A 144,179-nucleotide genomic window follows, 5' to 3' on the forward strand; every position below is an offset into this window, starting at 1 on the left:
TTGCCTACGAGGATTGAAAGAGCAGTCCTGCATCAAGTCACAGCAGCATTGAATACACGTGGTTGTATAAGTATCACTGTTTATTTTCTTATTTAATATAACACTGTGAGTTTATCTGATGTTGATTTAAACCATATACACTGAGCGCCACATTTTGATAAGTTTTCACACAAATGTTTAATTGGTAACAAGTATGTATACAGGGCTTGACAAATTATGCAAAACGCTACACTCCAGACAAGAAAAAGACTCGTCCCACCTATAAATTTTTTTTAAAAAAGTGTTTTTTTTTCTTGTTTTTCATATGGTATAAATTCCGAATAAATCTAATAACATTAGTTTTTGATTAATAGTTTGGTACATTTCTGCAATACTCATACATTTTTTTAATTTTTGCTACTTGCATGGCCATTTACATGATTAGAAAAAAATAAGTAATCAGTATCACATTCTGTTTGGGACAAATCAATTCAGTCAATTAATTGATATTGTCATGAGGTTGTCTAAACTAGAACGCTAGGGGGGGGTGATTTTTTTTATTGGATTTTATTAAATTCATAACGCTAAAACCCCTTCTGCATGGTGCTATTGCAGTTTGAAGGATTGCTATTATAGATATCAACTTAACGGAAATCCTTGCTCTGTGTGATTCTGTTAACTTTAGAATATCCTCGTTTTAAATGCGTACATAATACTTTGACGTTATACTGTTCGTTAAGAATAGCTTCTGTAACCTTCTCAAGCGAATCTTTCGATCTCAAATGATGACAATGGTGAGTAATGGAAGGAGCTGCTCAGTGAGTGAGTGAGTGACTGGCACTGAGTTTAGAGCAGGGGAACCTGGTTCAATTCCCGGTGTCGGCTCCTTGTGACCTTGGGCAAGTCACTTTATCTCCCTGTGCTTCAGGCAGCAAATACAGATTATAAGCTCCACGGGGCACGGACCTGTGCCTGCAAAATGTCTCTAAAGTGCTACATAAAACTAGCAGCGCTATACAAGAACAAACAAATTATTATTATTAATCTCAGAATCGCCGATCATAACTTAAATTGCTACCAGATGGCCACGAAACCGCATCGATTATGGAACAGGCAGCAGATATTTCGCAGACGGTTGTCAAAATCACTCATTTAAGCCTTTTTGTACCTGCTTTAATTCATTTAATTCTGTCCTGTTGATACTCCAACTTTCCCTGTGGTATTCCAGATAATTCAACTTTTTTACATTTTCCAGACATAGACTTGTTATGAAGAAATGATTTCTCTGCCTCTCCTACTGTATGTTCCAACTGCTCCAAAGAATGTAATGCATTTTCCACGTTCAATTTCACATGGCTTAGTAGAAGATTTAGTCGCTGAAAACTGGCACAACCTTTAAAAATCGGAAGGAGATTCAGTAAGAAATGTACTGTTGGTAAGAACTTAACATTTTTGAGCATCTTCAGAAATTGCACTGATTAGATTCAACTGTATTTCGGGATTCTACAATAGATTTCATATGGACAACACATGACCACCAATCGGCAAGAACTGATTAGAGAGCTCCAGTTTTACAGCAACCCATCAAACTTTTTGCAGACAACGATTTAGCAACATTTTGAAGTTCATGTTGCCTTTTTGGAGAACTTCCATAACATTTAAAAAAAAAAAAAGCCCAATAAGAATATTGTCTAATTTTGAAATGTCAGGAGCATCTTTCACAGATTACAGCACACAAAATTGTTATTTATGAGCTGCACAGAAGTCAAATGTTTCACTTCATTTTTCATTTTTGCTGCAAGTACATTAATACTGCCTGACATGCCTGCAGCTCCGCCTGTACCCGATCCTACCAACTGCTCAGTCTCTCCAGTGACGTCCACATTTAACTCGTTCTTCTTGAACTGAATCAAAATATCTTTCTCCAGTAGCATTCTGTAATTGAACTATGCTTGCAAAAGTTTCCTTTACGTTGCCCTCCTTACAGTATTTCATATACTGTATATTATAAGTGTAGCCATATGTAAAAATGGGTACAGCTCTTTTCTCATGCTGGCAGTAAACCTGGTAAGTATGCAGGGTTGCCAGCCACATTCACGGAGGTTTGCCTTCACACCCTGGTGAGGTGTCATATGTAACAAAGGAAGTGACAACATGCTCTGAGTCCACTGTTAGTGACACAGAGGTGGGTTTGTTTTCTGAGTCTATATAAGACACTGCACTGCCAAAAGTTAGTGTGTTAACCAGGAGAGACAAGGAGGTCTGCAGCAGTTTGAGGCTGTCGGGTTCAAGTGCTAGCTGACTACACACTGTGTTCAGGGACCTGACATAGATGGTGATCTCCCTTAGGGGAGAGGTGAGCCAACTCTATTGAGAGAGGAGGAACCTTCTGAGAGGGATGTACTCCAACAGGATGAGCGGCTGAGCACGACCGCGATGAGGGGCAGTCTGCCTAATAAGATGACAATAAAGATACCCTTGCTCACTACATCCCTTCTGTGTGAGTGTGGAGTCATTCTGCAGAAGGAGGTGCCACAGAGGAGTTCCCCATCAGATACATCCCCCTGCGGCCGCAGAGATCCTGATGGGGTGGAGGCGCTGCATCAGATGTGAGTAGGACTCAGAGACACTACCTAAGACGCCTGTCATGGCGATATTCCCCATACCAACCCAGCGGAAGACTCAGGAGTCCTGTAAGCCAGCAGGTGCACCACAACATATACATCCATGTAATTGGGGACTTTCCTTGCATATGGGTCAGGATAGGCAGGTCCCAGGGAAAGCACCGTTACATAAGTTACTCCGTTGTAGATTTGTCAGTAGAACATCAAGTAATATACTAAAGAACTGACTACTTTTAACTTCAGCGGCAGTCGGTTCCTATTGTTTCAGCGATACATTTGATAAATTCTGTACACTGCTTGTTGTTGCTGTATTGCTGGAACACCAACGCCCAGTTTGCATAATTTAACAGTTCTTTCATGTCGCTGAATGGTTTTATTGTTTTTCACTATATAATGCGCAGTATTGAAAACCACACACATTTTGTTGAAACATTTCCCTTTCATCCTTTTTTATACATAGCGCCATCGGTGTTTTTTTTTTCTGGATTTGATGGGGCGGTGAAACTTTCGGCACACCTGCTATGTTGAGCCGACTTCCCATGAAATGTGAAAGTTTCCATGTTAAATGGGGCAATGAAACTTTGTCTAATTTGTTTACACTGAACACTCGGTTGAACGATAAAACTCGGAGCAGATACCGTTCTACACGATGCCACGTCAGAATCATTGTCCTTTTAACCATGTCAATTCTTTGAGCCAACTGACTTGAAAATGTCTTTTATGAATTCACTGTATTTCCATTGGACGAGAATTCTCAGGAGGATTAGTGTCCGATAGTGGTCACTATTGATAGTGTCTCTTCCTTGTTTTTATCTCTGAGTAACCCATGGAGTGATGTCTGTCTGGATTCCTGGTTGCTCATCCTTAATACCGAGCCCTGTATGTATATCTTTATATAGTGGCAGCTATTTACATAGCGCTTCACAGGAGTAATACACGTGACATAATATATAATGATGGGAATAAACCGGTTGAGACATAAAAGTAACATTAAAGGAGTCTCTGCCCGAAGAGCTTACAATCTTAGGCCTCGTCCAGGGTTATTGCTTGCTGGTGGAGGCGCGCTTCCGCTCAGCACTGAGCCCCTACAGCCGCAATTAGAGCGGCTTTAGTAGGGGCTCGCCTACGCTTCTGCAAGCGCGCGGAAGCGCAGGTCTTAGGAAAATGTAAAGTTTCCCCGCTTGCCGGAGCGCAGGGCCGGTCACGGGAGCGGTTCGCCCAATGAGGGCGAACCAGCTCGTGACGTCACTGGCCCGTCCCCGACATGCCCCCGGACGGCGCGCTGTCTAAGGCCAGGGAAAGCACCCGCTTTCCCTGAGCCTCAGCGCGCCTTCGCACGCCAGCAGGAACCTTGGCCGAGGCCTTAGTGGTAAGTAGGAAGAACTTGAAGACCGTGGGAGGGTGTTCTGGTAAGTGTGTCTGCAAGGGGCCAAGATTAATTTGTATGAGGTGTATAAATATCAGCCATGGAGCTGCCCATATGCTTGGTTAAAAATATGTGTTTTAAGATGGGTCATAAATGTGGTTATAGAGGGTGTCAGTCGGGTATTGGGGGGAAGGGCATTCCAGAGGTGAGGGGGCAGTTAGGGAGAGGTTTAAGGCGGGATAGAGCTTTAGATACAAAAGGGGGTGGAGAGAAGACATCTTTGACCTGATCTCAACAGTAGGGATGGTGTATAGCGAAATTGGGGCTGGGATGTAAGGAGGAGCAGAAGAGTGTAAAGCCTTAAAAGTGAGGAGGAGAATTAGAGGTTTTAGCTGCACTGTGAATGTGAGGAGGAGTTGTGTGACCCCTAGGCAGCGGGCTTGTGATATTGGGTATATGATAGTGCTGCCAATAGTAGACATGGGTGAGAGTGCGGGGCCTCTTTACCCGTGGGGATCTGTCCATCGCCATCATGCCGGCCTGTCTCTACCCGCATAGTGCCCGGTGAAGTCACTAGTAGGTATAAATAAGAGGGGTTTAGAACCTCACCCACAGATCCCAGGAGGAGAGGGTCTCACTGCAGGGCCGCCGATAGGGGGGGGAGACACAGAAGGCAGGGGTGTCCGGGGCCCGGCGGTGCAACTTGGGCCCAACCTCTGGCCAGGTGCGGCTGCCGGTCCTCTCCTGGCCGGGCCCCGGCTCTCTCAGATGCAGGCCTCTACCACTGTCCCGCGCCGACGGGCCCCTGTGACGTCAGAGCGCCAGAAGTAGGCTTTGGAGGCATGGAGGGAGACCCGGGCTGGGAAAGAGGGGTAGAGGCTTGCAGTGAGGGAGAGCCGGGGGCCGCGAGAGGACTGGCAGCCGGGTCTGGGCCCAACTTGCAGTGCTGGACGGACGGGCCCCCCACAGACCATCCACAAGGTAAGTCTGTTTTAAAAAAAAAAAATCATACATAGGAACACACACACGGTCATACGTAAGAGCGCACAGACAGATGCACCGTCATACATAGGAACACACGGACAGTCATACATAGGAGCACGTAAACACACACACGGACAGTCATACATGAACACACATGGACTGTCATACATAGGAACACACACACGAGCACAAACGCACGCAGTCAGTCATACATAGGAACATACGGGCAGTCATACATAGGAGCACGTAAACACACACGGACAGTCATACATGAACACACACGGACAGTCATACATGAACACACATGGACTGTCATACATAGGAACACACGAGCACAAACGCACGCGGTCAGTCATACATAGGAACACACACATGGACAGTCATACATGAACACACATGGACTGTCATACGTAGGAACACACACACACACATGTACAGTCATACATAGGAGCACATGGACAGATGGACAGTCATACATAGGGACACACACACGGACAGTCATACATAGGAAGGAACACACACACGGACAGTCATACATAGGAGCGCGCACACACTGACAGTCATACATAGGAAGGAACACATACACACGGACAGTCATACATAGGAGCACGTAAACACACACAGACAGTCATACATGAACACACATGGACTGTCATACATAGGAACACACACACAACCACAAACGCACGCGGTCAGTCATACATAGGAACACACATGGGCAGTCATACATAGGAGCACACACACGGACAGTCATACATGAACACACATGGACTGTCATACGTAGGAACACACACACACACACACGTACAGTCATACATAGGAGCACATGGACAGATGGACAGTCATACATAGGGACACACACATGGACAGTCATACATAGGAAGGAACACACACACGGACAGTCATACATAGGAGCGCGCGCACACTGACAGTCATACATAGGAAGGAACACATACACACGGACAGTCATACATAGGAGCACGTAAACACACACACACCGGACAGTCATACATGAACACACATGGACTGTCATACATAGGAACACACACACACACATGGACAGTCATACATAGGAGCACATGGACAGATTGACAGTCATACATAGGAACACACACACGGACAGTCATACATAGGAAGGAACACACACACGGACAGTCATACATAGGAAGGAACACACACACATGGACAGTCATACATAGGAGGGCACACACACAGTCATACATAGGAGCGCACACACACGGACAGTCATACATAGGAAGGAACACACACACGGGCCAATCATACATAGGAAGGAACACACACACACACACGGACAGTCATACATAGGAGGGCACACACACAGTCATACATAGGAGCGCACACACATGGACAGTCATACATAGGAGCGCACATACACACGGACAGTCATACATAGGAACACACACGGACAGTCATTCATAGGAACACACACACACGGACAGTCATACATAGGAAGTAACACACACCCGAGCACACACAGTCATACATAGGAGCGCGCACACACACACACAGTCATACATAGGAGCACACACATGGAAAGTCATACATAGGAGAGAGCGCACAAACAAGGACAGTCATACATAGGAGCACACATACACACACGGACAATCATTCATAGGAACACACACGGACAATCATTCATAGGAACACACACATGGACAGTCATTCATAGGAACACACACACGAACAGTCATTCATAGGAACACACACACGGACAGTCATTCATAGGAACACACACGGACAGTCATTCATAGGAACACACACACGGACAGTCATTCATAGGAACACACACACGGACAGTCATTCATAGGAACACACACACGGACAGTCATTCATAGGGACACACACGGACAGTCATTCATAGGAACACACACACGGACAGTCATTCATAGGAACACACACACGGACAGTCATTCATAGGAACACACACACGGACAGTCATTCATAGGAACACACACACGGACAGTCATTCATAGGAACACACACACGGACAGTCATTCATAGGAACACACACATGGACAGTCATTCATAGGAACACACACGGACAGTCATTCATAGGAACACACACACGTGCAGTCATTCATAGGAACACACACACACGGACAGTCATTCATAGGAACACACACACGGACAGTCATTCATAGGAACACACACACGGACAGTCATTCATAGGAACACACACGGACAGTCATTCATAGGAACACACACACGTGCAGTCATTCATAGGAACACACACACACGGACAGTCATTCATAGGAACACACACACGGACAGTCATTCATAGGAACACACACACGGACAGTCATTCATAGGAACACACACACGGACAGTCATTCATAGGAACACAGACACAGACAGTCATTCAGAGGAACACAGACACGGACAGTCATTCATAGGAACACACAGACGTGCAGTCATTCATAGAAACACACACGGACAGTCATTCATAGGAGCAGACAGACACATGTACACGAACAGACATACATAGGAGCACACACATGGACTGTCACACATAGGAACACACAGATGGCTGGACAGTCATACATAGGAGCACAAACGGACACGGACAGTCATACATAGAAACACACCCGAGCAGACACACAGACAGTCATACATAGGAACACACACACACACGGACAGTCATACATAGGAGCGCGCACACACGGGACAGTCAGACATAGGAACACACAGACTGACAGTCATACATAGAAACACACAAACGAGCACACATGGGACAGTCATACATAGGAGCACACACACATGGGACAGTCATACATAGGAGCACACACACATGGGACAGTCACACATAGGAGCGCACACACATGGGACAGTCAGACATAGGAGCACACACATGGGACAGTCACACATAGGAGCGCACACACATGGGACAGTCACACATAGGAGCGCACACACATGGGACAGTCAGACATAGGAACACACACACATGGGACAGTCAGACATAGGAGCACACACGGGACAGTCATACATAGGAGCACACACATGGACAGTCATACATAGGAGCACACACATGGACAGTCATACATAGGAGCACACACGGGACTGTCATACATAGGAGCGCGCACACACGGGACAGTCATACATAGAAACACACACACGAGCACACATGGCACAGTCATACATAGGAGCACACACATATGGGACAGTCATACATAGGAGCACACACACATGGGACAGTCATACATAGGAGCACATACACATGGAACAGTCAAACATAGGAGCGCACACACATGGGACAGTCAAACATAGGAGCACACACACATGGGACAGTCATACATAGGAGCACACACACATGGGACAGTCATACATAGGAGCACACACACATGGGACAGTCATACATAGGAGCACATACACATGGGACAGTCATACATAGGAGCACACACATGGGACAGTCACACATGGGACAGTCACACATAGGAGCGCACACACATGGGACAGTCAGACATAGGAGCACACACACATGGGACAGTCACACATAGGAGCGCACACACATGGGACAGTCACACATAGGAGCGCACACACATGGGACAGTCAGACATAGGAACACACACACGGGACAGTCAGACTTAGGAGCGTACACATGGGACAGTCAGACATAGGAGCACACAGACACAGGGACAGTCATACATAAGAGCACACACACATGGACAGTCATACATAGGAGCACACACATGGACAGTCATACATAGGAGCACACACATGGACAGTCATACATAGGAGCACACACACATGGGACAGTCATACATAGGAGCGCACACACATGGGACAGTCATACATAGGAGCACATACACATGGGACAGTCAAACATAGGAGCACACACACATGGGACAGTCATACATAGGAGCACATACACATGGGACAGTCATACATAGGAGCACACACATGGGATAGTCACACATAGGAGCGCACACACATGGGACAGTCACACATAGGAGCGCACACACATGGGACAGTCAGACATAGAAGCACACACACATGGGACAGTCACACATAGGAGCGCACACACATGGGACAGTCACACATAGGAGCGCACACACATGGGACAGTCAGACATAGGAACACACACACGGGACAGTCAGACTTAGGAGCGCACACATGGGACAGTCAGACATAGGAGCACACAGACACAGGGACAGTCATACATAAGAGCACACACACATGGACAGTCATACATAGGAGCACACACACATGGGACAGTCATACATAGGAGCACACACATGGACAGTCATACATAGGAGCACACACATGGGACAGTCACACATGGGACAGTCACACATAGGAGCGCACACACATGGGACAGTCAGACATAGGAGCACACACACATGGGACAGTCACACATAGGAGCGCACACACATGGGACAGTCACACATAGGAGCGCACACACATGGGACAGTCAGACATAGGAACACACACACGGGACAGTCAGACTTAGGTGCGTACACATGGGACAGTCAGACATAGGAGCACACAGACACAGGGACAGTCATACATAAGAGCACACACACATGGACAGTCATACATAGGAGCACACACATGGACAGTCATACATAGGAGCACACACATGGACAGTCATACATAGGAGCACACACGGGACAGTCATACATAGGAGCGCACACACATGGGACAGTCATACATAGGAGCGCACACACATGGGACAGTCATACATAGGAGCACATACACATGGGACAGTCAAACATAGGAGCACACACACATGGGACAGTCATACATAGGAGCACATACACATGGGACAGTCATACATAGGAGCACACACATGGGACAGTCACACATAGGAGCGCACACACATGGGACAGTCACACATAGGAGCGCACACACATGGGACAGTCAGACATAGGAGCACACACACATGGGACAGTCACACATAGGAGCGCACACACATGGGACAGTCACACATAGGAGCGCACACACATGGGACAGTCAGACATAGGAACACACACACGGGACAGTCAGACTTAGGAGCGCACACATGGGACAGTCAGACATAGGAGCACACAGACACAGGGACAGTCATACATAAGAGCACACACACATGGACAGTCATACATAGGAGCACACACACATGGGACAGTCATACATAGGAGCACACACATGGACAGTCATACATAGGAGCACACACGGGACAGTCATACATAGGAGCGTATACACATGGGACAGTCATACATAGGAGCGCACACACATGGGACAGTCATACATAGGAGCACACACGGGACAGTCATACATAGGAGCGCACACACATGGGACAGTCATACATAGGAGCGCACACACATGGGACAGTCAGACATAGGAGCGCACACACATGGGACAGTCATACATAGGAGCGCACACACATGGGACAGTCAGACATAGGAGCACACACACACACACGGGACAGTCGGACATAAGATGTATGGTGGGTTAAAAATAAGTGCCACACACCCTTCACCATATCAGAGCACATAATCGTACCACGTGTGAGCCCATTCACGTGTCTGACAGGTCTGCAGCCCGGCTTTCCCCATTATCTCTTAGCATGCAGCGCTTCCACTGCAGCCAGGGATTCTGGGAAATGGCATGCAAATGAGCACTCAGTGTCACCTTTTGTTTATGTCCCCCTATAAGTTTATGCCGGCCGCATTACACAGCTATCCAGCACAGCCGGGGTTACAGAAGTGCAGAGCCAGTAACCCTGCTCACAGACAGCTTTTACCACCTTTTGGGTCTCACCAACGTGAGGTTGGCTGTACTGGCTATCACAGGACAAGCCATAGAATAACAGCCAATCCAAAAGGCATAGAAAGTAGCCAATGGGGCGGTGTGTGCAGGACCCAGTCAGAAAGCGGCTTACATTTCAGGGCGCTGACTCATTGCAGCCGTTAGCCTGTAAGAAAGCCTTTGTCATCCTTCCCCCGCAGCCAACCTCCCGTCCAACTACATTTTCCTGCATGCCTCTGCAGCACAGCTTCCGTAAATACAGCCTGCAGCCCCTGCCCCTGCCCCTGCCCCTGCCCCTGCCCGGGCTGTCACTCAGCGGCTCGGACTCGCAGCGCAGCTTCCGTAACTACAGCCTGCAGCCCCTGCCCCTGCCCGGGCTGTCACTCAGCGGCTCGGACTCGCAGCGCAGCTTCCGTAACTACAGCCTGCAGCCCCTGCCCCTGCCCCTGCCCCTGCCCGGGCTGTCACACAGCGCCTCGGACTCGCAGCGCAGCTTCCCGTCTCCTTGCTTTGAAAATCCATTTAGAAGTGGGGTTTGGTTCCCCTGCCTTGTCTGTGGCTGCAGGAACCGCAGCGTGACCCGGTGACCCTGTGTCCCTGCCCCAGTCTGTCGGGTTTAAGGGGCACTTTTGGCCTGAGCAGCCGCTGTTTCAGCTGCTAGAGCCGCGTCTCCTGACACTGCGGGGACTGGGTGAGTTATTTTCCCCTTTGTGATGCTATTCGTGCTGGTTCTCTGCAGAAGTAAAAATCTCTGGTGCCCAGTGGCGGATTCCCCTTTAAGGCTGAGGGGACTATAGCGCAAACTGGGGGGCGCAGGATTTGGGGGGGGGGGGGGGAGGGGGGCAGAGGTAGCAGAAGCCTAGCGCTTCCCCCCTCCTCACCCCCCCCCCCCACACCCAAGGCATTCAAATGAAATGCCGGGGGACCACGCGAGGCCTCTGCAACTTACCGGGATTCAGCCGGCTTCTGGACGCGTCTCCATGGCAACGCGGTGTCGTGACGTAACCCGTCGCCATGGTAACGCACGTCAAATGACGCTGCGGGGTCACTTGACATCCCGTGACGCATGGCGTAATTTGACGCCGGCTCACAGGAAAGGGGGGAGGGGGTGCTGGGGCTGGCAAGCAGGGGGGCGCAGCGCAGAAACTGCGCACCACCTAGTCTAGAGCAGCAATATGTGTGTGTGTGTGTGTGTGCCTTACCTTATCCGGAGCGGGCCCCCTCCAAGTCATCGCGGCGTCACATGCCGCCATGATAACGCGCAGTCATGTGACACGTGATGTCGTACGCTGCGGAGGAGGACCACCCCTGAGCCTACAGGCTGCAAAAAGGTAAGTCCGCCCCTGTTTGTGCCCCGAATCACAAATGAAAAGCATGTAGAGATATAGTGTGGATTTCCCGACGCTGCCCGCGCAGAGCGCTCCCCTTACACCGAGTGTCATTCACAAAACAAGGCTCTCTGGTACTAATTTAATATTATAACCCTCTGGGTACCAGAGGCAAAGGTACAAAACTCGGATGGATTAGGTTGGAGAAAAAGGGATTTCACCAGCAACACAGGAAAGGGTTCTTTACAGTAAGGGCAGTTACAGTGTGGGATTCATTACCCATGGAGACTGTGATGGCAGATACAATAGATTTGTTCAAAAAAAGGTTGTACATCTTTTTAGAAAGGAAAGGTATACAGTGATATACCAAATAAGTAAACATGGGAAGGATGTTGATCCAGGGAGTAATCTGATTGCCAATTCTTGGAGTCAGGAAGGAATTTATTTTCCCCCATATGAGATATCATTGGATGATATGACACTGAGGGTTTTGTTTGCCTTCCTCTGGATCAATAAGTAAGTATAGATACAGGATAAAGTATCTGTCATCTAAATTTAGCAGAGGTTGAACTTGATGGACGTACGTCTTTTTTCAACCTCATCTACTATGTAACTATGTAAAAAATAAATATAAATATATATGTATATAGCCTCAATTAGTATTTTAACCTTTTGCTGTAGCATAGTAATTAAACCCCTCCGGGTTAGCATACCCTCTAACTGTATGTATATCTTTTATATAGCGCCATTAATGTACATGGCGCTTCACAGCAGTAATACACGGGGGAATCATATAAATCACAAATAATACAAATAACACATAACGGGGAGAAGCGCTCCAGGCATAAAAGTGACATTTAGGAAAAGGAGTCCCTGCCCCGAAGAGCTTACAATCTAATGAAGCTTGTAACGGTGTCTGTTTGGTGGGTGCTGTACAGGTTTGCTTTGCCCTTTACATATTAAAACCAGCGCGGAACCAGCAGCTAATTAAACCAGCTGGGAGATGAATGGCTGATCCGCTGGTTTGAGCGAGGTGTGTGTTATATACAGATACCCCCCCCCCCAATACACATTGTATTGGTAATATGAGCTCTGCATATAGTACGTTGCACGTTACGCAGCCTCCTTAACCCTTTGATTGCCACTCGCCATCGTGACGGCGCCGTACCTGGGTTCTCCGCTTCCCGTCACAGCGCCAGCTCCCCTATAAAAACACGGGGGCCCCTGGGGCGCCAGAAAACGAGTCCGTAGCTCCGTCCACCCAAAGGGTTAAAAGGCGGAATCGGACATGTGGTCGCAGCCATCATGCTGCCGCCGAGGGACCCTTCAGCGCAGCCGCGCCGCCGCCGGACACTCAGCCGCTCGCCGTTTCGCCAATACGGTACATTTACTTAAGGGGTTTTAGCGGTTAGGGAAGGGGTTTAGAATAAGGGATTTAGGGTAGGGGAAGGGGTTAAGATTAGGGGGTTTTAGGGTAGGGGGATGAAGATATTAGGGTAAGGGGTTAAGGTTTTTAGGGGATTAGAATAAGGTTTTTAGTGTAGGAGTTAAGATTAGGGGGTTTTAGGGTAGGGGGTAAGGCTTACCTTGACGGCAAAACGGCCGTCGGCGAGATGTCCCTGGGGCGAGGTGAGTGACGGCTACACACCGCGATGAAATACACCTGATCGGTCAAAAGGTGTCACTGGCTTGGAAGCTGCGACTGTTTCCATGTGCCAGAGGCAGGAGGGTCTGTGCTGGCAGAGGGCACATCCGACACGGATATACCCGCGGAGGGTCATTACACTAACGAGAAAGGAAAGCATCACTGGAGAAAGTAGCGAATCCACGTTCACATTGTGGGTGACAAAATAGCATTCACTGGTCACACGACGCACCATGAAATTGGTCAATACGTTTCTGTTTTGGAAAACTTTTAATGGGGGGGGGGAACTTTTTCTCGGGCATATTAAAGATGGCTGACATGGTGGTTTCCGGATAGCTGCTCTACTCACTACCGCTGGGAAATGAATGCATTCTTCCCTCCGTCAACTACAAGCCCCTAACCAGCGCTTAGCAAAAGCTGCGTGTGGTATATTTTTGCATTTAATCCTAAATTTAAAAAGCTAAAAAAAAATCACCATTAAAAAAAAAAAAAAAAAAAAAAAAAAAATAATAATCATAGAAGCTGTTAAATTGCTAAGTGCTTTCAGGGTGCTTCATTGACACATTCTGTATATGTTATATTCTTCAAACTTCTTTTGTTCTGTCTTCTGCTTGTGATATCGTGACAGGAAAACAGCGTGTTATACTTCATTGTGTTTGAACTTGAGCAGGTCACAGTCTTTCTACTCCTCTGGTAACAAATAGATAAAGTGGAAGCGCGTTTGGTCTTTGGGGCAGTTGGTCCTAATGGCCATATTACTACGTTTTCACTATTTGTGTTATCCAGGAACAAAACCATTATTCGATAAGCTCAACTCCAATCCTTAAGACGCCCCCCCTCCCCCCAACAGGTCAGGTGTTAAGGATTATCCCTGCTTCAGCACAGCGACTCAATCAGTCCCTGCTTCAGCACAAGTGACCCCATCAGAGGCTCAGTCAAAGACTGAGCCTTTGATGGAGCCACCTGTGCTGAAGCCTGGATATCCTGAAAACCTGTCCTGTTGGGGGGTATTGAGGACAGGAGTTGAGCCCCCCTGAGGTGAAGAAATCCCTTGTTTCTCATGGTATAAAACATATTCCCCCCCCCCCCCCCCCCGAAGCGCAAATACTAACAAACTATCAAAAACAGCTGGAACCTTGTAAAAAAAGCAGTTTAACAATATGTATTCTATGCCTTTATAGCAGCGTCCTCAAACACCTCCCCCCCCAAACAGGTCAGGTTTTCAGGATATCCCAGCTTCAGCAAGTGGCTCAACCAGAGGCTCAGTTGAAGGCTGAGGGACTGATTGAGGGACCTGTGCTGAAGCAGGGAGTGATTGCGCCACCTGTGCTGAAGCCGGGATATCCTGAAAACCTGGCCTGTTGGGTGGGCGGGGGGTTGGAGTTGAGCTCCCCTGCCTTATGGTACAAAAACCCACTCCTCAAAACAAAAGTATGCTGTGTGTTACTTCAAAGGGCTAAAAACCATTGAATATTCAGTGATATTGATTATTTTCACAGCCGAGCTTTTCCGTTGGGATTTGCAAAGCTCTTGCGCTTTTCCTACTGCAGCTGCTGTGCTCCATTTTTGACTCGGGGGAGCCCCTTGTTCTCGAGATACTTAACGGGTCTCTGCAGCTATAAATAGCAAGATTCGGCTCCGGAGAGCCCGTCTGTCCGAAATATGTAGCGAGAAAACAAAATGGCGGGCTTGCTAAATTAGGAAGGAGCGGTCGGGACTCTGTGGGAAGGGGTTTGGCGGACAATTGCTTTCGTGCATTGGCTGTGCCGCGAGTGGGTGTGTTCTGCATGTGGAAGTTATTGGAGTGAGCGCTGTTCTGTCCTTCTAGGAGGACATCTTCGTGTCTCAGCCAGTCCGGAGCCTGAGGTGCACATCACGTAATCCCCACGGGGTAATTCTCAGCCGCCTCGGGGGCTATTCCAATTATTCCTAATACTATGTTGTTCCTGCATAATGCTTACAGTATACACAGCGCTGTACATAGAATTTTCTGGCAAAATGAGCCCCTGTTCCAAGGAGCTTACAATCTCATTTTTGATAGCTGAAGCACAGGGAGGTAAAGTGACTTGTCACAAGGAGCTGACACTGAACCACTACAAAGGCTGTCTCTCTCTCTGATCGACATGAAGGATTCCTTATTTGGCTGCATCATGGTACTGGCCTTATTGAATGCTTATTGTCGATGACTTTAGTTTCTGGGTCTTTATTTTATACCCAGGGTCTAGAACAGGGGTGGCCAACTCCGGTCCTCAAGGGCCTATGCTGAAGCAGGGATATCCTGAAAACCTGACCTGTTGGTGGCTTGAGGACTGGAGTTGGCCGCCCCTGGAGTAGAGACTCTAGAACCGGCGTTCTAAGCAGCACAGTATGGGAATCAATTTAATGCCAGTCATACAGTGAGGTGTCAATGTGTCATCCTAGAGGTGAAACAGGTCACAGTGTCTAGAAGATGTCATAAAACTCTCCCCTTCGGGGTTAACTCAAGTGTGGTCACATGATGCTTCTGTAATGCCCCAAAGGAAAAGCCACATGCTACACTTACGGTATGCCAGCGGTCATGTGACCAGTCAGGTCCTGCCAGCGGTCATGTGACCAATCAGGTCCTCCCAGCGGTCATGTGATCAGTCAGGTCCTGCCAGCGGTCATGTTATTTATTTATTTCTAAAATATTTTACCAGGAAGTAATACGTTGAGAGTTACCTCTCGTTTACAAGTATGTCCTGGGCACAGAGTTAAGACAAATAATACATGGTGACAAATACAGTTACATAAATGAACAGGGTATACATTATATACAAGACATTGCGTGCACAGTTTGTCCTGGAACCAGATTCCATATTCTCGGTCTCCCTTTGCAGCTCATGGGATTCATATCTCCCTAGTTCAGCTGCCTGCTATTTTCCCTGTCCCAGCAGCTAGCTGCATGTGAAAAGGCAACATTATTGTTACATGTTGTTTACACAGCCTGTGTTGGTTGCCTGCATCTCCTATTCTCCTAGCTGAGAGTGGGCTATTCGTACCCCCCTGTCCTTGCTGACAGTTAGTATAGTCTCACTTCCCTTCTAGTGTGACCCTTGCTCCTCACTTCCTTTTCACCCTGGACTCTGAGTGAGTACCAACCTGCTATTTGCCCCAGCAAGGCCTTTCTGTTTTACACTGCTTTATCCTTGATACACTGCACTTCAGACAGAGAAGCACTCTCTACCTACACTACATCTACAAGCACCTATCTCCCTGTGATTTTCCCTCAATAAAATTAAGAAAGAGAAATAGGACTTGTTTGTGCTTTGGAAGAGGGAAGACATGAGTTAAGCTTACTGGAACTATTCATACATCATTCGTGACCCTGGTTTCAGGAAACAGTTAAAGAAAATATACATTATGGGTGTATGAAACAGTTACAGACCAGATAAAAATGTGAGACAGCCTTAGATTTGAAAGAACTTAAACTGGTGGTGGATGTGAGAGTCTCTGGTAGGTTGTTCCAGTTTTGGGGTGCACGGTAAGAGAAGGAGGAACGGCCGGATACTTTGTTGAGCCTTGGGACCATGAACAGTCTTTTGGAGTCTGAGCTCAGGTGATGAGTGCTGCATGTGGTAGGGGTGAGGAGCTTGTTCAGGTAGCTGGGTAGCTTGCCCATAAAGAATTTAAAGGCAAGACAGGAAAGGTGAACTTTGCGCCTAGACTCGAGTGATGACCAATCTAGTTCTTTGAGCATTTATCAGTGATGTGTGTTATAGTTGCATTGGAGAACAAAACAACAAATTGAATTGTAGAGGGTGTCAAGTTTGCTAAGGTGGGTTTGAGGTGCCGAGCCATATACTATGTCTCCATAGTCAATAATTGGCATTAGCATCTGCTGTGACCAGTCAGGTCCCGCCAGCGGTCATGTGACCAGTCAGGTCCTGCCACCGCTGCCCGGGCACTTGTAGAATGCTACGGACTTTTAAAAATAAGGGCGTGACTGGTGGAGACAGGAGAGAGCGAGAGACTGTTAGGAGACAGAAGGGACAGGGCATCGGATAGTGGAAACAAAGAGAAAAAGGAAGTAAGATAAAGAAAAATCATCAAAGTCAAATAAAAGGAAAGATAGCGTGTGTGCCAGGGAACAAGGGCAAGGGGAGAAAGAACGTGAGTGAAGGTTGAAAGGACGAGTGAGCGAATGATTGAGTAAGAGAGAGATCGAGATACTGAGATAGATAAACAAATAGAGAGATATTGAAAGAAAGAGAGAGAGAGAGATGGAGACACCGGTAGATATATAGATGGAGAGCTGGACAACAAGGGGTATAGATCGGTATAAGGACACATATTCACAAAGGGCGCACAAACGCTGTCTAGTTTCCATCTAGTATAAGTGACAAACATTTTTAATCAGACCACAGGCACACAGAGTTAAATTCAATTAAGAATATTTATTAGAGACTAAAGACAGGTGACCGGTGTCTGAAGCAGGAAGTATCCTGCTGTCGCTGTGTGCTGCACAGTACAAAACATCACCGACCAGCTATCCCAGGGAGTCAACTCTAAGGGGAAAACCACTAATCAGCCTCCGAGTACTGCCCGGGCCTTACTCAGCCACGTTGGACTGCAGCCAGCACTATGTATACTGGTAGCAGTTAACAAAGTCAGAACACCAGCAGCTGGCAATTCTAAAACCCAAGTCCTGGCCGGAGGAAACATACAATTGTATGTGTTATAATTGCAGAATGGACAGGACACTCTGTAGGGGAAATTGATCACGGGAAAGACATATATATTTATTACACTTAAACTGGACTGATACACGGGCCTGTAATGGAAGTGCGTTAGTTATTGATTTGTCATTGCACTGTTAATGTGAACATTTATTTTCAGAAGAATAAGAAGGGAATTCCAGAATAACATTCATTCTATTTTTGTAACATCGGTCTCATTTCTGTGTTTCCTCGTCCCTGGAAGCAGCTACCTGTTTGGACTCTCCCAGTTAGTGTTACCGGTAGGCAGAGGTATAAGGACCGGTGTGGGGGCTACTTTGGGTGGGGTTATTAAGGGAACAGCAGAAGAGTTTATCAGGTCCCACCACCTTTCTGATTATGGGTCTGCACCAATAGACCACAAAATTCTGAGTAACTTCAAGGTTTTCGGGCAAACCCAGAGAGAATATATTTGGCACTTTTTGGTCCTTTGGTTTGGCTCACGTGAGTCCTGCCCCTTTATATGGCTGTCAACGCCCCAGTGACCTAACAAAGGGACCCTTATTTATTTATAAAATGTGTTCCCAGGAAGTAATACATTGAGCGTTGCCTCTCGTTTTCATGTATGTCCTTGGCACAGAGTTATGATGACAAATAATACATGGTTACATTTAGTGAGCAGCGTTATACATTATATACAAGACATTGCATGCACAGTTAGAGATAATATATATTACAGGTGTATGTAACAGTTACAGACCAGATTAAAATGTGAGACCGCTTTAGTTTTGAAAGAACTTAGACTGGTGGTTGCTGTGAGAGTCTCCGGTAGACTGTTCCAGTTGGGAGGTGCACGGTAAGAGAAGGAGGAGCGGCCGGAAACTTTGCTGAACTTTGGGACCATGAACAGTCTTTTGGAGTCTGATCTCAGATGATAAGTGCTACATGTGATAGGGGTGAGGGGCTTGTTCAGATAGCTGGGTAGCTTGCCCATAAAGAATTTAAAGGCAAGACAGGAAAGGTGAACTTTGCGCCTAGACTCAAGTGATGACCAATCCAGTTCTTTGAGCATTTCTCAGTGATGTGTGTTGTAGTTGCATTGGAGGACAAAGCGGCATAGTGAGTTGTAGAGGGTGTCAGAGGTGCTTTGCAGTCCCTGCCAGCATCACAGAGACGCTTCTGTTGGCCTCAGGGAATCACGTGGAACTCCAGAGTTTTCCTGAGGTAACAGGAAGTCCGCAGGTGGTTTCACATAGTGCCAAATGAATATAACATTACATGAGTTGCAGCCCTGTTGAGCTGCACTGTGTGCTTATTGCATCTTTTGCAACCAACCATATTCCGATGAAGAGGAGATGTTTCAGAGCGCTGTGCCCCTGTTTATTATGTATGTGACAAGCTCTTTTGCTGATTTCTGATGTGTGCAACCTATTTTCCAGCCAAAAATGAATTAAACTGCTGTACGATTTGAGGGCTTATTCTATATCGGGGCGTCTTCTGCCATGACTCCCCATTAAAGTCAATGGGGAATTTCAGCTGCAAACGCCCCAGTCGGTCACTTCCAATGATGTTAAAGAAGTTGACGTTATCTTTCTACAAATTCCTGTTCCATTGGTTAGACCCCTGAGGGTTTTTTGGTGTCATTAATACAAACACTTTAGTTGTCTGGGGACAGGGATCGCGGGGGGAGGGACCCCCGAAACTCTGCTAACCACAAACTGCTCTTTAGTTTTTCTGCGTGGAATAGACGGATACATAAGACGATGCCGCTGGATCCCGATAAGCCGCACCCCCAAGAGGGAGAGTCCAGTGTCCCCCACAGAGTCAGTCATGGAGACATCTCGGCAATCTCGGAGGAATCTGTTCGGAAGAGGATTCGGCAAAATACCCCGAGCCCTCACCGAGGGAACACGCCCCAGTGTGAGCACAGCTGTTTGTCTCGGTCTTACCCTTTTTATTCTATTATTGCACTAGTTTGGTTGGGTGTATGGTCTCCTCTCAGACCTTAGGGTCTGCAAATCTGTCTTTCCCCATTATCTCTTAGCACACACTGCTTCCTTTGCAGCCAGGGGTTCTGGGTAATGACATGCAAATGGGCACATTGTGTCACCTTTTGCTTCTGGCTGCCGTATTATACAGCTTTTCAGCACAGCCTGGGTTAAAGAAGTGCAGAGCCAGTAACCCTACTCACGGAGAGTTGTTTCGACCTTTCGGGTCTCATCAGTGTGAGGTTGGCTGCTGGTTCTGCACTGTGAAGCTTGTAAGTGGGTATAACAGAAATGAAAAAAGTTAGTAACAAAGAAATATATCCATCTGTCCTCTTCTCCCATACATGGGACATACAGTACCACTACTATTTTTTTCTGCACGTTGGTCATTGACATTACTTGTATGTTACAGCAAGCCCCCCTCGGTTTGTGTCAGTAGAGGAAGTGATGGAAGCAGCCAAAGGAGTGACTAATATGGCGTTGGCTCATGAGATTGTGGTCAACGGAGGTTTTCAAATCAAACCTGTGGAGCTCCCTGAGGACAGGTAGGATCTTTGTCCTCGAACCAGATTGCATATTTTCTCTGTTCTGAGGCTGCCAGCATTCCTCAGTGTAAGATTGCAATAAATTTAACTTTCCCCCTTCATTTCTTAGTTAGTTAGCTGTACCTGCCTCCCCTGCTAGTTGGCACAGTCTGATTGCATTTCCTGTTAGTCCAGGCTAGCGTGCTTTCTTTTAGATCCAGCAGCCATTTAGGCATAACTTAAGAAAAAAAATAGAAAAAGAAAAGAAAGCGCACACCTCACGGTGCAAAAAAATCTTTTTACTAAACATAAAGAATGATAGAAATGTGCTCACAAGCATCCAAGATTACAAAGCAGTGGCTTTAAAGGTTGTATGGATTTGTAGATCGTTCTTCCTCTGTTGGGATTCTCCACCCATTTAGTCAGCGCGACCGCTGCTGGCAGGCGCTTGGGTAGTAACTCAGCTGTTCTTCAGCACCACGTGATCTTCTGAAGGTGCGTCCCAATGTCAATAGGTCCTAGCGTCTCACTTCTAGGGGGCGGATCTGGGATGATGGCAACACAGCACGGCTCCAGAGACAGCACACTCTCTTCCCCACAGAGAATGGGGCTCAATGTGATAGATATATATATATATATATATATATATATATATATATATATATATATATATACATACACACTGCAATGAAAATTGTAAAGAAAAAGGGGACATAGAAAGAGGAGAGAGGGGGTGACAAATTGAAATAATGCAGTTTCCTTTTCTCAATAACCCAACAATTAGATTGTAAGCTCTTCGGAGCAGGGACTCCTTTTCCTAAATGTTACTTTTATGTCTGACGCACTTCTCCCCTTTATGTGTTATTTGTATATTTGTATTATTTATTAGTTATATGATTGTCACGTGTATTGCTGCTGTGAAGCGCTATGTACATTAATGGCGCTATATAAATAAAGACATTCATACATACACACTTACATACATACAATCCATGAACTACAGTCTATACCACAATGGGAAAGCCGTATTGGTGTAAATGTGATTTTGTAGGCTAAACAGTTGCTTTTGGAGGGACCAGTTTAAAAGATTGGGCATCACTGATGTAACATCTGTCCAACAAGGGTTTTCACCATAACATACATTGGACATGATTTGCTCAGCTCTGGAAGATCACTGCAGGCCATTGATATGCGAGAGACCTGCATTTCTCCTAGGAATTCTTACCTTGAAACGGGTGTCTCCAGTTTCGTGGTTTGTGACGCTGGTGCCAGCCTGCGGGCGGTACTTACACATCACAAAGTGACCTTGTATGGATATAATGGCGTCGCTGTCATTCAGATCAGACACATTCTAATGTCTGAGCAGGTTGCAGAACAGAGGAAGATACTTGTTAAAGTTTTCCTGATGGAAACCAGTGTCAAAACGTAGTAGTTAAACTATATACATATGACCACAGTGACTTGATAAGCACATACAATGTAGTTTTAATCACCCCCTTAATGGCCATTTCTTCTGAATTAAGATAACACTCTTCAACATCTTTTTAGAAAGTATACAGGGAGATACCAAATAAGTAAACATGGGAAGGACGTGGATCCAGGGATTAATCCGATTGCATATTTTGGAGTCGGGAAGGAATTTATTTTTCCCCTTATGAGATATCATAGGATGATATGACACTGAGATTGTTTGTTTGCTTGCTTCCTCTGGATCAATAAGTAAGTATAGATATCGGATAGGTATCTGTTGTCTAAATTTAGCATAGGTTGAACTTTCAACCTCATATACTATGTAACTATGTAACACACTGTGTAACTATGTAACACACTGTGTACTGAGGTCATATTAGAATTTTTACTTTGTGTCAATTTTAATGCTAAAAGTAGCACAATCCTTTATCAAATGTGCATCGTAGGTATGTACACTTCCTACATATGACACACAGTTGTTTGAAATAAATGTTGGCGCAGTCCGTCATTTTGAATACCGGATTGATATCATTTGAATTAAATCAGTACTGTGTGTATTGTGTATTTTATATTTACTTCCGGAGCTGTGCGGGTTTAATATTGTCGTATTTGCCCACAGCCTGGAGAAAAGGGTCCGGGAGATTGTGCACAAAGCATTCTGGGATTGCTTAGAAGCTCAGTTCGGGGAAGTGCCTCCTGTGTATGACCATGCCATTATACTGCTGGGAGAAATTAAAGAGGTAAGATTCGCCTATTTCTTATTACTATATCTCCAGCAATAACATCCATCATACTGTGTGCACAGCAGTGAAGGATGCTGGGCAGGAGAAATCCATCAGACATCCCCAATGGCACAAGTCCATTTTAAGCCGTATCTCTGTTTCAATGTGTGGGTTTGAGGCCGGTTCTAAGGGGGGTCTTTGGAGCAGTATTAGAGGACGAAGTATTGAAGTTACTTATGAAATGCACACGTATCCCCCCCCCCCCCCCACATTCCTTGCATCAATTGCATGTTCCAGGACTGACGTGGGATTTATTTCTTTGCCTAAAATAGAAACAAAATGGCAATGCTTATTTTATAAAATATTTTACTAGATGGACACGAGTTATTCGCTGATAAATGGCTTTCCTTACAGCGCATGCTGCTGTGTGCAGAACATGTGCATGCACAGCAGCTAAGCAAGGAAATATTTATCAATAAAAACAGCTGAGTTAATACAAAAAAAGGAAAATAGTTGAACCACTGAAAATCTTAGATGCACCATGCTATATATGTACATTAAAATATGATGCATGTATACAGCACCTTTTAATTTCAAACAGCTTCACGATTGTACTTTAGAGCTTTGATGCAGCCACCACTGGGGTGGCATCTTGTGTATCCCAAGGCCAGCACTCTAACCATTATACAGATTTAACCCACTGAATCACCTGTAACCCCCTTTAGGCGTTGTCCATGCTGCCGAAGACCGCGCGGAGGGGTGATCACACTGCCTTAAGGCATTGATCGCACACATAGCCCGTCGTGTCTACCATGTCCAGAAAACGCACCCGCTTCACACGGGTGACGTCACGGAAGCGCACGCCTCTGCGTGGGCGAAGGCTGTATGGATGCGTACCTTATACAAGAATCATCCCACCCTGAATGTATTTGTTGATCTCTGGTATGTTAGGGTTAGTAAGCTTGATTGTTAATTACGTTATCTGTTAATTGTCCAGCCTGTAACAAGCAGATTTATTGGGGGGACGTCGTGTCACTGCTTAGATGTGTAAATTTGAAAGCAGTCAAGGGAAGCCTAGCGGGGTGTAACGTAGCATCTTAAGAGTGTGCATATTAAAGTGAGACTCTTCAAGCGAATGTGTAGTTAGTAGCTGCACTGCAGACTGGATCCTACTGCAAATTCATCTATACTAGGACATCACAAGGCAGCAAACCGTGAGCTCATTTGACCACATAATTATCCCACGCCTGTACACCAACCACCACACATTCTAATGGGAAACAGCACAAACTTACAGCCTGCAAACAATGACTCACATTTCTGTTTATACTGTTACTCGCTTTAGCAGGGGCTATTGAACTTAACCCAGGCCCTCCCTTCTCAACTCTGTCCCATACCCCTGAGAATACCCCTTTCAAATTCCAAAAAGGGCTACCTATCTGTCGCCCATATAAATATCCAGAGCCTGCTGCTCAAACTGGATGAACTATGGGCATTTTGCCTTATGCATAAACCTAAAGTCATCATTCTCTCATTCTCCTAAAACCCCGATGCAACTATCGCCATTCAGGGATACTCCATTTCTACGATAGATAGGTCAAAGAGAGGAGGAGGGGTGTTACTTTATATTGAAGACACCTTACAATTTACGCTGCTGAATTGCCCCCCAAGCTCACCCTCTTTTGAAATCCTAATTGGCAAACGTGCTTCCCTTTCTCCAAGCCCGTTCTTATTGCTGGCATCGAACGCCCCCCTAAAGCCCCACTACAATCCCTTACTGATATCACTCAGTTTCTTAACTCAATTTGCTCTCTGAATGAGAAGAGTGAGCTGTTAGTTCTTGGGGATTTCAACCTCAATTGGCTCGACCCTAAAAACCACAAAATCCAGACACAGCTCAAGTCCCTAAACCCAACCCAACTAATTTCCCAACGCACACGGACAGACCTGAAATCTCACAACCATTCCTTGCTAGACTGGATTCTATCCTCTAGTCCCAGCACAATCCAATCCTCTGGCATCCTTCCGGACATTTTCAGTGACGATGCAATAGTGCAGTGGTGCGCAAACTGGGGGCGCGGGCGGTTGCAGAGGTCCTGCGCTCTTCCCCAAGACTCTTACAGTAAATTAAATGCCGGGGGACCGCGCGAGGCCTCTGCAACCTCTACTTACCAAGGTTCAGCCGGCTTCACGACACGTGACCATGGCAACGCGGCATCAAATGACGCTGTGGGGTCATGTAATGTCACGGTTGCCATGGTAATGCGGCGTCAAATGACGTTCCGGGTCATGTGACGTGACGTCACACGACCCTGCGGCGTCATTTGAGGCTGCACGCGGTAAGGGGGGGGGCAGCAAGGAGGGGAGCAGGCAGGGGAGGGGGGGCAGCAAAAAAAATTTGCTCACCCCTGCAATAGTGTATTGTGTAAGGACAATTAGACCAACCATATCAAGGCCTAAAGTTCTCCTCACTAGAACATTGAGAAACTTAAACCCGCAGCAGTTTCTGGCTGATCTTACCAACTGCCCGTGGTTCAGAATCAACTTGATACCCGACCCCGATTCTGCGTTTCATTATTTCCTAACAGAGTTCTTAAAACTCTGTGATACCCATGCTCCACTACGCAGAATAAGAGTACTGTGGGTTACAACCGACCTTATTGCGCTTTACCCTTTTAGGGAATTCTTGTGGAAAAGATATCAAGTAACTGGCACTACCAAGGATCTTAATAACTATAGGTGCCTGCGGAATACATGCAGAAGGCAAACAAGACACGCAAAAGCACAATATTACTCTGACAATCGTCACCAAAATACATAAAATCTATCTAACCTCTGGAAAGTTATCAACAATATATTACAGCCTTCTAGCCATCAGCAACCATCTAATAGCAAAAAGGAGGATATTACTCTGAGAAATCCCACTGACATAACAAATACATTCAATTAATACTTTGTGGGGTGTGCTACTTCCCTATTATCAAAGCGTAACCCGAACTACGAACATGAAGCTTAATCTGGGAGAATCAATTTGTCCCGGTATCTGAAGAGGAGATTACACAAGAACTCCACAAATTAAAACTAAGCAGCCAATGTGGATCTGACCCTCTGCAATCTAAGTTCCTACGACTTGGTGCCCCGGCCATTGCCAAACCGCTTGTCTCCCTAATCAACTCTATCCTGTCTGCAGGCCATATCCCACAGGCCTGGAAAACTGCCAGAGTTGTCCCAGTCTACAAATGTGGGGACAATAACACTGTCTCCAACTGCAGACCAATCTCTCTTCTCCCAATACCATCCAGAGTCATGGAAAAATGTGTCCACTCCCAATTAAGCGATTACTATACCAAGACACATTTCTTTAGCCAACTCTAAGCCCTCGTCCATGCTCCCTGCTGGCGTACTGAGGCGCAGGGAAAGCGAGTGCTTTCCCTGGCCTTACAGTTGCTTACCGCACGCGCTGTCAGCGGGCCATCAGGGGGCGGGCGCGTCTCTGGCCGGGGGCGGGCCAGTGACATCACGGAGCTGGTTCGCCCTCATTGGGCGAACCACTCACTTGACCGGCCTGTCGCGCCGGCAAGCGGGGGAATTTTAAATTCCCCTAAGACCTGCGCTTCCGCATGCGTGCGGAAGCGCAGGTGAGCCCCTACTAAAGCCGCTCTAATTGCGACTGTAGGGGCTCAGTGCTGAGCGGGAGCGCGCCTCAGCACGCTTCCGCCAGCAAGCGGTAAACGTGGCCAAGGCCTAACCTAGCTTTTGCCCCAAACCACTCCACAGTAACTACCCTTCTAAAAGTTTGCAGTGAGATTCAGTGTGGAATGGAACTGGGACAACTCACTAGTGCAATATTCCTAGATTTTGCAAAGGCTTTTGATAGTGCTGATCATATTATCTTGTTAAATAAGCTCCAGTGCTCTGGAATAGGGGAACATGCTTTAAACTACCTATCAGGTAGATCCCAACATGTGTCTATCTCGGGTTCTAACTCCAACCCCTTGCATGATGTCACCTGTGGGGTCTCGCAAGGCTCAGTTTTGCGGCCCCTAATCTTCTCAGTGTTCATTATTGAACTACCTACAGCTTGTAAGGAAGCTTCAATACACATGTATGCAGATGACACAATCCTATATGCACACAGCCATAGCCTCACTGACCTTGAACACATACGTCAGTCTGATTTTTCAAGACTTGAAAACTGGATTTCCCAAAACAAACTGTTTTTAATCACTGACAAGACTGTAACAATGGTATTTGGGACCAAGGCTAAATTTCTAAAGCTACCAATGACTGAGCTACAGATTAGAACCAACGCTAATACCACCCTAACTCCTGTTACTAGTTTTAAATACCTGGGCATATGGTTTGACTCCCACTTAACATTCGGGATGCACATTGATACCCTGACATCCAAAACTTAAGCCAAACTAGGTGTACTTTACAGGAACAAACCCTCCCTAAGCCTGTTGGTCAGAAAGCGTATCGCACAGCATATGCTAATGCCAATTATAGACAATGGGGACATGGTATATAGCTCGGCACCCCAAACCCACCTTAACAAACTGGACACTTTCTACAATTAATATGCCGCTTTGTTCTCCAATGCAACTAACACACACATCACTGCGAAATGCTCAAAGAACTAGATTGACCATCACTTGAGTCTAGGCACAAAGTTTATCTTTCCTGTCTTGCCTTCAAATCCTTTCTGGGCAAGCTACCCGCCTATCTGAACAAGCTCCTCACCCCTACCACATGCAGCACGTATCATCTGAGATCTGACGCCAAAAGACTGTTCATGGTCCCAAGGTTCAACAAAGTATCCGGCCGCTCCTCCTTCTCTTACCGTGCACCTCACACCTGGAACAGTCTCCCGGAGACTCTCACAGCCGCCACCAGTCTAAGTTCTTTCAAGACTAAAGCTGTCTCACATTTTAATCTGGTCTGTAACTGTTACATGCGCCTATAACATATATTATCTTTAACTGTTCATTAAATGTCTTTAAATATAATGTATAACCCTGTTCATTTAATGTAACCTTGTACTGTTATCATAACTCCGTGCCCAGGACATACGTGACAACGAGAGGTAACTGTGAACGTATTACTTCCTGGTAACACATTTTTATAAATAAATAAAACGCTCCCCGTGACAGGCGCATTTCTTTATGTCTGTCTTTTAGGCTCTGTTTTCCTTCCTGCTGCCTGGTCACACCAGGTTAAGGAATCAGATCAGTGACGTTCTAGACTTGGACCTCATCAAGCAGGAAGCACAGAATGGCGTGCTGAATATTCCCAAGCTGGCAGAGTTCACCATCGGGATGATGGGGACCCTGTGTGCGCCAGCTCGGGATGAGGAGGTCAAAAAGCTCAGGGATATAAAAGAACCCATTCCCTTGTTCAGGTATGGGAGGGATATTCATAACAATGCCAATTTTCAATAACAATATTAATCTCTTCACTGCTAGAGAGATCTGAAGTGCATTGCTAAGATAAGGCAAATATACTAAACACATGTGACAGTTCAAAGTTCTGTATTGGTCGTAGTGGTAAAATAACAAAGGAGGGAGAGGGAGGAGGTTGTGTGATACCTCTTATTGGACCAAGTTGATATGTTACAAGCTTTCCAACCTCTCAAGGTCCTTCTTCAGGTATAAATGCATAGATATAACTGATGAAGAACTCTGACAGGTTGGAACGCTTGTAACATATCAAATATTAGTTGGTCGAATAAAAGGTATCAGACTACCTACTCGTTCTCCCTCCTTTGTTGCCAACATACATAGCACTGGGATTCTTTTATCCAAGGGTAAAGCTTTTGAAGTCTTGTCTGGTGTATCTAAAAGGACATGTCATTATTCTTCTGGTCTTACAACCTCATATATTTTTTCTCTCGCCCATGAGCTGAGATCTAGATGAGATAATGACCTCTGCCCTTCTTGTCCTGCAGAGCGATCTTCTCTGTCCTTGACCTGATGAAGTTGGACATGGCCAACTTTGCAGTGAGCAGCATTCGTCCACACCTGATGGAGCAGTCGGTGGAGTATGAAAGAAAGAAGTTCCAAGACTTTTTTGAGAAGCAGCCAAGTATGAATTCTGTTTCCTTGCTGGTTATTCAGTGATATGCTTGAATTATATTTAATATATGGTGCTCTAATATCCTTCTGTATTACAATTACATGTGGTCACTGAAACACATCCATTGCAATTATATTGACATGCATATTTGACAATCGCCCCTACATTCAACTACTGGCTCAAGAAAATTGCTGTCAGCCATTTGTTTTTTTAAATTCCTGGTTGGAAAACACTTTTTACGCTAAAAAAAGTTGGACTCTATTTTCATGTATAATATCACCCAGGGACTGAATTAAAACACATTAGAGGGGGGGAAAAAAACCCAGTATTTTCATATCTCAGATTAACAAGGATAAGATTTAAAACAATTGTGTGTGTATAATTGGTTATAAAATTCCTTCAAAAAGTAGAAGCTGCCAGAATTACTAGCAGACGAGGGGGGATAGTTGATCTACTTGGTTGTGTTGGGAGACTCACAGAGACAGCAGGTGAAGGATTACGTTCGGTGGATGGCAGTGCGTGACTACGATGGTTGGTAGATACCTCTGTAGGTCCATATTCATATAGCATATTGTTTCCGGTCCAGATTCTCCTTGAAGAAACCTATTTCTTAGTACACATTTGCCGTTCCTGTTTGCATGCCGGAAATGAAAGTGTTCTGTGCAAAAACAACAACAACAAAATCTCTCCCGTAGACTGTCTTGAATTTGTCACAACGTGGCTACAAGAAGCGGCGGACGACCTAATGACTCGTAGATCTAAGGATGGTGCACCTCCTGACGAAGAAGCTGGCGCTGCTAGCGGTTCACTGTGCCCAGCGTCTGTGCTGAATCAGGCGTACATGAAGCTGCTGACATGGGATCACGGACGCAGACCGTTCCCTGAAGTATGTGTTCTTCTCCCTGCTCGCCGAACTACACGAGCATCGATGTGTAGACACAATGTAATCACTTTGTTGGTGTGGTTCAGGTCGGAACACATGGGTGCGGCAGCTGAATGGGACAACATTATGAGTGGGAAAGGAAATCTCTGATCATGTTTTACAGTATGGGTTAATCTATAAACCTAATCTGTGGCTGTTTGATGCAGTATTATTATATAGGTGCCCTTCAAAGCAGTATTATATAGGTGCCCTTCCAAACACCTGCACAGAAAACAATAGTGTCACAATATTTACAGCTGCCACTTCTTACCCGTCCCTAAGGTGTCGGAAGCCCCCCAGAAATCCCTCGGTGCCTATCACTGCTGCATATATCCACCACGCAAATCATTAATGTGCTAACCAGCATATATATTGGTTCTTAAGGGCTTCCAGGCCTGTGTAGTAAAGCACAGTCTCCCTCTCTCCCGGAGATGCCTGCACACTGGGTTACTATCCAATATTGGTACTAACTGTACCCCAATCCGAACGATCAAGCAGTGCTACAATAGCCTTTTAACATATCTGTATTTTGTGTCTTTTTGCACTGCCCCCAGTATTTTAACCATTGCAATTAGCACAGATTTAAAGGTGCATTTTATGCATTCTTCTCCCATTTAACCACCTACACCGCTTATTTGGGGATTACTCTATACACTCCCCCATTGTCTCTCACATTGGACAGTGCAGAACCTGTAAACAGAAAGGTGCAGTTCTCTGGGTCATCTTATTAACTCTTGGTACTACACTAGGTAGAGAGTGCGCGCAGGTAGAGAGCGCGCGCAGGTAGAGGGCGCGCGCAGGTAGAGGGTGCGCGCAGGTAGAGAGTGCGCGCAGGTAGAGGGTGCGCGCAGGTAGAGGGTGCGCGCAGGTAGAGGGCGCGCGCAGGTAGAGGGCGCGCGCAGGTAGAGGGTGCGCGCAGGTAGAGGGTGCGCGCAGGCAGAGGGTGCGCGCAGGCAGAGGGTGCGCGCAGGCAGAGGGTGCGCGCAGGCAGAGGGTGCGCGCAGGCAGAGAGCGCGTGCGCAGGCAGAGAGCGCGTGCGCAGGTAGAGAGCGCGTGCGCAGGTAGAGAGCGCGTGCGCAGGTAGAGAGTGTGCAGGTAGCGAGCGCCCGCAGGTAGAGAGTGTGCGCAGTTGGGGCTTTCTATTCCCTTTCTTTGAAGGGAATTCTGTCTCTCTTTTTGCCATTTATATTATTCCCTGTGCAGGTGGTCTCAAGTGCAGTCCTCAAGCCCCCCAAACAGGTCAGGTTTTCAGGATATCCCAGCTTCAGCACAGGTGGCTCAATCAGAGGCTCAGTTTTTGACTGAAGCTGGGATATCCTGAAAACCTGATTTGCTGGGGGGGCTTGGGGACAGGAGTTGAGCCCCCTGCTTCAGTGCACCTAACTGTAACTAACACGGTTTGAGCGGGTAGACCTTCTCTGTCTATTACAATAGAGGAACAACGTCTGTGTGGGAAGCATTGTCCAGATAATGGTTTCTCATAGCACTGACAGTATACACAGTGCTGTACACAGATCGTTACAGGCATACGTTTACCATTCCATTCCATCATCTCATGAAGAGATAGTGACTTGCCCAAGGTCATGAAGAGATGTGACACGGGGATGTCAATCATATTCACCAGTGTCCTTAAAATGAAGATATTCCGTCAGCTGAGTCTTGTAGGGCTGGAGGACTGGATGTAACATGTGCTACAGACTGTAACGTTGGGGGACTAGAGGGTTGTAATAAGGTAATATTAGACATGACACTACAGAAGGTCCTCGTTATCCGTTGCGTCACTTTACGACGCGTCGCAATGCAATCCTGTGGGGCCGTTTTCCGACACCAGAATGCCTTATCGCTGAGGTGCGCAAAAGGGGGGGGGCATTAGATTTTCCAGGGGGGGTGCGGGGGTTACAGAGGGTCCCATGCTCTCCCCCAAGGCATTTAAATTAAATTCCGTGGGACTGCGCGAGGCCTCTGTATATTCCCTTACCTTGGCTCCCAGCGACGCGTCATCATGGCAATGTGACATCACATGACCCCGCTGCGTCATTTGATGCCAAAGCCATGGTAAGGGGGGGGACAGACAGCATGCTTGAGGCACATCCGGAAAAGTTTGCGAACCCCTGCCTTATCCGACGCTTACCACAGCTGATTAACATGGGACTCACTTTACAACGGTTTCACTATCCAACGCTCCGTCCAGACCGGATTCCGTTGGATAACCGAGGACTGCCTGTATGCTTATATTCTCCCCCATACAATGAGTGTTGTTTTTATGTATGCTGTTTCATGCAGGTCCCTTTAACACAAAGGGTGTAATACTCTACTAGCTAATATATTCTGTCCGTAGAACAAAACCCTGTCACTTCTTGTCCATGGAGTAGAAATGTACCATTGTCTTGTACAGTATTAGACTTAAAACCCAATGATGGCAAATCTTCGCCGAACTAATATAACCGGCAGGATCTGATGTCTTGAATGTGTGTTTTTTCACCAGACGGTGTTAATGGATCAAACCCGTTTCCAGGAGATGCAGCTGCTGCTGACCCAGCTCACTGTCCTCGGCACCGTGCTCCTGATTATTCATAATTCTGCAGGTTCTGCGCTCTCCGGACTCCCCAAATTCCTGGACAGGATGAAGACCCTTATCCGAATATTACTAGAAGGAATGGGCACCCCGTAAGTAGATTGGTAAAACTGATGCCGTACAGGAGTTTTGTTACAAAGGGGGGACGGGGGGAGGTGTAAAATGACACTGGTGCCCAGAGCCGTCATAAGAATTTTTGGGGGCCCTGGGCTGCGTATATTGGGGGCCCCACCCACACTTAAATACAAATTCAGTATGTTTTTATTCGACAATATTCAAAACTTCTATTGAATTCTGCAAATGTGTTATTCCCTTGTCCCTCCCTTCCCCCGTTTTGCAGTTAGAGAGCATTTTACTTTTAGCATACCTTTGCTGCTATAGTGTGTGACATTGCTACATAGTTTTGTTCTTGTGCTTTTCGGATTAAAATATTCATTTTTTGGCATGTACCCTAGTTAGTTGTTGTTATTATGACCATCATTTTTGGTCATTGAGTGCTGGGGACGCCCCTTCCTTTTTTTTCTCCACCACTAAGGGTGTCGCACTACGGCTTCAGCAAGTTTGTAGATGGCACCGACGACATTGACGGATTTCTCAAGGTGTTTGAGGATCAGTGTCACCGGTTCTGTGTGCCAGAGTGGGACGGGATTTAGCGTTTGTCCCCGCTGTTGACCGGAAGACCTTCCAGGGGATCCCAACAACGCACAGCAATGATTACCAGCATGTAAAGGCTCTTTCAGTGTACCAGTATGCCCTCACACCAGAGGCATACCGGAGAATGTTCCGGTCCGGGGAGAAGTCTGCCCGGGACACTCACATGATGTTTGCCGCCCGGCTCACTCAGCATGGCACCCAGTGGGTGGAAGGGTGCAAAGCCACCAAGTACCACAGTTTGCTGGATTTAATGTTCAAGGAACAGTTTTTACAATGGTGCCAGCCTGTGGTGAGAGATTGGGTGTTTGATCGCAAACCCACCACTTTCCGGGACGCAGCCAGGCTGGATGGTGAATATGTTTCCAGCCGCGCGCTGTCAGGCAGGAAGTTGCCTGTCCAGAATGGAGCCACCACGGCTCGGGCACAGAGTACAATACCAGCACTCCATACGGCGATTTCTACCCCATCAGCAAGTGGCACAGCAGAGGGGGCAGACGGGCATCAGGTTGCAGCTGTCGGGCCGCCTTCCAACGATGGGAGGATGAAGCATTTGAGGCCAATGACCATCAGAGTTCACCAGGCAGCCGGCCTCATTGACTCCGGTGCCACTGTCACTCTGGTGAGACCTGATATGGTCAATCCAGAGGATCTGCTCCCGGGCACAGGGATGCAGGTAACCATGCCAGACGGGGGACCTAGGTCAATCCATGTCGCCGGGGTGTTACTTGACTGGGGTGCCGGTCAAGGTATGAGGAATGTAGGTGGTTTGCCTGGGTTGGATACTGATGTTCTGCTCGATCATAACCTTGGCAAAGGGGCATCCTTTGCGGAGGATGCTGCTCCGGTAGCAGCCATCACCACGAGCCAAAGCAGGGCACTTGCCCAGACAGGGGAGCCTTTGGTACCCCTGCCCACTGAGGATGTCACTGTCCCCCTGCATTTGGGACCAACAGATCCAGAAGTCCCTGGGGAGTCCAGTAACCCCAGTCTGGGGCAACGCTCCCCAGCTACAGGATGGACATCCTGCGGGAGGCTGTACCCCAAGATAGAGCAGACAGCAGCCGTGCAGCAGCTCCAGGCAAAAGATACAGCCAGCTTGTTCCCATATGTATTTTGTTGCCCGCTTGTTTGACTGTGTGACAGACAGAGAACTATCGGAGCTCAGTGCGTTATACCGCGATCTGCTTGCGGACCCGGGCATGCGTCTCATCCCCAGGAGCTCTGGCTAGCAGAGAAGCAGCAAGGGACCAGTTAGTGTTTCCTTGGAAGTATAGGGAAGGCTCTGTGGAGCAGGGGGAGACAGCACCCCAGCTCGCATCTCCCCTCTGGGAGTGGAAGTGAGAGGTATCAGGGAGACAGAGGGTCCGTGTTATGGATGAGCCAAGCGGGACCCAGTGGACTGATTGCCCGGTTGACCCTGGAGTTCAGCAGCCCCCCCATCAGAGTCTTGATGGGGAGGGAAAGGTTAGACAGTGAGATCAGGAACACGCAGCAGTACTATAGGGATTTAGTGACTCGCTACAATATCCTGAGAGACCCCCTGACTAAGGTGACTGACTAGAGGGCATTGGTGCTGGCAGCCTGGGCCCCAGAGAATGGACCGGAATATCAAGAACTGCGGTCCATCATTGCTCCAGTCAGTAGCCCCAAGCCCCTGCAGCCTTTTGTGACCACAGTGGTCAGTGTCCCCAACCCCAAGGACAGATACCTCGGGTGGTTTACAAGTGTGTTGCTACAATGGATCAGTGCCCTGATGGACGTGGACCATGGAGGGGGCAAGGAATCCCACCATGCTGGAGGACTGTACCAGCGAGACTGACTCTGTCCTACCCCGACAGCCTCAACTTTTTTCAGGCTCAGAAAGCCACCGGAGATGGTGACTGTCCTGGAGCCTTCATCTTGAGGGGGGAGGTGTGATGGAAGGGGGTAACTAGGCTCTAAAATAAAGGTCAAGCCAGTTTTGGTTTCCCCTGCTCCGTGTATAAGGTTCCCAGACAGTTAGCTCTTGGACCCAGGAACAGTGTATAATCACATTGTATTTTGTGTAATAAAACCAGTTTTTGTGTTTTTCCCTTTCCGGGCATGCCATTAAGCAGGGATTGCTAGTGTATGAGTTTCAACGGGGGGGTTTGCGGAGGAACCGTTGGCAGAATGTGCCTAGGAGTTTGAGGTCCGGAGTTACCGGGTCCCCAATAAATGTACCTGGGAATCATGCCTGATTCTCGGACACATGTTGGCACATTGTCCCAGCAAAACTAACCCTTGAAAATAAGTGCGACTCATCACTGGGGTACCCTGCTTCAGCACAACCCAGAAAGGTGAATGAGGCACAGGGATATATATGTATTCCTGTAGTTGAGGGAATCCCAAGGTTAAGGGGGGTACCCCAGCTAGTGCAAAGGTGACCCACCACCAGTATAGGGTTTGTGGGTTCCCAACCGTATTTTAAGGTTGGGGGGGGATCTGCGAGTCCAAACTGAGTCACAGGTAAAGTATGTGGGGAAATAAGGCAGACAGAAATAGAGACCCTTTTTACCTTTTCTGTTCCCTGTACCTAGAGACTCCAAACTTTGGGAGTCTAGGTCTAAGGTAGGGTTTTGGGGAGAAAATCAAGTCGTTTTGATTGCAGGAGGTCTGGCGGTGGCCCTATAATTCTCCCTGGCTTACTCGCACTATTTTCGGGTACCCGGAGTGAGTTACAATACAGTGTCTCTGAGACTCCTAGTTTTCAAGCTGCAAGATCCTCACCTAGTCTCACACAGCTGAAGGGGCTCCCGAGACTCCGTGTTTATTAAAATGTATTTCAGTGTGTTTTACATTTGGAATCGATGTCCAAACAGGCAGCCCGTGCAAACCCATAGGCGCCGGTAGGTCTGCTGGACATCGAAGTTCAAAGCAGCCAGAGGATGCCCAGAGGTGCGAACAGCATTAGAGACTATTTCTAGTTTCTAATGATGTTTGCCTTTGCAGCTACAGCATGACATTGGGCACTATTGCTAAGCCTGCTGTCTACAAGCGCTCATAAATCCTTCTCCATCAAGGATTCACCTAATTTATCCCCATTTAATTCGTAAATAGGCTGTTTATTCATGCTTCCCAAATGCATAAACGTACATTTATCTGTATTAAACCTCATCTGCCATTTACCTGCCCAAGTTTACAGTCTCTCCAAGTCCCTCTGGAGAGAAATTACATCCTGCTCTGATTCTATTACCTTACACAATTTAGTATCATCAGCAAAGATAGAGACTTTGCTCTCGATGCCAACCTCAAGGTCAATTATAAACAAGTTAAAAAGCAAGGGTCCCAGTACCGATCCCTGAGGTACTCCACTCACGACTTTAGCCCAACCTGAAAAAGTTCAATTTATGGCAACCCTCTGTTGTCTATCCTTCAACCAGTTTTCAATCCAGGTGCATATATTATTACTGAGTCCAATTTCCTTTAATTTGGACACAAACTCTTGTGTGGAACCGCATCAAAAGCCTTTGCAAAATCTAAGTAGACCACATCAACTGCATTACCCTGGTCTAAATTCCTACTTACCGCCTCAAAGAAACAAATAAGGTTAGTTTGGCACGATCTATCCTTCATAAATCCATGCTGACTATTACTAATAATTTTGTTTTCCATTAGGTATTCCTGAATATAATCCTGTATTAAACCTTCCAGTAGCTTCCCCACTATTGACGTCAGACTTACAGGTCTGTAATTCCCCGGTTGTGATCTAGCTCCCTTTTTAAATATAGGCACCACATCTGCTTTACGCCAATCTTGTGGTACTGAGCCTGTGGAAATGGAGTCCTTGAATATTAAATGTAATGGTTTGGCTATTACTGAGCTTAACTCCTTGAGAACTCTTGGATGTATGCCATCGGGGCCAGGTGCCTTATTTACTTTATTTTTTTCAAGCCGCCTATGAACTTCTTCCTCAGTTAACCAATTGTTCATTAATATAGAGGTTGTGGCTTCCTCCTGCGGCACTACTATTGAAATTGATTCTTCCCTGGTAAACACAGATGTAAAGAATTTGTTTAATACCTCTGCCTTTTCCTTATCTCCAATAATCTGCCTGCCCATCTGACACTGAAAGGGTCCTATATTTTCTTTTCTAATGTTTTTGTTATTAAGGTACTTAAAGAACTTTTTAGGGTTGATCTTAGTTTCTATTGCAATCCTTTTTTCATTATCCATTTTTCCTAATAAACAAGGAGCGTTAAATTATTGTCACTATGTCGTGTATATCTGAGGAATGTTTGCAGTTCTGTTTCCGTCTCTCTTATCTCTTCCCCCCCCTACCTCCCCCCCTGTTGCTTATCTCTGGCTAGTTCCTTTAACATGAGCGAAGCATTGGCTGCCATCAGTGAAAAGATATGCGTGGAAGTGAACAGCTGCCTTGTACAACATGGTTTCACGCCCTTACCAGCTGAGAAAGAGGCAGCGCTGAAAGGCCAAATACAGACAGCGGCGTCCCCTTCGAACCAAATATACCGACTAATAGGTAACTGTATACTTTTGGAATTAAACTGTTAGGCGTGATTGCAGCAGTGGTGCTAACCTCTCATCATTTTGGCATCTGGTTCAGGTTGTTAGAACCCACTGTGTATAGCGTAAGGGCACTGGGTAACTCAAGTTGGGGATATTGTAGCAATACAAAGATCATTAGTTGCATTTGTACTGCAGCGACCATCCTTGCAGAACAGGTCACCCAGTAGAGCGGTGGTTCAGAACAACAGCCCTGAAGCAGCCCTGTACGGGCCAAATACTAAGGATATCCCGGCTTGTTGGGGGTGCTTGAGAATGGGAGTTGGTAACCTCTACACTAGAGCCGGGGTGGGCAACTCCAGTCCTGAAGAGCCACCCACAGGTCAGGTTTTCGCTGCTTCAACACAGGTGGCTTAATCAAAGGCTCAGTCATAGACTGATTGAACCACTTGTGCTGAAGCAGGGACTGATTGAGCCACCTGTGCTGAAGAAGGTATATCCTGAAAACCCGACCTGTTGGATGCCCCTTGAGGACTGGATTTGCCTGCCCCTGCACTAGATGCTAAAAGAAACTGGTCTTGTGGAGTCCTGAAAACCGGTTACTAGTTGCAAGGTCAAATCGGCAAATCGTGTGCCAAAGCTCGGCCGCTCCGGAACTTGGCAGCCGTAACCATTAATCAGAGATTATATTCATGGGAATTCGGAAACTAATATGGAAACAAATGATCACCAGGTTACCGGCTGAGATCAACTCTGAGCTAAAGATGATTACGGTGCAGCCAGCTCCAGGGAAGGTGTAACAGAGCACTTTGATGCGAAATATGCGCGCGGAGCATGTAGAAGCTGGGGGAAGTGGGGGGGGAGAGAAAGTGGAGGGGGGGAAAATGGGGGGGGGGGGGAAGTGGAGGGGGGGGGAAAAGTGGAGGGGGGGGGGAAAGTGGTGTGGGGCGGAGGGGGGAAGAGGGGTCCTTGGTTGGGTACTTTCATTTATCTTCAAAATAAAATGTCCTTTTATAGAGAGATTCCTGCCACATCAGGCCAACAATTTCTTTGACTACTAGAAGTGCGTATTCACAGGCTTGTTTTATCTCTCTTCTCTTCTAATAGATTCCAGGATCCAGTCATTTTTGCTGAGTTATCTGTCAGCCAGTAATCACAAGTCCCTCCCTGTACCCCCCGGGGGCCTGCTCCCCATACAGAGAGAACTGGAGGAGACCGCTGTGAAGTACGTGCGCCTCGTCAGTTACAACAAGATGGTCTTCAGTCCGTACTACGACTCAATCCTGAGCAAGACCCTGAATAAGCAAGAGCCCCAGCCATGAGGTTGGAAGCCCCTCTAACCCTGGGGTGGCCAACTCCAGTTCTCAAAGGCCACCAACAGGTCAGGCTTTTCAGGATATCCCTGCTTCAGCACAGGTGGCTCCGTCAAAGACTGAGCCACTGCTTGAGCCCCCTATGCTGAAGCAGGGATATCCTTAAGACCACACCCAACAGGTCCGGTTTTGAGGACTGGAGTTGAGAACCACTGCTCTAACCCATATATACCGGACATCATGTTAGAAAGTAGGTTGTTATGCACTTTCTATTTCCCCTACTTTTTACCACTAACACGGTTATATAGGGATGAAATACATGCTTTTCTCAGTATTATTGGAGCTTCCGTGTGTTTTGCATTGGACATATGTCAACAGCTTTCTCTATAAGACAGAATCAATTAAGGAAGGGGGAAGTATTTACACCACTTACCAGACGTAAATTTATTTTCTAAAAACCAGTAAAAGTACTAAAATAGTTACATAGTAGATGAGGTTGAAAAAAAGGCACGCAACCATCAAGTTCAACCTATGCTAAATGTAGAGTTGTTGCCCCCACGGTGTACGGTCCCAGAAGCTGTACGTGTCCCGTAGAAGTGTCAATTAATTTTAAGTTCTCTTTTAAAAGAGCATATTATAATTTGGGAACTGGGGGGAGGGGGCCCCAAGCCAAACACCCCTATTTTCAGCTCCAGACACCCCCAGTTCCTGGGATACTTGGAGTTTACGTTTTTTTTTGTTTTAACCTCCCCTCAGGGGCAACAAAATGGCTGCCATAACTCAGACCAATCGGAAGCTGCAATATAATCGGTTGTGGCTTCTTATTGGGTGGCCATTTAAATCACCTTTAAAAACCAGGAAGTCATACTGTCTGGATGGGATGTGTGTTTAGTAATCTCATAAACAGATCTTGGTCCATAGAAGCAATGGTGTGTCCGACTTAACTACTACTTTCAAAATGAACCCTCTTTGCTGTGATCCTTGCACGTTACCTCTTGTATGAATAGGAGGATTTTTCATTGTCTCATTTTTGTATGCTTTTAAAACGAGTTGAACAACTTTTGAGTATTAATACTTAATATTTATGTCTACATAGTACCGATTCAAAAGCTATGCTGGCAATGCTACGGAAATATAGAAAGGTGTATGTATGGATATGTGCGCATATCAATACATCTTCTGGACTTTATCATATTTAAATTAATATACTATAAAAATACATGTATGGCAGTACATACTTAATATGATAGTTTTCTGCAAAACTGCAGTTTACACAGTCACACTGCTACAAAAGTGACTTGTAACTAAAATGCTTTGAGCTCAGCAGCTATGAAGGGGTCAAACGATAAGGTTATTTTAACATACTATTAAGATTCTCATGTCTTGGTAATACGTTGCATGAAGGGATTGCTTTTTTCGGATCCTGACATAATTGCACATATGAATACGCTGCCTCTTGCACCTGCAGACTCATTGGTACTTTGCACCTTTTCTAGACAAATGGTTTGCTCCAGACTGGATTTCGATCTCTGAGCAAAAAACACTCAGAATGGGCAAATGATTGAGTTAGTGAGCAGCAAACCATGTTCTGAAATGTTTCAACAGACCTGTTTTAAGCGGCTGAATAATGCTACAGATCTGATGTGCAAAGAGCATTTTCCAAGTGAAGATGGCTGATGTTTGAATATATACACTCCTGCCCTTCACATCAAAATAAATTAACATTCCACAATATTATTTGACCAAAGATGATGTATAAATAATAATTACATTTGACAAAAAAAATAGGCTATTTTTTTTGTACAATTTATAAAAAAAAACCACATACTTTTGTTGCTATCCAAAATGATATGGTAAAGACATTTAAATTAGGGTGTACTATAATAGGACATATCATAATAAACCAGTTTGGTTCAAGAAAAACCACGAGACATTTTATTAAAGTTTATACTTTTATTTTGCAACAAAAAAAGAATCAAGTTTAAAAAAAAAAAAAAAAAAAAAAAAAGGACCATTGCTTTGTAATAACTAAGACAACATTACAGGTAACCAAGAACAGAAAATGGAGAGGCAGAACCTTCAAACCTTCCAAAATATTAGAAAGCAAATACCACGTTGAAATGTTGTGTTCTATTTAATCTGGTGTTGGGGGAAGATCGAGGAAGGGGGGCGCCTGTTTTTTTTTTAAACCCCTACAGGGTTTTGGTTTCCTACCGACGTTATTACAGCAACACTTTGCCGAATGAAGATTGAACATGCGTTACACCCAGAGGCGCTCACTCCAGTCCTCAAGCCCCCCCCCCCCCCCGCCCCCCAACAGGTCAACCAGAGGCTCAGTCAAAGCCTGAGCCACCTGTGCTGAAGCAGCGACTGATTGACCCACCTGTGCTGAAGCGGAGATATCCTGAAAACCTGACCTGTTGAGAGGACTTGAGGACTGGCGTTGAGCGTCCCTGGAATAACCCGTTTGCTGCTAATGTGTCGCTGGCCCCTCTGGCAGAGAAACGGTTAGCGATTTAACCACTTCATTGCCAAGGGGGGCCAGCAGGACAATGTGACTCAGTGCATTGCCACCACCTATGGCAGTGGCTACGTTAGAGACGTGTGCGCGAGCTGACGACCTTTGCTTCCCCCCCCTCCCCTGATTTCCAGTGTCATTAAAATAGCAGCTTTTCTGTACCAATAAAAATCAAAAAACTGAAACGAGGTATGAGACGCCGCTGTCATTTGTCTGCAGGAATGTAACTCCTTTCTGAGCCACACATCTAAAAAAAAACCAGATCTGATATTCTGCCATCAATAAAACTAACCAGGCAGGATTCTGGGTAACCCAAGAACGACCGTTAACGATAAAGGTGAATTAAAAAAAAAAAAAAAAAAACCGCTTCACAATTATAAGCCATCCAGTTTTTAAAATAAAACTGTTGGAAACCTGCATGGCTTCCAGCTGTACATAAGAACACAGATGAAGAGAACCAAGGTTGTCTGTAAACTTCAAGGAGTGAATCCTGCCTGAAGCACATGGTTTTAATGTTACTCATCCATTGTTTTCGTCCCCCCTCCTCCCCCCCCCCCCCCCCCGTTACCCGCAGCCTTACGGAACAGAGGCACCGCGGAAACACAATCTGATTTCCAAGATGCTTGTAACAAACGGTTGTCCTTAAAGCAGAAGGTTTGAGAGGCAAACACAAAAACATCAGTGGCCTAAAATGTCCGCTTGCCTTTTCGCTCTGTGTGCGCGCGCGTCACTGCTTTATCGGATCCTCTTCTGCTGCCGCGCTCTGTAAATGTCATGGACGGGAGCCACCGACCCCTTCTCCTCGTCGTCATCAGAATCCTCGTTTGGTCTTTTGAGCGATTTGTTGAGCAGGGTGTTATTTTCCACCGGTCCGTTGCCTTCTACCGACTGCTCCAACTGGCCCCCAGTTATGAGCCTCACCGCCTCGTCGACAGCTGGGATGAAAGGAAGAGGCATAGATCTTATCAGGCAGGAAAATGCTATATTCTGCTTTTGTCAACACAAAAAAGTGATCGCTCAAACACTCGGGCATTGGACGAGCCAGCTGTACGAGAGTGGTTAAACAGTCATCTATTCAAACCGGCCTTTCATCTGTTTTCCACCTTCTAAGATCCTCAAACTGTAGGGGGGCTCTGTGGAACCCCATAAACTAGGGGGGGATTGGTGGAACCCCATAAAATGTAGGGCGCTCTGTGGAACCCCATAAAATGTAGGGGGCTCGATGGAACCCCATTAATGTAGCGGGGCTCTGTGGAATCGCAACCCATTTATCATATGTACGTAAATATACTATTGCTGTTGTAAGGCTTATATTGCCTAAATAAATTGACAGCTTAACGAAGTTAGTTAGCAATTATAACATAATATCTCATTGGATACGTTTTATGGCAAAATAAAATGATTGGGTCTTGTAGTATAAAATAATTGCTACGACCGGATTTTGTATTATGGCCCTATTGTCCCCCCCCCCACCCTCCTTGTCACCTCTCATGGTAACCGCAGGGCTCCGCACAGGACCCTGGCTGATACTCTGAGACCAGCGGGTTTCAAGCTTCTCCTTCGGGCGCCGAGTGAGACCAGGGCTGCCAACCAATAGCCTGCTCATATGCAAATCAGTTACTCACTTGTGTGCAGATGCATTAATTGTTCCTAAAGTTTAAGGACCACTGGTGCAGTGCACTCAAGGAAGTTCGTTTTTCCCCAAATGGTAACTATCTAGAGACAGCTCTTCCCTCACAAAACCAAGTGAAGAAAACACCCCCAAAACACTTACAATGTGGCATCTTGCACCTTCGGAAAATCTCCATTAGTTCATCCACTTGCACGAAAGGACCCTATGGAGAAGAGAAAAACCACATTACAATCATTAAAAAAAAGTGTGTTAGACGCTCTGTGCGCGCGCGAGACGCTCTGTGTTCATTATGTTGAATCTCTAAATCCCCCAAATGTGGGCTTGGAGAAGGGTTACGTTGACACGGGGTCTAACAGTCGTCACCTAAACCCTTCAGCAGTAAATAGACATGTATAGCATTGCTGCACAAAACATTAGGGGCGTAGTTACTAAACTGTGCTATGCTATAAGTCATATTCCAGTCCAGCGGCGTAGATCTGATCCTTTGTGGTCCATGCACGTGAATGGGCAAGTCAAGTTCCTTTTGGAGTAGCATTTCTCAGTAAATATGGCCCTTAACACATTCACCGCCAAGTCTACATAGAGCTACGAGTGCAAAACAGGCAAACACTTCAATGTTAGGATAATTGATTGTGTTTAGTATCCACATTCCCCAACTATGTGACTCCCATATGTTTGTGAGTAGGAAGGTAAACCCTTGTGGTTACAATGAACTTAATCACCCGCACACACTAACCTGATAGCAAATGGGGGGAGGCAGGAGCTTCATTAAAAGCACGGCAGCTGGAGGGACTGGAAATACCCCGCCTGGTACTGGGTGAAGTCCGGGCGCTGGTGGGTACAATAAAATACACAAGGTTTCAAACAAGGAAGCGACGGTCCTGGGCTGTAAAGTTGATATTCCCCTGTAGTTATGCGTCCAGGTGATTCAGGGAGCGCAGACACATATAAAAAGGGAAAACACAAGCAAAAAGTGCAATATGTTTGCAAAGTGACGATCTTCAATAGATCCCTTCAAAAGGTCTAAAGAAATTTGTACTCACACATTTCTTAGTATAAACGTGTATATAAAGGTTTCTTTGCCCAGTAGCACCAGACTTGTCAGCATATACAGAGACAGCATATACAGAGACAGCATATACAGAGACAGCATATACAGAGACAGCATATACAGAGACAGCATATACAGAGACAGCATATACAGAGACAGCATATACAGAGACAGCATATATAGAGACAGCATATACAGGAACCTTAGTGGAGTAGAACAAGAAAACGGAACATAGCGCAGACCGATAAAAACTTTATCTGAGAAGAATAGATAATAAAATACTCTCACATGGTGCTAGATCAATGGAAGCATATTGATCATAAGATCGACGGCTGGGACAATCTCTCAGCTTCTGTGCTCTGTTTGGCTTGCGTCGTCCGTCCTCGCGCCTCAGGGTGGATTTCCCGGATGGAACTGGAGACGGATTCGTAAGCAGGCAGGTAACGCTGTGTACAACCTCCCACTCGCTCGTCACTGGATACTTTCACCTTCTCAAAGGTTTCATCAGGAGTGTCTTGGAGTAATAATATTTGCTATAAATACCCTATTTAGGCTTTCTATTGGGTGGTTGTAATCCAATGAAATAGGAAATACCCAAATGAGCAACCTGGTCTTTAAATAAATATAGCTACTGATCCTACAGTGCTGGATACAATGTATTAATACAATAGATAACACAGTAGCTGCAAATGGTCATGGAATATGCTATATAATGGTACCAACATAGTGAGAGTAACATAAAATTAAAATTCAATGCAGAACATGCAAGGAATCCTATAAAGGTAATAAACACAATAAAATAGATACAAATCACTAAAATACTACACTAAAAAACAATAAAACTAGAGAATAATTAACTGGTATAACAGATCTGTGGGAGAAAAACAATCAGAACAGAAAAAAGTAATTAGAGAAATACTTAAAAAGACATAATTTAAGAAACATTTGTATCCTAAATGAATGCACTAAGGTCAAAATCCACATTAAGACCGGCGGGAGAGTGCTTAATTGGTATATCCAAAAGGACTCCCTTTTTATGAGATCAATATTTCGGCCCCTGCCTCTTCAATGTGGCATGACCTGTTCAATCCCTTTATATCTTAATCCCGAGGGATCAGCATTATGGAACATAAGGAAATGTTTGGACACACTATATGTGACTAACTTTCTTTTGATACTCCCTATATGTTCAAGGACTCTCGTACGTAGGGGTCGACTAGTCTTTCCTACATACTGTAGGCCACAAGGACATTCGAGGAGATACATAAATTGTAAATCCAGATTTATAGTGTCTATTAATTGTGTAGTTATGTCCTGTGGTGTTGGATCTAAAATGGTCCCTTGAAATGAAACTAAACCTACATGCTGTGCAATTTCTGCACTTGAAGAATCCTTTCGGTAGGTTTAACCAACCAGGTATGATTGTTCTTTATTTTCAGACTACTGGGAGCTATTTTACCTTTAATATTGGGAGCCTTCCTCAAGAGAACCTGAGCTTCATCTGGGATATGACTACAGAGGATGGGGTCACGTTTCAACACATGCCAATGTTTGTTTAGGATGTGTTTAATGTTCCCCGCCTTTCTTTTGGCCTGTTTATTATTTGGAGTCAAAATCTGATTCCTAGTTAGGGATATTGTATTATTCAAGGCATTTTCTATATTTTCTTGTTTATATTTCCTTTCTACAAATTTATTGGTTAGAATGTTTGATTTGTTCCACAAACACCTTATTCTCAGTACAGTTATGTGTCAATATTCTGTACTGGCCAAATGGAATATTTTCTATCCAGTTTTTATGATGGCAGCTGGATTGTAGAATAAGGTTATTGCAATCTAATTCTTTAAAGAAATTCTGAGTATTAATTCTATCATCTTCAATAGAGATGGTTAAATCCAAAAAATTAATAGTAGAATTACTAACAGTAGAAGTGAATTTAAGATTCACTGAACACGAATCCAGATATACGAGGAATTTATCCAGACCTTCTCGAGACACCTTCCAAATAAAGATAATACCATCTATGTATCTACGCCATGTGACCAAGTTCGCGCCGAAGCCCGCCCATGACCAAATGTGGTAATCTTCCCAAATGCTCATAGAAGAGGTTGGCGTAGCTCAGTGCGAACCTGGTCCCCATGGCCGTCTCTCACAGCTGCAGAAAGAATTCTCCATTAAATCTGAAAAAGTTTATTTTAAAAATAAACTCAATATATTCAATCAAGAACTTAATTTGTACTTTATGCATTTTTCCACTGTTTTCCAAAATCTTTGAAACCGCTCTACATCCATCACTATGTTTAATAGATGTATATAAAGCAGTTAAATATGTGGTAACGAAGTAGTAACTATCTTTCCATTCTATATTGTCTAAAAGAAGCAAAACATCATTTGTGTGTTTAAGATGATACTTTTGTTCCTTCACCAAGTCTTGTAAAAAGCTAGCGATGAACTCAGTGGGAAAACTCTCGCTACCAGTCAAAGTAAGGTAATAGCAAAAGGCCTCAATTTTGCCCCGACTGTGGGACCCAATAATTAATCTCTATGTAGAGTCACAGAAATATTTAAGAACTCTTACTCTACAAATATTTTTTCTAAATTGAGATATAGAGACTAGACTCTGAACACTTCTAGAACCAGTGTAGAATCATACACAGACTATATGTACTATTTAAACCCAAATCAACATTTTCCCTACATTTGCTAAGGGTAATCATATTAATGTATTTTTTCAACTTATTACTAAAGATCTATAAGCTTTAAAGCAGCAGTACAAGCAATATCCTACGTGTGTTAAAAAAAAATCAGTTCTGTACTATGAGAAAATACGTGAAGCATTTAAAAAATGAATTATTTTTTTAAATACATTTTTAATGTTTCTAATGTAGGAAGCATTTCCAAAGTGACAGCCCCCTTCCCCTTCTGATAGGCTCTGGCTCTTGAGACCCGCCCTCTCTCTAGCAGTGCACCAATTGTATCTTGTAACTGCCCAGTCAATAATATTCCAGGAACTACATTGCCCAAAATGCTGTGCAAGAACTGAATTAAATAACACGGAGCAAGCGATTGATTATAGAAGAACAGATTGATCTGCAACTTAGCTAATCACTTGTCAGTGTGCAGATTGTATTGATGCACATATTGAATGGGGAAAAAAAAAAATATATATATATATATATATATATATATATTTTTTTTTTTTTTTTAAAACGACAGCTTGAAGGAAAAAAGTAAGTATTATGTCCTTTAACTTGTCTAAAATGGAAAAAGAAGCATTGGAAGAATTAGCATCAGATGAAAGTATAGTAATTAAGCAGGCCGATAAAGGGGGTGGGGTGGTTATCATGGACCGGAGTTAATACATGAAAGAGGCGCAACGAATCCTTGGGGACCCTATTACATATAAGAAATTAGGATCGAACCCCACAGACGCCTTCAAAAAAAAAAAGAGCTAAATGAACTATTGGAGGAGGGTAGGAAAAAGGAATACTGGATGAGAATGAATTAAATTCTTAACTATAGATAATCCAACATTTCCAGTATTTTATTTCCTACCCAAGGTTCATAAGGATAAATTAAACCCCCTGGGGAGGCCAATTACATCAGGCATAGGGTCCACGACATCCAATTTATTGGAGTTCATCGATCACTATTTACAAGACTTGGTGAAGGAATAAAAGACTCATCTTAAAGACACAAATGATGTTTTGCTTCTTTTAGACAATATAGAATGGAAAGACAGTTACTACTTAGCTACCACAGATGTAACCGCTTTATATACATCTATTAAACATGGAGATGGATGCAGGGCGGTTTCAAAGATTTTGGAAAACAGTGGAAAAATGCATAAAGTACAAATTAAGTTCTTGATTGAATGTCTTCAGTTTATTTTAAAAATAAACTTTCTGGTTCCATGGAGAATTCTTTCTGCAGTGGTGCAGTACGGCCATGGGGACCAGGTTCACGCCAAGCTACGCCAACCTGTTTATGAGCGATTGGGAGGATGACTACATTTTAGTAATGGGCGGGCTTCGGCACGAACCTGGTCACATGGCGTAGATACATAGATGATATTATCTTTATTTGGAAGGGGTTTCGAGAAGGTCTGGATAAATTCCTCGTATATCTGGATTCAAATTCAGCAAACCTTAAATTCACTTCTACTGTTAGTAATTCTACTATTAATTTCTTGGATTTAACCATCTATATCGAAGATGATAGAATTAAGACTCGGAATTTCTTTAAAGAAGTAGATTGCAATAACCTTATTCTACAATCCAGCTGCCATCATAAAAACTGGATAGAAAATATTCCATTTGGCCAGTACAGAATATTGACACATAACTGTACTGAGAATAAGGTGTTTCTGGAACAATTTAAGATTCTAACCAATAACTTGGTAGAAAGGAAATAAAGAAAATGCCCTGAATAAAACAATATCCCTAACTAGGAATTAGATTCCTACTCCAAATAATAAACAGGCCAAAATACATTTTGAAATACCGTTTATTACTCAGTACAATAAAGAGGCGGGGAACATTAAACACATCCTAAACAAACATTGGCATGTGTTGAAAAATAACCCCATCCTCGGTAGTTATATCCCAGATGAAGCTCAGGTTCTCTTCAGTTAGTCAGTGTCACAATATTCAAGATAGACCTGCTCCCAGTAGTCTGAAAATAAAGAAAGAAACAATCATACCTGGATGGTTAAACCTTCTAAAAGGATTCTTCAATTGCAAAAATTGCACAGCATGTAGGTTTAGTTCCATTTCAGGGGGCCATTTTAGATCCAACACCACAAGACATAACTACAAAAATAATAGACACATACATTGTAAATCCAGATGTATAGTGTATCTCCTCGAATGTCCTTGTGGCCTACAGTATGTAGGAAAGACTATTCGACCCCTACGTACGAGAGTCCTTGAACATATAGGGAGTATCAAAAGAAAGTTAGTCACATATAGTGTGTCCAAACATTTCCTTATGTTCCATAATGCTGATCCCTCAGGATTAAGATATAAAGGGATTGAACAGGTCATGCCACATTGGAGAGGCAGGGGCCGAAATATTGATCTCATAAAAAGGGAGTCCTTTTGGATATACCAATTAAGCACTCTCCCGCCGGTCTTAATGTGGCTTTTGACCTTAGTGCATTCATTTAGGATACAAATGTTTCTTAAATTATGTCTTTTTAAGTATTTCTCCAATTACTTTTTTCTGTTCTGATTGTTTTTCTCCCGCAGATCTGTTATACCAGTTAATTATTCTCTAGTTTTATTGTTTTTTAGTGTAGTATTTTAGTGATGTGTATCTATTTTATTGTGTTTATTACCTTTATAGGATTCCTTGCATGTTCTGCATTGAATTTTAATTTTATGTTACTCTCACTATGTTGGTACCATTATATAGCATATTCCATTCCCATTTGCAGCTACTGTGTTATCTATTGTATTAATACATTGTATCCAGCACTGTAGGATCAGTAGCTATATTTATTTAAAGACCAGGTTGCTCATTTGGGTATTTCCTATTTCATTGGATTACAACCACCCAATAGAAAGCCTAAATAGGGTATTTACAGTGAATATTATTACTCCAAGACACTCCTGATGAAACCTTTGAGAAGGTGAAAGTATCCAGTGACGAGCGAGTGGGAGGTTGTACACAGCGTTACCTGCCTGCTTACGAATCCGTCTCCAGTTCCATCCGGGAAATCCACCCTGAGGCGCGAGGACGGACGACGCAAGCCAAACAGAGCACAGAAGCTGAGAGATTGTCCCAGCCGTCGATCTTATGATCAATATGCTTCCATTGATCTAGCACCATGTGTTTCACCATTTTATTATCCATTCTTCTCAGATAAAGTTTTTATCGGTCTGCGCTATGTTCCGTTTTCTTGTTCTACTCCACTAAGGTTCCTGTATATGCTGTCTCTGTATATGCTGTCTCTGTATATGCTGTCTCTGTATATGCTGACACGTCTGGTGCTACAGGGCAAAGAAACCTTTATATACACCTTTTATACTAAAAAATGTGTGAGTACAAATTTCTTTGGACCTTTTGAAGGGATCTATTGAAGATCGTCACTTTGCAAACATATTGCACTATTTGCTTGTGTTTTCCCTTTTTATATGTGTCTGCGCTCCCTGAATCACCTGGATGCAATGGGTTGAAGCTGCAACATACCTATTTGGCTTTACTCGACTTCTTATTTGAATCACTTATTCACTTTAATTTATTGAGAATACGTGTGTGCACCAATTATGCACTTTTATATATCACTTGATATTTTCTTTTTTTAAGAGTAATAATCACTGAATAGATTTAAGCGCCACTATATAACACTCCTCTTTTTGCCCTGTAGTTATGCAACTGCTGCCCCTAACGCTTGGGACACGACACATAACCCAGCCTGGAACGCTAAGCGGCGTCTCATTATTTTATACCGAAAAATAAAATCATGTACGAGGAAGTAATGGCCTTCATGTTTCCGTGAGAATAACATGGGTTCTGAGAATAAATTATATATATACCATCACGTTTTAAGTTATGGTGGGGGAAAAGAGTTCCATGTAACAATAGTTTTTCAGGCAAAAGATGACAAGGTGTGCTCATTTGCATGTCATTTCCCAGAATCCTTTGCTGCAGTGGAAGTGCTGGGTGATAATGGTGAAAGGCATGGTTGCAGACCTGCCTAAGACATATGAATGTGCTCACAAGTGATTTTATATATATATATATATATATATATATATATAAATATATATATATATATATATATAACAAACTCCCCCCCCCCCCCCCAATCGCAGATAGGGAGGGACCCTGTGGGGAAATCTACATGTATTACCAGGTGTGGTGCAATACCGGTCAGCCTCACAGGAGGCCTGAGCCTCCGTTGATAGGAACCTGGGGTGTATCCTGGAACGATACTCACAATATAACAGTGCCTCCACCTGTGCAGGATCCTGGAGTATAGAATAACCCCTGACACAGGACCCACATATAGTAACCACATACACCAGCCTATGGTTAAACAGTTTACTATATGAAGATAAGTACAACACAATTACATCAACAACATCACAATAGTGTCACTCTATAACACTGACCTCCTAGGGCCATAAACCCACACCCCGTACCCGTGTCCCACAACCTCACCCAAGTGTGAGACAGCGCTGCCCACTAGATGAGGTGTATTGTTGGTGCACTTGGTGTATACCTGCCCGGGGCTCCTGCACCCGGGTATAGCAGAACAGCAGCAAGAGGATCCGTCTGCGTCCAGCGCCGAAGCCTCAGCGATGGCGTCCTCTTCCACATAGGATGGTCTCCCTCTGAGTGATCTCACCGTACAGATAGTCTCTTATCTTTAGTGAGGTAGGTCTGGTCCCAGACAGCACTTGTCAGGGTCACGCAGCACTGCAGCTGTGTCCCTGACCTTAACACACTACTAAAGGGGGCAGGGTCCCTAACTGAAAGGGCCTTCCCTACAGCAGCCACAATCTAATATGAGTAGGGGCCTAGCTGGGGCCTAGGGGGGGTCTCTGGCCTAGTGCAGGGGCCACTTGTTCCCTGCACATATACACCCTCCCCTGTCTGTGTCCCAGCTCTTACTGACTAGCATGGTGTGAGCGAGTCATATCCATATTCTGTGAGCAGGAGAATCTGTAACCCCTACTGTCTGTCTGATGGCATGTGATAGGGGTAATAGAACAAGGTGACTGGGGCGCTCCCTAAAGATTAAAATGCGTGTTGCAATAACAAAACACTGATGTAACACAATGATTATCAGAACGGGCTGTGGATGGCACTAAGAACACAAAAATAAGAAATGATATACTAGCCCTTTAGATCGTACTGCCGCTCGACCAGAAGAGGATCATCCCTGGAGCCTCATGAAGCAAATGGAAAAGTTGGGGTTATGGTCAGCGCATGTACTTCCGAATGGAATCCAAATACAGGGTAATCCCCAGAAAAATACACAAAAACACAAAGTACAGTGTAAATACAGCTATTCAAATACAATGAAAGGATGGGTACACGCTAATAGTAGGGCAGTGATGGGTGAATGAATAGATATAAATCTACAGTACTCACATGGCCGTGTGTGAGCTGGTTCACATCAGATAAGTCTTTCTGGTCAGTGCTACGCAACCTCCGCCTGTTCAGTCAGCTAGTAGAATCAGACACTGTAGAGGTGAGTGACGGGCATCTCTCCCGTAGTCCCGATTGAGAAAATAGGCAAATCCGCAAGTCAGGTACATCTACAAATTATTGGTAATAAAATGAATAGCACAAACTTACATATAAAAATACACTAATCAGCTCCGGATCCCGTCTCGAGTCCTGCGCAGGCGGTATAATCTTGCAGGCGCGTGCGACGTCAGGACCGCTTGCGAAGTGCTCGTCTTAGGTATGGATGTTGAGAGTGACCAAAAACTTCAAACGTACACCGGCAGGGAACTACGCGGGCAGGGAACTGAGGAAGCAAGTGAGTTCGCGAAACTTTTAAACTGTACGTTTGAAGTTTTTGGTCACTCTCAGCATCCGTACCTAAGACAAGCACTTCGCAAGCGGTCCTGACGTCGCACGCGCCTGCAGGATCATACCACATGCGGAGGACTCGAGACGGGATCCGGAGCTGATTAGTGTATTTTTATATGTAAGTTCGTGCTATTCGTTTTATTACCAATAATTTGTAGATGTACCTGACTTGCGGATTTGCCTATTTTCTCAATTGGGACTACGGGAGAGATGCCCGTCACTCACCACTACAGTGTCTGATTCTACTAGCTGACTGAACAGGAGGAAGTTGCGTAGCACTGACCAGAAAGACTTATCTGATGTGAACCAGCTCACACACGGCCATGTGAGTACTGTTCATTCACCCATCACTGCCCAACTATTAGTGTGTACCAATCCTTTCATTGTATTTGAATAGCTGTATTTACACTGTACTTTTTGTGTATTTTTCTGGGGATTACCCTGTATTTGGATACCATTTGGAAGTACATGCGCTGACCATAACCACAACGTTTCCATGTGATCGGGGTGAAAGGGCAGTCCCCAGAGGCTTCTGGGTAATGTAGTCCCCGCGGGACCTATTTGCTATTGGCACTGCGTGCGCGATCTGCACTGCGCATGCGCGACATGGTAATGGCCACCGCTACTCAACTGCACATGCGTTACCTTGGGAAGCCCCTGCGCTACGGAGCGCCATACCAGCCATGCTCCACTCCTTGTAATGACTGCAGCGGCTATTCTGCGCATGGGCAAGTACTTTAAACATGGCGGCGCCCTGTCGCTGATGCCGCCGGGAGCCCCCGGAGATGTGATTGCCCTCGCAGCTTCCCGACATGTCGCGGGGGTCCCCGCAATGCGGTGGAGGTAAGGGGGCCCAGGGGGAACCCTGCTACACTCTCCCCCTGGTGAAAACCCCAACGCCCTGGCTTGGGACAGTGTCATACTGCATGAAATTATACAATGAAAATGTAAAGCATAATATGTACAACTTATCAGAGGTACTTTTACATCAACGGTACACAACATAATCACGTTGATACCCGAGGCCAGCTGGGTGTTAGCTGGTTGCTGAGACCCATAGTGGGGTGCCCCTAACTGATCATGTGAGGGCACCTCACTTTGACTCCTGTGAGTCTCGTTTAATCAATCTGGAGTCTCTCTAGACTCAGAACTCACGGTTGTTAACTAGTCTCTGGGTCCAAGCCACTTCCTCCTCCTGGTGGAAGGAACAGCAAGGTGTATCTTGGCCAGACCTTTACCCGGCCATCCGCATCACGTATGCGGTAGACAGGGGTGGCCCTGACTTTTTCCTCGGTCTACCACATGGCGAATAGACCGCTCCATGTTGCACATGGAGGCACTAATTACCAAAGCAGTCACCGCACAGTCCTGGTTTACTCCAGCAATGTCATCAGAAGTGACGTCTTATGGGAATATCACGAGATCTGGTTGCAGATCCATGTCTGGATACGGACGTGCGTGGTGATCCTTCACGTAGAAGTAAGCGCCAAGCAGGGCCTCTTCGCTGGATACCTCCATCGCATCATACAGGGAGTAAAGGTTTGGTGCCTCACCGCTCTGCTGGCAGCTGACGGTTGTCAGATCTGGAACGCTGTCAGGTACCACTTCTGCTGCCCTAGACACCGCAATGGAGCTGAAGCTTCTCTCCGGTAGGCAGGGCGGTGGGCACTGATCCACACGTACCACCGGGCAGCAATTTTCTAGGGGAGACACCTCTGCCAGGACGCGATGCCGGGGCGAGCCATTCGCCCGGGTGGCCATGCTTAAGGAGCTATCGTGCTCCGCGGACACCTGGGGACTCACACCCGACAACCCTGGGGCAGTCAACTCACCCCTGTTGTCGGTAGGTACTGGTCCCAGGCTTGGGACCGATGATACCATCGTAGTAAGCCGGACTGGCCGTTTTAGGGCCCACGGGCCCACAGCCGGGTCCGCTGTAGCTTAGGCAATTGGCTCTTTGTCATCAGCCTCAATTGAGGGGTCCGCCAGCTGGCGCATCACCATGGCTGATTAGCTACCGTCATCGTTGGAAGATGAGGGTAGGGGCACCTCCGCAGGGGAACTGCGTCAGGGCACCTCGCATTCACAGGTGGCTATTGGCAGTGAGCGGTCCCGCTCCTGCACCACTAGTGGAAGCGCACCCAACTTTTCCTGAGCAGTCACCTTACCCTTCTTTGGTTTCAACATCTGTAGTTCCGGTTCTGGAACCGAGTCTGGAACCGCGCTTAGGTCGCACGGGCCCTCCAAAACCTTCGCTCGAGGTAGGTTGGTTAACAGCATCGGCCGGCCCAGTAGAGGGGCAGTCGCATCTTTCTCTGCGGGTTCCTTAGGCCGCAGCAGCACGGGCTTCAGGAACTGTGCCCCGCAGCAGGCACACTTGGGTCCCCAGGTCAATTTGCCACCTGGGAATTCACAATTGGGACAGCAACATCGTATGCACCCTTCCTCGTCAACCTTTGCCACCCGGTATTCTATTGGTAGATTAAAGGGGTTAAAGTCCATACCACCTGACATATTCAAGTCTTTTTGGAGGCACGGGCACAAAAGGATACGTTCCCTCCCTTTGTCCGCCAGATTCCATACAACTGAGGGTGTGTTTCGCTGCATCCGGTACCTCTCTTATGGGGAACAGGAGTTGCTGATTGATGCTCACTGTGCTCCTTCCCCCTGGTAGAATTCAGAGGAGGGGCACACTATCAAGGAGGGGTTCTGGCTCTGCACTGAGCCACTCCCATCGCGGTAATTGAGCTCTGAATTTCGCGCCAGACCCGGGCAGGTTTCTGCAAAACATTGTGGCGCAGCCTGGCAGCCATTAGCACGTACGCTCTCCTGACGGCAGGATACGCCCTGCTAAGAGGGACTGACTGTTAGGTAGTGGAGAGCCCACTGAGTATATAAGGGGTAGACCCTCTGGCGGGGATCCGAGGACTTGTAGAGTCCAAGGAGAATTTCCCCGCTATATCTCCTGATCTGCCAACATTAGTATGGTACTCCAATAACCAGTCACACTTTTCTCCTATCGGCCACACTCTGTCTAGGCCCAGGAGTTCCTTTAGGGACTCCAGAATTGCACTCCACTCCCCTTGAGCGGGAACATTCCCCACTGCCACCACGTGACTCGGCAGCACCCGAACCCTGAAGGCCTAGGCATGGACCTCGTGCCTGGTGGGCAGTAACATAGTGGGGAATTAAATAGAAAAAAATGTGATTAGTGAATAGGGCACCCCAGGTCTGAATCTCAGCAGCGCCTCCAAATGTAACACATGGCCCCCTCCACTCGCCCCCCCCCCCCCCACCCCAAACGCAGATAGGGACCCTGTGTGGAAATCTACATTTATTACCAGGTGTGGTGCAATACCTGTCAGGCTCACAGGAGACCTGAGCCTCCGCTGATGGGAACCTGGGGTGTATCCTGGAACGATACTCACAATATAACAGCGCCTCCACCTGTGCAGGATCCTGGCATCTGGAATAACCCCTGACACAGGACCCACATATATTAACCACATACACCAGTCTATGGTTAAACCATTTACTATATGAAGTTAAGTACAACACAGGAAAAAGAACATAGGGGCGCACCAAGGTAAGAACAATTGTATTTGATAAGTACAAATAACAAACAATTAATAACTTACATGTAAGTAAAATTCAGTCCGTATGTATGTCACTCAATCTCCTCCACACATCGGCAATACAGTGGAATAGAAGTGCTGGTATGGTAGGTTTTCAGTCCCGCGCGCTGGGACTGAGCCGGTCGCACTTACTGGTAGCTCACTTCCGGGTTCATGTGAGTCCAGCGCGCAGGACTGAAAACCTACCATACCAGCACTTCCCCTATCTATTCCACTGTATTGTCGATGTGTGGAGGAGCTTGAGTGACCTACATACGGACTGAATTTTACTTACACCCCGTACCCACGTGTCCCAAGAGTCCCACAATCCCACCCAAGTGTGAGACAGCGCTGCCCACTAGATGAGGTGTATTGTTGGTGCACTTGGTGTATACCTGCCCGGGACTCCTGCACCCGGGTATAGCAGAACAGCAAGAGGATCCGTCTGCGTCCAGCGCCGATGTCCTCTTCCATATAGGATGGTCTCCCTCTGAGTGATCTCACCATACAGATAGTCTCTTATCTTTAGTGAGGTAGGATTGGTCCCAGACCGCACTTGTCAGGGTCGCGCAGCACTGCAGCTGTGTCCCTGTGTCCCTCTCCTTCACACACTACTAAACGGGGCAGGGTCCCTAACTGAAAGGGCTTCTCTACAGCAGCTACAATCTAATATGAGTAGGGGCCTAGCTGGGGCCTAGGGGGGTCTCTGGCCTAGTGCAGGGGCCACTTGCTCCCTGCACATATACATATACACCCTCCCCTGTCTGTGTCCCAGCTCCTACTGACTAGAATGGTGTGAGTGAGTCATATCCATACCCTGTGAGCAGGAGAATCTGTAAACCCTATTGGCTGTCTGATGGCATGTGATAGGGGTGAAAGGGCAGTCCCCAGAGGTTTCTGGGTAATGTAGTCCCCGTGGGACCTCTTTGCTATTGGCACCGCGTGCGCGATCTGCACTGCGCATGTGTGACATGATAACGGTCGCCGCTACTCTCAACTGCACATGCACAACCTTGGGAAGCCTCTGCGCTACGGAGCGCCATACCAGCCAGTCTCCACTCCATGTGATGGCCGCCGCGGCTATTCTGCACATGCTCAAGCCTCCGCACATGCACAAGCACTTTAAACATGGTGGCGCCCTGCCGCTGATGCAGCCGGGAGCCGCCGGCAATGCATTTGCCCCTGCAGCTTCCTGACATGTTGCCGGGTCCCCACAATGCGGCGGAGGTAAGGGGGCCCAGGGGGGAACCCTGCTACACACACACACACATATATATATAGTGTTCGACAAACCTATACATTTGCTCGCCCCGGGCGAGTGGATTTAACCCCCGGGCGAGTAACGAGTAGATTTTTTTGTGTGGCGAGTAGATTTTTTGGTGATTTGTCAACCACTGTGTATATATATATATATATATATATATATATATATATATATATACATATATATATACACACACACACACACACACACACACACACACACACACACACACACACACACACACACACATATATATTATCAATTACTATTTTTAGGTTTTCAAACTTTTGTGCATGGATTGCACTTTTAAACCTGTTACTACAATTACACACGACCAGAAGTATTTAAAAAGCCAACCATTTCTTTACTCAATGTCACGGACTGTACAATAAGCAAAGAAGGGTGGGGAGCCGTGCTGGTCCTTCCTTCCATGTAGTAACACAGGAGAGAGGGGGAATGATACCTTTTATTGGACCAACAAGTAGCAGATATGTTACAAACTTTAGAACCTCTCGGGGTCCTTCATCGGGTCCTACCCCTAACCCTAAAACATTGGAAAGCTTGTAACATATTAACTACTTGTTGGTCTAATAAAAGGTATCATACAGTACGACCTAGTTCCTCTCTCGCCTTTGTTAATACATGGCTGTATGATAGAATTCACTGGTTGTTACATTCACCAACAATACATCCCAACACGTGAGAAAGCAGAGAGAAACATGCACTGTGTAATGATCCCACTGTGTAATGATCCCACTGTGTAATGATCCCACTGTGTAATGATCACACTGTGTAATGATCACACTGTGTAATGATCACACTGTGTAATGATCACACTGTGTAATGATCACACTGTGTAATGATCACACTGCCTTGAGCATGGCTTACCGGCTAAATGTCTTGGCTGGAAAGGAATCATCTGGCTTGTGTCTGGTTTGGGGTATTCTGGTTTTCTGTCTGCTTCGTCCTTCATGGAAGGAGTAATCGATGGAGTCACAATAGGGTCTGGCATCATACTTGCTAATTTGGCACGTGAGACATCCTGAAAAAAAATAAGAGAGATTTCGTTTATTTAGGTCCCATATCATAGGAAGGGGGGCAGTAATTACGTCGCCAGTCACCAAAAGAAAGTGGTGATCTCTTGGAGTTGTCAAAAAACAATTATCACCGAGGTATAGAGAAGCCAATGTCTAACCACAGACCATCTGCAAACAATGGCAGAACAGGAGTATAGGGATAAGCCCCTTTAATCTGCAATACTGTGTCCCAATGCTGCACCAACCAAGTCTAGTACATAAGCGGTATACTCTTCTTCTCTTACAATATATGCTAAGGCGCTCTTCTCCACGCAGAATGGGATTGGCGGTTACAGGACACTCCTGCAGTGTGTCTTATTGTGAATAAGGTGTACAATACCTATGAGAAAGTGTTACGTAAACATCCCACTGTATGGAGAGGGAGAGGCTCAGTGAGTAAAGACACTGACTGGCACTGAGAGTTTGAAGCAGGGGAGCCTGGTTCAATTCCTGGTGTCGGCTCCTTGTGACCTTGGGCAAGTCACTTTATCTCCCTGTGCATCAGGCACCAAACACAGATTATAAGCTCCACGGGGCAGGGACCTGTGCCTGCAACATGTCTCTGTAAAGCGCTACGTAAAACTAGCAGCGCTATACAAGAACATGCTATTATTATTATTACTATATTCTCAGGAAAATAACTTTCATGTAACAAACAGCAGTGCCCCCCTCCTATAGGACATACCTTGTATCCCAAAGCTTTAAGTTCACTTGCGGAGCAAGGGTACAAATCCATAAACTTGTACCTATCCACCAGGAGAGCGGTTTCTTTACCCTCGTACTCCTCTTTGAATGCAGTGTACCTCCGTTTTTCTACTTTCAGTATACTTGCTAAATCTCCAATGTTGCTTTCAAAGGCCAAGAAACGGGACCAAATTTCCCTGCAGGAGACACCAAACCAAGGAAATCCAGGAGTGGGTACGGGGAGGAAAACAAGCAGAACGTACAGATACACAAGGGTTCACTCTTTATACTATCACACACGGCAGTATTTATGAATCGTACTTGCCATCCGTGCTGCTGCTGCTACAATACGATACTTTGTGTAGTTGGCGTCCATGACAGGGAAGGGCTTCAATCACAGCAATTTAGATGCTTACTATTTTCTTATATGTGCAACAAAAACGGTTTAAGCAAAGCGGACAGTGGCGTACCCAACAAAAGGTGCTGCAAGATTTCCAGTTCGGTTACATTATTATATTGTAAATTCATTCATTAGGTTTGAATCCGGTGTATAAAAACAGATGCCCCACACACACGAATTATTCGGATTTACCACGATTCTTCTTTAATACAGACTATGTCGCATTCTTGAATTACTCTAATAGTAAGTGAATCTTCTCTATAGATTCCTTGTTGCATTAAAGCAGGGGTGTGCAAACTTCCTGCACCCCCCAGTATTAGGTTAGGGTTAAAGTTATACTGGGATTGCAGCTGTGAAGGGGCCTGTGAATGACATTGGAATTGCTATCGACAACTGTGGTTAAAACTGATGTAATCAAAACTGATAATAACGAGTTGATTTCCTTATATATACATATGGGCAGATATGACACCATGTTAAATGGCCTAGGGTGTTCTGAAAGACACATGGAACCATATCTGGTCATAGAATTAGTAGTAGGAAGGCGGACTAGGTGATTTTGTCTGGATAAATACCCAGCAGTTTTTAGCTGCTTGGAAGAGACTGGATGACACCAGGAGAGGAGGAGCCAGGTAAACCTGACAATACAAAAATCAGACAGAAGGATTCCATCCAAGAAAAGAATGACTATGCAGCCATCTTTGAAAAGCATATGACATATTTGATGCCACCGCCATCTTTTCTACTGTTTCTGTACGTAAGCAATTATCTTTGAAATAAACATGTATTTTTTTTATGTGCTAAAACCGGAATGCAGAGTGTTGTTATGCTGCTGAGATGATACAAAAGACATAAAACATTTCACAGCTTCTCAACCGGCTGCGATGTTTGCGGGCTCGGCGCAGTCAAATGTGCGGGGCTCTCACCTTCTCCGGCGGCATCTCACCGTGTATGCTCCTGTCACTATGGCTTACAACAGGACTACACAGCGCCATGTGGTGTCCCGTTGTCATGGCAACACAGTGTCATTTAAAGTCACAGAGCCATAATGATGGGGGGGGGGGGGACGCCAGAAGGAGAAGGTGTGAAAGTCACAGAGCCATAATGATGGGGGGGGACGACGGGGACGCCAGAAGGAGAAGGTGTGAGAGTCACAGAAGCCCCGGGTTCAAAGGCAACCAGTTTAATTGTTGTAGGGGAGAGCGCGGAGCCTCTGTAACCGCGGGGCTGGGTGCACAGGCACCACCGGCATCACCATCACGCCGACCCTGGCGCTACACCAAGAGAAAATACTTCAGTTTCTGCAGAAAGTACGTTATAAGCGTCACATACCCAGATTTCTCCGGGGGCAGACTTCCCGACGTTAAAACCCGCTCAAACAAAACTCGCGTGTTATTGTCCTCTGGAAACAGAAAAACAGAGGCGCAGGTTTAGAACGTTAAAGAGGAAATGATCTGTTATTTACAACATAACTAAAAGGTTATTGTATTTCCACACATCCTACGAATGCGCAACATGTGACATATTACAGACGTTACAGAGGAGTCGCTGTAAATCACCAGTTCTCTCGCTGAATATCGGTCGCGTCTATACAACTTCTTCTGGGAAAGACACACAGGCCCAGATCCACACAAGGGTGCTAAGCTTTAGCCTTTACTCACTGCCATATGAATGGGAGCAGAGGGGTACTGAAGCTTAGCGCCCCCTTCTGGAGATCTGGGCCAAAGATTGGCTCATTTTGATCCTTCCTCAAATTGGACTAGGGACTGGAAGGTGACAAACTCGGGTGGGCAACTCCAGGTCTCAAGAGCCAGCAGCATGTCAGGTTAAGGATATCCCTGCTTCAGCACAGGTGGCTCAATCAGTGTCTCAGTCAAAGACTGAGCCATGTGTGCTGAAGCACAGATATCCATAAACCCTGATCAAGCTGGTGGACCTTGCGGACTGGAGATGGCCAGTCAACGACTGACCAACTGATGGAGCCACCTGTGCTGAAGCAGGGATATCCTTACTACCCGACCTGCTGGTGGCCCTTGAGGACTAGAGTTGCCCAGCCCTGGCATAACCCACGTTGGATTCCCTGACAGAGATATTGGTCTATACTACTCTCCATCAGCACATCTAGATGACCGGACACAATAAAAACCTTCTTGCAGGCCAGGCAAATTATATTCAGCAATGGTGTTTGTTAGACTCCAACTAAATGAAATATGCTGCTTTAATGATAACATTTAATGTGTATACGAATTAGAAGCGGAAGTATCTCAGCACGTGTGTGCAACACGAACGGGAGGCTAATGGGGTGTAAGGTTTAACTGCAGTTATGGGGACTGGTCAGACTACGTGATCCTTAAAGTACAATAAAGCTTACCAAGGGAGGTGTGCTTGGTACTGTACAATAAACGTTGATGATAAATTATAGCCCAGGTGACACATCATTGGATGGGAGTATTGAAACTGTTGCTAAATATATTTCTCTATAACTTACCGTTAAGGTGAGACAAATAATCAATATAGGCCAGAACATATTCCGGGATATCCCCATATTTCTTCAATCCCAACTCAAAAATCTTAAAGGCCACTGATGTATCCTGCAATGATAAATGAAAAGCATGTGTTCAAATCGGAAGCGTTGGTTATAAGTAAGGGTTGTGTGTTTAACAAAGAAAACGCGGTAATAGCAACGCTATTGCATGCAAGAAGTGAAAAGCAGGTCTTTCCTGAACAATAATACGTCACTGAATATAAAATATAAAAACGACTGGCCCCGAGAGGAAAAAACCCAGAATCCTCTTGTACGAAGATTAGTTCGAAATCCTTCACTGCTAGAGGGAAGCATAAGCCCGTGTCCATAGTAAGAGCGATGGCGCGAGTGACAAAGCGTGCGCCGAAAACAAAAGGGCGGAAGGCAATGTGCGCGGCCATAGAGCGCGCACGAGAGCAACAGGCGGCCGATACTTCGCGAGATCAAATTTGTTTGATTTTGCCGCACGCCGGTGGGTCACGTGGGCGGTTCAGCCAATGAGGGCGAGCTGCGCACGTGACGGCACGCCTTTCCCCCCCCACCCCCCCGTTGTGCAATCCTACAGGCCACGGATCGCTTCCAGTACAGGCGCGCGTGACATCAGACGCTCCGTCGCAGGCGCCTGTACTATACCCGAGGCCTTACAGAGCTGTGCAAGGCACTGCGGGGCTTTACAGCAGAATAAGAGACAGAAGATGCAGTGTTGTCAGCGGCAATCCTACGGCTTCCTCCGTACCTTGCTGCAATAGTACTCCATTAAGGCAGCCGTGACGTATACATGATGGCGAGTCCTGGCATCTTCTCTCGCTTTCTTGAAAATCAGTCTCCCCGATTTGATACCTTCTGCTCTTCTTGCAAATTTCATGTATTGGATGTAGACCTGAATTAAAGGTGAATAACTCAATTACTTTGTTTGTGGAAATCATCTGAACCAGGGGTGGCCAACTCCAATTCTCAAGGGCCTCCAACGGGTCAGGTTTTCAGGATTCCCCTGCTTCAGCACAGGTGGCTCAACCAGTCCCTGCTTCAGCACAGGTGGCTCAATCAGTGGCCCAGTCTTTAACTGAGGTATCCTGAAAACCTGACCTGTTGCGTTGCCCTTGAGGACTGGACTTGTCCGCCCCTGATCTAAACACTCACTACAAAACAAGCATTACATTTCAGAAGTGTTACCATTAACTATCCTATTAAAAGAAATGACAGCTTGATAGAGGTGAGCATTAAACATCTGCACTGTGCAGCTGTATGGGGCGCCCACTGACCACAAGGGATGTTCTACAGCAGGGGTGCACAAACTCCTTTAGCTGTGCCCCACTGCCTGGCAGCTGCAGCGTTCGCGCCCCCCCCCCCCCCCTCTCCAATGACTCGGCCTCAATTGACGTCTCTGGTCATGTGACATGACGTCACGGGTCATGTGACGTTACGTCACCCCGCCGCACGTTGCTGAAGACCCGGCTGGTAGCAGGTAAGTTACAAGGGCCTCATGCCTCCCCCGGCATTTAATTTAAATGCAGTGGGGAAGAGCGCAGGGCCTCTGTAACCACCGCACACCCCCCACCCCTAGAAGTTTTAACATGCCTAAGCTCCAATCAAGAGTACAGCGTAGCACATGATATTAACCTATATAAATATAAATAGATATGTTGATCTTACCAAGGTGGGATCGATGTCTTCGATGGAAAGCAGTCTGTTGTATATGCTGTGTGTTTTTTCATACTTTATTCGACTCTGCGGTGTGAAAAACATGAACAGCACAGAGAATTACATACGGTTCATCGAGCCCCTAAGGGTCAGTAATGTCTGCAAGGTAAATGCATTGCAATGTGTTCTGAGATTCTGGAACGGATTAAATCAATACACCGAGCATGCCTTTTAAAGCTGCCGTTTTTTTTATTTTTTTCCCCTTTAATATGTGTCATACAATCCACACAACGATAAGTAATTAGCTAAGTTGCCGATCGATCTGTGCTCCTGTGATCGATCTGCAAAGATTTGGCTCGGGGGTTCACTAAATGGCTGCAGAGGAGTATTTTGCAGTCAGTGGAATGTATTTGCATATTAATAGGACAAAGTTGTGTGTGGAAGATCATGTGACCAGGCAGTCAATAGATACAATTGGTGCACTGCTAGAGAGAGGGCAGGGCTCAAAAAGGGGTGTGCCAGAGCCTGTTTCAGAAGAGGAAGGGGATGTGACTTTGTAAATGGTTGCTATAGAAACAAAAATGTGTTACATTATAATACATTAAAAATGTCATTCAGAGTTGTTTAAAAAAACAATTCTACAAGTATTTTCTCATAGTACAGAACCAATTGATAAAAAAAACACATGTAGAATATTGCTTGGTCTGCAGCTTTAATACATACATGCACAGATATATGGCAGTATCAGGTTATGCACTAATAGCCCAGCTTCTGTGACTGACACTGACCTCTTCATAGTCTGCATAAGAAAAATACAGAAGCATGTTCTTTTTCAACAAAGTGCTGATAGCCCTTTCATAGATATTAGCAGCCTCGTCACTGAACAGCTTGGCATTGTTCATGTCCTGTAACAAAAGATGATCTGCTTGTTACATTGTAATCATGCAGCACAGAGGAACACCCCAGTGGTCCTTCCCACGTAACCATACATGTCATCCCGATGCACCTCTAACCTATTGGTAATATGTATCACCAGCTTTTCTTTTTAAATCTTGTTTTCCAAATGGAAGTGAACATTTAAAGAGGCAATCCAAGCAGATTAAAACAACACAAAATAAATCTTTTTTTTGTTTTAATATTTGCAGCCTTTCATTACCTTTAGTGAAAACTAATTACCTAAGCTGCTGTTCGATTGGTTCTCCCGTGATCGATAAGCAAAGATCCTGCTTCCCAGGGTTCACTAAATGGCTGCCTTTCAGTTTCAAATCAACCCTTTAGTCAGTGTAACTCAGCAGCTACAATGTATTCTTATATTACTAAGGTAACATTATCTATTGTTACAGTTTGCAGCTCAAACTGCTGGGAATAATGGCAACAAAACAGGAAAGTGTTACAAAGATCTCGCACTGCTGGGGAGATGTGCTAAAACCTGCTATAGAAATCTAAGGATGCTCAGTACATTAAAACTAATCAAAAGTGGAATTTTAAAACAACAAAAAAAAAAAAGGTAGTACATATCCAATACTACAGAACTGATTAAAAAACAACAACAACAACACACATGTAGGATATTGCTGGGATTGCTCCTTTAAAACAATACACTTCTCCTTTAGAGTTGTTTTTCAAAATAACATATTTGTTACTTTAGCTGTGAGGATATCGATAGAAAGAAGTCCCTAATCACATACCCCCTTTTCAGCGAGCAGCTTGCTGGACTGTTCAAGGTATTGTGCAGCTTCGTACCAGATATCAGGATGGTGACCCAGAACCAGCAGACACTGCTCATACGCAAACATGACTGTAAGGAAACACCATGGCCGTTAAGGAACTGCCCAATGACATGTATGTCTTCTAAGCATGTTCATCACAACGCATTGCACCTTCTCTTCATTCAACGTTCACATTTTGCCCGTGGCACCGGGATTGATTCTTGGTGTACAAAGTGAAGCACTTCTTGGCTTCAGAAAAAATATATACTTACTGTAGGCCTGTCTAGTGTTGGACGGGCCTCTAAAGCCATGATCGGCAACCAGTGTTACCATGTAAGAGAGTCCAACAAGTGCCAGCACGAATTATCCCACCCGTTCTGCAGTTCATGCCGAAACGGGTGTGGTAATCAGTACCAGCCCTTGATGCGTTTGCCCCATTGAATCTTAAGACTCTCTGATTTTAAACTTGTTGGTCAATACCTTGGCTCTCAATGGCTGTTGACAACTGGTTGAAATTTCATCTACAAATGCAATTAATTACCGATGCGATATATCGGCATTTTCCCACCTTCTCCACGTGCCATTTTGTCCTAGCATTGGCAGAATGCCACTTGTGTGACACTGCAGTAGGACATCTGTGACCAAGTACACACTAGTTACAGAGGTGCACTAAGGTAGGGGTCTTGTTTTAGGCATCTGATTTACACAGGTAAAATGCTCATAACATCAGTTTGCACTCATTACCTCTTTTTGTTATGAGGGTCTGGTCTTCCGTACGGAGGGGATTGCTTTTCTCCCACTGTATATACTTCTTCCACATCTCCACCTGTTGAGCCTCTTGTGGGGTATTTTGAGGGGGCACGGAGGGAGCGTTGCGATCCAAACCTTTCATCACCGTTTCGTATTCCTTAAAAATAAGAAAAGCGGTTTTGGAACAGGCGATGCGTCTCATACCAGCACATATATTTGAACACCATTCACACTACAGCGAGGTATAGCAAGTTATTTTAGGGGAACAAGATGGTGAGAACCAAAGAATGGGAAATCAGGGAACAGAAAGAAATGGCAAAATCAACAACAGAGGAAAAGCCAGTTGGCTATGGCAGGGGTGCTGGAAAGATATTTTAAGGACAAAAACCTTAGTACTTCGGGGGGAGACAGTAACTTGAAAATACGGGCAATAAAAAATCTAAATATGCAGATCGATAGATATATACACATATACACACATATATACATATACTGTATATACATATACACACATATACATATACATACATATATATATACATATATATATATATATATAACCTGCACTTGGGTGCTTTGTCATAACAGACCTTGAAAACATTTACTAGAATTCCAATCATTGCTCATACCTTTGCCACTCTTCTAGCGTTCATATAGTCCCTGCTCCGATCTTCTATCATTTTTTTTGCAAGGTGAATGTTAATGCCCTGGAGAAAAAAAAGGTCAAACAGTCAAAATGTGTTATCTCCATGGTTTATGCAGCCCTTCTGAGCTTTAAACATCCAATATCATTTGTATTATCTTAGGCCCAAGACATCGCCAAGTTGTAATGCTATAACTTACCTCCTCATACTTGTTATAATCCCTCCAAAGCTGTTCAATGTTAATCATAGGATTGACACAGCCTCGCTGATAAACCCGGCGGACAGCTGTGATCCTTTGGTTCTCTGCATAAGATCCCACAGCTTCCCTAGGTGGCAAAGAAATCAAAGTAATATCAGCAGATATCCAGGCTCGTTATAAAATGTGTTTATGCAAATTGAGTTTATTGAATTATTAGTATTACCAAAATTATTTTTTTTAAATGTTACAAAGTATGTTGTTAGGGAACAAATGTAGGACTAAGGAATCTTCAGAAATAACGCAACTTTTTGCAATTAATAAAAGATCTAGAAATGTGTTGGAAGGCCTCACCGGTAGTTAAAGGGTTAAGATAGCGGATAAATGTCACTTTATATTTTGTAGGTAGTAAACAGTTTGTCCAGGGATTCACACTGAGCCCGTAAATTATATTCTGTACAGGGTTGAGTCCGCGGCCAGTGCCATGTAAGGGTATATTATAATTAAATAGAGAATTGACTCAACGTACAGGACGTGTTTGCGTTGGATGCTGCCAAAATAAATGTGTGAACTTTCCCTCGAGAGTATTCATAAGGTATAATTACGCCGCGTAATAATCTAAGCAATTGGCACTCGATCTTGTATGAGCTATGTAACAGGAAGCAGAAAACTTACACTCCTTTCAAGAAATTGATGTAATCAACCCATATCTACAGAGGGAGGAAAAAAAACCCCAATGTTAATAACTTCACTGCAATCATCTCGCAAACAATATAAGCTCTGCACTAGGAATACTGCTGAATATTAAAAAACGTTACCTGGTACGACATAATTTCCATGCCGATTTTATCGAGAGCGAAGTCATAGGCCTGTGCCATTTTCTCCCTATTACAAAAAGAAACATACTTTTGGTTTTAATGGTTAGGGGTGTCATTCTTATTCAACCCCCCCCCATCCTCCCCGCTGTGTTATTGTGTTCTATTAAAGTGAAAGGAAGTTACTACAGCACATTGCTCACTGCTTTGAATCTTGCTTCTCACCATATTAAATTTGGGTCCAGAACAGGGGTAGCAAACTCCAGGTCTCAAGGGGCGACCAACATGTCAGGTTTTCAGGATATCCCTGCTTCAGCAGTCTTCGACTGAGCCACCTGTGCTGAAACAGGGATATCCTGAAAACCTGACCTGTTGGTTGCCCTGGAGGACTGGGAGTTGGCCCCCCCAAGTCCAGGATGACCCAAAATGCTTTGACACAGCATCTCATCATCGCTGCTAACATAAATACCTCACCCTCAATGCTTATTCTGGGTTTTAAAGATATAGCACAAACACAATCCTTGCCAACCAGGCACTTCAGCAGGTCATTAACCAATAAAGTATTTCCCCCTCCCCATAATGAAGACATTCTCCCCTTTGCAGGTACACTGCGTTGGATTAATTTACATCATAAACACTTATTCTTGGCTCCCCTGGGTCTCAGTTTTGAGGGCATGTAACCTAACCCCTTCCCCCCCCCCCCCCCCCCCGACACGGACAAATGTTTAACCGATGCCGGAGGCAAAATCCATAGTACTCATGTACAGTAGAGAAACAGGGAGCAATAATAGAGGGGCAGAGAAACGCGCTCGTGTGCTTGCGTTACGTGACCGTACCGTAGACTACATGTAAGCATGTCGCCCCTGTAACACTCGCATGAACATTAGTTTGAGAGAGGGGAGTTCTTGAAGTTACGGCAGGAGGAGATCAATAGCTTGGAACCGAAAAAAAGGGGAACATCACTGTATTGTAATGAAATGAATGTATCCTTCCTGCGGCACAGAGATCCCTAACCATATTCCATCGCTCGAGAGGAGGCAATACCTTCTCTGTGTACATTCTTACTGGCACAGTCCTTATTCCCATTCTCAGTGCCATATACCTTCAATCAGGGGCTCTCAAGGGAAACCAAGTCAGGTAAAGGATATCCCTGCTTCAGCATAGCTGGTGCACTCGTTGACTGAGCCATTGATTGACCCACCTGTGCTGCAGCTGGGATATCCTAAAAACAGAGTTCAGCAGGCACACTTCTGAAAGGTCTCAAGATTCAATATGCCGGTGCTCTGAGGTGTAGGGAAAACCCTACAATTCCCAAAGAGTCACAAAGGAAGAGAGGAACATCAAGGCCCACTGACTGAGCTGGAAGAGGAACCAATGTTTCGACTGCCACGCAGCCCTCGCCTTGATAAAGTCTGCGTGGCAGTCGGAGCGTTGGTTTCTTTGGCTTCGTTACATTCCTCTTTTTGCCAAGTCCGCGAGCCTTGATGTTCCTCTATAGCCTTAAAACCTGACCTGCGGGTTGCCCTTGAGAACTGGAGTTGAGAACCCCTGCCTTAAATGGTCTTGCTTTTTCTTCCATTTGCCAAGGTCCATGAACATTCTATGTAGGTGTATATCTGTGTGTATAATTATTTAGTTTATTTGGAAAGGGTTGGGGGGAAAAGAGCTGGATGTATTTGTTGAGCGAGTAATTGTAGTGGAAACCATTTCAGGACTTGAGGGGTTAATGCTTGTAAAGTGCATGGTGTCAACAACATACCTAAAAAGTTTAAAATTAACCGTTAAAGTCCCAGAATGACATGAAGTGACAGTCTCCCCTGACAACAGTTCCTGTGGTATCTTCAATGCATCCAAACGAATTACCCTCTGGCGTAGTCCCAACAATAGTTTTTGAAAACGTAATTACTCTATGTAAAGAAGGTCACACGACACATCACAGAAGTCTAGGTTACCTAAACCTGTGTATCTGCTACACAGTGAAGATACATCATTATGTGCATTGTAACCACAGTAAGTCCCTTTACTTGGCAGCTATTATTATCTAGCGAATATGGCCCTGGGTGTTGCAATCCTTTTTTCTAAACCATGCTAAGCCATTAGAAGCCCTACAGCTCATTCATCTAGATGCCAAGCTGTGATGTTTCGTATGGTTTAGCACCAACTAGTAAACATGGCTCTAAATCTCCAAAATTGTCCTTTCAATTAAATGTCCGCCATGCTCACGTATGCGAGGTTGCTGGAGGCCCCTTGTAGAGGTCGCTTGCTTGTATACTTACTTGTAACTTGGCAGTTTCCCCTTGGTTTCTCGCACGTAAGACACGTAACATTTCCATAGATCTATGTGTAAGACCTTCATGAGACATCTCTGAAACAACTGGGGACAGATTTGAAGTAAGACAAGACCTGGAATTTGTTTAGTATACTAATACTGTGATATTTGGCACGTGCAAAGGCACCATGTCTCCTTCTCAGGAACTAAAACGAAGTTTAAGACACCACTTTTGCATAAAAGGACAATCAGCACTGACCCCCTATCAATGAGTTTAGGCATAATGACTCTGAAAATAAATGTAATGGTTGCTGTATGTTGTGTTCTATACAAACATATCACTTTGTCCGGGTCTAAACACCAACAGGAAATTATCCCAAAGCCTCCTATTGGAAGATGGGTTGCCAGCTACTTGGCTGGCCCTACAGTTGACAATTTTTGGGGTCATTACCTCCAATTACTGGCAAGTACCAGGGACAGTGTGGACATTCCCATATCTTCCTTGGGTGCTACAATGTCACCGGAGGAGTCTGCCATTGAGCTGTGGGCCATTGAGGCATTAAACTAGTTTCTATTGATGACAAATCGGCAAACAAATTATTATTCTGTAGATCATGTGTATTGTGGAGCCACACTTTATTAAAGCTTCAATCCCACCAATCTAGTTTATTTTTTTTATTTTTACATGTATTGGACAAGTAGTTCACCGAGTTTCCAAAAGGAAGAGTAAATGTATTTTCTTGTACACATCAGTCAGGGATGAGGAAGGTAATCTGCAGACTATTCCATACAGTTTTCTACTGCGGCTCACCTGCAGGTTTTCCCGTGGCCACCTTTAAGTTTATAGTGATGATTGCAACTTGATATTTTAAAAGCTTGGCTTTGTTTCAGCGAATTCCATGACAGGCCTAGGAGAACTCCTAATGAATACATCATTCCAGGATGGGCAGATACGGTGTGTGCGCTACCATAAGATGCTACCATTATAAGATGCTTTCACAAAATAACCGCATCACATTTCTTGTGTCTATTGGCGTCCACATAACGAACAGACGCAATGCTGCTTAAATTAACGGTCATTACTTCAGGATTTTGGCGCTGCATTTTAGATGAAACTCACCTTTTCAACCTTGTCATAATTTTTAGCTTTAACCTGCAGTAAAATGGAACAGAGAAGCGATTAAAAAGGTGCTGCTTATTTTAGCCTCCCTGGCCGTTAATACATCAGCATAATGTCATCATACTGCTACGATTTAGCATTCATGTTTTGCAGATAGTCGTCACATTCATAGAACACAGTGATTATACCAATAGCCCAGTGATCGGTTATTGCAATGATATATAGATATACATATATAGTCCCTGATTTCAAAATCCAATTTCATGCTAAGCTAAACAATTTATATTCATCTCAAATCTAACCGGTATAATTGTTTCTAAGGAACCGTACATATTTCCTTTGTGCTGCATTACAATTACAAATGTCTTGTCATTTCAGCATTAACCCTTCGAACTGCAGAAGCACTAGAAGGGTTGCACTGCATTGTATTACAGTCTAAGGCCCATATTTACTTAGAAGTCTTCCGCTGTAAGTCACCTGAAAGCCCAGTCACCTGAAAGATGTCTTATGCCAGAAGACTGCTTAGTAAACATGGGTCTATATCCTTGATGGGAAAGGGACTTGCCTATACCTAGGTTTACACTTACTTACACTCATTTATTAAGTTGGACATATTGTCTGGTTCATAATATAAAGCACAACCACTATAAAATATTTTGAATGGTATCCCAAGGTTAATTATTTATGCAGATCAAAAAGATAAAGAAAAGCTCCCTATATGCCGCACAAGAGATCACCTATACCTGTGTTAAAACTTACTATTTATTAATAAACAATTAAAATGTGTTTATTGCAGCAATAATGTGAACCAAAGTAATTAAAATTATTAAATTAAAAACGGAGAGGTTAACTGTGTACCCAATAGAAACTGACAGTGTAGGTCAAAACCACTATTATCAATTAGAGTGTCCCACAACTATATAATTATACTAGAGGTGGTAGTGATTTTGCTACAATTTAATGTCGTTTGAAAGCTACTCCTAGATGGTAGTGAAGGATGTAACCTGAATTGATGTGTACGCTCGAATTGCCAAGTGGATACAGTAATAGATCAGGTATACATACACATTTGTGCCAGACCGTCAGGTTCAAAATTTAGTGAGCCTGTGGGTCTGTCATGGTGAGCAATAGCAGTTGTCGCAAGATCACAAAGTATGTGTCTTGTACTATGAACTATGAACCATGAACCATGCAAAGATTGAGGAGTAGTCAGAGTGTTGTGCTTCCTAATGAAGTCTCCGAAACACTCTGAAAGGAATTAGGCAACAGACCTCTCCGATATAGCCAGCGTACTAGGTGGTAACGCTTAGCTTGCCCTACATATGTTTCACCTGTAGTGGCTTCACAAAGCAAGGAAGAGACCGCACACTCAGTAGTTTCCAAAAAAGAAGTGAACGTCGGTGAATGTGCCTGTTTTCTACTAATACACTTATTTTTTGGAAACTACTGAGTGTGCGGTCTCTTCCTTGCTTTGTGGGCCTGGGACTCTGGATCTGCTTGGACAACATCTTAAGCTATTCCTGCAGAGAAGACCTGAGACGCTTCACTTCAGACCAGAGAAGAAAAGTACAAGCGGAGAGAAAACAGAAGAGAAAGCAGCAAAAGTAAAGACACCTTGATGTGAAAGCATTTACACAAGGCCGTGTAAGTGTTCACGTTATTTTACACTTCATTTCACATCACAGTCATTAACCATCATAGTGTTTGAAACGTCTGTCTAGTCCCTCAACCTGCGCTCCCCCATTTTTGTTTGTTTTTCTGTACTATCAAGGATCCTGGATAGGTCCTTTTTGGGGTCTTGAGCAGCAGGAAGAGATTCGGAAGTAGAGGGGACCCTTAAGTACTCTTTAAGGTTGTATTGTTCTATCATAAGAATTGTATCACCCCACAACTTATTTCTTTAGGGTAGCGCCCGGGCTTTTTCGTACATCACAGAAACCTTATATTACACAGAATGAATTAAAGTTGTGTTCATTACCTATTCTGACCCGAAACATTACTACAAAGGTAAGCATCAATTCGTACTATGGTACTGATCATATTCTCCGAGCATCTCTGCTCCTTTGGCTGTAGGAAACACGAGTAGATCGCCCTCTCACACACAGCACAGAAACTAGGCACCAACATGACAAAAAAAGAAAAAAGTATATTTTGTGTACAAAACACAGGAACGGGACTTCTGGTTCTATTGTGTTCCTGTGTCTTTCATTTGACAGTTACCACATCAATTATTTCAGAAAAATTACACGTCCGTTCAATTAAAATCTAATCAAATGTAGGAAAACAACTGTGTAATATGAGGAAAAGCATTCTGCTTGACTGGCTAAACCGGAACCGGAACCTTAACACACACACACACACACACACACACACACACACACACACACACACACACACACACACACACACACACACACACACACACACACACACACACACACACACACACACACAATATTGTGTTAGAAAGTATACTGCAAGACTAACTCGGCAAAGATCAACAGGGGTGCAAATCAAAGCAACTTTAAATCGTAAACTTAAAAGGAACCTGAACAAATCTAAAAGTTTTGCAAAAATGGCTTCATTTGGGCATTTAGCAAACATTACTTTGAATTCTTGAGCACCAATGAGCTATGTAAATTATTACAATTAGAAAAACAAATATTTTTCAATGTAAAATGATGCAAAAGAAATATTCCATTTATCAGTGGGCATTTTTGTGACACATTTAATCTTTCCCACAATGTCTTCATGTATGATGACACAACATGCACTATATGTTTGTTGGCTGTTAAAACAAATTCTAGCTTGCCGGCTCATATTTAGCCTTTTTTTAAATAGGCATCTGTTGCACATATGTGTTACTTTCCCAAACCTCACAAAGGAGCAGCACTTCAAGACGTGGGATAATTTACATTCTCTCTTTATCAAGGTTCAAAGCATGTGAAAGACGGGTAGACTTCTGTTTTTAATGCTTCATGTTGTGCGTTTTAATTAGGGGAGGAAGTTATCAAAATGTCTGCACTTTTAGACATTTTGACACAGGGAAGTGGTTCAAGAACGCACTGTAAGACCTCAAGTATCAGGTCACCATTAGAATCATGCTATGTGTTAATACATGTTCAATGGCCGTGGGTAGCACTACAATATTGCTGGACTATTTGTAACATGCAATAATCAGTACAATAATAATGTAAATATTTTAGCCCAAAAGAACTATTTTTTTCAGGTTGTTCTTATTTTTTTTTTAAATTAGGTTAAGTGTAAAACAAATGTACATGATCTTGATAAGCCAAGTACAACAAAACACACTGTATGGTTTCCAGCCCATCTACTATCTGAAGTTGGTGAAAAATGGTGTTCTGAAGACTAACATGAGCCTTTGGCTACGAATATGTATGCAAGTCACATTGATTATTAGGAATTGCATACTGGCTTCAATAGTTACAAGCGCCACACAAAATGCAATGTCGTTAGGAGTCTTTTTAAACAAAAATCAGCAAATATGAGGCATTAGTCACAAAACTGCGCATGTTGTTGTCAAACTAGATAGACACAAAAAGTGCATATATCATTGTTTTAGGCACTAGGGCGGTGGTTACATACTTTTTGGTTAAGGAACCCTATAATTATATTGTAAAATTATAAGGAACTTCAACCCTCTCTAATAGCATGTCTGAGATCAGATGCATTATAAGGAACCCCAACCCTCTCTAATAGATGCATTTTTAATTCTTCTGTTGAAAAGGACTGCACTAGAGCATATGGATTATAAAATTCTCTACAATACACACACACACACACACACACACACACACACACACACACACACACACACACACACACACACACACACACACACACACACACACACACACACACACACACACACACACACACACACACACTAAAAATGTATGCCAAGAACATTATGCTTGAATGCATACCCTATTGAAATTTTCTTCATGTAATGCAATCTTGAGATCCGTATGAAACTGGACATTGGCATGTTCTTGGTCATAAAGTCCAATTACTAAACTCAAGCAAAATGTGTATGTTTTTTCTCAAAACTGGTGCAAAAACTATTGTTCTGTAATAAAGTACCTTAGACGTATCGCTGTTCACGCAAACAAACTTGCTCAATGTATTCAGGTAATTTTGTCCTGGGAGAAAACAGTCAGATGTTTGTGAAACCATATTTCTTTTAATAGTATACAGCTTTACAAAGGCCATTATTAAATATTGTGAAAAATACATTAAAGCGGCAATTTTTACATATGATTTAAGCAAGGGGTCTCTAGCTGAACCCCGTTAATTTCAGCGCTGGGGATGCTCTGCTTCTGGAGATACTTGCCTCCATAGTAGCTGCCGGTAGCCGCCCCGCTCGGTTACCAGGGTTCATGCAATAGCGGCGTTTCAAAGCTCCCGCGCCCTGCGGGCCAATACAAAGCCGTGATGTCATCAGGTTCGGCTTCTGATTGACCGGCGTGATGTAGGAGCTTTAAATCCCAGCTAGCACAGGCGGAGTGGCTACTGGCACCCCCTATGTAGGTAATTATATCCGTAGGCAGGTTGTCCCAGCAGCTGAAATGAATAGTATTCAGCTGCAGAGACCCCACTTCAAACCTGTTAAGAAATAGAAAAAATAAACGTTGTGAATTGCTCCTATAACTCCGTTAACAATGCATCACCTTCCACTGCCGAATAAAGGTTAATGAATCAATAAATGGACAGGATTTTCTTTAACGTTTAAATTTAAACCCATGTTCAATAACAGTAAGTTGTTTTGTTGTTGCAAAAGGTTGTATCTGCTTTCCATTATTAGTGAGGGTAGAGAGCACATCCGTTTTAATATGCAGTGCATTAGAGAAATGCATAGGTACTGTATATTAAATCTAAAATAAAATATCCTCGTCTCCGATACCTGTTAGACCGAGTCCATAGAAGGACAAGCAGCGCTGAGCCGTGCGGACGCTCCGCGCTGAGCCCCTGCATCCTCAATGAGGATGCCTTGAGAGGGGCCTCACGCGAGCGTCCGCAGGCGTGCTGAGGCTTTGGAATTTTCAGCCGACAGCCAAGCTGTTTTTCAGCGCGCTGTTGGCTGATAACATCCAATCAGCCTAAAGCAGCGTCAACTTCACGGCGCCGTGACGTCAGCGCCGTGACGTTGACGTCAGTGCGTCGCGGGCGATTGGCCCAGCGACGTCACTGCCCCACCTCCAACCACCTCCCACCCCGGCTCCCTTCGCGCACGCTGGCTCGCCTGCAAGTCCATGCAATCGCGCAGACTTCAGCAGGCGAGCCTCAGCGTCAGCGCGCCTCTGCTCTGATCAAGCCTCTATGGCCCCGGCCTTAGGCATCTCTTGGATTTGTGATATCAATGAGACAAAGGGGAAGAGTATCTAAGTGCCGACGTTGTGTATCGAACCCCAATCAACATTTAAGTCAAAGACTGAGCATGCTGGTCCAGGGGTTAGGTTACCCAGCATCGGTTCTTACTGAATCCGCGACCAAAGTATACAAAGGTTTGAAACCGACAAAAATATAATTTGCCTGTTGTCTTCATCTTTAAGAAAAGCACAAACCTGACCTCAGATTGTTGGGTATTGGGCAAATTTGTACTGATCCAAAAGAAGCACACAAAAAAGAAACCTCAACGCTCTTCATAGTCTCTGGTAATCCAATGATAATTGTCTCTAAGGCTCAGATGTAACAGGCGTTATAACAATGGCTGGCACGTTAGTCCCACCCCTTTTTCATGCGCAGTTAACACATTTCAAATCGTAGCCGCTCACACTGGCGCGTTCCGCGTCCCCGCTGCATCGAACCCGCGGGCGCAATAACAGCTGCTACATCTTTAGGGAGAAGTCACTGGGGCAGCGACAATGCCGATAGCAGGTATACCCAGGTATTCTGTGCTCCCCAATTTGTGCCACACACTGAATTGGCAGTGGAGTAAAATTAATTGATTGATTTATATTCTTGGGTCTTTCAATAAAATTAAACAGAATTGTCCCTTAAAAGGAGGATATAGTGCGGTTCTAAAGTACAAAGTACTTACACCTCCATAATAAAGCTTATATATTTTTTCCTTTGATCTGTAACCGTCCTGAAAAGTTGACAGACAGTATAACTTGTAAGATTTATTTAATTATCCTGCCTTGCAATTTAAGCTCTTAACCAAGATGGAGACATTACACCCAGTCAATATGCTATGAAGCCGCAACCCAGTACTGGGAAATACTTCAGCTACGTTCAAATGAATAGCACTGAAATACCCTCCAGCAAAGAGAAGCAGCTTTACAGCATATTATCCAAGGGCTTATTTCTTCAATAATACCGCAACGCTGAAAGTAATACCTCAACGCTGGTTAATAAGTATGATGTAATGTCATTGTGCTTCATGGTCATGTTACGTTTGTCAAAATACACGTGGACTGCCCACCACATGAACGTGAAACGCATGTAACCCACCCCCTGCCGGAGGAACCTGCAAAGGATTGTTCCAGCGCATAATAGCAAAGATGTTCATGTTTAAGAAAGTTCATATAACATTGTACACCTATTTTTACAGCATATTTATTTCTGAAGATGTATTTCTGGGGGCAATCCTGAAAGCAGATCATACTACCCCTAAGAGCCAGCCGGAATATATAGATCAGAACAATGACTGGAAATATTCACCCTTTTTAACTTCATAAAACTATATACGACTTCCTAACTTTTTAAAACCTACCACAAATAAACAAACTGAAAATGGAGGGCAGGTATTTAAAAAAAAGAAAAAAAAAAGGAGTAGCAATTGTAATTGTTCTAAATAAAATGCTTTATCAGTGCTCGTTAGTCTGTAGAGACCGAAATTGAGAGCGCGCGAGACCGAAATTGAGAGCGAGACCGAAATAGAGAGCGCGCAAGAGACAGAGAGCGAGAGACCGAAAGCTCAAGATTGAAAGAGATCGTAAGCTCGAGATCAAGAGACCGCGAGAGCTCGAAAGAGAGCAAAAGATATCAAGAGAGCGAGAGATCAAAAGAGCGACATAATATTTTCACTCCCTATGTAGAACACACAGCAATGTGTTGCAGGGTTTTCAGCAACAGATACATTCCTATTATTGGAGGCAGTTTAAAAATTTTTTTGCTAGGGGGGGGGGGGGGGTTCTACAACATATAGATTGCTGCTCACTGGGAGCAAAGACTAAACCCCTTGGGTGTTTAGTGTCTGGGTCACACCCCTCCAGAAATACACGATCATGTGATCGCTCCTAAGCGACCACATGATCGCAATGTCACAGCGCAACATGTTACAGGAGGGTCAGAGCTCCCCTAAAACATGAGCAAATGGACCTGACTTACTCTGTATGTATACAAGGGCCTCAATGGTGTCAGCATTCGTGACATACAGCTTATGTCAACCGAGCACTCAAGCTGCCTACAGTACGATGGCGATTACAAAAGAGTTCGTCACAAGGATATTCGTTCAATAATAAAAATGAATGCAATGGCTTTGTATTTATTCTTAGTTAATATGTGCCGTATACCGACATTTTTCAGTAATTACTACATAATAGAAGCCTAATTAGATCATAAAAATATTTGGACAGAGTACCAATTTAACAAGCTTCTATACTACCTAGACAAAATGGTGTCATTAAAAAGTCAAAGACACTGAAGCAAAATTCATTACGAGACACTATAATATTGTGGCTGCCACAGGCTTATATTACCTGTTTGGTGCCCAGCAGCAGCACCCAAGTGCCACACGACCTCCAGTTCGCGATCATGTGATCGTTTCGGTATCACATGGTCACGACCAGCCCCGATGACTGAAACGCAAGTGCACTCCATTATCGTAGTGTTCACCCATGAGCATTTAAAGCACGACATATCCATTACAGCACAAGGGTCCCTGGTGTGCCGTACTGGATACATCCTGAAAGCAGCAAAAGGGTTAAAAACATAATCCCCACCAAAACAAAGGGTTTGAAGCCCTAACATAACCCGATAGAAATAAAACACAACAAGAAATGACAGTTTCAAAATAGTCATTTTTTGTGCTAGCTTTCACCTGTTTAATTTTACCCTGGCATTAGCCGTGATCGGTGCAACCGCTCATCTTAATAAATGTGAATGACAGCTGCCATTTTTTATCTCCCCTGGAGGCAAATTCTATACCTACAGAATTTAAAAAGGGCGGGATTGCTAAGAGAAGAAGCAAAAGGATTTAGCAAAAAGGTAAAAAGGAGGCATTTATTTATTATAGCATGGAGAGCAGAGTGCTAACAATAACCTACTCTTCAACAAAAAAACAACAGCCAAGAAAACGTTCCATTGATATAACTTTGAGAATGGTCACGTTTCACTCTATAGACCAACATTTAATAAGCAAAAGTAAAAACTTGAGCAAGGAAACAATAGCAAAGCATGTATGTTTTCAAATAAGTTTAATTATACAAAATGATGTCATATAGCAGCTTTGGCTATAAAAAAAAAACAAACAAAAAAAAACACTACATCGGAACAATTCAAATGATATGAAATTCTAGTATGCTACACAATCCTTTCTATATGATGTGCCCCACATTTATTAATGCACGTGGATTTCACAGAAATTACACAACTTTAATTTGGGTAACATTTAGCCTAACAGTTTACAATACCTGTGCATCCACTGTATGTCAAGAACACACTGTAAAACATCTTATGGGTGTACGGCTTACATTGTAAACAAGAAGTATAACATAATAGAAAAGGCTGATGTGGATATATTTAATTGCAAGAATGTAAATACAAATAAGTTCTGTCTGCACAGGTCATGCCAAGCACACGCACTAAAAAGATAAAACGGGACATACATGCCCCAAAATAGCATTTTATTAAAAATATATAATAATCCCATATGTGGAGATGTGCTGGAAGTGTTCACATATAAAACAGCAATTTACACTGCATTACTGAAGTAAATGGGTAGGAAATGGTGGATACTATGGAACTTAAAAAGGGTACAATAATGCCCATCTTAGACAGGTTTTATTTATTTTTTTAAAGACAAACAAGAGACCAAGACATATTTCACACTTGACAGGTAAAATCAAGGCTGTTCAAATACACATTACATACAAGGCTCTCTGTTATGGGAGGTATGTTTAAGTTCTCGGGAAATGTCCATGCTTGCTAAGGATAGGACGATGACCACACAATGATGACACCCAACGGTAAACTTTAGACATCTCATTGACAGACTTGTGATTACCCAGAGCTGAAACACACCATGTCAAAACAAGTAACGAGAAGTGTTATAACGAACTGTAATACATGTATTGCTTAGAATCCATGTTTCACAAAGTTCAATGGAACGTATACCCTCCGAGTACACACGAGTATACTTCCATATACCAAGTTGTCAGTGTAATAACAAATGGGAGAGAAATGCCAATCACAATGGGAAGGAAATGGCCAGTTCACGGGCCAGTCAGAAGAATGTGAGAAATGGGACAAGGGAAGCTGGACAGCAGAAAGTTCCTCAAGAGGGAAGCAGCTAAATAGGTCTTACAAACCATGATTTAATGCAAAGTAGTGAGGATCTTGAGCAACAGTATAGATAGATGTGCAGAAGATTCAAGACACTCAGAAGATGAAACTACAACCAGCTTCTAGATATATATTGGGGCTGTTCCTTTTGAACAGACCATGGAAGGGCCTATCAAAATCAGGCAATAAACAAGTTGCACATTTTGCAACAGCAACGAGGTGCGAGATCGCAGCTATGTGGAAACAACCCGAGATCCCAACTATCCCTAAGATTCGGAATCGATTATGGTACATATGCCAGATGGAAAAATTGACGAGTCTGGTCAATGACACTGGTAACAAATATCTAAAAGTCTGGACGCCTTGGCTGGAACAGACAGACATCCCGGGGGTTGAGGTAGCCACGATTTGGCAATGATAATCCCAAGTGCATTCTCGTTCAAAGAGAGCGAACCGGACTACGAGACCTAGAAGAGGGTACACCTTATGAACATGGTGGGCGGCCCAAGAGGTTTGCAAATAAATTGTGCACAGCAAATTAGTCAGCCACTTATAGGAAAAAGGCAGAGTAGAGTGCCCGCAGCCCTCCCCTCCATTCCTCCCTCCCCCCCTGAATTTTAATTTCTTGTTCCCCTAAGTTTAAATTGCCTAAATATCCCGGCTGGTATCAGGGACATTATGTTTATATGTGAGCACTAGATACACCAGTGGGAGAGTCTAACAGTATCGTAAATGACTAATATTGTGAATGTTCATGGTATATGTATTGCGATGCTATTTATACTGAAAATTTCCAATAAACTTGAAGTTATAAAATATATATATATATATATATATATATATATATATATTGGGGAGCAAAAATTAACAAAACGCACAAGTGGTTAATGGAAAGGAAGGCAGTGAGGACAAATACAGGTGGTATTGAAACGGATTGTAAATGCCTTTCAGATTGTGTGTGTCTGTTATTGACCACAAATGCTTGTTGCTGAAAGCTCCTTTTGGTTAAACAGGCGAGGTATGTCCCATTGCTGGAGGGGAGCCAAGTGTTAGGTACTTAAAGGCACAATCCAAGACGGTTTTTGTTTTTCATGTTTTAATCCAGGTTTAAGCGGAAGGGGGCTCCGGAGCTGAACCCATTCATTTCAGCTCTAGTGACCCCCTGCTTCCAGAGATTCTTACCTCCGAAGGGGGTGTCGTATCTCTGAAGTTTAAAGCTCCCGTGTCACATGGGCCAATAGGAAGCCGTTACGGCTTCCTATTGGCATAGGGAACCTTTGAAAAGCAGACATAATATGAACCCTGAAGTGGCTAACGGCACCCACTACAGAGGTAAGTACCTCAGGAAGAAGGGGGTCCCCGGAGATGAAATGAATGGGAGTTCAGCTCCATAGACCCCGATTCAATCCGGTCTTTAAAAAAAACAAAAAAAAACGCATGGATTGCCTATTTCTGTTCAACACGTATAGGGAAGATTCCAGAGACCATTAGCACCAAATGAATAGCTATTATTGAGTAACACCACTTAATAGAAGAGTCGTGACAAAGGGCCACAGCCCGTAACGTCGAGTCTCTTCGGGCGAATGTATGTCTATGTAATCAATTGCAATTGTCACTTTTTGTGTATGCATGCTGAAATACAAATACGTATTTGTTGGGGACTGGTGTCCCCCCTTTCTTTATATTAAGATCAAGTGTCGCCCCCCCCACCCGCACTTTTCAATGTATTATGGAGTTTTGTCATATTTATTTCAGCTTTCCAAACTATGCAATCAATACAGGTGAAGAGTAGATTATTATTTTCAGCATCAAAATAAATAACCAAAGTAAACAAGATATGCAATACTACTTTAGAATTCATATGGGCATATAGTACTATTCAGTACTTGTGGTCTACCATTTTGAATTAAAAACTGGTGAACTTAATAGTAAGGAGTATTAAACTATTCACCAGTAGGCTTTAAATCGCTATTAACAGGCAGTTGGTCAAAAAATGGTACAAAAAAACTTCGTTACTGTGAATATGTGTCTCCCCAAAACATTTATCTTTGATTTTACTGGCAGATTTAAAGTCAAATCAAATATGGCTACCAGGAGTCATCCAATAGGAAGCTGCAATATCTTGCTCAGATGACATTGCAGCCTCCTACTGGCCCATGGCAGTGAGGCTTGGATGGCAGCCATATTGATTTCCCTAAAGGGACCAGAACTGTCAACTCTCCGGACATAACGATCGCACGGTTTAGCGCCATCAGCAGCTCTTCACCCCATCCCTCAATTTTTTAATCACACACTGCTAATAGAACTTAGAGGGCCAATACAATGAAAATGTATCACCATGTGCACCCCAAAACTGGAACAATCTACCGGAGACTCTCACAACCACCACCAGTCCAAGTTCTTCCAAAACTAAAGCGGTCTCACATTTTAATCTTGTATGTAACTGTTACATACGCCTATAACATATATTATCTCTAACTGTGCATGCAAAGTCTTGCATATAATGTATACCCTGTTCACTTATGTAACCATGTATTTGTCATCATACCTGTGGGCCCAGGACATACTTGAAAACGAGAGGTAACTCAATGCCTTACTTCCTGGTAAAACATTTTATAAATAAATAAATGTAACATCTTTCCTTGACGTTTTAGCAATTGTCTAATTTCAGATAAACGTAATGTCTTTTTAAATTTAGGCCTAGAAGCCAAAACAACATGGCGAAGGTAAGAGCCGGGTCTGAGCAATAGGAGCTGAGGGATAACCATAAATATGTTGAATACTTTTACAGCATATGGTTCTGTAAATATGTCTGGATTGTGGACATGGTGCGCATTACATCATTACGGTAACGCATTCTTCAGGTCCACAGGTGAAGCCTTACCTTGCTGTTTTCATGGCTCTCACAATTGGGTGGTAAACAGGTTGATGACAATTTACAAGGCAGCCATAATTCAGAACAACAAAAAGCACTACCACTTAATTACTAGAAGCGCCTGTGACACCATAAAAGCAATAAAGCGGTCAAAACACAGATCACTGCGCACAATAGCAGCTTATAATAGAACAATATAAAATTATTAAGAAGGACAACGATGATTACACTGTCCACAATAGAATCAAGGGAAGATTTTAAAAAATCCACATCATTTGTGGTAACTGTGGTTTAAATTGTGAGCTAATGGGGGAAAATAGCGGTCGTGGTGTTTATTTCTATGACGACCTTTATTAAACAAATTGGTCAGTGCGATAAAAAAAAAAAAACCCCTTACTGTGCTAAGGCCTCGGGCATGGTCAGCGCGCCGTGCTGAGGCGCGCTTGTACTTACCTGTGAGCCCCTACAGCCGCAATGAGAGCGGCTTTAGTAGGGGCTCGCCTACGCTTCCGCAACCGTAGTTAGGTAAATTTTAAAATCAAGCGCTTGCCGGAGCGCAGGGCCGGTCACGTGAGCGGTTCGCCCAATGAGGGCGAACCAGCTCAGTGACGTCACTGGCCCGCCCCCGGACGGCGCGCTGTCTAAGGCCAGGGAAAGCACCCGCTTTCCCTGAGCCTCAGCGCTCCTCCGCACGCCAGCAGGAACCCTGACCGAGGCCTAAGAACATTACAACTACCAATGCTTGTATGTAAATTCCAAATCTCGGTAATGTACAAGGAATGATACGACAGATTTACTTTAAATCATGTAGAGCACAATTTACTTGTGAGTAGTTGCACACATTTAGCAAAATGCCTTGATGCACAGGGAAAAAATATTTATATATGGATGGCGTGAGTTTGGTTGTCAATGAAAACAGCATTGGTGATACCACCATGTAATTTCCTGTCCGATAACATATCACCTTTCCTCCCTGTTTACACACTTAAGTGCCATGAACACACTTCGAGGACACTCACTCCCCCCTGGTCCTATCATAACAGCCTTATAAGGGGGGGGGGAAGCATACCAGCCACTAAAAAGGGGGGGTGTGGTGTGTGTGATAAATATTAGACAATTGGATATCCAACCCATTACTTGAAACTCTGGACATTTTCATTGTGCAAGGTCTAAAAAATGAAAATTGTCTTCTGGTCTCTGGTATGTAAAGTAAAACATTTTAATAAACAGGTAGCTCAAAGTTTGTGGCTGTATTTGTCTTTGGCAAGAACAGACTTATTGTAGGTTGCAATATCTTTAACAGACCAACAGAGTTCTTTGTAGATTAATTTAAAGTGTACAGAGCTTTTGAAAGGCAATAGGTTTTTTCTTTTTGGACAGTATACTTGACAGAGCCTGAGGTTGGCAGTTCTGTATATGCTACACTTATTAAAAACTCTAATGTTGAGCCTCTAAAAATAAAAAATGGAGGTGTTCATGAAAATAATCTACACTGGTAAGGGTGGGACATAAATACAATTAACCAATTTTAATTTCTGCTGCTTAGGGGATTCTGTTCCCTAAATGCAAATAAGGAAAAGATAGTGACATACACCCTAGCGCATGAAATAATAATATTAACGAGAACCTCAATTTCCCAGAAGCAGATTGTGCCAGGATTCCCCCACACAGCAAATTTTCCATGAATATAAAAATGTATTTAATAAAAATGTTCCACAAACATTTTTATTCAATAAAATTTTAAATTATCCATGCAAAATTTGGTGTGTTCTTGGGAACCCTGGCACAATCTGCTTCTGGGAAATTGAGGTTCTCGTTAATATTATTATTTCATGCGCTAGGGTGTATGTCACTATCCTTTCCTTACTTAAAACAGGAAAGTAGAGAGCATAGATAGAGCACAGCCAGGAATATCCTGTATATTCCATCCAGGAATAAAAGAAACAGCCAGGCCACTCCAGAAGTAACAAAAAATAATTAATTTATTGCATGCTGAACATACAGCAAAAATGGACTAGGTAAACGCACCTTTAAGTACGAAACGCATAGGTGCGTTTACCTAGTCCATTTTTGCTGTATGTTCAGCATGCAATAAATTAATTCTTTTTTGTTACTTCTGGAGTGGCCTGGCTGTTTCTTTTCTCCTGGATGGAATATACAGGATATCCCTGGCTGTGCTCTATCTATGCTCTCTACTTTCCTGGACCTACAACAGATGGATTGCACGCCGCAGACGACAAGAGTGCCCCATGGGTAGTACAGGTAAAGTGCCGCAGTGCCTTATTTATTCCTGTCTACCACGGACATTGTCCATTCATAAGTATTGTACTGGTTGGGTGCCATTATGTGGTTATGGTTGTGGGTGTCAAGCTGACTCCAATGGCACACTTATTCCCACCAGTCTCTAATCAACTCTATTAGGGGCACTCCACCGTGTTTTGGATTAACCCATTGTGGATTTATACATTCGGATATTCCATTTACAGGACTGGTCACAATTTTAAAGCATCACATCTACCTTGTTCCTTACTTAAAACAGTAAACCTGTCCCATGCTGGATAAAACTGAGGAGTTGATAATGTCTACTGCAGTTCACAAATAGGTTTTTGGTGGTGATGCTCTTGTAGATTTGTTCAAAAATATGTGAAAAGCATAGTTCGATGTAAGCCTGTTTAAGAAGCTCTGTTTTCAGGATGTTTTTCCTCTAAGTTAACTTTTTTTGTCGGGCTGTCTAGCTTTCTTTGTATTCTCTTTAACGAAAGGTGTTCTTCTATGCTCCAGAGAAGCACAAGTTCTTCAATTGACAGAAAAAAATAATAATAATAACAATAATATACAGTGTTCGACAAACCTATACATTTGCACGCCCCGGGCGAGTGGATTTAACATCGTGGCGAGCTCCTATTGGCCCAAGCAGCACACGTGTGGTACTAGGTGGCGAGTAGATTTTTTGGTGATTTGTCAACCACTGAAACACCATTAGGTTTTCCATGCAGTGTAATCCACAATGGAGATGCGGTGTACAGCATGCAGAGAAAGAGTACAGCACATCCAAAAAGGATTTTAAATGATTTATTTGGTGGGTGACATCAAACTTGATGGGTTAAGGAGAGAAACCGACATGTTTTCGGCGTAGCTTGCCCTTTGTCAAAGAATAAACAACTCTTTGACAAAGGGCAAGCTACGCCCGGAACGCGTCAAGAGTTTCTCTCCTTAACCCATCTATTTTGATGTCTCCTATGTCACGCACCAGATAAATCATTTTTAATCCTTTTTGGATGTGCTGTACTCCGTTTTCCCCCTGCATCTCTCCATTGTGGATTACACTGCGATCATTCAACTATGCTGGATGCACGTCCTGGAGCCAAAAACAAACTACAAATCGGTGAGTACTAAATCCTGGAGTCATGTTTTTATGTTACTTGTTGTGATCCTACACTCTTATTGCACTCTAAGTAGTATCTCCAACAAGTGTGGTGAACGGGTTAAATTAGCTTCACAAGCTAGGTTTTCCCTATTAACCATAAATCCCACTTTGAGTTAAGTCACCTGCGTGGCATCTACTACATTTTTAGTGGTCATTTAATGGATTACTGATTTAATATGTTTTACAAACCTAACTGATTTAAACTCCAATCAACATGCTACATTTTCTGGCTCAATTTTTGGGACTTAAGATATATACCTATACTCTGTTTAGTACCCTGTCACACTGATCATAGGACTGTTTCAATCCAATATTTCTAGGTTTTCCATGCAGATGCATCTCTTAAGAATCGTAAGGCTGAGTCCATGGTCAGCGCTTATCCGCTGACGCTTGTCAGTGAGCCCCTGCAGCCGCAATTAAAGCGGCTTTAGCAGGGGATTGCGCACGCTTCAGCAGGCGTGCGGAAGCATAGCAGACACAATTTTTTTTGGTTTGAGCGCTTACGGGAGCGCAGGGCCGGTCACGTTAGCAGTTCGCCCAATGAGGGCGAACCAGCTCCGTGACGTCACTGGCCCGCCCCCCGACTAAGGCCAGGGAAAGCACCCGCTTTCCCTCCGCCTCCGCACAGCTGAAGTCTGTATGGACTCAGCCTAACGTACACATTTTTGACATCCAGACAAGTGGTCAGAGAATACATACATGTGACATCAACTGGTGCTCCCAAACGGGGAGAATTTAAAAAGTAAGTATAAGCACTAGGCAAACCTAGGAATTGTAATGTGACAATTATGCCACTATTTCACAAGTAAATCAGAGACTTAAGGAAAAGGACTCCAGTAATTACTGTGGCCAACAAAAAAACAGGTATGCAATGCTACAAGTCAGGGTAAACCTCCAGCCTTCCTTTACTGTCACAATTTAGCAATATTTCATTAATCATTGAATAGTGGATCTCTAGAAAGAGGATCTCTAGAAAAAGAGGTTTTCATCCAAAGCAATAAATTACTTTTTCTATCTTTCGGGCACATTCCTTCCTCCAATTGTGGAGCTTATTCAAACTGGTATAATTGAAAACCCCAATAAAAGTTATCAGGTTTGAATAAGTTCAAAATAGGAATAAAGTCTTCCTAAAGCAAGTATAATGCACATGCTTCTTTTTTTCTGCAATTATTCCTCGCTGTTTTAAATACTGGATACCTGATGGAGTTTCAAGCGAAAGGTATCGCTCTTGATTTTTGTCAACACTCCGTATACCCAGAACCTTCTACCCAAAATATAAAATAATGGAGGTGGCATTCTTAAACGGCAAATAAAATGTATACTCTCTTCCCTTAAGTGATCTGTTAAATTGTGAGCGGCAGATAGCCACTTTTTGCATCCCCTCTCCAGAGGCCTTCAGTCTCAGTCAACACTTGAAAGTAACCAACTGACATAACATCCATCCAATCCTATTGTGGCCTCACCAACACAAGCATACCCAATTTAAATCCTGTGGCCACCTCTTGTAAAATATACCACCCCCCGGCATTGTGCAGCAACTTCCGCTGCTTCAGCACCACCACTCACTGAGAAGTAGCAGGGAGAAACACGGACTATAATTTTTGTTTATTAGGTGTACAAAATGGCAACATCAGTTCGAAACAATTAATCACGTCATGGACCAAAGTATGAATTATAAGAGTTATGTCAGCATCCCATGGGACAGCTAGACAATCTATGCAGGTCAGCTACACTGGTTTCTCATTTGAATTACGTGATTTTAAGATCCTGCACAGATATATTTCAACTCCAGATCTAGGCTATTGGTTATCAAAGTGACGTATTTTTTTTACCTAGCAAACAATGTGCTCAGGGTCCCTCCTATATGGTCCCAACAGCCCAGATAAACTAGCCATTATCTGCCAAGTGAAATCCACTTACCATGCTGGATTAAAATGTCCCAACTCCCAGACTATATAAAACAGACATACAAAATTCTTATTCTCAAATTGTTCAACTCTTTCTCCCCTCACTAAGAATTAAAAATGAAATGTACACAATTGGTCGTTTCTGTATCCACACTTCAATAACTCGCACAAAAAAAAAAAAGGAATGGCCTGAGGCACATCTGCATACCACACCAGAGAATTATTCTACCTGTGTCTTTATTTCCAAAAACATCATCCTGGTCAAGAAATATTAATTGTAACAGTTCATTCATATATTGGCTTGGCAGTGTAAAAAGTTAACCTGCAAAGAATGAAGTAAAGGCCAAGGCTGAGAAAAAGGCACAATAAAAAAAAAAATGTTTTTTTTTATATACAAACATGATGACCCCACTATATTTAAAATTAGCAATTGACTATCTTTACAAATAGTGTAAAGGTTCAACTTCATCTTCTATGTAACATTTGTATTCATGATTAACAGTTTAATGTTTCTTAAAAAGGTATTGTACCTCAACATTTCATGTATACATTTTAATGATTTTTTTTCACTAAATATGGGCATATCTGGGTTTTAACGGCACTATAGCTCATACGTAGCACATATAGCGCTTCTTAAACGGCAACTCTTTAGGCACCGCATATGTCACACCCACCCAACGCGGTGTGGAAGAAATACATAAGACCATATAATATTGGTAGTGTAGGACCTACTAAAGTGTTTACTGCGACTTTGTTGTAGGCTTAAAATATTTTGGCCAAAGTATTGAACTATATGACCCATATTTACAAAGAAATATAGATAAATTATATAGTACATTACAATGTATTTTGTCATATTGGATATAGCATTGGGGCACATCTTTTGTTGCATACATTAGGTATGGGGCGGGCAAACTTTTGGTACTCCGCCAGTGTTCGCACCCCCCCCCATACCTTCCTAGTCAAATGATGCTGCGGGTCATGTGACATCGCACTGCATCGCCATAGCAACGCATCATCTTGAGTTAAGGTAAGAGATACTCACAGAGGCCTTGCGCGGGCCCCGGCCTTTAATTTAGATGCCTTGGGGAAGACAGTGGGCCTCTGTAATCGTCGTCGCCCCTCCCCCCAAAAAAATCTTGCCGGGTGCGCCCACAAGTTTGCGCACCCCTGCATTAGGTCACAAAGCCAGTAGCTCTCCAAATGACATATGCAATGTAGTGGGTTTGGAGCTTGCTAAGATTGTGTATGTCTATTTGAAGGATATATACGCCTTGATACTTAGATCAGTATAGATGGCATACATATTTGCTTTGATGTGCTGTACCAGGAGAAAATGTACATTCAAAGGGTTATAAAAAGACAGGCATAAACTCCCACTGAAGCAATAAGAGGAAGCCTGGGTTATTTTTTATTTATGATTTCTAAATAGAAAGGGAAGAGGGGGGGGGGAGGAAAGAGAGAGAAAGACTTCTACATAATGCTTTTATTTATAGGCAGGACAGCAGCTTGGAAATATCTGAAAGTGTTATTAAGTATCACTCAGTGAAACCTTTAATAAAAACAGACAGTTATTACAGATCTAAGCACAGTGGACTTTCATTTTATTAACATGTCACTAAAAGCCTGAAATGAACATTTATAAGTTTCATGCTTACGGGATCATTGAATTTGCAGATTTAAAAAAACTTTTTAAGGCATTAAAAAGTATTTTCCCCCACAGACCATGCTCCTCGAACATTAGTAATACCTGCTTTCCTAACATCCGATGCACCAAAAGCTTAAACAAATACATAGATCTTCAAAAAGGAATTGGAAGATAAAAACTGTGTCCTAATAAAGACTGTGCATGCCTAGAATTCACACGGCAAACATACTGTGTTTGGCTATAGAGGATTCTGGCAGCTTCGCCAGATTCATATTTTGTTGTAGGGAACATGTCAAAGTGACCGGCACCACACACAAAAAAGTAGTTCTCAGATCCGGGGCACATGATTCCTGATTAATTTGCCAACCCAAACATTAAATAAACAAGTCTTTCGAGGGATTACTTTCAAGTTTCTAATAGTTTTGTTTAGAAAAGCCTTTATAGGCAAAGAGAAGATAATCTCCTTTGCAACTATACATCAGGTGCTTTCTCAGCTAACCACCATGGTGCATTTTATGGGATGCAAGACTAACAAACCAGTGTCTGATGACACCAGTAAGCTGTGGAGTGTGTTTGGTATTAAAAAGTGTTATATCAATATAGCAGGAGTGGCCAGCTTCAGTCCTCAAGGGCCACCAACTGAGCTACCCGTGCTGAAGCAGGGATATCCTTAAAACTTGACCTGTTGCTGGTTATTGAGGACTGGGGTTGGCCACTCCTGCTATAAAGTATGGGGAAACATGCAGACATTCAGTGGAAATTGGAGCTATCATGGAAATGCCTTGATTTCAAAGGTGAAGTGCTGCTTTGCGCCGGCAGTAAATATCGGAAACGTGTTCAAATATTACTAATATTCAGCATTATTTGCTAGACAGTTACTGCATTTAGAAATGGCTATATCCAGTCTCGCAACATAAATGTGGGTTCTCATAGTATTGCAGGACGTGTTTGAGTGAACAGCAGTCTTCATGGAAGAGCAAGTTCTTCTGCAAACATGTTGATCAACAAGACATTTACAACTTAAGAGCAGAGAATTCTTTTCTGAGGGTCTCCAGTCATGTCTGTTAAGGCTCTTCAAAAAAGGACCAGGAAAGGCAGAATGAATATATGTAGGGTATCAGCCTATTTTATACAAATTGCCAAAAAGCAAAAACGACTTTACAAGTTCCCATACCAGGAAATATTAGAGCGTTTCATGCACATTTAATTGCAAACATTTTAAATTAGGAGCACCCTCGGAAAACCCACAAGACATTTATAAAAAAAAATGTTTTAAAGAAATTCAATGAAAAGACAAATCATAAAAGTAAAAATAATATAATGCAAGGGATATAATAGTTAGATATTTACATCATGTTTCTAATCCTAAAAGTATTGTGAATTGAGCGTGGCAACTTTGTAAATGTAATGTATCATTTATATTTTGATCTCACTACACTGTAGAGTGAAACCAATGACATGTAATGTTAAGGATTAAACTAGGAGTGTTGGATACTCAAGCACATTGTAGTGACTATTAATAATGTCATATGTAACATGCAGGAGAAAGACTTAATTGGTGAAAACACTAAAGACCAACTTGAGCTCGAGTTGGGCAATATACCAGTATTATAGTAATACCGCGGGAATAAAAAAAAAAGGAACGGTAACCTGATATTTATTACCGCTGTATTTCTATCTGACGACTGCTGCGGGCGCATGGGTGTCTGTTTGAAGTTGCTGTGTATGAAAGCCCCCAGCAGCAGGGATGGATGATCGCTAGTGCTGGACCAAGAAGGGGGCAAGTGGTGTGTCTGGAAGTTCAGGGATGGGAGATTGACACATTTATTGCAAAGATTCATAAACCAGGGACGCTTTGAAACAAAAATATATTTTTTAAATTGCCAAGCGTTAAATGTCAGTATGCAGGTCACATGACCTTTATATCCTGTCAACTTCTCAAAATTCTCATGGAAGGCGGCAAAATGTCGCAAAGGTGTGAAATTTGAATTTCAGTGATATTAAGGAAAGAATCTCAAACAATTTGCAAAACCACGTCAAGCCATTAGCACATCTCAGCGAGACCTGTCCACAACACCTTCAATTAAGCTTCTTCCTTCGCTCTAAATCAATTAACCCCTTACTCCTTCGTTTCTTTATATTTTCCTAATCGCTCTTAACTCCATCTCCCTTCTCTTTTAACACCCTTCTATTAAATTCCCTCAACACCATATATGCTGGTCTTCTTAACCTTATCCTTCATCTTACTACTGCTCCTCTTATAATCATCTTTCAATCCTTTCGCTAACGGAACTATTTTTGATGTCTTTATATTTTGGTTTCGATGGGATATTTACCACCCAACCCCAACTTGAGCTCAGAATGAACAGCAAACCGTATAAAAATAAAGCTAAGAAAAACAAAACCACAGTTCCCCGAACCCAAAAGAATACACATTTCTTAAAAAGGACAGCAGAAATGTTCTTGTGTGAAAGTCAAGCGGGTTTAGAAATAAACTGCACATTATAAATAATTTATTACAAAAACAGAACAAAGATTCATAAAGGAAACAGCGTGTTAGTTACTGAGCCATCACAACTCATTTGGCCAAATGCTCTTACATCTATTTCCAAAATATACTATTGAGAGATGGCTGCTTTAATTGTGAACAAGTATAACAAAGAATAAATGCAGTCCAAGTTTTAAAAAGTTTTGCCGTTCTACACACTAAAGACAGCAGGCATACCCCGCATTAACGTACGCAATGGGACTGGAGCATGTATGTAAAGCGAAAATGTACTTCAAGTGAAGCACTACTTTTTTCCACTTATCGATGCATGTACTGTACGGCAATCGTCCTATTCGTGCATAACTGATGCAAATAACACATTTGTAACAGGATCTACATTCTCCCCGCTTGCGCACAGCTTCGGTACAGGTAGGGAGCCGGTATTGCTGTTCAGGACATGCTGACAGGCGCATTCGTGAGCTGCTGTTTGCCTATTGGGCGATATGTCCTTACTCGCGAGTGTACTTAAAGTAAGTGTCCTTAAACCGGGGTATGTCTGTATTAAGGTTTGTTGCCTTTATGATATTCCCATGACCTGTTATTTGTATTTGTTATTTATAAGATTGTCACGTGTATTACTCCTGTGAAACACTATGTACATTAATGGCACTATATAAATAAAGACATACATACATGCATATACCAGTAACAGCCTTGTGTGGCTAGTACTAATCCTATTTGCAAACAATACAGACCAAACTATAAATCAAGTGTTTCAGTATCACATACTCAGTGCTAAATTTGCAGTCTGTAAAAAAAACTACTGGGTAGACCTATTTAATACCTTGTAATAGGTCTCGAGGGAACCAAATTTAGTGTCTTGTTACTCAATGCCATCTTACCATGCCCAAAATAAAGTTTTTGGCAGCACTTGAAGAAACTATTAGAGAGGATTACTATACATTTGATATGTTTGTGCCGCAGATGTTTACTCTCCTAAACTGAAACCGTGCAGATAAGCAACACTGCTATTTTAGCATCTAAAAATATAGAAAGTAATAACTTGTGAGAATTGTTTTTTCAGATTAAGTCACTAATTAAGTGGGGCAACCTTAATTTCAGAATGCACTTTGACATCAATTTGCAGGTTTTCAAATAAAGCAAAAAGTGTATATAAATGAACTTAAACACGAAAACACACATTTTAAATGCTCTTAAGTGGAATGGAAAATTCCAATAATAAAAAAAAAGTACAATTACATGAATGCACAATAAAATAAATCACAATTCAGAAAATAAATCTTAAGTGAACAACCTTTTAACTTCTTGTTATTCTCCCACACGGGATATAAAATAGAAAAGGAAGTTGAATTCACAAGGGAATAACAAAGGAATTCGCAAGACTAAAAACAATGTTTTCTGTTTGTGCCCAGTATGCTACTCTCAAAATGTATTTTAAATGTGTATTTAATTGAGGCTACAGTCTAATCAGCAGAAGATAGTGTGCAACTACATTTCCAATATTAAATGCTCCTGTGGATTTTATCCCATGTAGTTAAATAGTGGCTTTGTATCTTAATGCAACAATGTGTTACAAAGTTTGTTGCTTTTTGCAATTCCATTCTAAACCGATATGGTATTTATTCAATTTCACTACACCTCTGAGTAATCCTAGTTTTACATGTTTTAAGAATGTGTGCTACAAATAAATAAAGAAGACGTTATGCATATTAATGACTAATAATTCAATGCAGTTTTCAGTTTCTGAATTAAACAGGGCTATACATTGTAAAATTAATTTGAAGCCATGTACAGTATGTTAAAAAAACCACCCACCAGATACATCTTACAAAGTATACCATTCTTATTAAAAAAAAAAAATAATCTAACAGGATATTTTCTTAGGATACCATTCAAATTAGGTTGCACATTGTAAATATGAAGGAAATGAAATATGAGATCTAAATAAATGACACAGGAGGCAATAAATTGACACATGACGAATAAATAAAAGGCTAAAGCACTCCATACCATTAAAACGTTTTAATGTTGCAATACCATTATGCAACAATCATCAGTGTGGTAAAACCTTAATGTCCGAGCTCCAGATTAATTTAACCCTAAATTACAAATATAGGGATAACATTTAAAGTTAAGTGTCCTACATGTGTTGTTCCTAACAAACCGATTTCCTAACTATAGCTTTCTGCAAAATAAATACCCATAAAGAAAAAAAAAGTTAAAATATTAACCTCGGCTTCAATGAACAGTTTCCAGAACCGGCCAGAACTTGGGAACTGGGTAACAAGTCGTTCATATGTCTTCCGCGCTTTGTCTATAGGCTGATTCTATAAAATTGAATAGACAGCATTTACAATATTATGGTTTTAAACATACATTGTTAAGTTCTCCAGAATCAAAACACTGATGGGCCCCATAGATAATGTAATCCTATGTCACTAAACCTGTGCTTCTCGAATGAGAATGCTCCACGCGTCAAGGTCATACGGATTGTCTTCCAATTTCTTCTCCGCTTTCTTCACCTTTTCCGGAACATATTCAGGAGCCTTCAAAACAAAAAAAGGAAGGAAACATGACTATAAAGCAGTTAAACCAGCATAATGGATTCAGTGATAATGGAGCAGATTATAAAGTTCCCTCCTGCCACAAAAAAATAAATGAATTAACCTGCATGTTGGGAAATAAAAATTAGGAACTACAGCACACAGTATATTAAGAGACGACCAGTCAACATAGAAGACATCAATATAAACTAAACTGGCAAAAACAACTCTGCTTTAATATCGGTTTTCAGTTTAACTGTAAAGTTACTGGCATGTGTTCCTTAACGAAAAAAGGAGAGAAAAAAAACACCTCATATTCCAACAAATTACATGCATAGCAAATTGAGCATTGTAAAAAAACAAGTACCGTAAATTAAATCAGGCGGTGCACCTGCTCCGGAGAAGAAATATTGCAGACCGGGGCTCTTTACTGGTAAATAGCTTTATTGGCACATAGCAGCCGAAAAAAACAACTCTTACGCGTTTCGAGCGTCACTCCGCGCTTTATCAGAGGCGGAGTGACGCGTGAAACGCGCAAGAGTTGTTTTTTTCGGCTGCCATGTGCCAATAAAGCTATTTACCAGTAAAGAGCCCCGGTCTGCAACATTTCTTCTCTGGAGCAGATGCACCGCCTGAGTTCTTCTATCTTCTATCCACGTTTACACTGGTTGGAGCACGCTGATGTGCAGGAGCCCTTCCTCTCAAACAGTGAGTTTAATTTATTCATAAGTTTACCCCATGCAAGATATTCCTCGGTTCAGAGGCTATTGGGGAGACTAACACTTATTTACTGTGAGACAACAAGTCTCACTGTGAGACAACAAATTCCACATATGGGACGTCCCTGAGAAGCATTATAAAGAAAGAATTATACTATTTTACTGCTGGATTCGGCTGAAGTGGTGCCGCTAGGGAGTTTCATACTCCTATTTCTTCTTTACCGTAAATTAAACTAAAGTTCAATTTATGTGCATCAAAAGGCTTTTCTTCAATTGCCATTTTGAAAATAAAAGCATGCACGTACAAAATAGTAATATTGGCTCTAATCAAAGACCTGCACTACAGCAGCCTAAAGACTAAAAGCTCACTCACCATGCTGGGAATAAACTGGAGATAAAACTCACAGACAATAATATATGTAGTTATGAGCGGTTACAATATTATTAAAGCTGCTACGAAGTAAAAGTGAGTTACTAGGAGTGTGGGAGCAAAGGGGGGAGGGGTGGCCAAAGAACTCCTACGCATTTATAACAAAGCACAAATAATTAACATTCCTAAACAATAAGTCTAATAGTTCATACATAAGCATTTGTTACCCAGAGTGAAAATTTGTCTTTATAGAAACTTTGGGAGGGTGGGGGGGAGGGGAAGGGGGGGAAACCCACGACAATCACCATGTACAATCAAAACAAAAGACAGTAACCACTCCATGCGTAAAATGCAAGATAAAATATAGCCAAAAAATACCAACAAACCACATAAGTGATAAAACAAATAAAAAACATACAAAATGACTGCTAAACATCACTTTTGCTATACAGGTTGTGGTATGCAATTGGTTTCCTTTGGCTGTGAAGCTTTACATGTGGGACCAATTGCATGCAATCAACATCAGCGCCACACATTGACTGGCATTTTCAAGTTTAAAGCATGATAAGGTGGAACATGAATCCTTTTTACAGACACATGAAACCCCAAAAATTTACTTTGGTGCCTGTTGGAAATGTTGGCCCAAAGTCATATTTCATTAGCGCGAGAAGCAAGGTAACAAGGTTTACCAAGTACTGTATCAAGTTTAATTCAGGTAAACCATGCAATATTACCCTGCCAATCAACACTGAATACGGACGGTCCGAAGAGGAATCCGTAGCAATGCCTCACTGACCTGGTCAGAGTACAACCGAGATCTTATTTCAGAACCGTCAAAATTAACTGGGAGACTTACAAACAAACATAACAATGGCTTAAAAAAACTATTGCAAGTAAATTAATTATATGTACAGTACTTGTGCATAAAGGGGTATCATGGCAGTGGCAGGTTAAATGGATTTTAAATTTAGCTACAGTTAATAGACCAAGCGTAGCGAAATTACAAATAAAAATATAAAGGACAAGTTAAAGAATTATATTTATTTTTAGGTTCATTGTAACCACTTGACCTATTCTTGTATCTAATACCTAATAATTTACTTGAATATACTATAATTTATAAATTCAAATTGGTTGGGTAAACTAATTACGAGTCCCCAATTACAAAATAGTGAAAGGTAGTTTAAAACATATGGGACTGTCCTTCGTGCAAAAAAATGTTCAAGACTAAATAGTTTTGAACTTAACGTAGTACATTAGTTTTACTTTACAGATTTAGAGGTCATTTTGAGCAGCAAACGTAGAAACCGAAGACGTGGAAACCTCGTTTCATCTCAATCTTCAGTGCACACAGCAACAGAAATATTTAGAAATTCTCAAATTCGCATGTGGGTGCATTCAGTTTACATACAGTATGAATTAAGAGCTTTCTTATCCCGAGGAAAGAATGGAACGAAGTGTACTCTTCTGTAAAGAGGGGTTAGTTATTAACCGGTAGGAATGGGAATTAAAAGCAAGCCAGGCAAAGATAATACAACTATTAAACCACACTTTTAATATGCAATGTTATATGCACTGCACAGCTTCACATAAACAATGCAACATTAACAAACAGTCTTTACATTAAATACAGGAACATGTTGGTTTTCAGTATCAGAAAAAATATTTAAAAAAACAAACTTTTTTTACACGATACTGTCAAAATCCAGCAAATGACAGGAATATATATATATATATATATATATATACACAGTATATATACACAGTATATATATACACCACACCACACACACCACACCACACCACACACACTATCCAGCACCTCTAGATCGCTCCGAATATTTCTGCTAGATGTATGATAGTATTATTACTCTAGTGGCAAGTACCTGTATACTATTTTATTCTTTATACCATTGTAATTCTTTGACCATTTATACTAGCATTATGGTATGATATGGTATAACTTAGCCAGATAAAGTTTTAACTGTATATATTTTAATATCCATTGGTGCCTTGGAAGCCCAAGTACTGTACTACGCACTCGTTTCAACACCTGGAGCTAAGTCCTAAATTGAACATATTACAAAAATTTAAATATTGACATGGGAAGAACCGACGTTCTACATAAATACCCTAATAGTGAAACTGAAGCAAAACCGTGGGACATTTTGCATGAACTACTTTGGACAGACTGAAGTCACCAATATAATTTTTCCTGACAGCAGAACCTTTTCACGGGTAAACAGTGCATACTCAGAAAACATTTAGCATATGAAGTCTATCATTTTAAATAGTAATCACCAAAAACACAGCCATCTTGCAGCCTTGCTGGTGGTTTGTGTATACTGTATCGAGCACTAGTTCTGTAGTGATCACCTTTATATTGAACAAATTATGTTAAACATTTTTTTCACAGAGTCCAAGCTCAGCCATCCCCTTAAACCATGGAACAGATTTATGCAGTGACAGGGCAAGGATTAAACACGTCCCAATATTGCTACATTGTTAGTATGGTGAGCTCACGCATACTGTCCCCCCACGCCAATCCTCTGCTCCCTCTATCCCCCACCTCAAAAACAAAACCATAGACACCATCAGTTATATTGATAACTATTTATATAGCACCTCTCCTAACATACGTTTAAAGCTATAAAATAAACCAATCTAGATAAAATGTAGCACAAAGAAAATAAAAAATCCGTGCCCTAATATGTCTGAATTACAAACAGTAAAAACTCACGCAGCAGGGGGAGGAGCAGCTATTGTGTTGGTCATCATTAAACAAATGTAAATTCAATTGCTGCATTAGGCCGCACTTATATAGTCCGGCTACGGCGTGGCGTCCTCCGTCGCAATAGCGATTTCAGCTTATAGTGTAGGAGGTGAGACAGTGACCGGGGGTGTGGCCATGAGCGGTTCGCCCAAATTGGCTGAACCTCTCACATCAAGCGGCGGTCGCTAGAAAAAAAAAATCAATTTCCATTGACCAGCAACTTTGGCCAGCATCTCTAGACGTATGCGATGGATTAAATCAACTTGCTTTGACGCGACGTCGCCGGGACTATAAGCGCGGCCTTAGTCACTAAAATTGCAGTGTGCGCGCTATGTGACGCCACCCTTGGGTGCTGCCACACAAACCAGAATACACCCTGGTGGTGCCCAAATAAATGCCTCTGAACACTGAAGCAAATTTTAAATGAAATGTGATAACTAAAGATATTCTAACACCAAAAACAGCAGGTGTGTATCCATACAAGGTCTTCTGTAGGATTAAGTCATTAAGGGGAGGCTTAAGCACCTTTGACAGCAGATAAATTCAACTCAAACCTCGCCCTCGGGAGTCAGTGTGGCAACCCAATATCTCTCCACTTACCTCATACATTAAGAGATTGAATTCTTGAAATGCCTGAATATAATATAAATATATATACACACACACACAGATTTAGAGGCATCTGTACCGTGTTAGCCGAGCTTAATAATCAAAAATGAATAGACGATACCGTTCTGTGGCTAACGAAATGCTTTTATTTGTGCGAGCTTTCGAGATACACTGATCTCTTCTTCCAGCCTTGTAACACCGCCGGAAGAGATCGGTGTATCTCGAAAGCTCACACAAATAAAAGCATTACATTAGCCACAGAACGGTATCGTCTATTCATTTTTGAATATATATATATATATATATATGTTTTTTGTGTGTGTGTCATATATATATATATATATATATATATACATATACAGTATATATATATATATATACAGTATATATATATATATATATATACAGTATATATATATATACAGTATATATATATAGACACACACGAAAAACATGTCCTCGGGACAGTATGTGCAAATAATATCAAAACAGATAATAGGAAAGGAAGGTTCAAAACGAGTACTAATTTTATTTTTCTAAAAACTACTGCTTCACTATCCACACAAATACTTAGCCCCAATGCTTCAGCTTCCAGAGATCTTCCCCCAGGGCACCGCAACATTAGGCGGAGTATGTGTGTGTATAATGAAGAAATCAATTTTAGAAAAATTAATGTAGTTCAGTGTTTGTTTTTAACCTTCGTCTTTGAGAAGGGTTATATGTATTATGCGTCCCTCCCCTCAGCGAGGCCTGCATGTGTGTGTGTGTGTGTGTGTCCCTCTCCTCAGCGAGGCCTGTGTGTGTGTGTGTGTGTGTCCCCCTCCTCAGCGAGGCCTGTGTGTGTGTGTGTCCCTCTCCTCAGCGAGGCCTGTGTGTGTCCCCCTCTCCTCAGCGAGGCCTGTGTGTGTGTCCCCCTCTCCTCAGCGAGGCCTGTGTGTCCCCCTCTCCTCAGCGAGGCCTGTGTGTCCCCCTCCTCAGCGAGGCCTGTGTGTGTGTCCCTCTCCTCAGCGAGGCCTGTGTGTGTGTCCCTCTCCTCAGCGAGGCCTGTGTGTGTGTCCCTCTCCTCAGCGAGGCCTGTGTGTGTGTCCCTCTCCTCAGCGAGGCCTGTGTGTGTGTCCCTCTCCTCAGCGAGGCCTGTGTGTGTCCCTCTCCTCAGCGAGGCCTGTGTGTGTGTCCCTCTCCTCAGCGAGGCCTGTGTGTGTGTCCCTCTCCTCAGCGAGGCCTGTTTGTGTGTTTCCCTCTCCTCAGCGAGGCCTTTTTGTGTGTGTCCCTCTCCTCAGCGAGGCCTGTGTGTGTGTGTCCCTCTCCTCAGCGAGGCCTGTGCGTGTGTCCCCCTCCTCAGCGAGGCCTGTGTGTGTCCCTCTCCTCAGCGAGGCCTGTGTGTGTGTCACTCTCCTCGGCGAGGCCTGTGTGTGTGTCCCGCTCCTCGGCGAGGCCTGTGTGTGTGTGTGTGTGTGTCCCGCTCCTCGGCGAGGCCTGTGTGTGTGTGTGTGCGTCCCTCTCCTCGGCGAGGCCTGTGTGTGTGTGTGTGCGTCCCTCTCCTCGGCGAGGCCTGTGTGTGTGTCCCTCTCCTCGGCGAGGCCTGTGTGTGTGTCCCTCTCCTCGGCGAGGCCTGTGTGTGTGTCCCTCTCCTCGGCGAGGCCTGTGTGTGTGTCCCTCTCCTCGGCGAGGCCTGTGTGTGTGTCCCTCTCCTCAGCGAGGCCTGTGTGTGCGTCCCTCTCCTCGGCGAGGCCTGTGTGTGTGTCCCTCTCCTCGGCGAGGCCTGTGTGTGTGTCCCTCTCCTCAGCGAGGCCTGTGTGTGCGTCCCTCTCCTCGGCGAGGCCTGTGTGTGTGTCCCTCTCCTCGGCGAGGCCTGTGTGTGTGTCCCTCTCCTCGGCGAGGCCTGTGTGGGTGTGTCCCTCTCCTCGACGAGGCCTGTGTGTGTGTGTCCCACTCCTCGGCGAGGCCTGTGTGTGTGTGTGTGTGCATCCCTCTCCTCGGCGAGGCCTGTGTGTGCGCGTCCCTCTCCTCGGTGAGGCCTGTGTGTGTGTCCCTCTCCTCGGAGAGGCCTGTGTGTGTGTCCCGCTCCTCGGAGAGGCCTGTGTGTGTGTGTGTCCCTCTCCTCGGCGAGGCCTGTGTGTGTGTCCCTCTCCTCGGCGAGGCATGGGTGTGTGTGTGTCCCTCTCCTCGGCGAGGCCTGGGTGTCCCTCTCCTCGGCAGGCCTGTGTGTCCCTCTCCTCAGCGAGGCCTGTGTGTGTGTGTGTGTGTCCCTCTCCTCGGTGAGGCCTGTGTGTGTGTCCCTCTCCTCAGCGAGGCCTGTGTGTGTGCGTCCCTCTCCTCGGCGAGGCCTGTGTGTGTGCATCCCTCTCCTCGGCGAGGCCTGTGTGTGTGCGTCCCTCTCCTCGGCGAGGCCTGTGTGTGTGCGTCCCTCTCCTCGGCGAGGCCTGTGTGTGTGCGTCCCTCTCCTCGGCGAGGCCTGTGTGTGTGCGTCCCTCTCCTCGGCGAGGCATGTGTGTGTCCCTCTCCTCGGCGAGGCCTGCGTGTCCCTCTCCTCAGCGAGGCCTGTGTGTGTCCCTCTCCTCGGCGAGGCCTGTGTGTCCCTCTCCTCGGCGAGGCCTGTGTGTGTCCCTTCTCAGCGAGGCCTGTGTGTGTGTGTCCCTCTCCTCAGCGAGGCACGTGTGTGTGTGTGTCCCTCTCCTCAGCGAAGCCTGCGTGTGTCCCACTCTCCTCACAGCAAAGTGTGCGCGTGCCCCTCTCCTCGGCGAGGCCTGTGTGTGCCCCCCTCGCAGCGAGCCCTGTGTGTGTGTCCCTTCTCAGCGAGCCCTGTGTGTGTGTCCCTTCTCTTCAGCGAGCCCTGTGCGTGTGTCCCTTCTCAGCGAGCCCTGTGCGTGTGTCCCTTCTCAGCGAGCCCTGTGTGTGTGTCCCTTCTCAGCGAGCCCTGTGTGTGTCCCTTCTCAGCGAGCCCTGTGTGTGTCCCTTCTCAGCGAGCCCTGTGTGTGTGTGTCCCTTCTCAGCGAGCCCTGTGTGTGTGTGTCCCTTCTCAGCGAGCCCTGTGTGTGTGTCCCTTCTCAGCGAGCCCTGTGTGTGTGTCCCTTCTCAGCGAGCCCTGTGTGTGTGTCCCTTCTCAGCGAGCCCTGTGTGTGTGTCCCTTCTCAGTGAGCCCTGTGTGTGTGTCCCTTCTCAGCGAGCCCTGTGTGTGTGTACCTTCTCAGCGAGCCCTGTGTGTGTCCCTTCTCAGCGAGCCCTGTGTGTGTGTCCCTTTTCTTCAGCGAGCCCTGTGTGTGTGTGTGTATCCCTTCTCTTCAGCGAGCCCTGTGTGTGTGTGTCCCTTCTCTTCAGCGAGCCCTGTGCGTGTGTGTCCCTTCTCTTCAGCGAGCCGTGTGTGTGTCCCTTCTCTTCAGCGAGCCCTGTGCGTGTGTGTCCCTTCTCTTCAGCGAGCCCTGTGCGTGTGTCCCTTCTCTTCAGCGAGCCCTGTGCGTGTGTGTCCCTTCTCTTCAGCGAGCCCTGTGCGTGTGTGTCCCTTCTCTTCAGCGAGCCCTGTGCGTGTGTCCCTTCTCTTCAGCGAGCCCTGTGCGTGTGTCCCTTCTCTTCAGCGAGCCCTGTGCGTGTGTCCCTTCTCTTCAGCGAGCCCTGTGTGTCCCTTCTCTTCAGCGAAGCATATGTCCCTTCTCAACGAAGCGTGTGTCCCTTCTCCTCAACGAAGCGTGTGTCCCTTCTCCTCAACGAAGCGTGTGTCCCTTCTCCTCAACGAAGCATGTGTCCCTCTTCTCAGCGAGGCCTGTGTGTGTCCTCTCCTCAGCAAAGCCTGTATGTGTGTCCCCCTCTCCTCAGCAAAGCCTGTATGTGTGTCCCCCTCTCCTCAGCAAAGCCTGTATGTGTGTCCCCCTCTCCTCAGCAAAGCCTGTATGTGTGTCCCCCTCTCCTCAGCGAGGCCTGTGTGTGCCCCCCACTCCTCAGCGAAGTGTGCGCGCACCCCATCTCCTCAGCGAGGCCTGTGTGTGTGTGTATCCCTTCTCAGCGAGGCCTGTGTGCGTGTCCTTCTCAGCGACGCCTGTGTGTGTGTGTGTCCCTTCTCAGCGAGGCCTGTGTGTGTGTGTGTCCCTTCTCAGCGAGGCCTGTGTGTGTGTGTGTGTCCCTTCTCAGCGAGGCCTGTGTGTGTGTGTTCCTTCTCAGCGAGGCCTGTGTGTGTGTGTGTCCCTTGTCAGCGAGGCGTGTGTGTGTCCCTTCTCAGCGAGGCCTGTGTGTGTCCCTTCTCAGCGAGGCCTGTGTGTGTGTGTCCCTTCTCAGCGAGGCGTGTGTGTGTCCCTTCTCAGCGAGGCCTGTGTATGTCCCTTCTCAGCGAGGCGTGTGTGTGTCCCTTCTCAGCGAGGCGTGTGTGTCCCCTTTCTCAGCGAGGCGTGTGTGTCCCCTTTCTCAGCGAGGCGTGTGTGTGTCCCTTCTCAGCGAGGCGTGTGTGTCCCTTCTCAGCGAGGCGTGTGTGTGTCCCTTCTCAGCGAGGCGTGTGTGTGTCCCTTCTCAGCGAGGCGTGTGTGTGTCCCTTCTCAGCGAGGCGTGTGTGTGTCCCTTCTCAGCGAGGCGTGTGTGTGTCCCTTCTCAGCGAGGCGTGTGTGTCCCTTCTCAGCGAGGCGTGTATGTCCCCCTTCTCAGCGAGGCGTGTGTGTCCCTTCTCAGCGAGGCGTGTGTGTCCCTTCTCAGCGAGGCGTGTGTGTCCCTTCTCAGCGAGGCGTGTGTGTCCCTTCTCAGCGAGGCGTGTGTGTCCCTTCTCAGCGAGGTCTGTGTGTCCCTTCTCAGCGAGGTCTGTGTGTCCCTTCTCAGCGAGGTCTGTGTGTCCCCCTTCTCAGCAAGGCCTGTGTGTGTCCCCCTTCTCAGCAAGGCCTGTGTGTGTCCCCCTTCTCAGCAAGGCCTGTGTGTGTGTCCCTTCTCAGCGAGCCCTGTGTGTGTGTGTCCCTTCTCAGCGAGCCCTGTGTGTGTCCCTTCTCAGCGAAGCCTGTGTGTGTGTCCCTTCTCAGCGAGCCCTGTGTGTGTGTGTCCCTTCTCAGCGAGCCCTGTGTGTACGTCCCTTCTCAGCGAGGCGTGTGTGTGTCCCTTCTCAGTGAGGTCTGTGTGTGTGTCTCTTCTCAGTGAGGTCTGTGTGTGTGTGTCTCTTCTCAGTCAGGTCTGTGTGTGTGTCCCTTCTTCTCAGTCAGGTCTGTATGTGTGTCCCTTATTCTCAGTGAGGTCTGTGTGTCCCCTCTCCTCAGCGAGGCGCATGTGTGCGTGTGTGTGTTTGTTTCACTCCTCAGCGAGGTCTGTGTGTGTGTAGCCTCAGCGAGGCGCCTGTGTGTGTGTCCCTCTCCTCAGCGAGGCCTTTGTGTGTGTGTGTCCCTTCTCAGCGAGGCCTTTGTGTGTGTCCCTTCTCAGCGAGGCCTTTGTGTGTGTCCCTTCTCAGCGAGGCCTGTGTATGTGTGTCCCTTCTCAGCGAGGTCTATGTGTGTGTCCCTTCCCAGCGAGGCCTGTGTGTGTGTGTGTGTCCCTCTCCTCAGCGAGGTCTATGTCCCTTCTCAGCGAGGCCTGTGTGTGTGTGTCCCTCTCCTCAGCGAGGTCTATGTGTGTGTCCCTTCCCAGCGAGGCCTGTGTGTGTGTGTGTCCTCTCCTCAGCGAGGTCTATGTGTGTGTCCCTTCTCAGCGAGGCCTGTGTGTGTGTGTCCCTTCCCAGCGAGGCCTGTCTGTGTGTGTCCTCTCCTCAGCGAGGTCTATGTGTGTCCCTTCTCAGCGAGGCCTGTGTGTGTGTGTCCCTTCTCAGCGAGGCCTGTGTGTGTGTCCCTCTCCTCAGCGAGGTCTATGTGTGTGTCCCTTCTCAGCGAGGCCTGTGTGTGTGTCCCTTCCCAGCGAGGCCTGTCTGTGTGTGTGTGTCCTCTCCTCAGCGAGGTCTATGTGTGTCCCTTCTCAGCGAGGCCTGTGTGTGTGTGTGTCCCTTCTCAGCGAGGCCTGTGTGTGTGTCCCTCTCCTCAGCGAGGTCTATGTGTGTGTCCCTTCCCAGCGAGGCCTGTGTGTGTCCCTCTCCTCAGCGAGGTCTATATGTGTGTCCCTTCCCAGCGAGGCCTGTGTGTGTCCCTCTCCTCAGCGAGGTCTATGTCCCTTCTCAGCGAGGCCTGTGTGTGTGTGTCCCTCTCCTCAGCGAGGTCTATGTGTGTGTCCCTTCCCAGCGAGGCCTGTGTGTGTCCTCTCCTCAGCGAGGCCTCCCCGCCGTTACTCACTTGATCAGCAGGGCTCTCGGCGGCCATCATCTGTCCGCTAAATTAAACACCGGACACCGCTTGAAACCTGCGCCGGTCACCGCACCGAGCTCGCCGCCGCGTCCCCGTCGGTCACCGCACCGAGCTCCCCGCCTCTGCCGCCTCGGGACCGCGCTCCCCTCAGGACTCGATGCAACAAAATGGCGGCGGCAAAACTGGCGTCTCTTTGTGGGGGGGGAGCTGCGCGCGCCGGCCGCGCTCTGCCCGGGGGACCCAAGGCGGCCGGCGACAGCGCCACCAGGCGGCCAGTACCATAGCAACGCCTAGAGCTGGAGGACCCCAGGCTGGGGAGCATAGAGTGCGTGGCGCACAGAGAGGCCGCTTCCCGCTGTCTCGGATAGCAGATGCCAAGAGCGGTGCAGGTGGCGCCCCCGTGCGGCTATAAGTGTGCCTGCATCGGCATTGCGTGGTTTGATTTGCGGTGTGCATCACATGCCAGTGCTGCTCATGGAGTATTGGTTATTATCACACTATATATATATAGTAACGGTATTTCTGGCCCGGCCTGACCCACCCAATCTCACATTGGCCCCTGTGGTCTAACCGGTCCCCATTACAGTGTGGTAGTGTCTGGTGGTGCACCTGTTGGCTACAGGACTCCTGAGTCTCCCGCATGATGGTGTATGGGGAGGACCCGTCAGACAGGCAGCTGAGGTAGTGTGCTGAGTCTCACCTAGTTCCAGTGCAGCGCCTCCACCTCATCAGGGTCCCTGCGTCCGCATGGGAATGATCCTGACGAGGAACTCCTCGGTGGTGCAACCTCCTGTGTAATCATTGGACTCTCACACACAGGGGTTTCTCTGATCAGCTCCATCTTTATTGTCACGGTGGGCATAGCTGCCCTCCACAATGGGGTATCTTTAGCCGATCATCTCGCCCGTGCTCCCCTTTGATAGGTATGTCACCTAAATCAGGGATTCACTATTCCCGCAGGAATCACTGCCCTGTGCCAGGTCCCTGGACACAGTCTCCCATGGAGTTACTATAACATAACTGACACTCTAGCAGAACTTGAACTACTCCTCTTAGCCGAACTCCTTCCTCAACTCAGACTTCAGGTAGAACTTTCCAGCAACTAACTATTAGACACAGTGCTGTGCCTTATGTAACTTCTGAGGCTGACACACCTCTGACATCACTAACCATGGAGTCAGAGCATGTGACCAGTCCCATCCATACACAGGGCACCCCACCAGGGTGTGAGGGAAAACCTCCATGATTACTGCTGGCATGCCCACACTTACCAGGCCTTGCTGCCAGCAGGAGAGATGACTGTAGGCATTTTACATGACCGCTACATTCTCCCCCTGGTGAATCCCATCGGCCTCGCTGGGACCTAAATTTGTATACCTCTTTCCAGGAAGCACTGTAACACAAAACATAATAACATCACACAAATTTTCTCATAATGCAGTACAAATGAATACAGTACATTCCGCCAAGCCCGCCCCGACCAGCAGCCACGAACCCGCGTAATGCATAGTACCACCTAAAAATAGTGATAGGGGTCCGGCTTCTTTACTTCTCTACCCCCCATATCCAGAACTGTTACTGAGAAATGCCTGGGTAATCCCCTCTCTGGTCTATATGTTACTCTGTGTTTATAGATATTCCTCCCAATGGCCCATATGCGGATTAAATGTTCTATCCGTTCCTCGGCCTTCTTTTCTATCACGGAACTCCCTCTCCCCACTAGGTGCATTTCTATGGCCTCCCTAAGCCACCTATCCCGATTGTCCTCTATCTCATCCATGAGAGGCTCAGGAACATACGGGTACTCCAACCCGTGGGATGACTTGTAACGAGCCATTATGGTTCTCTCGGCCCTACTAATTCTAGTCAGATCAGCCTTACCTGCCCTCCCAGGCAGCACCCATGAGAGGGGTTCATCAGGGTCTACGGGGTCTGACAAGATGCTGGGACCCATAGGCTCTATCTCCCCATTCTCTATTTGAAGCCAGCGCTCCTCCAACTCCCTGTCCCTCTGTTCTGGGGTAAACTCTCCCACCGCCCACCAATAGTCCACTACATCCTCTCGTCGGATGAGGAACCGAGTGCGGTCCATCCAGGCCGAGTACCCTTCAAATAATGGGGCCCACCAACGGTTCTCCCGAAACCTGTTTAACCTTCCTGAGTCCCTATCATCGTCCATGGAAAATACCCCTGATGACCGCTCAGATCGCGGTACAGACCACCTAGACGACCCTGGGGCCTTTTTTTACCGGCGCCGGAACTGCAGGGGGCAACCACCGGCCTTCCGCAGCCGCTCTCAATTCTCCCCCTCCCCTGGAGATACCTTCCGTAGCGCCACTGCGCTGTCTTTCCCCAGTCCGTCTCACCTCCCCTTCTGAGGAAATGTCCACTGATTCCAGGCTAGGCGGGGAACCCGGGGACCGTGTGACAGGGGTAGGGGCTTTAGCTAGGGCATGGGGTTGGGCATACGGACGGGGTAGCGATTGCCACGGGGCTGCGACCCGTTCCTGGCTGTCGTAGATATTTCAAAGGATGATACTTCACCCTCCTCAGTCCTCAGATCGCCCGTCCAGCTTCTGAGCCGTTGAGGTGATTGGGGACCTTCCCCCAATCGCCGAAGCGTCGCTGCAACTTCTCCATGGGTTCCGCTGTCACCACCGGAAGCGATGTCTTCCCCGGAACCGGAAGCGTCGCCATCTTGCGTGGGACCCCCATGCGGGATCTCTTCTTCTACGACGACATCCGGTTGCTCCGCCGTCGCCACCGGAAGTGATGCCGTCACTCCACGTGCGCTCGGGGCCTGGCGCGGCCCTTCCAGCGCTTCGCCGTCTGCTGTAACCAGGTAAGTAATAGGGCTGCTTGGCTTACCCATCCGCAGGGGTATAGGCGTCTCTCTCCCGTCTCCTAGATCAGGTCCTGGGATGGCGGGACTCCGTCTGTCGGCTCGCCGATCTGCGGGGGACGCCCTGTTCTCAAGGCCACCACTCACCCCACGGGGTGTCGCCCTTCCGGTCTGCCTTCTTGGCTCCGCTTTTAACACCGCCAGCTCACGAAGGTCCTCGTCCGAGTAATCCCCTTTCCCTGACTTAGGGGTCTCCGAGCGGAGTGAAAGTCTCTTTTCCCCGATTGCGGGGGGTGCTTCAACCGCCTCGATCGCCACTGACCCAGCCGACTTGACCGGCTCCAGTCCCTTGTCTCCTGGACTCGCGCGGTTGATCCATAGCGCGCCCGGGGACTCGGCGGAGCGCCTTGCCATGTCCACCGGGGGGTCAGCAGGCTGGATTGGAATAAATGTGGGCATAGGCCACAGGTACAATGTCCCGCAATGAGGGCAACGTGCCGCCGTGTTGACCGTGCCTCCGGGCAGCACACATTGTAGGCAGAGCCCGACCACCGTCTCGGTGTTGGCCACCCTCACTACTAGCAACCCGCCGGGTACTGAGTAGGGCTGGGTGGAGACCATCGTGCCCACAGTGGAGGAACAGGCCATTCTCTTTACAGGAGCCACTCTCTGTAAAGGTCTTTCCAGCTTAGTGGTTCCTCGCAACTGGCTGGTGGAAGTTGCTGGATCCGCCACTCCCTGCTTCGGCTCCTCCCTTCTCTGACAGAGCTGGAACCCGCCCCCAGGGGTTGCAATAATGGGCGGGTCCCACAGGGGAATATCATGCCCCTTAATTAAGGCCGCACCTCTCTCAGTCCTGGTGGGCGCGGTTAGCGTTTTCGCGCCAATTTCCTCCTCAGAGCTGGAGTCTTTTCCCGCGGCTAGTTCCCGCCTTCTCCTTGCAGCAGCTTTTTGCACAAGGTACCCTTCTTTCTTGCAACTTATCTCCACGGCCGGAACTACTTTTTGTAGTGGCGCCGTCTGAATATCAGTCCCTGGGCCCAGTGGGTGCATTCCCACAGGCCATAGTTGAAATTCACTCCCCCTGGTAGAAATCAGGGGAGGGTCCCATAGACTAAGCGGTTGACTCAGCACAGGGGCTGAGTTAGTCACTGTCCATCCCGGCGCAGCCATAGCTTTCGCGCCATGCCCCCCATCAGGGCGGGGCTCTGCTGTTCGCGCCATTCCCGGCCAGCTCTTTGCAAGTCCTGCATCAGCCATTTTTTCTGCGACTGGCCCATGCGGTTTCCCTAGCAAGCGGGAACCGCCATTTTGGTTGATTTTTACGCCCAAAAAGTCCATTTGTTTGCTCTCCTCGCGGGGTTCTCCCCCAATTATTACAATTTCCTCACACTCTTCAAGGGTGGCCCCTCGCTGTCCCAGACAGGATAAAAACGGGGCAGCCACGGCCTTCGCTCCGCTCCAGAGCAGATTGGTCAATGATAACTCGGCGACAGTCTGCTCTTCAGTGGGTTGCACGCCACGGGTGCCCTCCCCATCAGCCTCTGGTCGCCATTTTGGGTTCTCCGCACCACGCGGATCCTCCATTCTTTGGGTTGTCTCACTCTCGTACCAATTATCGTACATGGGGCTCCGCTCTGCGGGGCAGCCACCACACCGGTACAATAAAGATTAGCTTCAGATGCACCACCACATATGTACCTTATCTAGGTGTGACCCAGTGTTGCACTACCTCAGGCTAGGCTCACTCTCTCAGTGTCTGCTGTGACTCCTTCCTCCCAGTCTGTGCTCCCTACGGTGAGTGTCTGGAATGGGCTAGGTACTCTGGCTCTGCCATGCAGTACTTGGGGCGTCTACCTCTCTTGGTCAGCCTAGCGCAGACCCTCTCCAGGATTCCTGACCATGTTAACAGGCTATCCCTTCTGGCATCCTACCAACTAGCACTGCCTCAAGGTGACTCGGTCAGCTATAGCCCGGCTCCAAACCCCTCACTCCTTTCAGGCCCCTAGGTTGTCCCTGCGAACTGACAATATCCCGTCAGCCCCTGACCACCCCTAGGTCCGTCCCTACGCAGCACAGAGTGGCAGCAGACTCTATCCCTGTTTCCCAGTGTGCCTAGCTAGAGCCTGTCCTGATGACAGATCTGATCTCAGCAGCTCGCCTCCAAATGTAACGGTATTTCTGGCCCGGCCTGACCCACCCAATCTCTCATTGGCCCCTGTGGTCTAACCGGTCCCCATTACAGTGTGGTAGTGCCTGGTGGTGCACCTGTTGGCTACAGGACTCCTGAGTCTCCCGCATGATGGTGTATGGGGAGGACCCGTCAGACAGGCAGCTGAGGTAGTGTGCTGAGTCTCATATAGTTCAAGTGCAGCGCCTCCACCTCATCAGGGTCCCTGCGTCCGCATGGGAATGATCCTGACGAGGAACTCCTCGGTGGTGCAACCTCCTGTGTAATCATTGGACTCTCACACACAGGGGTTTCTCTGATCAGCTCCATCTTTATTGTCACGGTGGGCATAGCTGCCCTCCACAATGGGGTATCTTTAGCCGATCATCTCGCCCGTGCTCCCCTTTGATAGGTATGTCACCTAAATCAGGGATTCACTATTCCCGCAGGAATCACTGCCCTGTGCCAGGTCCCTGGACACAGTCTCCCATGGAGTTACTATAACATAACTGACACTCTAGCAGAACTTGAACTACTCCTCTTAGCCAAACTCCTTCCTCAACTCAGACTTCAGGTAGAACTTTCCAGCAACTAACTATTAGACACAGTGCTGTGCCTTATGTAACTTCTGAGGCTGACACACCTCTGACATCACTAATCATGGAGTCAGAGCATGTGACCAGTCCCATCCATACACAGGGCACCCCACCAGGGTGTGAGGGAAAACCTCCATGATTACTGCTGGCATGCCCACACTTACCAGGCCTTGCTGCCAGCAGGAGAGATGACTGTAGGCATTTTACATGACCGCTACATTTATATATATATATATATATATATCTATATATATATATATATGTAGCACATGTACCCCCACCCGCTAGGACAGGGGAGCGCGAACTTTTGCTGCTGTGCCCACCCAGTCTCTCTTACCCCGGCTTTCGCGCCCCACCTGTCTACCTTACATCAACGTCACATGGCGCCGCGGCATCATTTGATGCCGTGTTGCCATGGCGACACGTCACACAGCCGGCTGAATCCCGGTAAGTGGAGTGTTGCAAGGGCCTCACGCGATCCCCCAGGCATTTAAAATAAATGCCTTGGGGAAGAGCGCGGGGGCCTCTGCAACCGCCCGCGGCCCCCCTAGAGAAATGTCCCGGGACGCGCCCCAGTTTGCGCACCCCTGCTCTAGGAGATACTGCTTCAGCTACAGGTGTCTGTGGTGCGCATACCTGTGAGGGTTCCAGAGAGCTGAGTTGATCTGTGATGGGTTGGAGATCAGAATAGGCTTTTGGTGTCATCTGGGTTCGGTGTCAGCGCCTCCAGCTTCAGTGTGTATCCAGTAGTCCTGGAGATAGGTCCCACTGTAGCACAGTCTCTCATACCACTGCCCAATTACTGCAGACTCAGGCAGGGATATAAAAAACAAGGGGCTTTATTGTGCAGTCACTGCATAGATGGCATTACAGCGGTGCAGATGCTGATCAGAGGTTTCCAGACATCAAGATCGTGTATGGACCTCAGGTCATATTGAGGCCAAAGTGGCAGTCTTCCAGCCTTTGTGGCAGCAGATGTTACCCAGCCCCATAGGGGCTGGAGTGGGCATGCTCATCCCTGATGGGAGAGACTCACAGACCTTCCTCCAGATTGGACTGCCCCACTAACTTTTAGCACTTCCCCCTGATATCAAGACGGGGAGGGCATAGTGTCCGTACCACCATTGGCTACACACACACCATGTCACCTCCTCTCCTATCAATCAGAAGATCGCAGAAGGGGGGTCAATAGCCCTAGATCATTCTGTCACATCCTGCAATACCTATCAGGGCTTGTTTGACAGGAGGCAGAAAGGCAACAGGACCAGCCATGTTACATAATATATATATATATATATATGTGTGTGTGTGTGTGTGTGTGTGTGTGTGTGTGTGTGTGTGTGTGTGTGTGTGTGTGTGTGTGTGTGTGTGTGTGTGTGTGTGTGTGTGTGTGTGTGGAGCCCCCTTTCCCTATGCCTAACGGAAATACGCGGGCGACTACGCTTGCTGCTGATACCTGTATGCTCAGCGTATGCCACTCCGGTAGCAAGGACAATTCCCCGAAGTTGAATTGCAGCCCGAGAGGGGCTTCCCGTGCGGTAGCCGCATTCACATGAGCCAGGGATTCTATTTGACTAACTGGGTATATTCAAACTGGATAGGATGAGGCGAAATGTTCTGCAGAGATACGGTGAATCATAGAGGAAGGGAGGACTTGCATTCCTTCATTTCTGGTACCACTTTGAAAACTCTCTTTGCGTATATCAAATATATCATGCATAAACACCCTATACATACACCAAAGTAACCCCCCACACCGCCTATACACAGAAAACTAACGCCCCCTATATATACCATAAAGTAACCCCCACTCCCCCTATACATACACCAAGGTAACCCCCCACCCGCCTATACACAGAAAACTAACCCCCCATGCCCCCTATATATATATATATATGCTTTCCTGTGGAGGGTTTTTGTCACTTTTTTTACTCACCATAACTTAACTCAGTATTATGGTTTAGCCTATCCCATAGCCTCTCTTGCATTCCCAGTAAAATCAACCCCACACTGATGAGACCCATCAAGGTCGAAACAGCTGTCTGTGGGTGGTTTTCTGGGTATGCACCTTAACCCTGGCTGTGCTCAAAGCTGTGACCATGCAGCAAGCTTAAGCCTATAGGGAACCATGTTAAAAATGGTTATTGAGGCAAAAAGTGACACTGTGTGCTCATTTGCATGTCATTTCCCAGAATCCCTTGCTGCAGTGGAAGTGCTGTATGCTGGGTGATAATGGGGAAAGGCGGGGTTGCAGACCTGCCTAAGACATGCAGATGAGCATACAGCTATATTTGCATATATATATATATATATATATATATATATATATATATATATATATATATATATATATCTTTGATACGAACCAATCCAAAGACCAGTAAAGAGACAGCAGACCGCACGGGGTTAATCCAAAAATCTATATTCACAACATGAAATACACGTAAGCCAACGTTTCGGTCCCACAGAGAGACCTTCCTCAGGGCCGTGCAACCCACAAGTGCAAGTGACCAAACATATATACCCTCACCCATAGTGCAATGCAAACAAAGGGAACCAATCACCAGCATGCAATCAGACAAAATATGCAACATAGCTGTGCTCCGTGCCCCCTCCCCTATTACCTGATTATCCAAATGACTCATCATGACATGAGAGTAGGCACTTAAACTATTAGGAGAGAGACACCCTTAGACACTGGTCCCAGGGTCTACTGCCATTGCGGGGGAAAGTCGCGCGCCGCGCATGTGCAGTGGGCCAAAACATATTGACTGCCGGAGCGCCAGCAGGGCGAGTGCGCCGCGCATCACAGCTGTGAGCAGACGCCTCATTAACTCTCCCTGGCCACCAGGGACGCCGGCAGCGCAAAACGCACATGCGCAGTCTGAAAAACCGCCTCGGTGCACAGTTACCCGCACACTGACAGTAATAATGGGCTAAACAGAATAGTAATACACAGAGCGTTAAGGTGAACCACTATTCTGTTTAGCCCATTATTACTGTCAGTGTGCGGGTAACTGTGCACCGAGGCGGTTTTTCAGACTGCGCATGTGCGTTTTGCGCTGCCGGCGTCCCTGGTGGCCAGGGAGAGTTAATGAGGCGTCTGCTCACAGCTGTGATGCGCGGCGCACTCGCCGTGCTGGCGCTCCGGCAGTCAATATGTTTTGGCCCACTGCACATGCGCGGCGCGCGACTTTCCCCCGCAATGGCAGTAGACCCTGGGACCAGTGTCTAAGGGTGTCTCTCTCCTAATAGTTTAAGTGCCTACTCTCATGTCATGATGAGTCATTTGGATAATCAGGTAATAGGGGAGGGGGCACGGAGCACAGCTATGTTGCATATTTTGTCTGATTGCATGTTGGTGATTGGTTCCCTTTGTTTGCATTGCACTATGGGTGAGGGTATATATGTTTGGTCACTTGCACTTGTGGGTTGCACGGCCCTGAGGAAGGTCTCTCTGTGGGACCGAAACGTTGGCTTACGTGTATTTCATGTTGTGAATATAGATTTTTGGATTAACCCCGTGCGGTCTGCTGTCTCTTTACTGGTCTTTGGATTGGTTCGTATCATACTTATTCTCTATGGGACTAGCATCTGCTATTACAACCTTTTCTACTACAGTGTGCTGATTGACCTTCATGTGTATATATATATCTTAATATATAAAATCGAATGGTTGGTACTAGCTGCGGTGAATCTGATTGGTCCTCAGCCTCTGGCCAACCAGATTGGTGGGTCTGACGTCACCCAACTGCCACTCTCTTCCCCCTCGGCCACACACACACACACACCTCTCTCTCTGTCCTCTCCCCCCCATCACACTCACCTACCCCCTCCCCGGTGCTCCACTCACCTCCCCCATCCCTGGTGCTCCACTCACCTCCCCCCCTCCCCGGTGCTGTGTGTGTGTGTGTGTGTGTGTGTGTGTGTGTGTGTGTGTGTGTGTGTGTGTGTGTGTGTGTGTGTGTGTGTGTGACACTGTGTGTGTGTGTGTGTGTGTGACACTGTGTGTGTGTGTGGGGGGGGGGGACACTGTGTGTGTGTGTGTGTGTGTGTGTGTGGGACACGGTGTGTGTGTGTGTGTGTGTCACTGTGTCACTGTGTGTGTGTGTGTGTGTGACACTGTGTGTGTGTGTGTGGGGGGGGACACTGTGTGTGTGTGTGTGGGACACTGTGTGTGTGTGTGTGTCACTGTGTGTGTGTCAGACACTCTAGGGTGGGGACCGGAGCTACGCATGGGGGGGGGGGGGGCAGGAGCGGAGAGAGAGGGGGGAGCGGAGAAACATACAGGGGGAGTGGAGAGGAGGGACCCGGAAATTTTAAGCAACCCACCCCCCCTCCTGTCCACTGTCCCCCCCCTCCTGTCCACTGTCCCATCCCACCCCTCCTGTCCACTGTCCCCCCCTCCTGTCCACTATCCCATCCCACCCCTCCTGTCCACTGTCCCACCCCTCCTGTCCACTGCCCCCCCCCTCCTGTCCACTGTCCCCCCTCCTGTCCACTGCCCCCCCTCCTGTCCACTGTCCCCCCCTCCTGTCCACTGTCCCCCCCTCCTGTCCACTGTCCCCCCCCCTCCTGTCCACTGTCCCCACCCCCTCCTGTCCACTGTCCCCCCCCTCCTGTCCACTGCCCCCCTCCTGTCCACTGTCCCCCCCCCTCCTGTCCACTGTCCCCCCCTCCTGTCCACTGTCCCCCCCCTCCTGTCTACTGTCCCCCCCTCCTGTCCACTGCCCCCCTCCTGTCCGCTGCCCCCCCTCCTGTCCACTGTCACCCCCCTCCTGTCCACTGTCACCCCCCCTCCTGTCCACTGTCCCCCCCCTCCTGTCCACTGTCCCCCCCTCCTGTCCACTGTCCCCCCCTCCTGTCCACTGTCCCCCCCTCCTGTCCACTGCCCCCCTCCTGTCCACTGTCACCCCCTCTCCTGTCCACTGCCCCCCCTCCTGTACACTATCCCCCCTTCTGTACACTGTCCCCCCCTCCTGTCCACTGCCCCCCCTCCTGTCCACTGTCCCCCCCTCCTGTCCACTGTCCCCCCCTCCTGTCCACTGTCCCCCCCTCCTGTCCACTGTCCCCACCCCCTCCTGTCCACTGTCCCCCCCTCGTGTCCACTGTCCCCCCGCCTCCTGTCCACTGTCCCCCCCTCCTGTCCACTGTCCCCCCCTCCTGTCCACTGTCCCCCCCTCCTGTCCCCCCTCCTGTCCGCTGCCCCCCCTCCTGTCCACTGTCACCCCCCCCTCCTGTCCACTGTCACCCCCCCTCCTGTCCACTGTCCCCCCCTCCTGTCCACTGTCCCCCCTCCTGTCCACTGTCCCCCCCTCCTGTCCACTGCCCCCACCCTCCTGTCCACTGCCCCCCCTCCTGTCCACTGTCACCCCCCCTCCTGTCCACTGCCCCCCCTCCTGTACACTGTCCCCCCTCCTGTACACTGTCCCCCCCTCCTGTCCACTGCCCCCCCTCCTGTCCACTGTCCCCCCCTCCTGTCCACTGTCCCCCCCTCCTGTCCACTGTCCCCCCCTCCTGTCCACTGTCCCCCCCTCCTGTCCACTGTCCCCACCCCCTCCTGTCCACTGTCCCCCCCTCGTGTCCACTGTCCCCCAGCCTCCTGTCCACTGTCCCCCCCTCCTGTCCACTGTCCCCCCCTCCTGTCCACTGTCCCCCCTCCTGTCCACTGTCCCCCCCTCCTGTCCACTGCCCCCCCTCCTGTCCGCTGCCCCCCCTCCTGTCCACTGTCACCCCCCCACCTGTCCACTGTCACCCCCCCCTCCTGTCCACTGTCACCCCCCTCCTGTCCACTGTCCCCCCCCTCCTGTCCACTGTCCCCCCCTCCTGTCCACTTTCCCCCCCCTCCTGTCCACTGCCCCCCCTCCTGTCCACTGCCCCCCCTCCTGTCCACTGTCACCCCCCCTCCTGTCCACTGTCACCCCCCCTCCTGTCTACTGTCCCCCCCCTCCTGTCCACTGTCCCCCCTCCTGTCCACTGTCACCCCCCCTCCTGTCTACTGTCCCCCCCCTCCTGTCCACTGTCCCCCCCCTCCTGTCCACTGCCCCCCCTCCTGTCCACTGCCCCCCCTCCTGTCCACTGTCACCCCCCCTCCTGTCCACTGTCACCCCCCCTCCTGTCTACTGTCCCCCCCTCCTGTCCACTGCCCCCCCTCCTGTCCACTGTCACCCCCCCTCCTGTCCACTGTCACCCCCCCTCCTGTCTACTGTCCCCCCCCCTCCTGTCCACTGTCCCCCCTCTCCTGTCCACTGTCCCCCCCCCTCCTGTCCACTGTCACCCCCCTCCTGTCCACTGTCACCCCCCCTCCTGTCCACTGTCACCCCCCTCCTGTCCACTGCCCCCCCCTCCTGTCCACTGTCCCCCCCTCCTGTCCACTGTCCGTCCCCCTCCTGTCCACTGTCCGTCCCCCTCCTGTCCACTGTCCCGTCCCCCTCCTGTCCACTGTCTCGTCCCCCCACTCCTGTCCACTGTCCCGTCCCCCTCCTGTCCACTGTCGTCCCGTCCCCTCCTGTCCACTGTCGTCCCGTCCCCTCCTGTCCACTCTCGTCCCGTCCCCTCCTGTCCACTGTTGTCCTGTCCCCTCTTGTCCACTGCCCCCCCTCCTGTCCACTGTCACCCCCCTCCTGTCCACTGTCACCCCCCCTCCTGTCCACTGTCACCCCACCAAAGTAACTCCCACACACCCTATACACACTGCAAAGTAACCCCCCACTTCTCCTATACATACAACAAAGTAATCCCCCACACACCGCAAAGTAACCCCCCACTTCCCCTATACATACAGCAAAGTAACACCAACACCGCCTATACACACAGAAATCTAACCCCTCACACCCTGTATATATACACCCCAAAGTAACCCCCCACACACCCTATACCCACACTGCAAAGTAACCATTCACTGCCCCTATACATACACCAAAGTAATCCCCCCCCCCACATACAAAGTAGTCCTCAAAATCCAGTATAGACAGCAAAATAACCCCCACACCCCCTATATATTCACCTAACCCCCACCCCATATATACATAAAATTAACCCTTCACACATCCCATTCATTATACATTAAAGTAACCCCCACACACCCCAAATTCACACACTCACACATAATTCAGATCATGTAAAGGTTGCCCCCATCAGAGAGGCATCTTCTTGTAGAAGAATTCCACAGCAGAATTCCACTTACAGTTTCATCAATACTTATTTTCCCGTGTTTCCAAAATAAAAACGAATTAACCTGCAAGTGGAATTCTACTTTTATACGAGGAGATTGACCTTTTTTGAACTTTCTGTTGCAAGCCCTTTGCCGCAGCATCTGCCTCTGTATCTCTTTATAAATTGCACCGGTTATGGTTATTATCCTTCAGATAAAGAAACAACTTGAAGAATAAATACATATTGCATATAAACTATCTGTTAGGCCTCGGGCATGGTCAGCGCGTAATGCTGAGGCGCGCTGGTGCTTACCAGTGAGCCCCTACAGCCGCAATGAGAGCGGCTTTAGTAGGGGCTCGCCTACGCTTCCGCAAGCGCGCGGACGCGTAGGTCTTAAACAAATTTTAGATTTGGCGCTCGCCGGAGCGCCGGGCCGGTCACGTGAGCGGTTCGCCCAATGAAAGCGAACCAGCTCCGTGACGTCACTGGCCCGCCCGCCGACACGCCCCCGCCTCAGCGCGTCTCCGCCAACAAGCACTATCCATGGACGCAGCCTTAAGTCAGCACACAGTATCAGTTATCCGGAGGCTCCCAGTACAACTTTTCTACCGTTCACCTGCAGGTGGCAGTCTTGGTACAAATGCTGCCATTCATTGCGTCGCCCTCCTCGCTGGGGCTAAAGTGAACGAATGACGTGTTTTTGCGAGGCCACATGTGGGTATACGGATATCTATGTCTTGTTTACGATAATCAACCAACCAGACACCTCTAGGTATTTTCACATAATCTATTATAGTTATTTAGACTTCCTTCTCCCTGTGGTAGGGAGGGCGTTGATGTAGGGCAGGGGTCTTAAACTCAGTCCTCAAGGGCCACAAACCGGCCAGCTTTTATGGATATCCCTGCTTCAGCACAGGTGGCTCAATCAGTGGCTCAGTGTAAGGCTGCGGCCCGCTGCACGCGCGTCTGCGAGGCTGGCAGGGCGTGCAGGCGAGTCCCCCCGGTCTGCAGTGAGCTGACGGGGAAAGACAGGGGGTGGGCATGACGGGGGCGCGACTGTGATGTCACCCGGCAGGTTCGCCCTCATTGGCTGAACCGCCGGGGGGGTGTGGCCTACCGCTCCGTCGCGACTCCTGATCTCAATTTTCTTGAAAGCAGGAGAAACTGTCGGTGCAGCGCGGCTGCCCCCCCCCCTCGCAGCGGGCCCTTCACCATTGTGGGGTGGCTTTTGTCCCTGCAGCGTCCACTACAGCGGGCGCTGCAGTAGCCAGCAGGGACCTGGCCTAAGACTGATTGAGCCACCTGTGCTGAAGCAGGGATATCCATAAAATCTGGCCTGTGTGGTGGCCCTTGAGGACTGAGTTTGAGACCCCTGATTTAGGGCATAGAATAAACTTGACCTGGCATGTATTATTTTCAAAGGAATGTCAAAAAGATAGAAGTTTGCTTACAGGACGAATTTTTTTTACCTGCCCTGACGTTGAAAGGTCTCTAAGATCAGTTGATAAACAAATTGTGCAATGCTCAGCGTGAGCAAGTATATGCAATAAAGATAATTAGAATCCTTTAGCTGGAGTACCCTTAAGGTATCAATAGATGAAGTAATCTCCTATGAAACCAATCAGCTGGTAGTATCCCGCAAGGCACTGTAGTAAGGTATATACACAATAAAGTGTCCAGACACATATATGAAATAATATAGTGTGATGAATGGTAGAACAGATATAATTCTCAAGGAGGTACATGTAGTGCAGCATCCTGGGTGATGATTAACGTCCTCTACGTGCTCACGTACAGGTGTGCTGATGTCTTAATTCAAATGCAGAAACAGGAACCAAAAGAGGTTCCATTGATGTGGTCATTGCCTCTGTATGTGTTGTGCTGTGTATGTCATTGTTACAGAGCTTGAGAATAGACCAGCGGGTCTAAAACGTGCGTCGCACTGGGGGTTTTGTCTGACTGCCTGATGATTTGGGATTAAATTCTCTTTTTTCACCTGTGAGTGCTGCAGTTTTGATCATATATATATATATATATATATATATATATATATATATATATATATATATATATATATATATATATATATATATATATATATATATATATATATATATATATATATATATAAAGCCCCCTTTGCTCACCGTATTCCCTTTACAGCCGGACGGTCTGGCAACTCATTGAAGAGGTTAGCAGAGATTTGGCCAATTGTCAAAGCATTGCCCTTGACCTTGAGATAATTTCTGGCTTTAGGTGTGTGTGTGCCAGTGCTGATTATTTTTAGCCTGACTGAGGCATGACAGGAAGGAATGTGCGCACAGCTCATGCTGTATTTCCTGCATAGGATAACGGTGTAACTTAGCAAAGCGGGCGCAGATAGGGACAGATCCCATGATCCAGCCGGAAAAGCACTGGATATTATAGATATCAACGGGAAAGATAACGTAGGCCTTTGGTAGAGCACCTATGCAGGATGTAATTGTTACGCCGGTGCTGCCCGCAGACCAGACCCGTCCCCTGAGCTGAAGCGGGAAGTGGTAATACACGCACCCGCAGCAAAGGGAGCGTGTCCGGAGTGTGGTATGAAGCGTTGCCAGGCCAAGTGTAGTAAGGTAGACAATACTTGCCGGTACCGGTTGTAGAGATAGAGTGAAGGATGCCTTGCCGAAGTCAGGGAGTGGAGAGTGGAGATAGGTCGTAGTCCAAGCCGTGTTCAAGGGGTTACCAGAGTGAGCGTTGTCCAAGGGGTGCCGAGATCGAGAGCCAGAGGGGGTAGTCGTACGAGCTGCATCAGAACCTGTAAAAACACTGAGAGAATCCAGAAGTACTTCCATACAGAGACTATGTCGAGCAAAGACTGAGAGCAGAGAGGAGCTAGATAAAGCAGGAAGGTCCAATTAGGAACGGAGGCGGGACAGGAAGAGCTACAGGGAGACACTGCAGATTGGTGCAGGCATAACTGGCCAGGTGAGTCTTGTTGGTAACCTGAGTATGCCCGTGCAGTGTGCGGGGGCGGAGCCTGAGGTCCGGGGGACGGGAAGAAGAGTGTGCAGACTGAGCGTGCTCCGTAACTCGTGTACGTGTGTGAACCGAGCCAGTGGATGGTGCAGGTGTGCGTGCAGGAGGGCGTGGGCGCACCCGGCGCTGAGCAGAGGAATCGCCGAGGGGAGTGATCCCACGACGGCGGCAGGGGCGAGGAGCCGTGGAGGCCGGTAAGGCAGGATTGTTTTGTCCAAGGGCTCCCTGCGGGGAGGGAGTGCTCTGTGTGGGGAGCGAGGAGAACGCCGATTCCTGACAGTACCCCCCTCTTCAGGAACGGCCTCAGGACGGTCCAAGAATGGTTTCTCTGGAAACTTTTTCCTGAAGGACTTAAGAAGGGCCGGGGCATGAATGTCCTTTGAAGGTACCCAGGATCTCTCTTCAGGGCCAAAGCCCTTCCACTGCACCAAGAACTGGAGCTGACCCCTGGATAGGCGAGAATCCAAAAGAGAGTGAACTTCGTATTCCTCGTTATTTTGTTCAGTAATGGGATCCGGTTTACGAGTCTGATCCGGAAAGAAGTGACTGGAGATAAATGGTTTTAAGAGGGACACATGAAAGACATTGGGAATCTTCATACTGGGTGGTAGTTGGAGCCGGAATGCCACGGGATTGATTTGTTCACAAATAGGGAAGGGACCCAGGAACTTAGGTGCCAGTTTAGGAGATGGTACCTTGAGGTGGATATTCTTAGAGGAGAGCCATATCAAATCCCCTGGTTTGTAACTGGGCACCGAACGACAACGACGATCGGCCTGTAGTTTCGATCTGTGGGAGGAGTTGAGAAGGGTAGACTGAATCCTGGACCATGCAGTTTGGAGGGAAGAAATGCGTTCATCTACGGCTGGTACTCCAGAAGGAATGTTGGGGATGGGAAGACAGGGAGGGTGGAACCCATAATTTATAAAGAAGGGCGACTCCCGGGTGGACTCGTTTTTTGCAGAATTGACGGCATACTCTGCCCAAGAGAGGAGTTGAGCTCAATCATCCTGGAAATCGGATATAAAACATCTCAGGTACTTCTCCAGGGATTGATTGATTCTCTCCGTTTGTCCATTGGACTGAGGATGATAGGCGGAAGAGAAAGAAGAAGAGATGCCCAATCTCTTCGTGAAAGCTCTCCAAAATTTGGATACGAACTGAGAACCTCTGTCAGAAACAATGGACGAAGGGATCCCATGAATCCGGAAAATCTGCTCCGTAAAGATATCAGCAAGGGTGGGTAATCCTTTAAGTGGAATGAAATGGGACATCTTCGAGAACCTGTCCACGACCACCAAGATAGTGTTCATTCCTCTGGACCTGGGCAACTCCACGATGAAGTCCATAGAAATGTGGGACCAGGGGCGGTCGGGAACTGGAAGGGGTAACAGAAAACCCTGAGGCTTTTGACGGAGAGACTTGCTTTGAGCGCACGTGGGACAGGCGCGGGTAAACTCCAGAATATCTTGAGACATCCTTGGCCACCAGAAATTCCGACGAATGAGATCAGTAGTCTTCTTAAAACCTGGATGCAGAGTGTGGAACTGGGGCGCTCCCTGTAATATGTGGCTTATAGTTATTGGACGCCTATGGACATAAAAAACTGTGCCATAAATAATAGAAATTGATAAAAATTGTTAAAAATTGTATACTGGCCCTTTGTTGGTTTTGCTGCCGCTTGACCTTGAAGAAGACAAATCCCAAGTTCTTCTTATGGTTACAATTGGAGTATGGTGGTGGTCAGCGCAAACTCGTGAAACTCAAGAAAATGATAAAAAATAAGACAATTCGCAGTATTAGTGCATTAATTAGTGTTGATAAGATAGGAAGGGGGAAGGGGGAGGAGGAAAGGGAAAGGGAGGGATAGTGGTAAATGGCACTAGATTGAACAGTAAATGAAACATAAAATGTAAGTTTCAACGACTCACACGGGCTTGTGTGAGACTTCACCCTCAGCGATGGATGTGGTGGGTAAATGAAAACTCCTAAAGCGGAGAAATAGTAATAAAAACTCACACGGCCATATGTGAGTTCGTTCCCTCAGTGGGTGTTGTCAGCAGTCTCAGATGGTGTAGATGCATCTTAGTGTTCTGTCCCAATGGGTATGGTGTATGAGTGGCTCCTCTCCCAGATGCCCATAAACCAAAAGGATGGGCAAAGTCTGGATTAGTCGCTGATAAAGTTTTATTTGTAACAGTATTAAAAGGTAAAAACAGTAAACACACTCACACAAATAAAACTGCCACGCATCAGCCGCGAGGCTATCCGGAAAGACCTCTTCTTCCGCTTGTGCACCCGACGAAGCTTACTGCGAAACGCGTAGTTCCCTGCCGGAGCTCATTGAAAGAGGGACCCAGACAACCGCTGGACATCCGGAGAAATAGTAATAAAAACTCACACGGCCATATGTGAGTTCGTTCCCTCAGTGGGTGTTGTCAGCAGTCTCAGATGGTGTAGATGCATCTTAGTGTTCTGTCCCAATGGGTATGGTGTATGAGTGGCTCCTCTCCCAGATGCCCATAAACCAAAAGGATGGGCAAAGTCTGGATTAGTCGCTGATAAAGTTTTATTTGTAACAGTATTAAAAGGTAAAAACAGTAAACACACTCACACAAATAAAACTGCCACGCATCAGCCGCGAGGCTATCCGGAAAGACCTCTTCTTCCGCTTGTGCACCCGACGAAGCTTACTGCGAAACGCGTAGTTCCCTGCCGGAGCTCATTGAAAGAGGGACCCAGACAACCGCTGGACATCCGGAGAAATAGTAATAAAAACTCACACGGCCATATGTGAGTTCGTTCCCTCAGTGGGTGTTGTCAGCAGTCTCAGATGGTGTAGATGCATCTTAGTGTTCTGTCCCAATGGGTATGGTGTATGAGTGGCTCCTCTCCCAGATGCCCATAAACCAAAAGGATGGGCAAAGTCTGGATTAGTCGCTGATAAAGTTTTATTTGTAACAGTATTAAAAGGTAAAAAACAGTAAACACACTCACACAAATAAAACTGCCACGCATCAGCCGCGAGGCTATCCGGAAAGACCTCTTCTTCCGCTTGTGCACCCGACGAAGCTTACTGCGAAACGCGTAGTTCCCTGCCGGAGCTCATTGAAAGAGGGACCCAGACAACCGCTGGACATCCGGTTTAGATCCTCTCTCCCGGTCCCACTGTCGGAGTTGGGTCTTGGCCATTCAGTGACTGCTTGAAGTTTACCGGAGTCCATCATAAACCCCTCATTGGAAATGATATACCCCAGGAACGGAGTAGAGGTCTGATGAAAGGTGCACTTCTCCAGTTTGGCGTACAAATGGTGTTCACGGAGACGGGAAAGGACGTAGGAGGTGTGGTAGCACTTGGGGGAGCAGGAGTGTTGCTACTACAGATAGATATACAATATATGTATATAAGGGAACAAAGACAGGGATGGGGAAGGAAAGAGGGAAGGAGACATCCCTGTCTTTGTTCCCTTATATACACGTTGTCCCTCTGTTGCTGTTTGACGTTATATGCATCTTTAATGTTTAATTAAATTTGACTTTTTGGCTGATCCTTCATTAGTTCATTTTTTCTTGGTGTGCTGGGAACATTTATGTTCTACCTTCTTAATGATATTGCATGGTTGTTGATGGCTAGAAGGCTGGAATATATTGTTGATAACTTCCAGAACTTAGCTGGGTTTGATGTATTCTGGTGAAGATTGTCAGAGTAATATTGTGTTTTTGCGTTACCATCCACTAATAATAATAATAATACATTTTTATATAATACATTATACATAAAAATGATCAAAATCTTAGTATGGTAACCCCATTTAGTTTAAGGGATAGCATGCACATGATTAGTGGGTGGGTATACAGTACATGTTAATTAGTTGGCTAGAATCACTTCTGCTCTTAGGGACATTTCCAGGAAACAAGCTTCTCATATTAGGTTGTAAAGGAAATGTCTAACTTTTTAGTGCCCTGTCCAGGAGATAATGCTCCTCATGTTCCATGCCCCTTTAACTCTGCCCATGTTACATGCCCCTTTAATTCTGCCCATGTTACAGGCCCCTTTAACGCTGCCCATGTTCCATGCCCCTTTAACACTGCCCATGTTACATGCCCCTTTAACGCTGCCCATGTTACATGCCCCTTTAACGCTGCTCATGTTACATGCCCCTTTAACGCTGCCCATGTTCCATGCCCCTTTAACTCTGCCCATGTTCCATGCCCCTTTAACACTGCCCATGTTCCATGCCCCTTTAACGCTGCCCATGTTACATGCCCCTTTAACACTGCCCATGTTCCATGCCCCTTTAACTCTGCCCATGTTACATGTCCCTTTAACTCTGCCCATGTTACATGCCCCTTTAACGCTGCCCATGTTACATGCCCCTTTAACTCTGCCCATGTTACATGCCCCTTTAACACTGCCCATGTTCCATGCCCCTTTAACGCTGCCCATGTTACATGCCCCTTTAACGCTGCCCATGTTACATGCCCCTTAAACGCTGCTCATGTTCCATGCCCTTTTCTCTTGGTGTAATTGCTTGCTGCACCTCTGGGCATCGCTCCTCCTCCTTAAAGCGCGTATGCATTGAGAAATGTATTGTATGTGAAAAAGAACAGGTGTGTGGCTGAAATATTCCCTAAGGATAGACATTTCTAATCTGGTCCTGTTACAGATAAATCCTGAAATGTATACGCCGTATAAATACATGAGATTCTCAGGAGTTAAAACATTTTAAACAGATATAGAAACACAGAAACAAATAGCAGATGAAAACCATTTGGTCCATGAGGATTCTTCTTTAGATGTGATTTTTATAATAGAAAAGTTGTTGATTAAAAGTAAAAATTGATATCAGTTTAAAAAAAGTAATCTAAAATTGGAAACAATACAGCTTCAGTCCAGCTTACTGTGCTTGGCCACAATAAATATTTGTTGTCATCCATATTAAATATTTTTTCTGTGAAATTCTTCAGCAGTTTTATTATTTAGGGGAAGAAATATTTGCTGGCTGCATTAAATATGGCCGCAATTTCTGAATGCTGCTGTATAATGTACTTTTCGCAAGGATACCGTTTAGTGACCACCCAAACCAGTCCCTCTCTTCTTCAGATGTCACGTGAAAAATCAGAGGCTCTTTAAAAAAAAAAAAAAAAAAATGAAATCAGGTGTCATTCATGTTCCTTTATAATTGTAAGCCCCTCCTAAAGGGTTACTAGAAGTTTGGTGTGTATTGGGCTCCGCCCTGTGTTGCCATGGAATCATGATGTCATGGGGAGTATATCAGAGAGAGGGAAGGTTCGAGAAGGTTAGGTTCCTGTAGGCCCAGAGGAGAGGAGCCTCGGGGAGAGTAGATAAGTAATGTTTATAAAGTAATAGTACCCACCAGGCGCCCCCTGTTTATTATGTTGTAGATAGGAACAGTACCCTTTTTAGTTAGGGTCCCCAGGAGAAGGAATGGAGTCCTGAAAAGTTAAAGGAAAATGAATACAACATGCCACAGAGGGTCTCAGAAAAAGAGGGCTCCCGGGTGGCAGCGAATCTGCTCTAATAGTCCTCATCAGTCTGTACGGACGTGGCAGTTCCCATACAGGCCAAAGGTACTGGGTCACATAGGAAAGACCCACAAGGATTCCCGTAGGGAAGTAAATGTACCTCCATTAGAGTGGGCACTAAGGGAAGAACCATATTCCTATATGTCTGATATAAAATACAGTGCATCGTTGTCACAGTGTGTATGAGCGGTCGGTCCCCGTGCTTGGGACACGAATAAATGGCAGTTGCACTGCAAACGTTCCTGGTTCCCATTTATATAGATCCTTGCTGCCTCATCGTCCAGCCGCCTGAATGTTAGCACCCTGACTCCAGGTAACCCATGTTTGCACAGCGATGAGAATTCCCCAGGAGCCAGGCAGGCAGGCAGGGTTACATAATATATTACCAGCTGTGAATAAAAATAGATTTATCTTACAAGTGTTAACGCGGTAATCCAAGCGGGCGATCTCATTCCTTTCCGGGAACCCCCTGCTTCCGGGGATACTTACCTAACATAAGGGGGTGCCGGTAACCGCTCCGCTAGCGAGGTTCACGTAACGGACACTTTGTAAAGCTCCTGCACCCTGCGGGCCGACAGGAAGCCGTGACCTCCCCCAGTGCAGCTTTCCTATTGGCTCACGGGACGCCGCAGCTTTAAACGCGCAGGAGATACCGGCGCCCCCCTTCCTTTGAAATGAATGGGGTTCAGCACCGGAGACCCCCTGCTTCAATGCTATGTTAAAAAAAATGTAAATCATCCGCATGGAGTGCTCCTTTAAAAACATCCGGGTGGTAAAGGAGTGCGGGATTTTATTTTATTGCAGCTTGGCTATAACTCACTAAGCTTTGTGTAGATACTTTTAAGTTTAGAATTTGTCCTGTGCACGTACTGAGATATATATGTATGCTGTATGCTGGGTGATAATGGGGAAAGACAAGGTTGTAGACCTGTCTAAGACATGCAAATGAGCATACAGTAATATTTACAGTTGCTATATATATATATATATATATATATGTGTATGTGTATGTGGCAAGGAAGCACAAGCAGGCTGCACACCTGTTCCGTTTTAAGCTGAATTCAGGCCTTGTGTTAATGCTGCAGCTGGAGCCGGCAGTTGCTCTGAGAATTACATGACTTGAAATCTTCGGATGGCTGTGTCCTATGAAACACTTAATCTATTTCTTTCCTAATCTCTTGCTAGGTTATGTTGCTTTACGTCTGCAATACATGTGTCTCAGAGCATCCATATGCTGCATCGTCTGTGAAAGGTATCGAGCTAAAATACTGTCGGGCCGGGGTTTCACAGGCTGATATGAGCCCATTAGTGACTGAAGGTTAAGACTTTCAGCCAAGTGAGGACTACAGAGAGATCTGTTATAAAGCTCTGAATGGGACAGAGAATGTGAACAGGGAGCTGTTATTTTATCGTTCACTTAAATATAAAGTCTAGGGGAGACTCCCGTAAAATGGGGGTGCTGTACAAAGCATCGCTATAGGTGATCGGGTCGCATAACAGATGCATGGAAGAATAGTGAGTTAGTGCGCCTCTGTCTGCGTTCGCCAATGTATAAAACCAATTTGAAAGCGTTGTGCGCGTCAGCTAATTTTTCACGAAGAAAAAAAAGAAGAAGCAAGAGGCGGAGTTAGAGGCGGAGTTTAGACGTGATCTGTGATGCACATATGTAAATGAGATGTCATGTTAAAGTATGAGACACTTTTCGGTGACAAATGCATAAAATTGGCAGTTACGTTTTGTTTTTTTGACGTACAAGATAATGGCAAGTTCTTATGTATGAACATGACGCAAGGTTAAGAAAACACCCCCCTCCCCCCAATGTAAGAACACGAGTACCCACATTTGCCACAAAGGATTCTAGGGAAGAGGTTAATATTTTGACACAATGTCCTTTCCTTAAATCGGTTTAATTTTTTTTATTATTTATACATATGTAGATCTTATTCATCATGATGCAGGGGATCTCATTATGAATGGATGTAACCACTTATAGAACTAATGAGCCTAAGGAAGGATTAGACATATTCATAGGTGACATGTTTATTAGTGGCTATTAGAAAGACGGACAAATGTGCCCCCTTCGTGCCTTGGCTCCTGGTGCCCATGCAAGGAGTGCATAGCATGGGATGTCTTGCTAAGCAGGAGCCCTGTTCTCTACTCTCACCCAAGATTCGGGTGCTGGCCACTGCTGGAATCAGCGAGCATGTTGGGAATCAGCGAGCATGTTGGGAATCAGCGAGCATGTTGGGAATCAGCGAGCATGTTGGGAATCAGCGAGCATGTTGGGAATCAGCGAGCATGTTGGGAATCAGCGAGCATGTTGGGAATCAGCGAGCATGTTGGGAATCAGCGACAATGTTGGGAATCAGCGAGCATGTTGTGAATCAGCGAGCATGTTGGGAATCAGCGACAATGTTGGGAATCAGCGAGCATGTTGGGAATCAGCGAGCATGTTGGGAATCAGCGAGCATGTTGGGAATCAGCGAGCATGTTGGGAATCAGCGAGCATGTTGGGAATCAGCGAGCATGTTGACAGTTCTTAAAAACATTGTGATGTAACCCCCTTCAGCGTTAGAGAGGCCGCAGAACATTGCCACGAGGATGGCCTTGCAGGCATCTTTGACCATAAGACCTCTCTTCTTTAACTTAAATTTAGAAATTTCAACACAAAAAGAACATGACACTCCGGAGTCTTAGGGTGGTGGTTCTTGGTGGCATTGAGTATCCCTTTTTATTTATTGATTTATTTGGGGGATTTTTGTCCTGTCATAAATCAGGTGTACCCTCTCCTTTTTTTATACATAAATGTTCTCATTATAGTATAAAAAAAATAAGTAAAGGGGGAAAAGGCTTATTAAAGCGCTCTCGGAATCCCAGGGAAAACACATCACGGAACATTGCGATATTGTAAAGATGTCATAATACAAACTTATTTTACTGGGCATCATTATTACAAACACCGACTTGTGATACTATTGTGAAGTGTATGTACATAATTTTATGATATGTCCCCCAACGAGCGCTTCTAAAGGAGAGGTTATTTTAATAGTACCATACAGTGTTGGTAGCTGGGGGATCATGTATTATTCATATTCCCGTTGCAGAATTGGCTTTTGGTGACATCTGTTCCTTGGTTAGATGTAGAGCAAGATGTTCTACGAGCAGAGCAGTATTTTATGGGATAGTTCAATCTTTAGGCAAAGCTATATACACATGGCTCAGATTAGCATCAGACTGGGCTGGTGTAACGTCCCGAGCCTCACACATCATAGAACCTACTGAGGGTGTTTCTTATGCCTAGGTTCTCAAACTATGGTTCTTGGACAGACCACTGGTAACCCTTCAATATGTTTAGTGGGGGGTTTGAAACCTTCCAGAAATCTGCCAGCTTAGTACAAATCAAGAGAGCAATGGACACCCAATAATTCTGTTATATTAAAAGATGGACATGCACAGTCCTAGCAAACTCAAAACCTATTGGAGTGGTACTGGGATAGTGAACTAAAGTAGACAAAGACGCCCAAAGGCTACATCCAATAGGACAATTTAGTTAGTTAATTTCTATTGTTTTTTTCTCTGTTTGTTCTTCTCATAAGTACGGGTCATTTAGTTCAATCCTTTGGCCAAAACATTTCAAGCTGTAACCATGTCCAATTGTCCACTTTAGGTCACAAAACCAGTAGCACTCAAATTGACACACACACACACACACACACACACACACACACACACACACACACACACACACACACACACACACACACACACACACACACACACACACACACACATACAGCATACACACATATAATGCAGTGGGTTTGGGGTTAGAGCTTGCTTGGACTCTCTATGTCTATATGTAAATTAGAAACAATTTCGGGAGGTCTGTGACCTCTCCTCCTTAGTTTTAAGCTCGCCCCTCCAACTTCTATTTAATCAGTAGGTCCTGCCCATGTTGGTACACACATATGAATGAGTAGTCTATTAAGAGATGTCTTCCCCCAGGACAGAGGTAGAGATGACCATTGCTGTTGCCACAGGCATGGGACGTATAAATATGTTTCTTCTTGCATATTGTTTTAGATTTTGTTCACTATGTTACGCCGGTGCTGCCCGCAGACCGCAGACCAGACCCGTCCCTTATACTGAGGTGGGGACGTATATGGGCACGCACCCGCAGCAAAAGGAGCGTGTCCGGAGTGTGGTGTTTTAGGCGTTGCCAGGCCAGGTGGTAATAGCTGTAGCAATACTTGCCGGTTCCGGTAAAGAAGAGCCGTAGTCGTTGCCGTTAGCCAAGGTCAGGGAGTGGACAGTTCCGGAAGGTCGATGTCCAAGCAGAGGTCCAGGGGCGTAGAAGGCAGCGAGGTCAGTTGAGAGCCGGGGTCCAGAGCCAGAGAGTGCAATCCGCCAAGCCGGGTCGTGACCTGAATAAACAGAGGGAGAAAGTGCCAGAGTAGACATCCGTAGTGGAGACTATGTTGAGCAACGAGAGTGTGGCAAGACAGGCAATATATAGTGCGGCTGACCAATCGGGAGCTGGGGCAGGCCTGGAGGAGTGCGTGGAGCTGACCTGGATAGGTCCCCTTGATTGGCAGGCAGGTGAGCAAGTTTGGTCTGGGGAAATAGCCTGTACGTAAGTTGGGGGCGCGTGGTTTCACTGCTAGCGCAGTGAATAAATTATCTTCACCCGGCGCGCGCTGTCCATGTGCGCGCCCTGGACTAATGGCAGCCACGTGAGAAGGGAGAGACTGCGGAGCAGAGGCGGGCCGCCGGAGGCGGCGGGGACACCCCAGGGCAACAGAAGATGGCTGGCGCCGGCGAGGAGGACGTTTTATGGCAGCAGCAGGAGGTAAGGGAGATATGCGCTGCGGCTGCCGAGACCCCCTAGTCCTCACACACTATAATTATTAAGGCACTTATGGTTTATAACCAGTTTTAACTGCACTGCAGCTCATACATAACACATATAGTGCATATTAATGTTAACCCTTTATGCACTGCATACGTGGCACGCACCCCATGCTGTTGGCTATAGTGCTTTGTTTCTTCTTCTCTCTATGCAGGGGAAGAGTTACACAAGATACTGTACAGTGTAAAGTCGGTAGTGTAGGACCTGCTGAGAGGGTCTAACCTTGCTGTGGTTGCAGCTTGAAACGTTTTGGCCAAAGGATTTGACTAAATGACCCATACTTATCAGAAGAATAAACAGATAGTATGGAACTAAATAATGTGTCATATTGGATGTAGTGTATGGGCTTCTTTGTCTATTGTTATATACTAAACGTTGCTGACAAACCAACAAAACAGAACCAGAGGGAGATCGTTATCTATCATGTACATCACGGGGGGGCAGCTCCATTCCTTAAGGGCCACCAACAGGTCAGGTTTTCAGAATATCCCTGCTTCAGCACAGGTGGCTCAGTGGTTGACTGCACCATCTGTGCTGAAGCAGGGATATCCTGACGTGTTGGTGGACTGGAGTTGGTCGCCCCCGATCTAGATCGTGATCCTTTGTGCTCCAGCCTCCGTGGCTCCTTCCGCTCGCAGTCTGTGGCTTTTCTATCAGTGACAGCAGTGATAAAAGGCTTATATTAGAACCTCTTTTAAAATATATCTGACACAAGAATAATTATTATACCTATTATTATGAGTGCTCTGCAATCTGGAAATGGAAACATTCCAGAACTGCTGCCTTAAAGAGTCATCCTGATATTATTTTTCAAAGTGTCTACGGTTTTGTGCATTTTTAACTTCCCTAAACATAGCATAGTATTTTTACCCCGCACAGAAACATAAGGATAGTTGATCCTCTCTCATTCCTTTAAATATAACTGATTTGACTTTACTGCCTGTATTAAATGACAAAATTGCCCCCCCCCCCTAACTTGTGCCCATCTCTACTAGATTTACTGTCTATAAATCTCTCAGTGAAGTCACATCCGCTTGTCTGGTGCCTGTGGGATTTTGCTTCCCTGGGATCAGCGCAGACTCTGCCCCCCCCCAGAAATGTGCTGGTTTACTGAGGAATGGCAGTAGAGGCTATAAGTGTTGCAGCCTCACTGATAATTCCAGTGTCGGGCGATCAGAAGCCACAAATCCAGGAGAACTCCAAGATAACGAGCGAGATTTATCCAAGTCTCAGCAAAACTAGGGCAAGAAACAGCATCAGGTGTATTAAGGAAAAATCCCCCCTGTGCAAACCAATGAGATGTTATTGATGGATAACTCTGGTGCTTTGTTTTTGCGCCGGTTTCGTAAACCAGAGACTTTGATAAATGACGCCCGATGTGTTGCCTTTTCGTTGGCTCCATAAGTCTACGTGTGGCTAAAGTATAATTACCCTGCAAAGCCAAAGAAGTTTGAGCGCCCCAGTAATAAGGCTATGCACACTAGCTTCTTGCACACTTTAAGGGCTGTATCCTGTTGTCCTCTCTTTCTCCCTGCTGCCTTGTAACTTTTTTTCCCAGGGGCCATTAGGAGAATCTGTTTTCGTCTCACTTTTCTCTGCTCTCTTCTGCTTAGCTGTTCCAGCCGATTAGCTTCCCAGATAGCTGTTCACGGTGCTCCAGGTTCAGCACTGTGAATCACTGTGTGTTTTCCTTTTTATTGTGTAACACCCCTAACCCCTCGGGCAGGATATAGATGGGCAGTAGGTGTTAGTGGTGCACACCTTTTGGTAAACCTGGAGTCTGGGCCTCCGCGTATAGGAAGCTTGGAGTATAATGGATATGGTGCAGCGCCTCCACCTGAAAGGGCCCAGCCAGAGGAAGGGATTCACCCCTCACAGGAACTTGTAGAAAGTAATTCACTTCAGGACTGCCAGGAACGGTAAAACTGAACTGGTATATTTGAATCTTGATATAATCAGCAGAGAGTATATTACATACAGCGTCCTTCACATGTAAACCATCCATCCTTACCTGGGCAGATGCAAGGTTCTGTAGGGGCTAGTACCTGAGGTAATTATGCTCACCCTTACCTGGGCCAGAATAGCTTCAGCAGTAACTAATGCCTGGGGTAATTATTCCCCGCCATTCCCTGGATAGATAGGCCTTAGCTGGACTCAGGAGTCACTCCTACCCCTGACTCAACCGGAGGCAGGGCAGGTACCAGAGCCCTCCAGGACTCAGACTCAGAACAGGACTCAGGACAGGACTCCCTTAATTAGCCTTGGATCACACTTTTATACCAGGGGAGTGGCTAGCTTCTCTGCCCCAGTAACTGGGCAGACTCTACTGTAGCAAGTCCTCACCCTGGCATGTGACTCCACCCGTTTCCAGGCATGTGCCTGAAAACTGAAACAATGTAACTCCACAGGGAACTGACTCACAGGCAGGGCCATGTGCTAGGGGTTTAACTCTAAGGCCTCGGCCAGGCTCCTCGTTGGTGTGCTGAGGCGCGCTGAGGCTCAGGGAAAGCGGGTGCTTTCCCTGGCCTTGCGGGTGCTTTCCCTGCGAGCGCCATCAGGGGGCGGGCCAGTGGCGTCACGGAGCTGGTTCGCCCTCATTGGGCGAACCGCTCACGTGACCGGCCCTGCGCGCCGGCAAGCGGGGAAATTTTAAAATTCCCTTGCGGAAGCGTAAGCGAGCCCCTACTAAAGCCGCTCTAATTGCAGCTGTAGGGTCTCAGTGCTGAGCGGGAGCGCGCCTCAGCCAGCAAGCAGTAAGCATGGCCGAGGCCTTACACTGCCTGCTATCACCAGGACTTATATGCCAGGCCATAGAAATATAGCAGCGGGCTACAATTGATTTTTTCCAGTGCGAGGCTACACTGGAGCTCAGTCGCCTGCGACTGTCCTCACTGGTGTCATACCGGAAGTCTCGCTTCTTGCACACTATTAGTTATTACTTGTCAATAAAGTAGATTTGTATGCTTCTTGTCTCCTGGTCATAATTTCTTCATCCACGCAACACTACACAACATTGAATACAAAGGAAAAAACAACAATGCAATGTTCCTCTCGGCTCACATCAATGTGAATAAAGAATGCTGGTGTTCCCAGGACTGGGGTCAAGATTTCTAAAGTAGCTCTTGGAAAATACAGAAGGGTGGCTTTTTTTTTTTTTTTTTTTTTTTTTTAAGAATCCCAGGAAATCATTATTTTACATGTTATTTTATATAAAGGAGAGAAAAATACTGGATGATTTGACAATTAAAAAATTAATTAAAATTGAGGATTTTTGTCATGTTCCTGTTATGAGAGACCCAATGGGGCCATTCTCCCTCCAGCAGAGGTAAAAGAGAATTTTATCAGGTAGTGTTAGGACCTGCATTCTGGTCATGCCGTGAGGTGGCTGCATACTGGTCATGCCGTGATGTGGCTGCATTCTGGTCATGCCGTGAGGTGGCTGCATACTGGTTATGCCGTGATGTGGCTGCATACTGGTCATGCCGTGAGGTGGCTGCATACTGGTTATGCCGTGATGTGGCTGCATACTGGTTATGCCGTGATGTGGCTGCATTCTGGTTATGCCGTGAGGTGGCTGCATACTGGTTATGCCGTGATGTGGCTGCATACTGGTTATGCCGTGATGTGGCTGGAGGCTTATAACGCTTTGCCCAAAGGGTTTAACTAAATGACGCTTAGTCACGAGAATATCAGCACTGAAGTATTGCAGTATGTCTTTTGTCACATTGGATGTAGCGTTGGGCATTTCTGTCTTTTGTTGTATGTATTTAGGATGAACCAACGACAAGTACAGGGAAAGCATTAAAAACTATTTGAACCAACTTGTTGTAGTAATACGGTTATCACTGAATCAAAATTAGCTTAGAAGGTCCTGGCACTAATGGACAAAATTGTAATCTTTACAATGTAACTGTCCATTCTGTAAGGGACCTGACACACAGAACAAACGGACAGAAGGTGCCATGCACAGAAGGAAGCTTATTTGACTTTTCGATAAAAAGATGTAAATACCGATCAATAACTTTCAAAGTCCGGCTATCCATCTTTGTTCTGTTTCTGTGTTGCCCTTCTCATTGTGCAGAGGGCAAAGGTTATTGACCATCGTACCTGTGCCGTAATGTGAGCGCATAAATAATGAATGACACATTTTCATTCAGCTTTTAGTGTGAACAGATATAAAAATACAACTAAATGCTAAAGAAATGTAATATAAAATATCCCCAGGGCCTCTGTGCAGGACGTCCTATGGAAAAAGATGGCAGCAAATGAGTAATTGATGTGTTCAAGTAATACCCATGAAATATTAATATAAATGTCTCTTTAATGTCCCCCTGAACCTTTCAGCAGACATTCTCAACTGGAGTTATTTTTTGGTGTGGCATTTGTAGGTTGTGTGGAATAGAAACAACAGTTCATTTGATCAGATATACATGCTGGTGATGCCCTGCTGTGACGTATATATTAAGTTCTGCTGAATCCGTTGCAGGGAGTTTGCCAGGTTTAACGCTGAAGCAGGTTATAATGTTGCTGTCAGTGTAACAGGCACTCAGGAGATCTATTACCATCAATCAAGTAATGTCATCCTGGGACAATGTAATAATCGGATTTAAGGAGAGACCCGGGCAGCCTTAGATGATGGCTCCTTCGGTGGGGCCCGCCCTGAAGCCATTACATCATAATGCTTCTGTATAATATAAGGCGCGTTCTATAGTAGATAGACTTTTTGTGTGTAAGGTGGTCCGAGCTGCCGGGAGCGTCAGGTTGTATATATGTGTATGCGTGTATGTATGTGTGTATATGTGTAATTTATTATATATTTTTAAAATTAAAAAACAGACAAGTTGATAAAATAATAAAATATTTATTAACATTGCGCACACACACACGCGCGCGCGCGAAAACATACTTTTTGAGTCTTCCCCGCTATCAGCCGTCTCCACGCTTACTGCCGCGCGCGCGGCCCGGGCATACAATGGCTGGCTAACCACAGCCAATTATAAATGGCGTGCGCACGCCGCAGCGCGCGCACCCACTATATCACGGGCCTACGAAACAATTCCAGTTTTTGGTCTTTATTGTTTTTGTGAAATCAACGTTTTGATTTTGCGGTGTTTTCATTTTATCAAAACACATCTGCGCTTATCAGTGGAATGATTTATTCTGGCACACGTTGGAATTGGGTGTTTATTTGTGTACTCTGTTTTCGTTTCCACACTCCCCCCTGTGTTTCCTTTATCTCTCGCCTGTGGCTGGGCTACTAAAAAAGGTGGAACTCAATATGAAATGATGACCGACGTCAGAGAAACCGGTTATTAATAATTCCTCCCGTGGCAAATGATTCACGCAGCGGTATTGGTAAGACAGTGTTGGGTCTGCACTAGCATACGCTTCCCCTGTCACATTTCCTTATTTAATGCTGAACTATTCCATGTTCTTTGCAAATGAAATATATTGTCTTTACTTTGGGGTCCAACATCTTTTTTTTTTTAGTAACAAAACATCACTGCTAATAAACATGGATTAGTACGGCTCTGGCGTCCTATAAGCATTTCAAACCCTCTATGTCTTTAGTAGTTATTTCCTGAAGTATTTTCTGTACTGCTGGCACTAGCCCAGTGGCGACCAACTTCAGTCCTCAAGTGCCACCAACAGGTCAGGTTTTCAGGATATCCCTGCTTTAGCACATGTTGCTCAATCAGTGGCTCAGTTGAAGATATCCTGAAAACATGACCGGTCAGTGGCACTTGAGGACTGGGGTTTCCCACCCCTGAGTTAACACGTTCCAGTCTTAACAAACACTAAGTAGCATAAAATGAAGGCTTTTTTCTTTTCTTCCTGGCAGTGTGAAATCCTGTTTCCATATCATGGAGGTTTGTAAGCCGCGACCTAACCCTTGTGAGGCAGCGAACCGCAATCAAACATCGATCATGAGACCAGCCAACGTAGCCAACATGACGTCTGGTTTCACCAAAATTGGTGAGGGGTCAGGTAAGTTTGTGCGAGCCTCCACCATTTCAGGAATCCTACATGGATCCCCAGGCTTTTGTAGGAACGGCTACAACTGAGTTAGACCAAGATAGACCATGTACAGCCGTATTCACCGTCTAAAGCACAGGTGTCTCAATCAGTCCCTGCTTCAGCAAAGGTAGCTCAATCAGTGGCTCAGTCTTTCTTGAGCACTGGAGTTAGCCATCCCTGCACTAGCCAATAGCTGCGAAGATACAGTAGGAATAACACTGCACATGATTTGATTTCCTCTGGCTGCTTCCTTTTGTGTGATGTCACTGTGTGGTGATGTCACTGTGTGGTGATGTCACTGTGTGGTGATGTCACTGTGTGGTCAGCGAGTGCGTGTACAGCCAGGGTCTCCCCTCCTCACCTTATCTTTATCAGTTCTCTGATACGGACAGGAGAGGATAAGGGGAAAGAAAACACTTGATTAACAAATACTTCCCCATTCAGAGACCCCTAAGAGATTCAACTGGTCGACTGTCCCCTTACTCAAGGGATACTTACACTTCTCTCTGTTATATGCAGTTAAGAAGCATCTCTACGGGTGTTACACTATATCTATGGCATAGATAGTAATATGTCTTTGGGGCTTCTCTGTGACATGTTTACCTTTCCCAAGAATATTTACATTACAACATCCCTGCCATTTACCAGGTCATTTATTCTTACCTAATCTCTTAGCAAATCCACGGGACAAAGAGACCCACACATTGCTATGACCGAGAACATACTGTACTTACATTCATAAAGAAGATCTTATTCAGCTGGTTTCATGCACAATACAGCACACGCAGAACTCCTTTAGCAAAACAGAACTAGGTGAGCTCAGACTCAGCTCATTGACTGAACCTCTCATTGAGCCACCTGTGCTGAAGCAGGGACTGATTGAGCCACCTGTGCTGAAGCTGGGATATCCTGAAACGCTGACCTGTTGGTAGCCCTTGCGGACTTGAGTTGGCCGCCCCTGCATTACAGTATATCTTCCAATGCCTTACGATTGCTGCTAGACACTTGCCCAAATACAAAACCCTGCGCTACTTTCCAAATTGGCTTGCAATGTTAGTGACGTCCTTTTAACACTTTGGTTGCAGAACTCATGCTGGCCTTTGAAACGCCGACAACACAGAAATCTAGGGGGGGACGTTTTGCCTAAAATAACGGCTCACATTTTTATTGACATCGCTGGAATGGGCCTGCTGCTGTACGTGGACTCGCAGAAGATTTTGAAATTCTTTAGAAGTTAACAAGAAACCCCTTTGCCATTATTATGGGATATAATAGATTGTCGTGGAACACAGCAGGGGGCTCAACTCAAGTCCTCAAGCCCCTCTCCCCCCCCCCCCCGACAGGTCAGGTTTTCAGGATATTCTTTGACTGAGCCTCTGATTGAGCCACGTGCTGCAGGTGGTATAGCCTGAAAACCTGACCTGTTGGGGATGCTTAAGGGCTGGAGTTGAGCCCCCTGGAATGCAGGATGGTGAGGCCTCTATCTTTACTGTTAATGTTTAATCCTTTCGTTGTCTTGTCTGCATTTCACCCCCAAAAATATATGAAGACGACAGGCATCTGGTATATTAAAATGATTTCCTCAGCTCGAAGGCTTCATTTGTTTTTCTGTACTGTTTATATTTCAATGGCGCTAACATGCAGGGCCACATACACATTTCCTGGGGCCCAGGACTAAAGTCTTCACTGCCCCCACACCCGTGTCAGAGACCTTTGCGAGACCCCCCCCCCCCCCGCCCCTCTCTCACCCCTTCCTCCTCCCCTCTCTTACACCCCTACTCTTGCATCCCTACCTCTCTCCCCAACCTCTCGCCACACACTCAATAACCCCCTCCCCAAAAAACCCAATGACCCCTCTCCCCCAATACACCCAATACCAACCCTTCCCCCAGTCCACAATACCCTGTCCCCCAATACACATAATTCCCCTCCAACACAAAATAACCCCCTCCAACCCACACAAAATAACACTTACACACACACAAATAACACCCCCAACACAAAATAACCCCCTCCAACACACACAAAATAACACCCCCCCACACACAAAATAATACCCCCAGTCCACAATACCCCGTCCCCCAATACACATAATTCCCCTCCAACACAAAATAACCCCCTCCAACCCACACAAAATAACACTTACACACACACAAATAACACCCCCAACACAAAATAACCCCCTCCAACACACACAAAATAACACCCCCCCACACACAAAATAATACCCCCAGTCCACAATACCCCGTCCCCCAATACACATAATTCCCCTCCAACACAAAATAACCCCCTCCAACCCACACAAAATAACACTTACACACACACACACAAATAACACCCCCAACACAAAATAACCCCCTCCAACACACACAAAATAATACCCCCAGTCCAACACACACATAATAACACCCCAACACAAAATAATACCCACACACACACACAAAACCCCCAACACGAAATAACACCTACACACACACACAACACCTCCCAGCACAAAATAACACCTACACACACACAAAAATAACACACCCATCCAAACACACAAATCTCATCAGGCCCGGACTCAGAGTGGGAAGCACCGTCAAACCGCCGCCCTGAGGAGCCGTCACCGAGCAGACCCGGCCTCCCCGCCCTCCAGTCACCTTCCCATCCCGGTCACTCCCCCTCACGTCACCATATTCCCCGGGCCAAGGTTGAAAGCCCACCACCCACCCCGTGAGCACACAATGCCAGGCAGGGGTTATGGGGCCTCGAAGGTGAGAGGAGGAGGAGGGGAGGCGGCAGGGTCTGTGTGTTAGTCACACCGCCATGCTTTCCCCTCCTCTCTCACTCCCCGGGGGCCACAGACTCTCCTGAGGGCACGGACACACTCCCCCCCCCCCTTACCAACCATACCAGGGGAAGGCCTCCGATGCCAGGCTGGTCCCGCGCCGAAAGTTGAAACCAACCTCCGCATCCGCGTATGTAACCGGCAGGGGCAGAGGCAGCAACTAGAGGCCCACAGCAGCTGGGGCCCGGCAGCTGGACCTGGTTGTTGGGCCTGACCTCTAGCCGAGCCCAAATTCCAGCACCGCTGGGCCCGAGACTGTTGTCCCGGCTCCTCCCCCTTGTCGGCGGCCCTGCAAAACATGAATCTAGAGCAATATCAGAGGGTATGGCTGCATGTGAACAGGAATTGGCTCAGGCTATCTCTGTTTTGCAAATAGAACATCCATTAAAGTGATTGGCAGTTAAGGTCTGCTGAAGCATAGCACCGTTTAGTGAATCTGAGCCCTGATGTGCAACCCTTCCTGGATAAGCTTATGTCTGATAATCCTGACGGCACCTGGTCACTCCGTAAAACCGGTCATCGGATTTATCAGCTTAAATGGCTCAACGCCCACCGATCTAGTCACACATTGTTTGCTATTAATGATACATTCAAGGTGAAATATAAATGAAAAAACACCTTCTAGCAATATGTGTTGCACTTCGGTTTCCTACCAGCTTAATTCAATCTAGAGAGTTCCGAATAGAAATGATTATGCAGCATTTTTGCACAGCATGTAATTCATATAAACTGACACATTTTATTTTTGAGCAATATTTTGAGTTCTTGCACACCTGAAGGTTATTAGCATTTGAAATAGGTGAATTCTTTAACTAAATTCGATCACGAGGGAAGAGAGTAAGAGTTGTCAATCCCACATGTATATGTCTAGAGTGACCAGATTTTCAAAACGAAAAACCGGGACACAATAAAAAACGTATAAAACAAATTGCATCACGTGACGCACCCCGTTGCCATGACAACGAGACACTGACGTCAGGCGGTGACGTGTTGCCATGACAATGTGGCATCACGTGATGCCTCGGCACCATAATGGGTCCCGTTGGTGCGGGCTGCAGTGTGTGTCTGTGTGTATAGGAGGTGGGCCCTGCAGTGTGTGTTTGTGTGTGCATATAAATAATGAAGACATTAAAATTAAAATAATTAACAAATTAAAATTAAATAAATAATTAATTGACATAAATTAAAATTAAATAAAAAAATGTAGGCATTAATTAAAATTAAGACTTTTAAAAATGTGACATTCCTGACCTTGTATGTACATTACACTTTGCAAAATAGGGTCTCTTGCTCTCCTCGTGGCAGTCAGTGACATCCCTGCCATGCGGGGCCGCAGACAGCTTTCCCGGGGCCCAGGAAGAACGTTTTCACCGGGGCCCCTACCCACGTTTCGGCGGCCTTGCGTGAACCCCCCCCTTCTCACACACCTCCTCACTCTCACCCCACCTCACACTCCCCAGTCACCCATTCCTTCCCCCCTTCTCACCCATTCCTTCCCCCCTCTATCTTACAACCCTACCCCCATGTATTTTTCTCCCCTCCCCAAACTCAACCTCCCTCCCCAATATACGTGCAAACACAGTGACAAACACACAGCCCCTCCCCTCTTCATACTTCCCCCTCCTCTCCTCATACCTGCCCCCTCATACTTCCCCCTCTCCTTATACCTCCCCCTCTTCTCCTCCCCTCATACCTCCCCCAACTCTCCATATACCTCTCCTCTCCTCATACCTTCTGCTCCTCATACCTCTCCCTCCCCATCCTTTCCTCATACCTACCCTCTCCCCCTCATATCTCCCACCCTCCTTATATCTCCCCTCCTCATACCTTCCCCTCCCCTCCTCATACCTTCCCCTCCCCTCCTCATACCTTCCCCATCCCTCATACCTTCCCCATCCCTCCTCATAACTTCCCCTCCCCCCTCTCCTCATACCTTCCCCTCCCCCCTCTCCTCATACCTTCCCCTCCTCATACCTTCCCCTCCCCTCCTCATACCTTCCCATCCCTCCTCATACCTTCCCCCATCCCTCCTCATACCTTCCCCCATCCCTCCACATGCCTTCCCCCATCCCTCCTCATGCCTTCCCCCATCCCTCCTCATGCCTTCCCCCATCCCTCCTCATGCCTTCCCCCATCCCTCCTCATGCCTTCCCCCATCCCTCCTCATGCCTTCCCCCATCCTTCCTCATACCTTCCCCCATCCCTCCTCATGCCTTCCCCCATCCCTCCTCATGCCTTCCCCCATCCCTCCTCATACCTTCCCCATCCCTCCTCATACCTTCCCCTCCCCTCCTCATGCCTTCCCCCATCCCTCCTCATACCTTCCCCATCCCTCCTCATACCTCCCCCATCACTCCTCATGCCTTCCCCCATCCCTCCTCATGCCTTCCCCCATCCCTCCTCATGCCTTCCCCCATCCCTCC

General features: G+C 45.9%; 2 protein-coding genes and 1 long non-coding RNA gene across 6 annotated transcripts; 2 read left to right on the forward strand and 1 right to left on the reverse strand.

The window, feature by feature from the left end:
- Positions 1-10,879: 10,879 nt before the first annotated feature.
- TCP11L1 (t-complex 11 like 1) lies at positions 10,880-40,135 on the forward strand. 2 transcript variants are annotated; one of them, XM_075567367.1, is made up of 10 exons: positions 10,880-11,389; positions 20,077-20,267; positions 20,748-20,880; positions 22,949-23,069; positions 28,232-28,452; positions 28,999-29,135; positions 29,822-30,012; positions 32,534-32,715; positions 37,606-37,778; positions 38,870-40,135. In XM_075567367.1, the coding sequence occupies exons 2-10, from the start codon at positions 20,111-20,113 to the stop codon at positions 39,082-39,084; spliced, it is 1,530 nt and encodes a 509-aa protein (XP_075423482.1). In that variant the 5' UTR covers positions 10,880-11,389; positions 20,077-20,110; the 3' UTR covers positions 39,085-40,135. The 2 variants fall into 2 exon arrangements, with proteins under 2 accessions (XP_075423482.1, XP_075423481.1); XM_075567366.1 differs by lacking the exon at positions 10,880-11,389 and adding an exon at positions 11,891-12,029.
- A 1,098-nt stretch (positions 40,136-41,233) lies between these two features.
- CSTF3 (cleavage stimulation factor subunit 3) lies at positions 41,234-106,868 on the reverse strand. 3 transcript variants are annotated; one of them, XR_012787605.1, is made up of 22 exons: positions 106,657-106,867; positions 95,872-95,973; positions 95,659-95,754; positions 71,534-71,566; positions 70,421-70,518; positions 68,148-68,214; positions 68,005-68,039; positions 67,333-67,459; positions 67,119-67,196; positions 66,484-66,646; positions 65,719-65,828; positions 64,819-64,935; positions 64,043-64,117; positions 63,126-63,269; positions 62,354-62,456; positions 61,198-61,267; positions 59,467-59,662; positions 58,594-58,747; positions 43,963-44,057; positions 43,368-43,428; positions 41,459-42,528; positions 41,234-41,428 (listed from the first exon to the last, which is right to left on the reverse strand). XR_012787605.1 is itself a non-coding variant. In XM_075567364.1 (21 exons), the coding sequence occupies exons 1-21, from the start codon at positions 106,684-106,686 to the stop codon at positions 42,329-42,331; spliced, it is 2,154 nt and encodes a 717-aa protein (XP_075423479.1). In that variant the 5' UTR covers positions 106,687-106,867; the 3' UTR covers positions 41,234-42,328. The 3 variants fall into 3 exon arrangements, 2 of the variants coding, with proteins under 2 accessions (XP_075423479.1, XP_075423480.1); XM_075567364.1 differs by having other exon boundaries at positions 41,234-42,528; XM_075567365.1 differs by lacking the exons at positions 41,234-41,428; positions 41,459-42,528; positions 43,368-43,428; positions 43,963-44,057 and adding an exon at positions 48,772-48,951 and having other exon boundaries at positions 106,657-106,868.
- Positions 106,869-137,568: 30,700 nt separating this feature from the next.
- LOC142463821 (uncharacterized) lies at positions 137,569-140,508 on the forward strand. Its single transcript, XR_012787509.1, has 4 exons — positions 137,569-137,668; positions 138,175-138,263; positions 138,751-138,896; positions 140,012-140,508. It is a non-coding gene; the product is annotated as an uncharacterized LOC142463821 (long non-coding RNA).
- The last annotated feature ends 3,671 nt before the right edge of the window (positions 140,509-144,179 follow it).

This window comes from Ascaphus truei, chromosome 12 (assembly GCF_040206685.1).
Source record: "Ascaphus truei isolate aAscTru1 chromosome 12, aAscTru1.hap1, whole genome shotgun sequence".
NCBI classification, from domain to species: Eukaryota; Metazoa; Chordata; class Amphibia; order Anura; family Ascaphidae; genus Ascaphus; species Ascaphus truei.

What these genes read in the sequence shown, in the direction of transcription:
- TCP11L1 (XM_075567366.1), top strand. Translation starts at nt 11,950, where the DNA reads ATGATAACGCGCAGTCATGTGACACGTGATGTCGTACGCTGCGGAGGA. An exon ending in AGCCTACAGGCTGCAAAAAG is followed by an intron (nt 12,030 to 20,076) that starts GTAAGTCCGCCC and finishes ACTGCTCTTTAG; the next exon opens with TTTTTCTGCGTGGAATAGAC. An exon ending in GACGCAGACCGTTCCCTGAA is followed by an intron (nt 30,013 to 32,533) that starts GTATGTGTTCTT and finishes TTTTTTCACCAG; the next exon opens with ACGGTGTTAATGGATCAAAC.
- CSTF3 (XM_075567364.1), bottom strand. Translation starts at nt 106,686, where the DNA reads ATGATGGCCGCCGAGAGCCCTGCTGATCAA. An exon ending in GGGAAACTGCCAAGTTACAA is followed by an intron (nt 68,215 to 70,420) that starts GTAAGTATACAA and finishes TTTTTGTAATAG; the next exon opens with GGAGAAAATGGCACAGGCCT. An exon ending in ATCAATTTCTTGAAAGGAGT is followed by an intron (nt 67,460 to 68,004) that starts GTAAGTTTTCTG and finishes TTTGCCACCTAG; the next exon opens with GGAAGCTGTGGGATCTTATG.